Source organism: Bos mutus, chromosome 7 (assembly GCF_027580195.1).
Source record: "Bos mutus isolate GX-2022 chromosome 7, NWIPB_WYAK_1.1, whole genome shotgun sequence".
NCBI lineage: Eukaryota > Metazoa > Chordata > Mammalia > Artiodactyla > Bovidae > Bos > Bos mutus.
In genome coordinates this window covers 80243242-80385293 of record NC_091623.1, presented here as the reverse complement: position 1 = coordinate 80385293, position 142052 = coordinate 80243242, and the positions used below count along the sequence as shown (strand labels likewise).

Sequence of the window (142052 nt, the reverse complement as noted above, 5' to 3'; positions counted from 1 at the left end):
CCCTCATCAGCAGCACCGTTCCAAAGATGATGGTAAACTTTTTCTCTGGAAGGAAAGACATCACTCGGGCAGCCTGTGGAACCCAGGTATTTTTCTTTTTTACTCTTGGGGGTGCTGAATGTATCCTCTTGACTCTCATGGCCTATGACCGATATGTGGCTGTCTGTAACCCCTTGAGATACGCAGTCATTATAAACCATGGGGTCTGTCTGAAAATGGTCATAGTGTCTTGGACTGGGGGAATTTTAGCTTCCACAGCCCACACATTCTATACTATGAGCCTGCCTATCTGTGGCTCCAGAGAAATCCACCATTTCTTCTGTGAGATGCCAGCAATCATGAAGATCTCATGCAAAGACACTTCCATCTATGAAGTGGTGGTCTTCGTGATGGGCATTTGTTTCATCATCATCCCTTTTGGATTTATTATGGCTTCCTACATGCTCATCTTCCACACTGTCCTTCATATGAAATCCCCCCAAGGCAGGAGCAAAGCCTTGGCCATCTGCTTCTCCCATCTTACAGTGGTAAGCTTTTATCTAGGACCATGTGTTTATATGTACATGACACCTGGTTCTTCTCATACCCCTGATCAGGAGCAGGCTGTGTCTGTATTTTGCACTGTGCTCACACCCATGCTCAATCCATTCATCTATAGCTTGAGAAACAAAGATGTTTGGGGGGCTTTTCAGAAGGTCCTGAGGAAGCATCCAGTCTTTAAATGGACCACATACATATCAAGGTGGAAAACAGTTATCTAGAGGGTCAAAAACAAAGACTTCAAGAGCATCTCAGTGGCATTTTCAAGCATGAGGAACTTTGCTGTAACCCCATACACAAACCACATTATTGAATTCAATTAACAATATTAATTCAATAATAAATAGTTCATAAGGAGCTTTTTCTCAGTTTCTAATAGCTTGTTTTCAAAATAGATCAATCCAATTGCTATTAATCAAATCAGCTCATAAGCACAGACAAATTTCCAATCTTCTCTTCTTAAACATCAAATATTTAGACATTTTTAAGTGTCCTTAAGCCTCAGCTTTATTTGGCATTATTGGTAATTCAAGTCTTGTTAATTTCCATTGTTAGAAGTACAAAGTTCCTGTGAAAGACATATGTGACTGATGTAAAAAAAGAATTGATTTTATCAAGGACAATAAAAAGATAATTTTTTTCGGTTAAATACCTGACTCTTTGCGACCCCATAGGCTGTAGCCTCTGTCCATGAAACTCTCCAGGCAAGAATACTGGAGTGGCTAGATAGTCCCTTCTCCAGGGGATCTTCCTGACCCAGGGATTGAACCTGGGTCTCTCACATTGCAAGAAGATTCTTAACCATTTGAGCCACCAAGGAAGCCCTAAATACCCTAGAAAACGCAATATGTTGTCTCTATTCTCTCTGCCTATCTTGGATAGAAGCTTTTCTTGGACAAGCTTTGGATTCTTCATTCATTGAGTGCATTTGTAACTCAAGATAAAAAGTAGAAATAAGAGTATCAGAAGGCTACACCTACCCATCAGCTATTTAGAGGAGGTACCCTCTGCCTATGCCAAATATTTCCCAGACTCTGGAATCAGTCCATATTCACACCTGTTTTTTTTTTTTTCCCCCCGTATGGGATACTTTTAAGCTCTTATAAAGCACTGTCATTTATCCATAAAAAATGTGTAAATAAGTCAACTTTGATGCACAGAGTTAAAAAATTGGAGTATTTTTGAAGAAACTTATGTAAAGCAATTGCAAGTTTCATCAAAAAATGAAACACATTGAACTACGAATGAGGCTGAAGTAACCAATAAAAGTTAGCAACATTTCACAGTTGATTATATAAATATTAGAGAGATGTTGCATTGAACTCCCAAGAGGAGATCCATGACTGCATGTGGAAACACATGCAAACCCAGATTGCTAACTAAAATTAGAGTGGGTGATGCCTCTATTGCTTAGGACATAGACTATAGACTCTCTATTGCTTAGAACATAGACTACAAGCAGGAAAGCGGACCAGCTGCTACTGAGAACATGGGCTATAAAGAGCATTCGGGCAAGGCTCTCTCTAACATTGTGTCATGTGAGGCAATCCCACATTTCACATGACAAAAGAGGATAAAGTCAGGTTAGAATTGTGAGTCCCAGTAATAAGGCCCAAGACAAGATTTTCTAGATGCAGAAAAGATTTTATTTAGTTTTCTATGTCTATGAAAATAGTCCTTGATATCAGGCCATATGAATCATAATAAAACTTTGTGATTGAAATACATTACAAAATCTAAGCTTGTTTTCTACCTTCATGAGTCTGTTTCTGCTCTGTATATAGATTCATTTGTATTATTTTTTAGATTCCACACATAAGTGATATCATATAGTATTTTTCTTTCTCTGCCTGATATACTTCACTAAGTATAATATTCTCTAGGTCCATCCATGTTTCTGCAATTGGCAATATTTTATTATTTTTTTACAGCTCAGCAATATTTTATTGCATATGGATAACACAACTTCTTAAGCCAATCATCGGTTGATTGATTGGGCACTTTGGCTATTTTCATGTCTTGGCATTTGTAAATAGTGCTGCTATAAATATTGAAGTGCTTGTGTCTTTTCAAATTAGAATTTTCATTTTTACCAGATATATACTCAGGATCACATGATAGCTCTACTTTTAGTTTTGAATGAAAAATCCAGACTGCTTTCCATAGTGGATGCAACAATTTATAGTCCCACCAATTTAAGCTGGATTTGGAAAGGGCAGAGGAACCAGAGATCAAATTGCCAACATCCATCAGATCATAGAAAAAACAAGACAGTTCCAGAAAAACATATACTTAGGCTTTATTGACTATGCCAAAGCCTTTGACTGTGTGCATCACAACAAACTGGAAAATTCTTCAAAAGATGGAATACCAGACCACGTTACTGCCTCCTGAGAAATCTGTATGCAGGTCAAGAAGCAACAGTTAGAACCAGACATGAAACAATGGACTGGTTCCAAACTGGGAAAGGTGTAAGTCAAGGCTGTATATTGTCACTCTGATTTATTTAACTTCTATAAAGAGTACATCATGAGAAATGCTGGGCTGGATGAAGCAAAAGCTGGAATCAAGATTGCCAGGAGAAATATCCATAACCTCAGATATGCAGATGACACCACCCTTATGGCAGAAAGCAAAGAGAAAGTGAAGAGCCTCTTGATGAAAGTGAAAGAGGAGAGTGAAAAAGCTGGCTTAAAACTCAACATTCAGAAACAAAGATCATGGCATATGGTCCCATCACTTCATGGCAAATAGATGGAGAAACAATGGAAACAGTGTCAGACTTTATTTTCTTGGGCTCCCAAATCACTACAGATGGTGACTGCAGCCATGAAATTAAAAGACACTTGCTCCTTGGAAGAAAAGCTATGACAAACCTAGACAGCATATTATAAAGCAGAGACATTACTTTGCCAACAAAGGTCCATCTAGAGTAAAAGCTATGTTTTTTGCAGTAGTCATGTACGGATGTGAGAGTTGGACCATAAGGAAAGCTGAGCACTGAAGAACTGATGCTTTTGAATTGTGGTGTTGGAGAAGACTCTTGAGAGTCCCTTGGACTGCAAGATGATCAAACCAGTAGATCCCAAAGGAAATCAGTCCTGAATATTCATTGGAAGGAATGATGCTGAAGCTGAAACTCCAATACTTTGGCCACCCAATGCAAAGAAATGACTGATTGGAAAACACCCTGATGCTGGGAAAGATTGAAGGCAGGAGAAGGGGATAACAGAAGATGAGATGGTTAGATGGCATCACCCACTCGATGGACATGTATTTGAGCAAGCTCCAGGAATTGGTGATGGACAGGGAAGCCTGGCATGTTGCAGTCCATGGGATTGCACAGAGTCAGACATGACTGAGTGACTGAAATGAACTGAACTGAACTGAACTACCATCTCTCTGTGGCTTCTTCTTTGTCTTTGGATGTGGAATATCTTTTTTTGGTGGGTTCCAACATACTTCTGTTGATGGCTGTTCAACTTCTAGTTGCAGTTTTGGTGTTCTTGCAGGAGGAGATGAGCGCACATTCTTCTACTCCACCATCTTGAGCTAAAAGCCTGAAGTAGCGTATGTCTTTAGACTAAAGAGCGTTTTTTAGTTTTTCTTTTAGATAGGTCTTCTAGTTTTAAATTGTCTCAATGTTTATTGATCTGGAATGTCTTCTTTGTATATTTTGGAATTTTTATACATTTTTTAAAGGTTATACTCCATTTACAGTTCTTACAAAATATTACTGTATTCTTTGTGTCATACAATACATACTTGTAGCCTGCTGCTGCTGCTGCTAAGTCACTGCAGTCGTGTCCGACTCTGTGCGACCCCATAGACGGCCACCCACCAGGCTCCCCCGTCCCTGGGATTCTCAAGGCAAGAACACTGGAGTGGCTTGCCATTTCCTTCTCCAATGCATGAAAGTGAAAAGTGAAAGTGAAGTCGAACAGTCGTGTCCGACTCTTAGCGACCCGATGGACTGCAGCCCACCAGGCTCCTCCATCCATGGGATTTTCCAGGCAAGAGTACTGGAGTGGGGTGCCATTGCCTTCTTGTACCATTATTTGTACCACTCACTCTCACATCCTTTCATTGTCCCTCCCTACTCACCACTGAAAACTACTAATATGTTCTCTGCTCCTTTTTTCTGTTGTTTTTATATTCACTAGTTTCTAGTATACTTTCGATTTTACATATAAGTGATATCATATAATATTTGTGTTTATCTGACATTCCACTCAACATAATGCACTCCAAGTCCACCCATGTTTCTCCAAATGGCAAAACTTTATTCTTTATGGCTTAGTAGTATTCATTGCATATATCTATATGTACCACTACTTTATCCATTCATCTGTTGATGGATACAGGTTGCTTCCTTATCTTGGCAACTGTAAATAATGCTGTTATGAACATTGGGGTGTATGCATCTTCTTGAATTAGTGTTTTTTAATATATATATATATACACTCATGAATGGAATTGCAGGGTCATTGGGAATTTTATTTTTAGTTTTTTGAAAAAACTCTACACTGTTTCCCACAGTGGCTGACCAAATATTATGTTCCCAGCAACAGCACAGGAGGGTCTCATTTCCTCCACATCCTTACCAATATTTATTACTTGTGTTCTTTTTCTGATAACCATTCTAATTGGTTTGAGGTAATATCTTATGGTTTTGACTTGCATTCTTTTGATGATTAGCAATGTTAAGCTATTTATCACTAACAAAACAAAAAGGCAGCCTACTGAATAAAAGACAATGGTTGCAAATGATATGTCTGATAAGAGATTAATATCCAACATATATAAACAGATCATACAAGTCAACATCAAAAAATAAAACAACTCTAAAATAGGCAGAACTGAATAGACATTTTTCAAAGTGGAAATGCAAATCATCAATAGTCAAATGATACCTTTATTGTATTTTTTACATATACAATTGTGCTGGGTATAATATTCTTGCTTCACAGTTTTTTTCACTGAGCACTTGGCAGAAATTTTTTGACATAAAATTTAAAATATTTCTTTGTGGTACTTACATACAATGGAATATTACTCAGCCTTAATAAGGAATGCATTTGAGTCAGTTCTAGTGAGGTGGATGAACCTAGAGCCTGTTATACAGAGTGAAGTAAGTCAAAATAGAAAAACAAATACTGTATATTATTGTGTACACATGGAATCTAGAAAGATGATACTGATGAACCTATTTGCAGGGAAGCAGTAGAGATGCAGACATTGGGAACAGACTTATGGACCTAGTTGGGGAAGGAGAGTGTGGGACAAATTGAGAGAGTAGAATTGAAACATATACATTACCATATATAAAATAGGTAACCAATGGCCATTTGCTATATGAAGCAGGGAGCTCAACTTGGTGCTCTGTGACAATCAAGAGGGATGGGATAGGGTGGGATGTGGGAGGGAGGTTCAAGAGTAAGGGGACATATGCATACCTATGGCTGATTCATGTTGATAAATGGCAGAAGCCAACACAACATTGTAAAGCAATTATCTCTAATTAAAAATAAATTTAAAAATCTTAAGAAAGGAAAATTCCAAGAAAGAAAAGAGGCTAAAGAAAGTCATATGGAATGCACAATGATGTTATTACAATGGTAGCTAATGATGGTTTGAAAACAGCAGGGAGAAGTGTGTTCCAGACTGCTTCAGTTTGTGAGATATATGTTCATGAGTCCAAATAAATGGTTTGAAGAGGGTCAAAATGAAACGTGAGATGTACATCATATCAAGCCCAAACAGGTTGAGAGTTTATGATCTGTGCTAATATTCCTAGTGCTAGAGGATTATGTTTACCACTTTAAAATCAAATGGTGCTTAACAAAGAGGAACACAAATGTCACAGTCATAATTAAAGTTAAGTTTAAGGTTAGTTGGGCTTCCCTTATGGCTCAGCTGGTAAAGAATTCGCCTACAATGCTGGAGACCTGGGTTCAAATCCTGGGTTGGGAAGATCCCCTTGAGAAGGGAAAGGATACCAACTCCAGTATTCTGGCCCAGAGAATTCCATGAACTTATATAGTCCATGGGATCACAAAGAGTCAGACATGACTGAGTGACTTTCACTTTCACTTAGAGTTAGTTATAAAAACAATGTGGTTGGTAGGTGTCAAAGTAACAAAGAAAAATTGACATTTACTGAAGAATGGGTGCCCTAAAGTTGGCAGTTGAAATCACTGCCAAACTCTCCCGTGAAATGAAACAGAGAATACTGAAGAATGACAGTGACAAAATATGCTGCCACAGTAGTCTGATACTTCAAGTAAAATATCTCTGGAAGGACAGTCCATACCCCAAATTTCAGTACTGCTTGAAATGAAATTGACCTTCCTATTGTCAATAAATATATTGATAAAATATAAAAAGCATCTTTTATTTTTCGGCATGTAGTTACCAGTTTTCTGCTCATCATTTGTTGAAGATACCATCCCCCTTGGGAGTTCTTCACTCAGCATATATTAAGGTTTAATTCTGAGGACTCTACTCAGTTCCAATGAACTATGGAGTCAGTGTCTTGCTGTTTTAATTACTCTAGCATTGAATCCAGGAAGTATGATGCCTCTTGTTTCTTTCTTCTTTTTCCTGATTGGTTTGGCTATTTGTGCTGCTCTGTGGTTCCACATATATTTAGCATTTTTAACTAATTTATATTTAATTGAATGATAGTTACTTTACAATATTGTATTGGTTTCTGTCATACACCAACATTACTCAGCCATGGGTATACTTATGTGCCCTCCCTCTTGAACCTCCCTCCTACCTTTCAACCTATCCCACTCCTCACAGAGCCCTGGTTTGAGTTCCCTGACTCATACAGCAAATTCCCACTGGCTATCTATTTTACATATGGTAATGTATATCAGTTCAGTTCAATTCAGTTCAGTCGCTCAGTCGTGTCCGACTCTTTGCAACCCCATGGACTGCAGCATGCCGGTATTCCCTGTCCATCACCAACTCCCAGAGTTTACTCAAACTCATGTCCATTGAGTCAATGATGCCATCCAACCATCTCATCCTCTATCATCCCTGTCTCCTCCCTCCTTCAACTTTTCCTAGCATTAGGGTCTTTTCCAAAGAGTCAATTCTTCCAATCAGGTGGCCAGAGTATTGGAGTTTCAGCTTTAGCATCATTCCTTCCAATGAATATTCAGGATTGATTTCCTTTCAATGAATATTCAGGATTGATTTCCTTTAGGATTGACTGGTTGGATCTCCTTGCAGTCCAAGGGACTCAAGAAATATTTCCATGCTGTTCTTTCCATTCATCCCACCCTCTCCCCACCTGTGACCGCAAGTCTGTCCTCTATGTCATCATCTCCATTGCTGCCCTATGAAAATGTTCATCAGTACCATCTTTCTACAATTCATATATATGTGTTAATATATCATATTTTTCTATTTCTGACTTACTACACTCTGTATAATAGACTGTAGATTCTTCTACCTCATCAGAACTGACTCAAATGTATTTCTTTTTATGGCTTAGTAATATTCCATCGTATATATGTACCTCCCTTTCTTTATGCACTCATCTTCGACGGACATCTAGGTTCTTTCCATATCCTAGGTATTGTAAATAGTGCTGCAATGAACATTGGTGTTCAAGAGTCTTTTTAAATTATGGTTTCCATAGGGTATATGCTCAGTAGTGGGACTGTTGAGTCACGCCTAGGTGGTGCTAGTGGTGAAGAACCTGCCTGCCAATACAGGAAACATAGGAGATGTGGGTTTGATCCCTCAGTTGGGAAGATCCCCTGGAGAAGGACACAGCAACCCACTCCAGTATTTTTGCCTGGAGAATCTCATGAACAGAGGAGCCTGGCAGACTATAGTCCATTGGGTCGCACAGAGTCGGACATAACTGATGCAACTTAGCACGCACCCACACGTGGAAGTTCTACTTCTAGTTTTTAAAGAAATCTTTATACCGTTTTTCATGGTGGCTGTTATCAATTTCGGGAATTTTTACATTCCCACCAACAATGTAAGATGATTCCCTTTTCTTCACATCTTCTCCAGCATTTATTCTTTGTAGATTTTTGATGATGGTCATTCTGACCAGTGTGAAGTGCTATCTCATGGACGCAGAGTCAGACACAACTGAGAGACTGAACTGAACTGAACTAGCTCTTACAATATACCAGGCTGGTTATTGGAAACTGCTCTTTTGTTTTCCACAAGGTGGCATTATAGTCTTTCTTGCCAACCATCATGCTCTCTCTTCAGGCATCACTCCATGTTTATCAGAACTTGTTCTCCCAGACACACTTGGGAGTGCACACAAGGCGCCTGTGGCAGAGATGGGAGTTCTGGGCTTAGTGTTCATGCCCATCTGGGTTACCAGTGCACCTGCTAGGGAAATCCCTGGGGATGGTGCCCTGAGAGGCTTATGGGATGTTTTCCTGTTGAGCACAATCTTTTTAATAACCTTTAAATTCTTTTCTGTCTCTTTCCCAATATCCTCCATGCCATCAGTTGTAGAACTCCCACCTTACTACTTGAGAGGCTGGTGGAAAAAACTGAATCTTTCCAGCCGTGACTGTCACTTACTCAACACTTTTCTTTTCCTACAAGGAGTGGTCACCTCCATCGGATAAATCAGTGTTACTCAATATTTCCTTGGGGAAGGGCAGCACAGGGAAAGTTTCTTTTACTGTCCCTGCTGCAGTCAGACTGGCATTTTTCTTTTCACTCCAAGGATGAGCTTGACTTCTGCAAGTTTTCCCATGGGTGAGTGCCTGCCCAGTTCAGCATTTCCCTCATTTTTTGTCTGGTAGCAGACTAAGGAGTCTAAGCAGTTTCTCTGGCTCTGCTAGTTCTGCAGCCATATAAAATTTTACCTGTTGCTACCAGTTTGGCTCATGGAAAAAACTGCTCCCAAGTCCTTGAGAGTAAGATGCTAGGTAACAAGGTCTTGATTCCCAGGAGTCTGGAGCCCAGGATGGAGTAGAGAAGGCAGTACTCTTGTTTATATAAGACCCCTTGTTTCCACTGGGCCTCCCTGGTCATTCTGTCATGTCTTCCAGATGGTGTAAGTGAGGCAAAAGCAGGAAAAGCAGCACCCCCCTTGCTTGTGTTGTTAAGAGTCTGCTTCTAGCTGGTTTCTGCTTTGAACTCTGGGTGCAACAGGGACAGCAGCTGCTGTAGGGAAAGTGGCAGGTGTGTAAGGAAGTGCTTTCTAAATGTAAGAGCAGGAAGATAGCTAGATATGAGCAGAGAATAACGGTTCATTGATCAGGTGGTAGGAAATCATACATCTTGTGAATGACAGGGAGTCTTGGGCAGACAAAACAGTAACCTCCAGATTGACAGAAACCATATATCTTGGCTGACAAGGATCCTAGAGGCAGACAAAGAAAGGTGAAGAAATGTGGGAATCTCTGGTGTCAGAAGGTAAGTTTTCCCTCATTATGCTCTCATTACAATATAATTAGGCTTACAGATAAGAAGTTCCCATCATGCATCAATGCCTTGATACATCTAACCAAGATCAGATAAATATTATAAAGCAATCATCAATCAATTGATAGTAAATAAATATTTAAAAATGAAGACAAACTGGAAAACAAACAAACAAACAAACAAACAAGAACAAAAATCCCTCCTCCCCTTGGGAAAGTGGAACTGGGATAAAAATCAGAAAATACCCTTCCATCCTCAATGGATATTCTGCCCAAACATTTTTAACCAGTTTGCCAAAGGAACTCAGGGCAGTCACTCACATGATCCTGCCCACTCTCCCTTTCTGAGAGTGTACTGTCACTTAATAAATCCTCAGTTTGCTTTCTTGGACTCCGTGTCTTGTCTCTGAATTCTTTCTGCAATGAGACAAGAACCTACTCTCTAGTAAATTAAATAGAACAATGTTGCCTACACAAACACAAGGTTGGATTTACCACCCCTAGTTCAGAACTCATTCTTTATTGATATGAGGGAACGCTGTGGAATGTAAGTGACTACAGTAATAACTGTAAGAGCAACTGCCTAAGATGAAAGTTGTGACTGCAAGGACTATTTACTACATTATTATATTGCATATGGAAATTGCTTTAGCTAATGAAGAAAGAGACCAAGACTAAAATCCTTCTCAGAGAGCTGGGCAGATCACATGCAGATTTGATCTCACTGTACCAAAAATTACTGCCCCACAGGTTCCTTATCTTAATGGACAAGATACTGGGTCATCTGAGAGGAAACTGGGTTACCCTCACTTCCCAGCCATGTGCCAGGTCTGAAGCCTGACCTACTGGGCACAGGGACCCTGGGGACTGTGGGACAAATACAAGACTGGCAGGGGAAGGGATGAAGATCAAACTTCTTGAAGAAGATTAACTGTATTTTTAGAGTAGCTATAAGCAGTTGAGGCAGAAGAATAGCAACTTATTATAACTTGAAATGAAAAATCACTGTGCATTTGCCCTAGGCCTGCTTTCCTAAAGAAAAAAAAGGCTGTTAAAAACTTTTTAGAAACATTTTAGAAACATTTCAAACAGGCACTGAAGTAGAAAGAATATAATGACCTCTCCTTATACCCACCAACCAGGTTCAGTTCAGTTCAGTTCAGTCGCTCAGTCGTGTCCGACTCTTTGCGACCCCATGAATTGCAGCACGCCAGGCCTCCCTGGTTACATAACAGTTAATACCACGTTTCCTGTGTCTCTGTCCATTTCTTTGCAGAATACAATCCCAAATCAAATCCTAGACAACTTGTTATTCTGCTCCAACATAATTCAGGAAGGAATTTCTAAAAACCAGGGGCATTTTCTTACAGAATGTCATGACCTTGGCACATCAGACAAAATCAGAAGTAATCCTTGGTATTGGTTAATGCCTGGTGCACAATTAAATTTTCATAATGGATATAAACATATTTTGAGAACTAGTTTTTGGATTCAACATCTATATAAGGCCCACTCAGTCCCCTTTCTGTCTGTAACCGCCTCCCCACACCTGCCAGAGGTTAATTCTTACCTTATTCTTTCTTGTAGAATGACCTCTGGAGTCCACTTATGCTTTCTATTTTCTAATAATCTTTGTAGTAGAACACTGTATTTTCTTGTTATTTACTCATATGCTATTTTTAGCTTACACAGGACAACATTCTTGTCCCTAGAAATTCCGAGGTTAGAATTTAGGATATTTGCCTTACTGACTAAAACATATTGCAGAAACTAAAAGTTGAGAATTATGTTTTATTCAGTGACCTCAGTAAGGATCAATAGCCAAGATACAATCTCTCCAATAGCTCTGAGGAACAGTTCCAAAAATGTAAGGAGGGGGCCAGGATATATAAGAGATTTTGCTAGGAAAAAAAACAACAACAACATATAGTTGAACACCAAAAGATTACTGGTAATCACACAAAAAAGCCAGACATCTGAGGTTAATAAGTTTGGTGTTTTTCTATGTAAGGGCAGATCCAAGAGTCTGGGCCTATTGAAATCATTCTTTTGAGATATATCTTAATCATCTATGATGGTATCACATTTTTCTCCATACTGAATTCCCCTCAGGGGATAGCTGCAGGGGCTGATGGCTTTAAGGCCCCAACATCCTTCATTTACTGAAAAGGCAGGTGATCTTTGTCCACACACTCATGTGAGAAGAGAGAAAATAGATTCAGACCATGTCTCCTGGGTTCTGTAGCTCCAGCAGACATAGGGATACTCTGAGGTTGTGTGTTAAATGTTAAGTGTGTGCTTTTTCGGGTTGGTGGTAGTGGTGGGTGGGTAGGGGATTGTTGCTCAAAGATTTAATAAAGTCCCTTTGACCAGGGAAAGGTGACAATTAACTTAGACATGCACTCCCGCAGATCCTTTCAAATGAAACAATTCTGGCATCCCACTGCCAAAAGGAACAAAATGAGAGGACAGAAGTGGGAGAGACTAGATAAGGACAGAGAGACAAAAAATGAGCAGAGAGAGAGACTGCTGGGAAAGGCATGTTCTGTGATAGCCCCACAAGATGGGCAGAGGCAAAAACCTACTTCTAATATCAAGCCCCTTGCACCCTGTCAGTGTTTTCAGTTCAAACCCAAGTGGATTCCTCAGTGGGTAAAAACCAGTCCCAGAGCCAAGGTCTGGGCAAGATCATTCAGGATTGGTCTGGTTGGAACCACACTGTCCAGTGAAAGTCAAAGTCAAACTAATGAAGCGTCATCTGTTATCAGACAGATTACTCCTTTTAATTTTGTATCAGTGAGGTGTAAACACCTCACCTGTTTTCTTGCTGGATTGGTCTTAACAGTTTAAGGGAAAAAAGAGAGTGTAATTCAAGTTTGTTAATTTACTCACTTATGTGAGTACCGATTTGGTCAGCTGGCCAGGTAGTTTGCCAAGTAACCAAGCAAGAAATGAACCATCACACATTTTGAGCCATTACACACTTTGGCTCTGATATAGCAGTTTGACATATGAGGACTCATAGAACTTAACTTCTTCTCTTGACTATACTTGGTTCTGGAGAATTTGTTTTTATCCTTTATGTGAGGGAAAATGTCTGTAATACTGGAAACAAAAAGTGAACAGAGAACTGGGGGTGAGGATGAGAGCAGGTATTCATCCATTCAGGGGCGCATGCCCCAGCATGACCACTGACTTCTCAATCCATCTTCACTTCTTCATTCCAACTGTCATTTCTTCCTCTACCCACAACTCTGATCACTTCTGGCTTGAAAAGGACAGCAGTGAAGTGCTGGAACAGTCTAGACAGGAAGGTGAGTAGCAGGTCTGGAGAGGGAAGGTGTCCCCAGGTGCTTGCCTGCCCTGTGCTGCCATCCCAGATGCCCCCCTCTTCTTTCTTCTCTTGTTCTGCTCTCACTCTCCACCACAGGTTGCAGAGAGGTTCCCACAGGCCTGGCAGGTACATCTCAGCATCTCCCCAGTGATGGCCTCCACAAATGCTCACTTCTGTATAAGGGAGCCTCATGTCTGGAGGCTTGTCCTAGGCCACTTTTCAGTGTGCTCTGCACCTTGGGTCAGCTCTTTCCTGACCAGTAGCCATCCAAGCATTGATTTCCTGAGGGAAATTTAGACCAAGAATGTCACCTGTCATTTTGGTAAATGAAGAATGTTGTAGCTTCCAAGTTATCAGCCTCTGCAGCCAATTCAGACTGTGCACGCTTAGGGGAACTGTGGATGGGATGGAGATAAATAGGATGCTGTCCCTAGAAGTTAAGATGCATATCAGCAGTCTTTTTAATTTCTATAAACACCAATGTAGAACATATTGTAGGTTTTAGGGAAAACAGTCCATTCATAGTAATTGATGAAGTGCTCCAATAAGTGGGGTTCTCAAACTCGAGAAGTTGGTCCTTTCACAGGCTTGTCACAGTCTGTCAGTAAATGGGCACAGTTATCAAAGCCTAGATAATTTAACCACCGCTGCAAGAGTCTATGACTTTGTGTTTCTACTGGCCAATGGTAGGGCAGGTGAAGCTGTCTTGGGTGTTGGCCAGGTGATATTCTTGTATGACCACGTGGAGATCCATTTGCTTCATTCTCAAAGAACAAACTTAACAAGAGGGTTAAAGCGGCATACAAGTAGAAGAGCTGTCAAGGTGCCTAGAATAAAAGCTAGCCAGGAAACCAGGACCAGACTTTGGCCCAGGATGTTACTGTTTCTCTAGGTATGAGAAGATGCAAGAGTTTGGGTTCAGAAAAAAGGAAAAACAAAAAAATCTTTACCTGAAAACATCTATCTGAAGGCCTGTTTTGCCCATTTTTCCCAGAGCACAGAGTGAGTGCCTAATTTCTGATATGACCCTGAATTCCTTTAAGGGGGTGCTGAAGTTCAGCAGCGTAGTAGCCATTATTTAATCTTTGCAGTGGCAGTCTGCAAGTGCCAGGCTCCAGGGAGCAGGGCCCCTTCATAGCCATAGATTTGATCATGTTTTGGGGGCATTTCATGGCCATCGGGTCCCATGATGCTGGAAAGGCTCATTCCCAGGTCTAGCGAAGATTCCATCGACAGGCCACTCAGTGTGCTATTAAAGGACCAGGCCCTATGAATAGAAAACGTCTCTGGACCATTCCTGTCTTACTAGCCTCTTGGGCCAGGAAACGATTCCCTCTTGTTGCTTCTTCCCATACCTGGCGTTACATTATTATAATCATTGATCTCATATTTTATCAGTGGCTCAGTCACATACTTGGTAATGTAAGAGATAACAATTTTCTGCAACAGGTGACATAGACAATGATATAGATCGCAGTTATCAGTAAGGTCACAAGCAAGAATTTAAGTCAAGAACTTTCCTTAGGTATAGCCCAGTATACCCCAGATCATCTGACTTAGTTAAATGATTACAGCCAGGTATTAATCTCTTGGTTGTACATCACGGAACATCTGATCTTTATCCAGAGATTGACTATTGATATAAACTTTAGAAACAAAATTAGCGTGTCTTTTAATAACTGAACTAAAATTTTAACAATAACACTTAACAAGGAACCATTTCAGAAGTGAGTAACAAAACTAGAATTTAATGTTTAGTGAAACATAAACATTTTTCCTTGTGAGAGCATTAACCTTGCAGCCAGGGAAGGCTTTATCCCATCAAATAAAACTGAGGTTTGTCAGGGAGCTGGGAAAAGCCAAGCGGCCATCTTGGATTTCCCATAGCCCTGACTGATTCATAGCTACCTCTTACCCATTTTAAATTCCCCAGTTTAGGAACAGACTATTGCCATGTTTTAAGGACATCAGGATAGCAACAATCTGGCAGTGAGGGGTTAACTTTGTAGAAGCAGAATGACCTTTAGCTACATGTACCAAAATCTTCATAGATCATTGTGCAATACTGCACATTTACTTTACTAAAGTAACAGAAGATTTTAACAAACATAAATCACTTCAAGGAGGAGAAATTCACAACCTATTGCTCAAAAGCTGCATTCTAAGAAAAGTTTGTTCTCTTAACAGAGAGAGCAAACCAAATTCCAGTCTGGTACCAGCTCACTGTGAGTAACAAAATTTGTTTATCTGGTTAATCTTTGAAAGATTTCTTCATAAATCTTAAAAAAGTAATAGTGTTCTTTCAAAGGTATGAGAGTAAAACCACAGAAGGCATTTTTAAAATCTCATTATATTGCAATTGACAAAGCAACCTGGTCACTACTCTGACATGCAACACTTTACTATGATAAATGGAATTATAACTGACAACATTTTATCAGGATACATCAGGTGTTTATGAATTCCACATATTTTTAGCATATCCATAGTAACACCAACCACAGGGTTTAACCTGAGAAGATTTATCACTCCTTAAACAATACTTCCCATGTAATTTAACATGTCAAATGAACCCATGTAGTTTAATATCTCTCTTTGAGAAGTCTCAAGGATCCTCTGAAGTACCCCAAAGTGAGCTAGAGGTCAAAAGAACTTCATTAGAATTTAATTTTAGGAAGTTTTGCCAAAACATCAAAAGGTTTTATAATACTTAGTGAGATAGGATCATTTAGGTCACTATGCAACAACAGTTATTCACTTAGCCAAAGTTAACAAAAGATTTCAAAGTAAACATAGAACAGATCACTTTAGGCATAAAGAAATTTAAAACCCATTATCAAAGGCAGTTCAACATCTCAAGAAAATTTGTATTATGCACTAACCTCTTCTTGGGGTCTACTTGCCATAAAACCTGTCTCTCTCTAGTTTTGTTTTTTTAATCACTTTGCTCATTTAGAAACAGCCACCTGTAAGTCAGACCTACTTTCTTTTTTCTTAATAAAATGTAATTATATTTCTCATACTTTTTAACTAAAAACACATTCTCTTTTCCTTAAGCAATCATGAACTGTCCTTTATATTAGCATTCTATAGATTAGTGAACATAAATACCAGTGATAATTTCTAAAAACATTTGCTTTCTTAGAGAGAACATCTCAGGATGGCACCAAACATATTCATTAATTGTCCAAAATCTCTTTAGTTTCTCTGTAAGAGGAAGTTATAGCATCATGCACGCTAAGTTGCTTCAGTCATGTCTGACTCTTGAGACCTCATGGACTGTAGCCCGCCAGGCTCCTCTGTCCATGGGATTTCCCAGGCAAGAATATTGGAGTAGGTTGCCATTTCCTCCTCCAGGGGATCTTCCTGACCCTAATATTCCTGCTCCTCCTGCACTGTCAGGCAGGTTCTTTACCGCTAGTGCCACCTGGGAATCCCCAAGGGGAGGTTAGTGTTCAGTAATTAATGTTTCAAAATCTTATTTATTTGGAAATGACCTAGCTATTCAATAAACTTTCATCACTTAGTTTAGCACAACCCTAGAAATCCAAATTACCCCAATCTGGAGAGACTATTTAGACAGACATTCCTAAACTCGAATTATTCTTAATAGAGTTTATCTAAAAGCTCTTGTCTCATTTATATTTTTAAAGTTTCTTCACTCGAGTTACTTTCCTTGTTGACAAAGTTAGTTTACATTAAGCCTAGGCACAATGAAAGTATTACACAATATTGATGACTCAAGACATGTCTTAATTAGATTTGCAAACAGATATCTCTAGTTCACCTGAACCTGAAATGCATTTAGGTTAACTTCTCTTCTAATTGTTTAATTTGTAAGCACTTACTTTTGTTTAAGTCAATTGAATTAGAGCTCATTTACAAACCAACTTCAGCAATGTGACCCAAAAAAGCAAAGATGTACACTGAGACATAATACATAAATCCAGACAGAGATCTCATAGTTTTCCCCTTGAGATTTAAAATGTCTCTCTTTTTTTTCCCCCCATGACTTGAAATTCTAATTTGGACAAGGCTGAGGACAGATCCAACCAGGCCATTCTGAAGGAGATCAGCCCTGGGATTTCTTTGGAAGGAATGATGCTAAAGCTGAAACTCCAGTACTTTGGCCACCTCATGCGAAGAGTTGACTCATTGGAAAGGACTCTGATGCTGGGAGGGATTGGGGCAGGACGAAAAGGGGACGACAGAGGATGAGATGGCTGGATGGCATCACTGACTCGATGGACCTGAGTCTGGGTCAACTCCGGGACTTGGTGATGGACAGGGCGGCCTGGCATGCTGCGATTCATGGGGTCGCAAAGAGTCGGACACGACTGAGCGACTAAACTGAACTGAACTGAGGACAGACAAATTGGGCTGTGCATTTCAAGGACGTGACAAAGGTCGCTTGCTGTGCTGAGTCACTTCAGTCATCTCCAAGTCTTTGCAACCTTATGAAATGCAGCCCACCAGGCTCCTCTGTCCATGGGATTCTCCAGGCAAGAATACTGGAGTGGGCCGCCATGCTCTCCTCCAGGGGATCTTCCTGACCCAGGGATTGAACATGGGTTCAATGCATTTCCTGCATTGGCAGTCAGTTTATCTACCACTAGCACCATCTGGACAGCCCAGGCAAAGGTAACTGGAAGCTTTTTTCTAGGTAGGCTTTTTAACAAGCTCAGATCAGATCAGATCAGCTAGCTGTCTTTCATTGCATATGCAAAAAGCACTGGTTTTGCAGTTTCAAAGAAAAAAAAAACAATTTCATTTCAATCAGTTTGCTCCAGAATCTAAAGAATATCATGGCCATCCTGTGTCCAAAAGTGTCATCTTTTATAGCCAAAATATAGATCAAATGGTGTTCACATTGTCTCTGACAACAGGGGCAGAAAAGAAACTTGCTAGAGTGGGGGAAGGAGTTGGGGAAGCTAGGTTCCCCCTCTCCTCTGAGAAATAGAGGAAGCTAGAAAGCAATTAGCTGATACAGAAGGAAACAGAGGAAGAAGGGGGGCAGATAAGGCAGCAGCAAGATAGCAAGTGGACAAAGAAAGGAGAGAGAAAGGAGAGTTAGGGCTGTGGACTGGCTCAAGGGAGAGCTGATCTAAAGGAAAATGAAGATTGATCAGTTAAATATAATTTTGGCATGGTAACATGGACAACCATCCTCACAGATCACATAATTCATTTTCCAATTGTAACTTCTCTCTAGACAATTTTAAGTTAGCTTCACGTACCTTACAGGAGGCAGAAAGGAGGATCAAGCCTCTTATCCAGCACGGCACATTCTTATCCTTTCTCAGTCAGTGTGACCCACAAACATTCAATAACTTTTAAAGGTTTGGCCCACTTTAATGTATAGTTCCAATTCTCACACAATCCAGTGAATCTGTCCCATGTGTTAGCTAATGAGCAATAAGGTGAATCTTCCCATCTGGGAATAAAAAAAACTTCATCAATCTTAATCTCTATCTTATTAGAGTGGCATTTTGTTTCACAAGTCCTGCTCACAGCACCAATTAATGTTTTGCCGGAAAGTTCTCCTTTTTGTCTCAGGTTCAAACACTTTGTTAACAAGATAAGCCACACATTTTATGCAAATAAATAATACAAATAATTAGAGAATTATACAGCTTAATTTCAATATACTAACATTAAAAGAAGGCCCAAATAGAAACAGCAGAGGATACATCACCAAATTGGGTTCAACATTCAGACTTAAACAGCGCTGGGAAGTCCCGTGTCACAGCGTATTTGGAGTACCAATTGGGAAAAGGTCCCAGGCAGCGAGTCTCCTCAGTGCGTGAGACTTCCAAGGCTGTAGTTCATGACCATTGGAAAAACCATAGCTTTGACTAGATGGACCTTTGTCTCTGCTTTTTAATATGCTATCTAGGTTGGGCCCCCTCCAGGGGCTCAACAATCTCAAGATTCCTCCCCCATTTTATCTCTGCTGCTGCAAGACTTACACTCATACCAGGCAGTCACTCCCAGTCACTCCTAGTCAAGGCAGTGTCCAGCAGGTTAGAAGCAAGGTCAGAGGCCCACTCCGCTTTGTCTCTGAAGCTAAGCAAGACTATTCATTTAATTTCCCTAACGCTCTTCAAAACAGTCCTTCAGAGCTATCTGAGAGGCTGCTTCCCAAGCTGAAATCTTCAATAATGCCCTTAATAAAAGATAATTCTCAACTTTTAGATTCTACGGTTTTTTGTTTTTTGTTTTTTTAGTTGACAGAAGTAGCTAAGACCACAGAACTTGAAAATGGTTTCTTTCCACCTTGGTTAGTGTGTGTGCATGGGGTCAACCTCTGCTGATGGGTACTGAATTTGGACTAGTAGAAATGGAGTTAGGGTGAGGCAGAGACTAAAAGGCTTGTACCCTGGAGTTCCCAACACCCATGAGCTAGAAAATAGGGGGCTTGATTAGGAGAAACCTCTTCCAGACTCTGTTTTTTTAGTTTCTGATCCCTATTAAGTTGGGGTCATACACACCAGGTTAAAGGAGACTGGGGAGTCAGAGCTGTTGCTCAAATAAACCTGTGCATTTGTGAAGTGGCATATGTCCATAATTGTTTATTACAGATTTACCATAGATGGAAAGAACCCAAAACCTATCCATGGAGACTAGCTAGGTATGTGATGATGTATCCATATGAGTAGACTATTGTGTGACATGAAAGAATGAGAATGTTTTCTATGTGCTGACATAGAAAGATCTCTACACTAGATCGTTTAGTGAGAATGGATGTCTATTGTGCTATTTTTGCAGAGGAAAAAAAAATCAATGTTATTTCCTCACATATGCATAATGAAGCTATGAAAATATATCTACAAAAAATTAGGCTGACATGTAAGAAGACTCACATGAAATATAAATAACAAATAAATAAACATTTTAAAAGACATAAAAGACTTACATAAAGATTTATTCACATGTTAGAACTTCACTATTGTAGTAGTGTAGTGACCAGTATCGGAGAAGGCAATGGCACCCCACTCCAGTACTCTTGCCTAGAAAATCCCATGGGCAGAGGAGCCTGGTAGGCTGCAGTCCATGGGGTCGGGAAGAGTCAGACACAACTGAGTGACTTCACTTTCACTTTCATGCATTGGAGAAGGAAATGGCAACCCACTCCAGTGTTCTTGCCTGGAGAATCCCAGGGACGGCGGGGCCTGGTGGGCTGCCGTCTATGGGGTTGCACAGAGTCAGACACGACTGAAGTGACTTAGCAGCAGCAGCAGCAGTGACCAGTATGTAGTATGATCAGTCATTCTGTGGATTCAATTCAATCTCAGTCAAAACTTCAGAAGGATGAATGGATTGACAGATGGATGGATGGACTGATGGAAGGATGGGTGGACTGATGGAAGGATGGGTGGATGGATGGGCTTGTGTTTTTTTAATATCCCTTCCCTTTTGAACCTCCTTCCCATCTCCCTCTTCATCCCACCCCTCTAGGTTGATACAGAACCCCTGTTTGAGTTTCCTGAGACATACAGCAAATTCCCATTGACTATCTATTTAGTGTAAGTTTATCTATTTAACATAGATAAATGTTAAACAGTGTAAGTTTCCATGTTACTCTTCCCATACATCTCACCCTCTCCTTCCCTCTCCCCATGCCCATAAGTCTATTCTCTATGTCTGTTTCTCCATTGCTGCCCTGTAAATAAATTCTTCAATACTATTTTTCTAGATTCCATATATATGTGTTAGAATATGATATTTATCTTTCTCTTTCTGACTTACTTCACTCTGTATAATAAGTTCTAGGCTTACCCACCTTAATAGAACTGACTCAACTGTGTTGCTTTTTATGGCTGAGTAATATTCCATTGTGTATATGTACCACAACTTCTTTATCCATTCATCTGTCAATGGATATCTAGGTTGCTTCTATGTTCTAGCTATTGTAAATAGTGCTTCAATGAACAATGGGATACATGTGTCTCTTTCAATTTTGGTTTCCTCAGGGTATATGCCTAGGAGTGAGATTGCTGGGTCATATGGTGCTTTTATTCCTAGTTTTTTAAGGAATCTCCATACCATCTTCCATAGCGGCTTACATTCATTAATTACATTACATTAATTACATTACATAATTAATTACATTACATTCCCACCAATAGTGCAATGGATGGGTTTACCAATTTAATATTCAAAACTAGAGATAAAGTTCATATAGCATAACATTTGCCATTCTAAATGACCAACTTCCTGGCTTTAACATTCACAGTGTTGCACAATATTCATGTAGTTCCAAATATTTTTATTGGCAATGCAAGTTTGGAATATTTGCCAGAACATTTTCAGTACCTGAAAAGGAAACTCTCTACCCATTAAGCAGTTACTCTTATTTCCCCTCTTCTGATTCTTCTAGCACCTCTCAGTTTCTGACGACTGCTACAACAGAGTACAATAACCTGGTAAGCATACAGAAATGGAAATGCATCTTCTCACAGTCCTGAAGGCCAAGAGTCTTAAATCAATATGTTGGCAGAACCATGATATTTCCAAGGTTCTAGGGGAGAATTCCACTGTCTGATTTCTGAGTCTGAAGAAAAATGCACAACCTAAAAGTTTAGAGTTTTTTATTCAGAGACAAAATTGAGGACTTAAGCCTGGAATGCAGGCTCTCAAATATCTCTAAGGGACTTCTCTGAAGAGGTAAGGGAGGAGCCAGGATATATAGGACATTCTGCAAAAATGACCAGGTTGTTGGACCATCGAGAGATTACTGTTGACAAGGGTGTCCACTCTCACCACTATCATTCAACATAGTTTTGGAAGTCTTAGCTACAGCAATCAGAGAAGAAAAAGAAATGAAAGGAATCCAGATTGAAAAAGAAGTAAAACTCTCACTGTTTGCAGATGACATGATACTATACTTAGAAAATGCAAAAGAAACTAACACAAAAATTATTAGAGTTGATCAGCAAATTAAGCAAAGTCACAGGCTACAAGGTCAATACACAGAAATCACTTGCATTTCTATATACTAACAATGAAAAATCAGAAAGAGAAATTAAGGAATCAATCCCATCCACCATTGCAACAAAAAGAATAAAATATCTTGGAATAAGCCTACCTAAGGAGACAAAAGAACTGTATATGGAAAATTATAAGACACTGATGAAAGATATCAAAGATGACATAAACAGATGGAGAAGTATTCCCTGTTCCTGGATAGGAAAAATCAATATTGCGAAAATGACTATACTACCAAAATGTGATCTACAGATTCAATGTGATCCCTGTCAAATTACCAATGGCATTTTTCACAGAACTAGAACAAAAAATTTCACAATCATATGGAAACACAAAAGACCCCAAATAGCCAAAGCAGAAAGAAGAATGGAGCTGGAGGAATCAACCTTCTGACTTCAGGCTATACTACAAAGCTACAGTCATCAAGATAATATGATACTGGCACAAAAAAACTAAAATATATATATATATACATATATATATATATATATAATCCATAAAAGATAAATTCACAGAGGAAGACTGCCTCTAAGTTATTCTTTTGCACATAGTTGTCCAGTTTTCCCAGAACCACTTATTAAAGAGGCTATCTTTGCCCCATTGTATTTTCTTTCCTCCTTTGTCAAAAATAAGGTACCCAAATGTGTATGGGCTTATCTCTGGGCTCTGTAGCTTGTTCCATTGGTCTATATTTGTTTTTTTTTTAGTGTAGATTGCCATCTTGATTCTAAAATTCATGTAGATGTGCCAAGGACCAAGAATTAGCAAGGCAACTCTTGGGTTCCAAGACTCGTTCTCTGGAAACCTTTTAGGTACCAAGAACCTGATTCCTTTTGCCAGCTCCATGTAGGTGGGAAAGACATCTTAGGAGAGGAGAAGTGCAAGGAAGTCACAGCCCAGGGAAGTTGTTCAAGGTCCAGGGAGGCTGACGCTGTCTATCTTCCTGAGCAGATGGTTTCAGACCTGGAAGACAGCATAGGAACTGAGATTATGTGAAGAGCTGCAGAGGCATGACTAAGAGCAGATTTCAAAGCAGTGGAATGGGAGGAGACTTGTGAGTGCTAAGTCGCTTCAGTCATGTCCTCCTCTTTGCGACCCTATGAACTGTTGCTTGCTAGGCTCCTCTGTCCATGGTATTCTCCAGGCAAGAACACTGGAGTGGATTGCCATTTCCTTCTCCAGGGGATCTTCCTGAACCAGGGAATGAATCTGGGTCTCCTGCACTGCAGGCAGATTCTCTACTATGTGAGCTACCAGGGAAGCCCTATCAGTCTGTTATTACTCACCGCACTGTTTGTCATCTGATGTTCCTGTTTCCAGAGCAGTGAGGACCTTACTATTTGCCAGGATAATTCTGCCTGGTCTTACTCTTCCCTCTCCTTCCTTTCTTTCCTCCTTCTGTAAAGCAATCACCTGGATTACAGGGGATTGCTGGTCACTTGAGGGAGGCAGGAACAGAGAGATTTGGAGCAATCACTTGTTTACTTCCTTTCTGAGCAAATTCAGAGTCAGGGTGCCAAGACTCCACTCTGAAGAGACTGACTCTTGCTCCTCAAGATCCAGTTATCAAGAGATTTGATAGACTGTCCAGGTCCTGTGAATAGAGTACCTAGATAGTATCAGATCAAATTAATGGGCACCTCAGAAGTAAGCATGTTTTCTTTTTATTGTTTGCATGCATCTAATGTTTTGCCTTAAATAAGTTTAAAAACAAGGTAGAAGCATAAATATAAGGTAAACATTAGGTGTTTAAAAACACACACACACACACACACACACAGCTGTTTATGAATTTTCCACCCTGAGGGTAGACATGGGCAAGCACTGGGTTAGACAGTTCCTTCACTTTGCATGTTGAATTGTGTCTTAGTCCAATTTCCAAGGAAAACAGAGCCTGAGAAAAATATGTGCTGACACTTTAACATATCCCTTCAGTGAGGGCTTCATCAACTTATCTTCTTTCAGCAAATAATTAGAAACACTCCTCATGTGTACCACCACTACAAGGGTGGTCTCAAACTTGAGCATATAGTAGAGTCCTGCAGAGGAGAAGAGGTCCTAAAAACTGGTTCTGGGCCCACCATTGCCTCTCTAATTGAGGAAGTTTACAGTGGGGCCTAGAATTTGAATTCCTAACAAGACCTCAGGGCACGGTGATACTGAAGATATGGGATTATTCTCTGAGAACCACAAACCATCATCATGTCACTTCTAAATTTTACTTCAGCACATGTCACCTCCTCTGCAAAGCTCTGGGCCCTTCAGCTTTAGGCCCTAGCACCCTTAAAAGCCATATCTACAGCTCCCTCCTGCCAGCATTTTGTATAAACAGTGTTTCCTTTCTCGTCTTGATAATTTTATTTTAGAAATAAAGGTGTGAAGAGTCCATGTTGAAATATTGTCTACTGATTGTGCCTGTGGGCAGCTGCTCATCACAGCACAGACTTGATTTTGAAGAAGTTGATCTCCTCCCTCAATAGTTCCATGTGTGTAGAGATAACATTTCTGAAGATCTTGTGTTAACTCTGGGGAATTTCAGAGGAAGAAGCTATGAGTAAGAGATAAAGGGAAAATCAGAGAGAGGAAGAGCTGAGGATGTAGAATACCAGATGTGAAATCAGAGGAGTTTTTTATAGCCCAAACATGCCCTTGCCCTGGAAGGAGTCTGGGGTAAAAGAGGAGGTGATCAGCAAAAAACACATGCCCAAAAAAGTCTATACCTTTGTGGAGTACCCTAGAACCTGAACCTGAACAGCTTAGGTTCCCATAACCTAGGAAGTGCACGAAACCCAGTGTCCACTTTGGAGTTCCCCTGCAGAGCAACATGGAGCCTCAGCAGTATAGACCAGGGTAGCATACACGCTGTGAGCTGGGGCAACCCCAGCGTGGTCCATACACTGCGAACACTCCCCACACACGCCAGTGATATTTGTTTGCAGTATTCCTCCCTTCCCAGAGCACATCTGAACAAGTGAGCCTAAATAAGTGACCACCTTAGGCCCCTTGTGTCAGGGCAGAAATTAAACACTGAAGAGACTTGCAAACAGAGGAAGCCAAAATAAACAAGAAGAGGGAACTGCTCTGGAAGTGACAGATGCAACAGATTAAAACCCTGTCGTTACCATTGACTAAGCATTGGAAAGGGCCTATAGACCTTGAGAAGAAGTATAAGCTGGAATAAGGAACTATCTGAAACTGAACTGACCCCATACTGCCCTCAACAGCTCCAGAGAAATTCCTAGATATATCTTGCTATTATCATTTTTTATTTTTAAGTTCTTTATTACTCTTTTAATTTTCATTTTTATAACTTACTATTACCTTGCAAAAAAAAAAAAAAACCCTTCTATTTTTAAAACAAATTTCATATATATATATTTTGTGATTTTGTTTTGTATTTTTAATATTATATTTTTGAAAGTCTAACTTCTACTCTAGATTTTTAACCTTTGCTTTTTGGTATTTGTTATCAATTTTGTACCTTTAAGAATCTAATCTTCAGTACCCATTTTTACCTAGTGGTGTGATTACTGGCTTGATTGCTCTCTCCCTTTTGACTCTCCTTTTTCTCCCGCACATCACCTCTATCTCCTCCCTCCCCCTTCTTTTCTGTACTTAACTCTGTGAATCTCTTTGCATGTTCTGGGCTGTGGAGAACACTTAGGGAGCTGATTACTGGCTAGACTGGTCTCTCTCCTTTTGACTCCCCCTCTTCTCCTCCTGGTCACCTCTATCTCCTTCTTCCCTCTTCTCTTCTCTGTGTAACTCTGTGAACCTCTCTGAGTGTTCCAAACTGTGAAGAGAACATAGGGAATTGATTACTGGCTAGATTGCTCTCTCCCCTTTTGATTCCCCCTCTTCTCCTCCTGGTCACCTCTATCTCCATCCTCCCTCTTCCTTTCTCATGTAACTCTGTGAACCTCTCTGGGTGTCCCTCACTGTGGAGAATCTTTCACCATTAACCTAGATGTTTTATCATCAAAGCTGTATGGATGGAGAAGTCTTGAGGCTACTGTAAGAATAAGACTGAAAGCCAGAGGCAGGAGGCTTAAATCCAAAACTTGAGAACATCAGAAAACTCCTGACTCCAGGGAACATTAATTGACAAGAGCTCATCCAAAAGCCTCCATACCTACCCTGAAACCAAGCTCCACCCAAGAACCAACAAATTTCAGAGCAAGACATACCATGCTAATTCTGAAGCAACACAGGAACATAACCTTGAGCATTAAAATACAGGTGCCAAAAGTCACAACAAAACCATAGACACCTCAAAACTCACTACTGGACACTTTATTGCACTCCAGAGAGAAAAGATCCAGCTCCACCCACCAGAACATTGACACAAGCTTCCCTAACCAAGAAACCTTGACAAGCCACTCGTCCAACCCCACCCACAGGGAGGACCTCCATAATAAAGAGGAACCACAGACTTCCAGCATACAGAAAGGCCACACCAAACATAGAAATTTAAACAAAATGAAAAGAAAGAGTAATATTCAGTAGGTAAAGGAACATGATAAATGCCCACCAAACCAAACCAAAGAGGAGGATATAGGGAGTCTACCTGAAAAAAAATCTAAAATAATGATAGTAAAGATGATCCAAAATCTTGAAAACAAAATGGAGTTACAGAAAAATAGCCTGGAGACAAGGATTGAGAAGATGCAAGAAATGTTTAACAAGGATCTAGAAGAAATAAAAAAGAGTCAATCAATAATGAATAATGCAATAACTGAGATCAGAAGCACTCTGCAGGGAACCACCAGTAGAATAACTGAAGCAGAAGATAGGATAAGTGAGGTGGAAGATAGAATGGTGGAAATAAATGAAACAAAGAGAAAAAAAGAAAAAGAATTTTAAAAAATGAGGACAACCTCAGAGACCTCTGGGACAATGTTAAATGCCCCAACATTCAAATCATAGGAGTCCCAGAAAAAGAAGACAAAAAGAAAGACCATGAGAAAATACCTGAGATAATAATTGAAAACTTCCCTAAATGGGGAAGGAAATAGCCATCCAAGTCCAAGAAAACCACAGAGTCCCAAACAAGATAAACCCAAGGCAAAATACCCCAAGGCATATACTAATCAAATTATTGAAGATCAAACACAAAGAGCAAATATTAAAAGCAGCAAAGGAAAAGCAACAAATAACACACAAGGGGATCCCCATAAGGATAACAGCTGATCTTTCAATAGAAACTCTTCAAGACAGGAGGGAATGGCAAGACATACTTAAAGTGATGAAAGAGAAAAACCTACAACTCAGATTACTATACCAAGCAAGGGTCTCATTCAAATATGAAAGAGAAATCGAAAGCTTTACAGACAAGCAAACACTGAGAGAATTCAGCACCACCAAACCAGCTCTCCAACAAATGCTGAAGAATCTTCTCTAGAAAGGAAACACAGAAAAGGTTTATAAAGTTGAACCCAAAACAACAAAATAAATGGCAACAGGATCATACTTATCAATAATTACCTTAAATGTAAATGGGTTGAACGCCCCAACCAAAAGACAAAGACTGGCTGAATGGATACAAAAACAAGACCACTATATATGCTGTCTACAAGAGACCCACCTCAAAACAAGGGACACTTACAGACTGAAAGTGAAGGGCTGGAAAAAGATATTTCATGCAAATGGAGACCAAAAGAAAGCAGGAGTAGCAATACTCATATCAGGTAAAATACACTTTGAAATAAAGTCCATGAAAAGAGACAAAGAAGGACACTACATATTGATCAAAGGATCAATCCAAGAAGAAGATATAACAATTATAAATAAATATGCACCCAACATAGGAGCACCGCAATATGTAAGGCAAGTGCTAACAAGTATGAAGGAGGAAATTAACAATAACACAATAATAGTGGGAGACTTTAATACCCAACTCACACCTATGGATAGATCAACTAAACAGAAAATTAGCAAGGAAACACAAACTTTAAATGATGCAATGGACCAGTTAGACCTAATTGATATCTGTAGGACATTTCACACCAAAATAATGAATTTCACCTTTTTCTCAAGTGCACACAGAACATTCTCCAGGATAGATCATATCCTGGGCCATAAAGCTACCTTGGTAAGTTAAAAAAAATTGAAATCATCTTAAGCATCTTTTCTGATCACAATGCAGTAAGATTAGATGTCAACTACAGAGGGAAAAAAAAAAAACTATTAAAAACACAAACATATGGAGGGTAAACAACACCCTTCTGAATAACCAACAAATCACAGAAGAAATAAAAAAAAGAAATAAAAATATGCATAGAAACAAATAAAAATGAAAACACGACAACCCAAAACCTATGGGATTCAGGAAAAGCCATGCTAAGGGGAAGGTTCATAGCAATACAAGCTTACCTCAAGAAACAAGAGAAAAATCAAATACATAACCTAACTTTACACCTAAAACAACTAGAAAAAGAAGAAATGAAGAACCCCAGGGTTAGTAGAAGGAAAGAAATCATAAAAATTATGGCAGAAATAAATGAAAAAGAAACAAAGATTACAGCAAAAATCAACAAAACTAAAAGCTGGTTCTTTGAGAAGATAAATAAAATAGACAAACCATTAGCCAGACTCATCAAAAAACAAAGGAAGAAGAATCAAATCAACAAATTTAGAAATGAAAATGGAGAAGTCACAACAGACAACACAGAAATAGAAAGGATCATAAGAGACTACTATCAGCAACTATATGCCAATAAAATGGACAACTTGGAAGAAATGGAAAAATTCTTAGAAAAATATAACCTTCCAAAACTGAACCAGGAAGAAATAGAAAATCTTAACAGACCCATCACAAGCAAGCAAATCAAAACTAATCAAAAATCTTCCAGCAAACAAAATGCCAGGATCTGATGGCTTCACAGCTGAATTCTACCAAAAATTTAGAGAAGAGCTAACACCTATCCTACTCAAAATCTTCCAGAAAATTGCAGAGGAAGGTAAACTTCCAAACTCATTCTATGAGGCCACCATCACCCTAATACCAAAACTGGACAAAGATGCCACAACAAAAGAAAACTACAGGCCAATATCACTGATGAACATAGATGCAAAAATCCTTAACAAAATTCTATCAAACAGAATCCAACAACATATTAAAAACATCATATATCTTGACCAAGTGTGCTTTATCCCAGGGATGCAAGGATTCTTCAATATTCACAAATCAATTAATGTGATACACCACATTATCAAATTGAAAGCTAAAAACCATATGATTATCTCAATAGATGCAGAGAAAGCCTTTGACAAAATTCAACATCCATTTATAATTAAAAAAAAAAAAAACCCTCCAGAAAGCAGGCATAGAAAGAACATACCTCAACATAATAAAAGCCATATATGATAAACCCACGGCAAATATTTTCCTCAATGGTGAAAAATTGAAAGTATATCCTCTAAAGTCAGGAACAAGATAAGGATGCCCACTCTCACCACTACTATTCAACATAGTTTTGAAAGTTTTAGCCACAGCAATCAGAGAAGAAAAAGAAATAAAAGGAATCCAGATTGGAAAAGAAGACATAAAACTCTCACTGTGTGCTGATGACATGATCCTCTACATAGAAAACCCTTAAACGCCACCAGAAAATTACTAGAGCTAATCAATGAATATAGTAAAGTTGCAGGATATAAAATCAACACACAGAAATCCCTTGCATTCCTATATACTAACAATGAGAAAACAGAAAGAGAAATTAAAGAAACAATTCCATTCACCATTGCAACAAAAAGAATAAAATACTTAGAAATAAATATACCTAAAGAAACAAAAGACCTATATATAGAAAACTATAAAACACTGATGAAAGAAATTAAAGATGACACAAATCGATGGAGAAATATATCATGTTCATGGATCAGAAGAATCAATATAGTGAAAATGAGTATACTACCCAAAGCAATCTATAGATTCAGTGCAATTCCTATCAAGCTACCAACGGTATTTTTCACAGAACTAGAACAAATAATTTCACAATTTGTATGGAAATACAAAAAACCTTGAATAATCAAAGCAATCTTGAGAAAGAAGAGTGGAACTGGAAGAATCAACCTGCCTGACTTCAGACTATACTACAAAGCTACAGTCATCAAGAGAGTATGGTACTGGCACAAAGACAGAAATAAAGATCAATGGAACAAAATAGAGAGCCAGAGATAAATCCATGCACCTATGGGCACCTTATTTTTGACAAAGGAGGCAAGAATATACAATGGAGAAAAGACAATCTCTTTAACAAGTGGTGCTGGGAAAACTGGTCAACCACTTGTAAAAGAATGAAACTAGAACACTTTCTAACACCATACACAAAAATAAACTCAAAATGGATTAAAGATCTAAATGTAAGACCAGAAACTATAAAACTCCTAGAGGAGAACATAGGCAAAACACTCTCTGACACACATCACAGCAGGATCCTCTATGATCCACCTCCCAGAATAATGGAAATAAAAGCAAAAATAAACAAATGGGATCTAATTAAACTTAAAAACTTTTGCACAACGAAGGAAACCAATAGCAAGGTGAAAAGACAACCTTCAAAATGGGAGAAAATAATAGCAAATGAAGAAGATCATGGCATCTGGTCCCATCACTTCATGGGAAATAGATGGGGAAACAGTGGAAACAGTGTCAGACTTTATTTTTTGGGGCTCCAAAATCACTGCAGATGGTGATTCTGTCCATGGAATTAAAAGACGCTTACTCCTTGGAAGGAAAGTTATGACCAACCTAGATAGCATATTCAAAAGCAGAGACATTACTTTGCCAACAAAGGTCCGTCTAGTCAAGGCTATGGTTTTTCCAGTGGTCATGTATGGATGTGAGAGTTGGACTGTGAAGAAAGCTGAGTGCCGAAGAATTGATGCTTTTGAACTGTGGTGTTGGAGAAGACTCTTAAGAGTCCCTTGGACTGCAAGGAGATCCAACCAGTCCATTCTGAAGGAGATCAGCCCTGGGATTTCTTTGGAAGGAATGATGCTAAAGCTGAAACTCCAGTACTTTGGCCACCTCATGTGAAGAGTTGACTCATTGGAAAAGACTCTGATGCTGGGAGGGATTGGGGGCAGAAGGAGAAGGGTACAACAGAGGATGAGATGGCTGGATGGCATCACTGACTTGATGGACATGAGTCTGAGTGAACTCTGGGAGCTGGTGATGGACAGGGAGGCCTGGCGTGCTGCGATTCATGGGGTCGCAAAGAGTCGGACACGACTGAGCAACTGAACTGAACTGAATATTCCATTGTATATGTGTAACACAACTTCTTTCTCCATTCATCTGTCAATGGACATCTAGGTGGCTTCTGTGTCCTAACTATTGTAAATAGTACTGCAATGACCATTGGGGTACATGTGTCTTTTTAGATTGTGGTTTCCTCAGGGTATGTGGAGTTGTTGGGTCACATGGTAGTTTTATTCCTAGTTTTTCTTTCTTTTTTTTTTATTTTAAAAAATTATTAATTTATTTTTAATTGAAGGTAATTGCTTTACATACTGTGTTGGTTACTGTTAAACATTAACATGACTCAGCCATAGGTACACCTATGTCCCCTGCTGAATCTCTAAGTCTGATGGCCCAGATGAAGTTGCTGGGCACTTACTCGCAACTTTTCTTTTCCCACACAGGAGTGGTCACCTCCACCAGATAAATCAGTCCCATACAGTATTTTCTTAGGGAGGCAAGCAAAGGAAATATTGCTGTGACCAACTCTACTGCAACAAGACTTGCATTTTTCTTATTGTTTCCCTCCAGTGATGTAACTGGATTCTCCTTTCAGGAACGCCATACTTCTACATATTCTTCCATGGATGAATACCTGCATGGCTTAGCATTAACCTCACTTTTTGCCTAATAACAAACTGAGGAGTCTAGGTAGTTTCTCTGGCTCTGCTAGTTCTGTAGCCATATAGAGATATGTTTGTTTGTACCAGCTTTGCTCATGGGTGAGACTTATGCCAAGTCCTTGGGAATAGTTGCTGTGTCCCAGGACCCTAAGGCCCAGGAGCCTGGAGCCAAAATGCAGGAGGGGCAGCAATTCTTTGGTCCATATAAGAACCCTTTTTTCCACTGGGCCTTCCTGGGCCTCAGTAATGTCTTCCAGATGGTGGTGTAAATGAGGCCAAGGCAGAAAATGCAGCAACCTCTTGTTTGTGTTGCTAAAAGTCTGCAGACCATTAATTTCTGCTTTGAGCTATAGGTGAAACAGGGGTAGCAGCTGGTGCAAGGAATGTGGCAAAATGTAAGCAAGTGATTTCTAAGTGTTCAATTCAGTTCAGTTCAATTCAGTCACTCAGTCATGTCCGACTCTTTGTGACCCCATGGACTGCAGCATGCCAGGCCTCCCTGTCCATCACCAACTCCCAGAGTTTACTCAAACTGATATCCTTTGAGTTGGTGATACCATCCAACCATCTCATTCTCGTCTTCCCCTTCTCCTCCCGCCTTCAACCTTTCCCAGCATGAGGGTCATTTCCAACAAGTCAGTTCTTTGCATCAGGTGGCCAAAGTATTGGAGTTTCAGCTTCAGCATCAGTCCTTCCAATGAATATTCAGGACTGATTTCCTTTGGGATGGACTGGTTGGATTTCCTTGCTGTCCAAGGGACTCTCAAGAGTCTTCTCCAGCACCACAATTCAAAAGCATCAATTTTGGGGTATTCAGCCTTCTTCATGGTCCAACTCTCGCATTCATATATGATGGCTGGAAAAACCTAGCTTTGACTATGGACCTTTGTTGGCAAAGTGCTATCTCTGCTTTTTAATACGCTGTCGGACACGACTTAGCAGCAGCAGCAGCAAGCTATGACTCAGTCCTTTCAGTGCTGTAAAGCTCTATTTTTTTTTTTACTTCTCTATTCTCTGTCAATGGCTATCCTCTTTTCCCACAATTATGAAGTCCACTATTAGGAACACACCGCTACACATTCCCTGTACTTTTGTGCATAGTGATTCTTAGGAGTGGAGATGCTGTGATCCAAGGTGTATGAATGCACAACTTTTATCAAACTAAACCATATTGTTTTTTTCAAAGTGATTGTAACCTTTTCAATTTTATTATTTTTAATTGATCAAAGTGATTATTTTGATTTATATTCTCAGCAACTATGTTTCAGAGATCCTACTGATCCACATTCTCACTAATACTCTATATTATCAAACTTCTATGTTTCCAGTTGAATTGATGTAGAGTGTCATCTCATTTTGCACAGATTTACATTTTTCTAATTACTAAGAAGGCTGCTAAGCTACCTATGTGTTTATTGGCCAGACATGTTTTGTTTTGTTTTTGTTCTTCTTTCAGAGAATGATCTGTTAATGTCTTTTGCCCACTTCTACACTAGATTGTTTCTCATGCGCTTAGTGGTTTCTGAAATTTCAAATATACCTTTTTCCTATTGATCCTTAGTTGACATCATGTATACAAATATCTTCTCCAGGTTTTTGGAAATTCTTTAGTTTTTAATGTCCTTAAACCTTTCTTTTCATGAACAGAATTTTTTCTTATTAATGTAGTCAAAGGCACCTCATTTGTCAGTCTTTACTATATAGCTATCACTTGGGTGTCTGGCACCTGGGTCTCTGGTTTAAGAAAAAGGTTATCTATACCCTAAGATCAACTATATTTTCTTCTAGAATGTTCCACTTGAAACTTAGACCTTTCCACCTTCCAGAGTTGATTATCAAAAGTGATGTAAAGGTGGGGCAGTACCTTTTTCCACATGGATAACTAGTTTGTCAAACTCCATTTGTTAGTGCTTTCTTTACCCACTGAAATGCCATGCACTTCTTCCATTCCTCAGAATTTCATACATGCCTGAGTCTGACACAAGGCTCAGTACTGTGTTCTATAGGTCTGTTAGTTCATTCTTGTGCTGTTCTCAAGTACAGCATTAATATATACTTTGTTTCTTTTTACAGTGTATTAAAATATACATGAAAATATGCCATAAATGGTATGGCAAACCTTCCCATTTATTCTTTTTTCTTAAAAAATTTGGTATTTTCCCCTTAATCTTCCACATGAATTTAGGAACCCCATGACTGCCAGAGTAATCCAATCCAGGTTTGACTACGTGGCAGTCAGGTATAGGGCTCCTAATGACAAAAGAACAGAAGGAGATGAGGGAGAATGAGTACGTGTATATGTATGGTTGAGGCCCTTTGCTGTGTACCTGAAACTACCACAACATTGTTAATTGGGTATACTCCAATATAAAATTTAAAAGTAAGAAAAAAAACATAAAGACAGAAAAAAGTTAGAGAAGACCACATTCTGTCAGACCTCTCCACCATGACCCGTCCGTCTTGAGTGGCCCCACACGGCATGGCTTAGTTTCATTGAGTTAGACACAGCTGTGGTCCATGTGATCAGATTGGCTAGTTTTCTGTGATTATGAATATAAAATATAAAATTAAGAAAAAAAAAATAAAAACAGAGAAAGGTTAGAGAAATGTTTCTCCCTCACTCATTGGAAGCTTTGAAAAGTTGCTCACAGCCTTCCTCCTTCCCTGTCCCTTGCGCTCCCTTGGGTGTCTTCATTAGGTGACCTCCCAGGGGTCCTTGGAAACCTGCCTTTCCTCGCCTCTAGTACCTCTGTGCCCTCTCCTTAATCACTGAGCTTCCTAAAGTTACACTCTTGTATTTTTCTTTTCTGGGAAATATTTCTGCTGTAGAGAAAGACATAAACATGATTGCCATGGTTTCATTTTCATTTCCTAGAAATGTGGGTTATCAACTATCATCTTTTTTTCCCCACCCCCAAGGAAGGGCTCAAGCCACAGGCTCTTATATTCTCTACTGCCTCCCATCCTGGACATCATTTCCCAGGCAGGCTAGAGGTTTAGCTGTCCTTGCTCTCTACTCTGTCTGCATTTGCCTGGACAAGGACAGCTCTCTGGAGTGTTCCTGTGCTGGGCGCTGCAGGGAGCGATTCACCAGACTGCATTTTCTGCTCACTTAGTGGAAACTTTCAGATCTGAGCTTTGACCAGAAATATCTTTCCTCTTTCAACTGGTAAGTGAGCAAATTCTTTGTACTTGAAGTGATGGGATGCTGGCCTTCTGCTTGGAGGCCTGAAGGGCAGAGCTGGCTGGTGGAAAGCTGAGAGTTGGTGCAGAAGACCTGGTCATCCTCAGGTAGTTAAGAGAGTGAGTGACAAGCCAAGGGCTAGGCAACGATGATGGAAATAAGCAGAGTAACTGGATTCCAGATAGACTTGGGGAGGTCAGAGGATTGTAGATATGAGATAAGAGTGGAAGACAATTATGTGGATGACCCCATGTGCAAACAAAGGGTGGCACTGACATTACCTGGAAGGGAGAAGACTATAGAAGGAAATGGATGGGGACTTGAGTTAGGTTTGGCCTTGTTCAGTTATTAAAGATCATTCTAGACACACAAGTGGGAGATGTTGTGTAAACAGTGGGATATATGTGAGTGAGGTTAGGGAAGACTTCAGCACCTTCAGCACAGAGGTGGTGCTGGGTAACATGGGACAGGGTAAGAAAACCTAAATGGTGAATGTATGTGGAGCAGCATCAGGACTGAGCCTGTTTTAGGGGAAGCAATAATTTTCTTCTACACTTGTGAGTGCATTGGGCTGGTCTCACAACTAAAATGACATGAGACAGATTAATATGAGGAAAAAACAAATTAAATTTTCTATGTTCGGGGACTCCATAATATATAGCACACAGACATTCAGGCAACTGGTGCTTATATGCCATTTGGATTTCAGGAGAAAGGTAGGAGCCTAGGACTTCAAAGGGGAAAACAATTTTAGAAAGATGGAAAAACAAATGTTTGGTAAATGTTTGCCATGCCAGGCAGAAAGCAATGGGAGACAGAGAAGACTTCGATCAAATAGGCCTTGCTAAGTTTCCCCAAGTCTAGTCTACCTAGCACATACTCTGTAGGTATCTCTGGTGATAGTTCTCCTTCCTAGAATAGGCCGTTTATCTAAATTCTTTAAGGCAGTTAAGGTGAAGGTAAAAGCTCTTCTTGAGTCTTTGGTTTCTTAAAATTAATTATTCTAGATAACCCTAATGCCAAGGAGACACATTTGGGGCAGCATATTTTGTTCCCTTACAACATAGACACACCCAATCGTAGATCTCAGTTTGCAGTGGGGAAGTGCAAACAAAACAAGATTGGTCAGCCACAGTTTTTAAACTGCTTTAGTTTTAAAAAAATGATTTTGGGGCAGAAAAGTTTTTCTTCTACCTTTCTAGGTTCTTGTAGCTGGTCTAAGAATTAAATTGACATGAGATAAATCAACAGGAGGAAAATAAAAGCAAAAACAATTACTATACATAGGTAAGGGGGTGGCTGTAGAAGAATATGAGACTCAGAGGCAATCAGGCAATTAGAATGTATCCATTCTGAGCAAAGTTGGTGGGTTTAGGGGGCTAGTACTTCAAAGGTGAGGAAGACAATGCACATAGTAATGGGAAGAGCAAAAGTCTGGTAAACAAGTAGTTGTCTTGCCATATAGAGACAGCGGGACACAGAGCAGAATGTAAGCAAATAGGCCTTGGTCAATTTCCCAGCCTACTATGCCCAGCTCCTATTGGTTTTAGTTACCTCTGGTGATAGCTCCTTTCTTGGAGGAAGCCCCCTATCTAAATGCTTTTAGGCAGTTAAGGGGGAGGTAAAAAAGAAAGCTTCCTGAGCGTTCTGTTTCTGAAAAATAAACAATCTAAAATAATCCTAATACCAGAGAAACATTTTGGGGTGGTAATTTTGCTCCCCTACACTGGTCATTTATCTTATTTTTCTTTCACTTTGAAACAGAATGTCTTCTCATTGCTCAAAGTTCCTTCCTTTGTATCCCTTAAGAGTCACATGTTTTTTAAAACATTTAAATGCCCTGCTTCCAGGCTAAGATCCCTGATGCTAGTGTCATCCTCTCAGTCAGCTCCTATTCTTATAATGGGAGAAAGAAAGAGAGGAGAAGTTGCCTCTTTTCCTCTCCCTGAAGCAATTGCCTCAGTTGGAGGAGGGACTGAATCAGGGCAGTTGAGATTTCAACTCTATAACCATTTGGAAATTGTTTATTAGACTGTTTGGAATTTTGTCTACCTGATTGGGACCAGGAGACAGGATATTTTCTGAGCCATTCCTTGCCTCTGCAAACCAGGAGCTGTGTACTTTGCGTCTGAATTTCAGAGACCGTATGATGTCCAGATATACTTGCCTCCCCCTGAACATGTTATGCCCAAAGAAGATGAAAATATTAGAAGTCTAGCCATGTCAGTCACCACAGAACTGTTATCACTGCCACTGAAAATCTTAGCAAGCATTTGCAGAGTAATTCACAGACTCCACCCCTTTCCTACTTGAGCAACTGCTTTTATAGTTAAACCGGTTGCAGAGGGTTTTCTGAGTAAAATGAGGCTGAAAACTGCTGGTCCACACCACAGCCTGAGGGCTCTAAGCAACTCTTTTTATACCCATCCTCCATGGAGTCCTCTCCCAAGGCCAAAGGTGGGAAGCCTTACACAAATGCCACAGAAGTAGAGCCCAGAATCAAGGTCATCTCCAAAATTGACTGATCCCTATGTAATCATTGCCAAAATCCCCTCTGATCCTTACAGGCCAACTTTCTGGTCACAAATTAGGCAAAATGCCCAGCCCAGGACACACTCTCTAGCACCCTAACAAATCACCTAATGCCACCCTTCCAGCAGTATTTTTCTTTGTCTTGAGACCATAGAAATAAGCTACTAACCCATGAAAAGTGTCAGTTCTCCCTTGAGCCTGCCTGCTGTTCTAACGGTGTCCCATTGTCTCCCTTGTCTGTCAGGAGGTCAGCCGCTGTGCTCACAGCACCCACATTACCCCTCTTGTTCTTCTTTTTTTTTAGTAAAAGAGAACACCCCTGCTGCCGGACCATAGCTGAAATGCACAGCTGCAAATCCCAGACAAGAAATGGTAGTCCCGTGGTTGCTGAATTTGTGATCTAAATCAGAAGATTTAATTCTAAATAAAAGATACTTCTATGTCATTTGGAAGCAGGTGTCCAGAGTAACTTTCTTTTTTAAATTAATTTATTTATTTTTAATTGGAGGGTAATTGCCTTACAATATTATATTGATTTCTGCCATACATCAACATGGATCAGACATAGGTATACATATATCCCCACTCCCTTAAGCCACTCAATCCCACCCCTCTAGATTGTCACAGAGCACCAGGTTTGAACTCCCTGCATCATACATCTAATTTCCACTGGTTATCTTTCTCACATATGGTAAAGTATATGTTTCAGTGCTACTCCCTTGATTTGTCCCACGCTCTCCTTCCCGCATCGTGTCCACAAGTCTACTATGTCTGCATCTCCACTGCTGCCCTGCAAACAGGTTCATCAATACTCTCTTTCCAGATTCCATATATAAATATTAATACACAATGTTTGTTTTTCTTTCTCATTTACTCCACTCTGTATTGTTATACAGGCTCTAGGTTCATTCACACATTAGAACTGACTTCTAATGAGTTCCTTTTCATGGCTGATTACTTAACCATAAAATGAGTTCACTTTTAAAATGAGTTCTTTATGGCTGATTACTCAGCCATAAAAATGGCTGGAGGGGGTTTGGAGAAGAGGGAACTCTTTTGCACTGTTGATGAGAATGTAAATGGATACAACCACTATGGAGAACAGTGTGCAGATTCCTTAAAACAAAGTGGAATAAAACTACCATGCATGCGTGTTAAGTTGTTTCAGTTATGTTTGACTTTTTGCAACCCAATGGACTGTAGCCTGCCAGGCTCCTCTGTTCATGGGATTCTCCAGGCAAGAATCCTGGAGTGAATTGCCACGCCCTCCTCTAGGGGATCTTCCCAACCCAGGGACTGAACCTGCATCTCTTATGTCTCTGCATTGGCAGGCAGTCTGTTTACCATTAGCACCACCTGGGAAACCCCATAAACTACCATATGACCCCAAAATCCCACTACTGGGCCTATACTCTGAGAAAATCATAACTGAAAAAGACACATGTACCAACGTTCATTGTAACACTATCTACAATAGCTAGGATGTGGAAGCAACCTAAATGTCCACCAACAGATGAATGGATAAAGAAGTTGTGGTACATATATGCAGTGCTCGTTGTGCTTAGTAAACTCACTTCCTTCTGCAATACTCTGTGTCTGGAAATTCTTTTCCAGCCCACATTCAGACTGACACAACATTCTTCCATTTCCTCCTGTTCCCTGCTTTTCTTACCTGAATCCGCGAGCCTAGTCTGGATTAAATGGAGGCCTGGCACTCAGCCTCATGGTCCACACTCCAGCCTGCCCAGTTCTGGTTGTGAAGGGATGACATTTAAGCATCTTATGGGTTAAGTGTTTGTCGAAAGGTGGGGGAACATGAAAGGAGGTGGTAGGAGCAAAAGAAGCTGAATCTGGTCTCCTTCCTGGACCCTGTGAATTCCTTTGAACCCAGTCCCAAAACATTTCAGGCATTTAATGGCCAGATTAGCCTTGAAAGTGGAATCCAAACATAGAAAAGCTTTTCAAAATGTGACTCTAAAGTGCAGTCAGCAAGCAACCTTGGTATGTCTCTTGTGGACTCTGCCTAGATTCTACTTTGGATTCCTACTCTGTGTGGGAAGAAGGCATCTTTGCAGAGGCTCACAGACCTCTGATGGGGCCTGTTAGGAGTTCCTCCTGAAGAAGCAGAAGCAGTGTTTGTGTCCAAGGAACAGTTCGACTCTGTAGGTGCCCAGTAGTGACCCTGACAAATTGTGTCATCTCTTGTTCTTAGGAAGATTTATGTGATCTTAGTCGACCTAGGGCTACAAAGTTTGACTATTGATTGTGAGTTGTGCATTCAGGGACATCATGCCCCAGCCCACTGAGAAATGGCCACTCCATACCAGAGTCTAGCAAATGGGGCGTGAGACTTGGAGTGACCCTCAAAATAAGGACCAGCCCAGCCCTGAAGAAACCTGAACGGTATTTTTAATACTGAGGTCTTTCATTCGGTGTCGGTGTGTGTTCATCTGAATCCATAGCTAGTTGTCAAGTTCATTGTGTTTTCATCTTTGCCTTGCAGTTTTTTCTTCCTAGAATGCCAATCTCTCTTGTCCCCACCACCTCCTTTAAGAATTCCTCAGTTTTCCTTTTTCCATCATAACATTGATTGTCTCTGTATGTCAGACAGAATATTCCCAAACTAGGGAAGGAGGGAGAGATTCATGACTACAGATGAAAGAATAAATGCAGCACCAATGTGCAAAGAACTGAGATATTTTCTTTTTTAAAATCCTTTATCACCTACACACTGTACAACCATTCCAAGAAACAGAACACCTTCAATGACTATACCTACTTATATGTTCCTATTTACTCCATGCCCTGTCACCAGCCCTTGGGTAACAACTTCATAAACTATGTGTTTGACAGCTTTGTTTCATTTGTTATGTTATCACTTAATATGCCTGCCCAAACAAGAGTTTGTTATGTTTCCTTGAAAATATATTTAAGGGTATTCTACCTTTTAAATTTTTTTTATTGATTTACAATGCTGTGTTAGTTTCAGGTGTACAGCAAAGTTAATCTGTAAATACTTTTACATATATCCACTCTTTATTAGGTTTTTTCCCCATATAGACCGTTGCAGAGTATTGAGTAGCATTTCCTGTGTTATACAATAAATCCTTATTAGTTATTTAGTTAAGTAATTTTAATTTAGCTTTTTATTGACACATAGTTGATTTACAATGTTTTTCCAATCTCTGCTGTACAGAAAAATGACAGTTATATACATATAGACATTCTTTTCTATATATTCTTTCCTATTATGATTTATCATAGGATATGGAATATAGTTCCCTGTGCCATATAATAGGACCTTGTTGCTTATCCATCCTATATATCATAGTTTACATCTGCTAATCCCAAATTCCCAGTACTCCCTTCCCCTACACCCTCCCCCTGGCAGCCACAAGTCTGTTCCTTATGTTTGTGAATCTATTTCTGTTTCATAGATAGGTTCATTTGCACCATACTTTAGGTTCCACATATAAGTGATAGCTATGGTTCTGTCTTTTGTTTTCTGACTTTGCTTAGTACGATCATTTCTATTTGCATTCATGTTGCTGCAAAAGCATTATTTTGCTTTTATGGCAGAGTAATAGTCCATAGATTATATGTACAACTTCTTCTAGTCCTCTGTTGAGGGACATTTAGGTTGCTTCCAAGTCCTGGCTATTGTAAATAGTGCTGCAACGAACACTGGGGTGCATGTATCTTTTTGAATTATGGTTTTCTCCAGATATTTGCCCAGGAGTGGGGCTGCTAGATCATCAGTTCAATTCAGTCGCTCAATCATGTCCGACTCTTTGCGACCCCATGGACTGCAGCACAACAGGCTTCCCTGTCCATCACCATCTCCTGGAGCTTACTCAAACTCATGTCCATCGAGTCGGTGATGCTATTGCATCCTCTGTAGTCCTCTTCTTCTCCTGCCTTCAATCTTTTCCAGTATCAGGGTCTTTTCCAATGAGTGGGCTCTTCGCCTCTGGTGGCCAAAGTATTGGAGTTTCAGCTTCAACATCAGTCCTTCCAATGAATATTAAGGACTGATCTCCTTTAGAATGGACTGGTTGGATCTCCTTGCAGTCCAGGGGACTCTCAAGAGTCTTTTCCAACACCACAGTTCAAAAGCATCAGTTCTTCAGTGCTCAGCCTTCTTTATGGTCCAACTCTCACATCCATACATGACTACAGGAAAAATCATAGCTTTGACTAGACGGACTTTTGTTGGCAGAGTAATGTTTCTGCTCTTTAATATGCTGTCTAGGTTGGTCGTAGCTTTTTTTCCAAGGAGCAAGTGTCTTTTAATTTCATGGCTGCAGTCACCATCTACAGTGATTTTGGAGCCCAAGAAAATAAAGTCTCTCACTGTTTCCATTGTTTCCCCATCTATTTGCCATGAAGTGATGGGACTGAATGCCATGATCTTAATTTTTGAACGTTTAGTTTTACGCCAGTTTTTCCACTCTCCTCTTTCACTTTCATCCAGAGGCTCTTTAGTTCTTCTTCACTTTCTGCCATAAGGGTGGTGTCACCTGCATATGTGAGGTTATTGTTATTTCTCCCGGCATTCTTGATTCTAGTCTGTGCTTCATCTAGCCTGTTATTTTGCATGATGTACTCTGCATATAAGTTAAATAAGCAGGGTGATAACATACAGCCTTGACGTACTCCTTTCCCAAGATCATATGGTAGCTCTATTTTTAGTTTTTTAAGGAACCTCCATACCATTCTTCTTAGTGGCGGTGACAGTTTACATTCACACCAACAGTATAGGAGGGTTCCCTTTTCTCCATACACTCTCCAGCATTTATTTGTGGATTTTTTGATGATGACCATTCTGACTGGTGTGAGGTGATACCTCATTGTAGTTTTGATCTATATTTCTCTTGTTTAGTGATGCTGAGCAGATTTTCATGTTCTTTTTACCCATCTGTATGCCTTTCTTAGAGAAATGTTTCTTTAGAAAGCCTGCCAGATACTATAAAACTCTTTGAAGAAAATATAAGAAGAACACTCTTTGATATAAAAGGTATTCTACTTTTTTTTCCTATTGTTTTTACTAACTTCTGTTTATACATTTTAATCTCAACATCGTGTTACTAAAACATAGTGTTTATTAACCTATGCATGACAATGGCAGAGAAGGCAATGGCAACCCACTCCAGTACTCTTGTCTGGAAAATCCCATGGACGCAGGAGCCTGGTAGGCTGTAATCCATGGGGTCACTAAGAGTCGGGCACGGCTGAGTGGCTTCACTTTCACTTTTCAGTTTCATGCATTGGAGAAGGAAATGGCAACCCACTCCAGTGTTCTTGCCTGGAGAATCCCAGGGACGGCGGAGCCTGATGGGCTGCCGTCTATCGGGTCACAGAGTCAGACACAACTGAAGCAACTTAGCAGCAACAGCAGCATAACAGTGGATCATTCTTATCAGTGCTGTAGAACTCAATTTATTTATCCATCCTCTGTCAATCTGCAGACTGCCATTAGGAATACTTTTTACATGTCACCTGTACTTTTTTGCACACTGACTCCTCAGTACCATCTTAGGAGTGGAGATGCTGGGTCACAAAGTACATGAATGCACAATTTTATAAAATTTATCCATACTTGTTTTTCAAAGTTTCAGAGACCCTAATACTCAGTGTTGTCAAACTTTTAAAATTTTCCAATTGAATTGATATGCACTGTCATCTCAGTGTGCAGAAGGCAATGGCACCCCACTCCAGTACTCTTGCCTGGAAAATCCCATGGATGGAGGAGCCTGGTAGGCTGCAGTCCATGGGGTCGCTAAGAGTCTGACACAACTGAGCGACTTCACTTTCACTTTTCACTTTCATGCATTGGAGAAGGAAATGGCAACCCACTCCAGTGTTCTTGCCTGGAGAATCCCAGGGACTGGGGAGCCTGGTGGGCTGACATCTGTGGGGTCGCACAGAGTTGGACAGGACTGAAGTGACTTAGCAGCAGCAGTCATCTCAGTGTGCACAGATTTGCATCTGCCTCATTACTCTTGCCTGGAAAATCGCATGGATGGAGGAGCCTGGAAGGCTTCAGTCCATGGGGTCGCTAAGAGTCGGACATGACTGAGTGACTTCACTTTCACTTTTCACTTTCATGCATTGGAGAAGGAAATGGCAACCCACTCCAGTGTTCTTGCCTGGAGAATCCCAGGGACGGGGAGCCTGGTGGGCTGCCGTCTATGGGGTCGCACAGAGTTGGACACGACTGAAGCGACTTAGCAGCAGCAGCAGCATTACTAAGGAGGCTGTTAAAGTTTCTGTGTGCTTACTAATCACAGGTGTTTTTTTTTTCCTTTTCCTTTTCTGAGAAAGATCTGTTTATTCCTCTCTTCCACTTCCATACTAGATTGTCTTGCTTTTTAGTGTTTCTACATTTTTTAAATATCTTCTTTGCATTGATTTTTAGTCTAACACATTTGTGCAAATATCTTCTCCCTGTGTCTAAAGAAATTTTTACCCCCCGTAAGCATCTCTTTTCATGAAAAGAAGCTTTTCATTTTAATGTAGTCTAAGCACCTCATTTGTCAATCTTTTTTTATACAGCTATCTGGGTATCTTGTTTAAGAAATTTTTTTACTCTAAGATCAGTTATATTTTCTTCTAGAGTTTTCCATTTGAAATTTCAGTCTTTATTCTCCTTCTAGAGTGGATTATCAATAGTGATAGAAGTAGAGAATCAGTAACATTCTCCATATGGATAACCAGGATAACCAATTTTTCCAGCTCCATTACTACACAGTACCTTCTTTACTCACTGACGTGCCATATATGTCTCCTATTAAACTCAATTCCACACACGCTTGAGTCAAACATAAGGATCAATGTTGTGTTCTGAGGGTCAGTTGCTTTATCTCTATGCTGGCACTAAAGTGCAGTATAAAATATGCTTTGTTTATTTTCATGATGTATAAAATATACCATACATGGTATGGAAGTTCCTCCCATTCTTTTTTTTCAAAATGTGAGTTCTAAAATATCAACCACATCTTCCTGTTGTTGTTTAGGCATTAAGTTGTGTCTGATCCTTTGCAGCCCCATGGACTGCAGCATGACAGGCTCCTCTGTCCTCCACTATCTCCCAGAGTTTGCTCAAATTCTTCCTGAGAGAGACGTTTAGGTTAGAGGCTTCCTGATGCCTCCCATTCGGGCCTCATTACCCAGGGAGCGCAGAGATTTGCTAAGCCTTGTTCTTTACAGTGAGCACAGAAGCACACTCTGATTGCATTTCCTGGTAAAAACAGTTCTGGGAAGTGTTCCTGTGCAGCATCTGCTGTTTTCATGGAAACATTTGGATCTGCTCTGTCATAGGAAATCTGTTTTCTCTCTAGAACTGGTGAGGAAGCATGCTGTATATCTGCAGTGGCTAATTCTGGCTTTGTGCTTGAAGGACTGAGGGCAGGGGTGGCTGGTAGAGAGCTGAAATTCCATCCAGAAGTTCATGCCAACCTCTTTGGAAAACAGATAACCCTGGTGTTTAAAGATGCCTTTTCTTCTTCTCCTTTTTTTAAATTGAAAAAGTTGTAAGAAAATTTGGAATAAGAGAATGTTTACTGCTTTCACCAATGGTAAATTATGTAATGTTTGATGCACATTGAGAGTTTTCTGATTCTAGCCTTAATGCTTGCTTGCTTGCTTGCTAAGTCGCTTCAGTCGTGTCCGACTCTGTGTGACCCCATAGACGGCAGCCCACCAGGCTCCCCGGTCCCTGGGATTCTCCAGGCAAGAACACTGGAGTGGGTTGCCGTTTCCTTCTCCAATGCGTGAAAGTGAAGTTGCTCAGTCATGTCCAACTCTTAGCGACCCCATGGACTGCAGCCTACCAGGCTCCTCCATCCATGGGATTTTTCAGGCAAGAGTACTGGAGTGGAGTGCCATTGCCTTCTCCTCTAGCCTTATTACCATAGAGCTATTTAAATCTCTCTGAGTTTTGATAATTAAGAGGAATGAAAAGTAATTCTTTTCTTTGCCATTTTCTTAATCCATGCAGGCTATGACAAAATACCACAGACTGGGTTCCCTAGTTAAAAAAAAAAATCTATTTCTCTTATTTTTGGAAAATTGGAAACCAAGATCAAGGCAACTATAGATTAGGTGTCTGATGAGAGCACACTTCCTAGGTGGGTGCCTTTTCCTGTAAAGTCATGTGACAGAAGGGTTAAGCTAGATCTCTGAGGTCTCTTTTATGAGGGCACTAATCCATTTGTGATGGCTCTGCCTGCATGACCCGGGCAACTTGCAAGGGTCCATTTACTAATACAATCACTTTGAGCATTAATTTCACCTGTGAATTTATGAGAACAGGAGACATATAAAATCTGTCTGTTACAGTTCAATAGACCTCCCACCCTCTCCTTAGAAAACAGCATTCTTGTCTCACTTTGACATTCATTTCAATATTCTTGAACTACAATTGTATCTCTTCCTGAGTATTCATTCAACTAGCAGTAACATCTGCTCACTTCCTTCATAAGTCATTAGTTAATAAAATCCTTAACATGTATTTATTTTATATTTGAGAATCATGATTTTCCTTACTTTTTTAAGATTGTCCTTGCTCGATATGTAGGATGGGGGTAGAGAGCATTCAGCACACCCCTATTGGAGAGAGCCCACTGGTAATTCCTGAGACAACCTTATGTGTATAAATATTTCTTAAATCACACTTTCTTGATATAACCATCCTTGCTCATAGTAAATGATAGGAGATTCCATCGATGTAATATTAATAACTTCTTTAAATTACTTTGGTTTAAGCAGATACCCATGTTTCAAAACTGTATTGAACTGGGTAGGGAAAATTAGAGCTCTTATTTACTTCCTCTACAACTTCTTGTTACATATTTTATATTCTACCCATATTGGTCCATGAAGTGAGGTAAATAGATATTAAGCTCCAACTGGACAGCTATACCACAATGACTATGTTTTTGGTTGTTCTCCAGGACATCTGGGAAACAGATTTTATAACACATGTTTGGAATATATGTCCTGGTGGTCACCACCTGGTGGATTTGTCTCTGCTTCCTGCCTCTCCCACAAGCTAGGTCCCGTCCTGATTTGCTGCAGATTATTGGAAATGAGATCCTTCTGGAAGCCTTCTGTGCTCACTAATGTCTTCACCTAAGTGATTCTTCCTGCAGAATGGAAAGGTCCTGGTCTCTGTATTCAGGGGTCATGACAGTACAGACTGTCTATATTGGTTTCCCCTTGCTGTGTAACAGATTAATTCTATTATAGATCTGGAAGTGAGCAGACAAAATGAATCTTAAGGAGCTACAATCAAAGTGTCAGCAGGGCCTGTTCTATCTGGAGGCCCCAGGAGATAATCCATTTTCTTGTCTACTTCAGCCTCTAGAAGTTGCCTGACAATCCTTGGCTCATTGCCTTTCCTCCATCTTTCTAGATCTTCTCTCCAACCTCTGCTCTATTAGCCTATCTTCTTTTCAGCATTTGGCCCTGCCTACATCTTGCCTATGATTCCTGTGATTATATTTAGACCACTTGGATAAGCCAAGATAATCTTTTCATCTGAGCATCATTAACTTACTTACCTTCAAAAACTGCTGAATACACTAAGCCTTTATTCTTGTCCTCAAATTTTTAGATGATATTTTTACCTGCAATAATCAAACATGGACAGGTTAAGCATTAGGTTTTGTCTAGCAGTGGAATTAAAAACTAATGTCAGGTAAAAAGTGCTTTTTGCTATGTAAAGCAGCACACTCCCAAGTTATGGAGTTCACAATGTGGACATCTTAGGAACCATTATTTTGTCTTCCACACTGTCCTGACTCTTTGGACACATAAATTATCAGCATAGAAAACAGGCAGTGTCTTCTGCAACGGTGGAAACAAAAGCCATCAAGAGGTACTACTCAGCCATAAAAGAAGAATGAACAAATTCAATCTGAAGCAACATAGATGGACCTAGATATTACCACACTAAGTGAACTAAGTCAGAAAGAGATGAATGTCATATGATATCACTTACACATGGAATCTAAAATATGATACAAATGAACTTATGTAATGCTCAAACTACCACACAATTGCACTCATCTCACACGCTAGTAAAGTAATGCTCAAATTCTCCAAGCCAGGCTTCAGCAATATGTGAACTGTGAACTTCCAGATGTTCAAGCTGGTTTTAGAAAAGGCAGAGGAACCAGAGATCAAATTGCCAACACCCGCTGGATCATGGAAAAAGCAAGAGAGTTCCAGAAAAACATCTATTTCTGCTTTATTGACTATGCCAGAGCCTTTGACTGTGTGGATCACAATAAACTGTGGAAAATTCTTCAAGAGATGGGAATACCAGACCACCTGACCTGCCTCTTGAGAAATTTGTATGCAGGTCAGTAAGCAACAGTTAGAACTAGACATGGAACAACAGACTGGTTCCAAATAGGAAAAGGAGTACATCAAGGCTGTATATTGTCACCCTGTTTATTTAACTTATATGCAGAGAACATCATGAGAAACGCTGGGCTGGAAGAAACACAAGCTGGAATCAAGATTGCCGGGAGAAATATCAATAACCTCAGACATGCAGATGACACCACCCTTATGGCAGAAAGTGAAGAGGAACTAAAAAGCCTCTTGATGAAAGTGAAAGTGGAGAGTGAAAAAGTTGGCTTAAAGCTCAACATTCAGAAAACGAAGATCATGGCATCTGGTCCCATCACTTCATGGGAAATAGATGGGGAAACAGTGGAAACAGTGTCAGACTTTATTTTTGGGGGCTCCAAAATCACTGCAGATGGTGACTGCAGCCATGAAATTAAAAGACGCTTACTCCTTGGAAGGAAAGTTATGACCAACCTATATAGCATATTCAAAAGCAGAGACATTATTTGCCAACAAATGTTCGTCTAGTCAAGGCTATGGTTTTTCCAGTGGTCATGTATGTATGTGAGAGTTGGACTGTGAAGAAGGCTGAGTGCCAAAGAATTGATGCTTTTGAACTGTGGTGTTGGAGAAGACTCTTGAGAGTCCCTTGGACTGCAAGGAGATCCAACCAGTCCATTCTGAAGGAGATCAGCCCTGGGATTTCTTTGGAAGGAATGATGTTAAAGCTGAAACTCCAGTACTTTGGCCACCTCATGCAAAGAGTTGATTCATTAGAAAAGACTCTGATGCTGGGAGGGATTGGAGGCAGGAGGAGAAGGGGACGACAGAGGATGAGATGGCTGGATGGCATCACTGACTCGATGGACGTGAGTTTGAGTGAACTCCAGGAGTTGGTGATGGACAGGGAGGCCTGGCGTGCTGCAATTCATGGAGTCACAAAGAGTCAGACACGACTGAGCGACTGAACTGAACTGAACTGAACAAACTCACAGACATAGAGAACAAACTTAGGCTTACCAAAGAGACAAGAGGAGAGAGGGATAAATTAGAAGTTTACAATTAGCTGACATAAACTATTAATTGCTGTTGTTGTTCAGTCACTAAGTCGTGTTCAACTCTTTGCGACCCCATGGACTGTAGCCCCCGAGGCTCCTCTGCCCATGGGATTTTCCTGGCAAGAATACTGGAGTGGGTTGCCATTTACTCCTCTAGGAGTTCTTCCCAACTCAGGGATAGAACCCATGCCTCCTGTGTCTCCTGAATTGGCAGGCAGATTCTTCACAACTGAGCCACCTATAAATCCATATATGTGTAACTGGATCACTTTGTTGTACACCAGAAACTAACACAATGCTATAAATCAACTATACTTCAATAAAATAAGTCATCAGAGAAAATAAATTAACTGTAGAGACATGAGTCTGCATGAGGGATGGGACTGGTCGGTTAAGACCAGTGTGTTTTCTCAGCTGACTCTGTGTCTGTTCTGTTGCTTCATTCACCTTATCTCCTAATTCTCTCTTCTTTTCCACAGATTATTCAGTTAACTGGCATGGATCCACTCCTCTTAAACGTCATTAAAAAAAATGATTCTAAGCAACTAGCCTCAGAGTTTCTGTCTGGCTACAAAACATTAGTCAGTGAAGTGGGGGGGATCCTCTCTCAGGTAAGCCTTAAACGTATTCTAAAAGGCTTTGAGAAGGGGCAACCGAAAGACGTGGCTGATGAGATTCAGAGAGCACTTCAGAGCGCCGAGAATGCTCCCCAGAATGTGGCTGTGATTGGGCAATCTGGTTCTGGCAAGTCCAGTTTCATCAATGTCTTGCGAGGAATTGGTCATGAAGGGGCTGGATCTGCTTCTGTTGGAGTTGTGCCAACCACCAGAAAGAAAACTCCCTATCCACATCCAAAGTATCCCAACATGACCTTCTGGGACCTGCCTGGAACGGGGACCCCAGAATCCCTTCCAAACGCTTATCAAGAAGTAGTGGGAGATGATAACTATGACTATTTCATCATTATTTCGTCCTCACGGTTTAGCTCAAACAATGCTTTCCTGGCCCAGAAGATTCAGGAGAAGGGGAAAAAATTCTACTTTGTTAGAACCAAGGTGGATAGTGATTTATATAATGAAAATAAAAGCAAACCCAGATCTTTCAATAAGGAGACAGTCCTTCAGCAGATCCGAGACAACTGTCTGATCAATCTCAGCAAAATTGTATCTGAGCCGACTGTCTTCCTGGTGTCCAACTTAATCTCAGCAAAATTGTATCTGAGCCAACTGTCTTCCTGGTGTCCAACTTTAAGTCGAAGGAGTTTGATTTCCCAAAACTGCAGGAGACACTGCTGCAGGATCTCCCTGCTGAAAAGCACTACACCGCTCTCCTCTTGTTGCCAAATTTGTCTGAGTCTTTCATTCAGCTGAAGAGAGCTATGATCAAGGAGAAGCTCTGGCTGACAGCCTTCTGGGCAGCCATTTTGGCCTTCATTCCCTTGACACCTTTCTGCTGTGGCTTTGAATTGTCTGAACACGAGAGGGACTTGAAACAGTATCAGAGCCTTTTTGGTTTGGATGAGGAGTCGGTCAGTCAGATTGCCCAGAACCTGGGCACATCTGAGCAAGAGATCTACAGCCTCATGAAGTCCACAGATTTCAACTCACTTGTGAAGGATGACAGTATAATAGCCAATGTCAAGAAGTGTGCTGAGTTTGTTTTCTCAGTTACTGGACTCCTCCAGTCTTCTGTTTTCCAGTTTTATAAAGTCTACTTTCTACATTTGAAATTCATTGATACAGTGGCGGAAGATGCTAAGAGAGTCCTGGCTAAGATTGAGGAGATGAGGTCTGGTAGGATGAAGTAGAGACGGGTGGAGTTGCCTATGTGAATAAGTGAACCTCACATGTTGTGCTCTCTGAGTGGGTCAGGATCTTCTGCATACCACCAAGGCCAATGCTTCCCAATTTGAAAATATCTTCTGTTAGAGTAAGCCTATTGCTCCACATTGATGCTTTACTGCTCTACAAGAGAATTTGCCCATAGCCTGTTTACTGCACTCTCTAAGCTGTTTTCCTTGAATCATGATAGAAATGCACCATGTACCTTTCATTAATCTTCCAGTGTTATAAAGTAGCTTGCTTTTGCATGATTTATTCAGATAATAAAATTTTGGCAACAATGAGGATGACTGTTATCCATTGGATTTTTATGAATTATGATCCCCTGTTATCATTATCATCACTGGGACATTATCATCTCAATGTCCTCCTCATGAAAATGAGGGAAAATACACACATTTGGGACCATGGTCAAGTGAACAGTTTAGAGAACTACATAGGAGAAATAGTTGAGAGAGGATTAGAGAGTATAGAATGTCATATTTTCAGATATTTCTGAGGATTAGGGGGAAGGAAACCAACTCAGGGTTTATATTTCCAGAACTTTTTCAACACTGGGTTAACAAGACAATATGAGGGACAGAGATATGAAAGAGTAAAAATGAATTAGGAAGGAAAGCAAAGAATAAGTGAACTGGCAGAAGAGAGAAAATGAGTGCATTTTTCACTCACCAAATTTTATATCAAACTTCTGAAATACGACCTAGCACACATCAACATCACCTATCTCAGTCTTAGGGATTCTCATTCCTGATGTTATAGTAATTATAGTCACATATGTGACTTTTCTTCCTTCTTCCATCACTGGTATAGGATAGTGGATCAGGATCTGTACTGAGTAAGATATGTACATGGTAGAAGTCATCCCTCAAATCCCCATATTCTGGAGGTCCTCTCAGAGGGTGGAGGGCACTGAGATGTGGAAGAGGGCATGCGTAGCCCACCATCACTTTACTCCTCCATGCTCGCCCTCTGCTCAGGAGAGGGTGCAGTCAGTGGGGGATGAAGGAGATCAGTGTGTGCGCTGCCTCATATTTAATAGGTATGTGAAGTGTTAAAAGGGAAGGAGCTTGTGACCTTCTGTTATGGATGCATTGATTTTAAAAATTCTTTTGTTCCTCACATCCCTGTGCAGTATTTACACTCTCAGAATACAGTCTGTTTGTCAACTTGCCCCTAGATCTCATCTGTCCTTATAAAGAGCATGGATATTGAGGAAATCCTCCTTCTACGTCTACCTCAGCTTGTCAATCAGATGTGGCCAACACAGGGACTCATACAATCTTCTCCTCCTCCAGAAGTCATGACTTTCCAAGGTCCCTGGACCTTTTTACTCCATTTCAGTGGCCTTCCAACAAGGCCACTTGTTGCAAAGGACAATTTGCAAAGGACAAATCAAATGTATCTTGTGTGGGTCCCTGTGGAAACACCCTTGCTACAAAACAAGAGTTATCAAATATTTACATCTGTGCTTTTTATTTTCAAAGTTCCCTCTTCCCAGATGAGACAGCAGGGTTAATGAATCTTTCCATCTGGGAAGAAAGAACTCAGGAGGAGGAAAATAGAGAGGCAGTTCCAGTGCTTTGCTTTAATCAACATGGTCCAAGGGTGAAAGGGAAGTTTCTTATACCTAACATGGCATTCAGAAGGGACTGAATGATTTCACAGGCAGAGCGAAGTGGGGAATTGGGAGGTGGCTGAGAAGAAGAAGGAAAGTCTCAGAGTCTGGTGGGAGGGGATGGAACTTTGAGATGTCTCCAAACTGAGACCTGTGAGTCCACCTATCAATGTGTATAAGCATCAGGCTCTTATAAGGGTAGCATCTGAGGTCCCTCCAGACTCTGTCAGAGGAGGCTTTTGTAGCTCCTTCAGGAGATTATATGATAGCTGACCACATTTTAAGCATTGAGTGAACCTGTCTCATTTGGTAGCCTTCAGCCTATAGCCAGATATATCACATCAGTGTACCATACACTTCCTTGGTCCCCATATGTCTTACTCTGTGAGTACAAAACTCCTTTCATGACAGCGAGAGAGCTGGTATTAGTGAGAAAGGAAAGAGGCCTTCTTCTAATCCCTGCAGCTCAGTGTTACTGGCTGAGAAATTACAGTCCCCATCCTGTCGTCTGTCCCAAATCACTGACTGAAAGAAAGAAAGTGAGAGTGACTGAGTCATGTCGGACTCCTTGCGACCCCATGAACTGTCCATGGAATTCTCCAGGCCCTTCCCCTCCAGCCTTGCATTTGTTCCACAGCCCCAAGGGGTCCTGCACCAAGTAGTGTAGGCTCCAGGCCTGGCCTCAGCACAGGGCTGAGAAGTGAGAATGGACCAAATTCCTCTCAGATGACCCAGCATCTTGTCTGTTAATACTAGAGCGGAATCTGTGGGTCAGTGACAGTCTGATGTAGTGTGATCAGGTCTGCACGGGTCCCCCCAGCTCTCTGGGAAGGATTTTAGTTTCAGTCTCTTTCCTCATTAGCTAAAGCAATTTCCATACACTTTGTATTAGAGGAGTAAAATAGTCCTTGCAAGCAAAACTGTCATCTCAGGTAGTTGCTTTAAAGTTATTACTGCAGTCAGTCACCCACATTACACAACATCCCCTCTATCAGTAAACAATGATTTCTGAACCAGAGGATGATAAAGCCAACCTTGTGTTTGTGTAAATAGCATTGTGCCACTAATGCTATTTGTGTCTTCTCACAGAAAGAATTTAGAGACAAGAAATAGTGGCCAAGAAAGCAAAGTGAGGATTTATTAAGTGATAGACATCCCTGGTGGTTCAGATGGTAAGGCGTCTGTCTATCAATGAGGGAGACCTGGGTTCGATCCCTGGGTCGGGAAGATTCCCTGGAAAAGGAAATGGCAACCCACTCCAGTACTCTTGCCTAGAAAATCCCAGGGACGGAGGAGCCTGGTGCAGGCTACTGTCCATGGGGTCGCAAAGAGTCAGACACGACTGAGCGATTTCACTTCACTTCACTTCAGCACACTCTCAGAAGGGAGAGTGAGCAGGCTTATGTGAGTAACTGCCCTGAGTTCCTTTGGCAAACTGGTGATACGGGTATTAAAATGGTTGGATGGAATAGTCACCGAAGAGAGAGAGGTCTTGGATCGTATTTCCTGATTTTCATCCTACTTCTGTTACCAAGCCCAGGCTCTCTCTGCCTCTCACACAATAGACAGACCAATCAATTGGGAGACAAGTCGTTGGAACAGGAATAAAAGTTTTAGTTGGAAAGCTAGCACACCAAGAAGATAGAAGATTACCCAAAAACCATCTCTTGAACTTCCCTGGGGGTCCAGTGGTTAAGAATCCACCTGCCAGTGCAGGGGATGCAGGTACGATCCCTGGTTTGGGAAGATACCACCTACCAAGGGGAAACTAAGCTGGGCTGCCACAACCACTGAAGCCAGCAGAGCCCAGAGCCCAGGCTCTTCAACAAGAGAAGCCCCCACTGTGAGAAGCCTGAGCACCAAAACTACAGAGTAGTCCCTGCTCGCCACAACTAGAGAAAGCTCGTACGCAGCAGTGAAGACCCAGCACAGCCATAAATAAATAATAAACAAACACAAACAAACCATCTCTCCTCAGTACCAATTCGGGTTCCTTTTATACAGAAGGGGGAAGAGTCCCACTGCTCCCCGACCAATGGCTGAGCAGCATCACTGCCGGTTGCTCCTTGACAGTTGCGGAACCACGAAGAGTCGCTGACTGACAGTTGCTTGCTTGGGGGAGGGGCCCACTCGGCACCGACCAATGGCTGAGCAGGGCTGCCATAGCGCTCTCCTGTCGCTCTGCGGAGAAGACAATGAATGGCAACCCACGCCAGTACTCTTGCCTGGAAAATTCCATAGACGGAGGAGTCTGGTACGCTGCAGTCCCGGGGGTCGCTGAGAGTCGGACACGGCTGAGCGACTTCACTTTGACTTTTCAGTTTCATGCATTGGAGAAGGAAATGGCAACCCACTCCAGTGTTCTTGCCTGGAGAATCCCAGGGACTGGGGAGCCTGGTGGGCTGCCATCTATGGGGTCGCACAGAGTCGGACACGACTGAAGCGATTTAGCAGTAACAGCAGCAGTCCCTCTGCTATTATGGTTCCACCTTCCGGAGGTGAGGAGAGATTTTTGTTCATATTTGGTCTTGATTGGAAGTGTCACGGTGTCAGCTTATGATGGCAAATTCTTATCTGCAAAGCTACTTCTATTGTAATGAGGACATAATGAGCAGAAAGTTACAGCTAGAGAGTCCCACCTTTCTGCCTCTTTTGTCTGCCTCTAGGACCCTTGTTACCACAAGATGTGTGGTTTCTTGCCACCTGGTCCATGGCCCCGCTTTTCTCTGCTCATATCTAGCTATCTGCTGGCTTTAACACTTAGAAAGCACTTGCTTACACACCTGCCACTTTCCCTACACCAGCTGCCACCCCTGTTGCACCTACAGCAGCAAGAGACCAGCTAGAAGCAGACACTTCACAACGCAGGAAAGGAAGGTACTGCTTTCCCAACTTTTGCCTCATTTGCACCACCTGGAAAACACGACAGAGGGTCCAGGAAGGTCCAGTGGAGAAAGGGGGTCTTGGGTGAACCAGAGGAGTGCCTCCTCTACTGCATCCTGGGCTCAAGCTCCTCTGACCAGCAGCTAGTTTCCATGGCTCTCTCTAAAATTCCACTCTGTCAACACCTGTTCCTAGGTCTCCAGGACACCCCTGTCTGGAAGACTCTTTCCCAGTGATGATGAATCTGTCCCTAGAATGCCATTCCCAAATAAGCCTGGCTATTCCCTGACCCTCCTTCTCCTGCCAAGTATAACTTACCTCAGTTAGGTTTCCCAGGTCACCTCTATTTTATTGTCTCCTGAGGGTTTACAGCACTGCCCACACTAGGGGGGTGGTGGGGATGGAGAATTGAGGAGCTGAAAGCAATTCAAGATCAGTCAGTGGCTCCTGAGAAGGGGCCATCTCTAGGGGTAGGAACCTGGATTGGCCCCTGTCCTCTGCTTCCCCTTGTCCAAACCCTCCTAGTGTGGCTTTTGTTCCCCTCCCTGTCTCATTTCCTTCTGAGCCTATTTTATGTGCAGCAAGATGCAGAGGGATGTGGAGCCCTGTGTGATTACCCAGGATCCCTACTTCCCAAAGAAGCCTTAAAGCCCAGCTCTTCTACTAGTAACATGATATACCTCTTCTTGTGCAGCCCTGTGTATACCCACCTTTTCCAGTCCCAGCCAGCCCTTCACCCATGTCCACTCTCCTGCCTCACAAAGAGATTTAGTATTTCCATTGCAGAGACTATTGTCCAAGTTACACAGTTAATAAGGACCAACCCAGAGCTGGATCCCAGGGCTTCTGAGCCCATGAAGGGTGGGGTATGGTGGCAAGATCACTGGGTTTTCCCTTCAGTTTTGCAGGGACCCTGTGTGTGTTCTGGAACCTCACAGCCTTGCTTCTGACCCAGTTCATCTGCTTCCCAGCTCTGTGACCATGAGCAGAAGACTAACCTCCCTGTGTCTCTGTGTCCTCATCTCTAAAGTGGGGGTCATGAAAAGGCTTGAACAAGTGAAGTCAGGACAACTCAGGTCCATCATGACCTAGAGACAGGAACTTCTTCCCCTCCCAGGATCCCACTCTCTGCTGTTCTTGCCATGTGATATCACAGGCTCACCCCCAGAATCCCTGGGTACAGTGCCTTCATGTGCCTGGAGGACCTAATGGTCACCCAGGCTGACACTGAGCATTGGAAAGTGGAGTCACGATGGTTCCAAGACTGCCTGCATATCATGATGGGCTACTTCAGTGAGAGCCAGGGTGAGTGATTCAGGAAGCAGCACAGCATCACCCCGTAGAGACCCCAGACCTGAGGTCCAGGACTACTCATCTCACCCAGCAGGTCAGGGGGCAGCAAGACATTCCCTGCTTGGCTGACCAGTGCTGGTACCCTGGGGAGGAATAGGCTGTCAAGGTTGGAGTGGTGGAAGCAGCCTTGAAGTAGGGCAATTCACATAAAAGCACTGTGTGGAGGAGAGAATCATAAGACAGACTCAGAGAGCTTCCAATTATCCATGTTCAATGTACCAAAAAGCACAAATACAAATTGCATATCCTGAAAGGGTCTTCAGGCTTTATTTTTTACATTTTAACATTTATTTTACATATTAAATATACTTAAAACCTTTTCACACAGTAAATATTCTCATTAATAATAAAATTTTAATAGTGACAGTGTGTTTGAATATGCATCATTATTTTTCCTTTTTTAAATTAATTATTTTTGGGCTGTGCCAGGTTTTCATTGTTGTGCAGGCTTTCTCTAGTAGTGGCGAGCAGGGCTTCATTCTGGTGCTTCTTATTGCAGTGGCTTCTCTTCTGTGTAGTTCAGTCAGTAAAGCATCTGCCTGCAATGCAGGAGACCTGGGTTCAATTCCTAGGCAAGGAAGATCTCCTGGAGAAGGGAATGGCAACCCACGCCAGTATTCTTGCTTGGAGAATCCCATGGACAGAGGAGCCTGGCAGGCTACAGTTCATGGGATCCCAAGAGTTGGACACGACTTAGCCCTTTCTTTCTTTTCTCTGCTTGCAGAACACAGGCTCTAGGCGCTCATGCTCGGTAATTGTGGCACATGGGGTTAGTTGCTCTGAGGCTTGTGAAATCTTCCTGGACCAGGGATTCAACCCATGTCCCTGCATCGGCAAGTGGATTCTTAACCACTGGACCACCAGGGAAGTCCCTTCTGGTTTTATTTTTAAATTTTTATTGGAGTATAATTGATTTATAATATTGTGTTTCGGGTGTACAGCAAAGTGAATCAGTTATATGTATACATATATTCACTCTTATTTTTAAGATTATGTTCCCGTATAGGTCATTAAGAGTATTGAGTGGAGTTCCTTGTGCTATACAGCAGGTTCTTATTAGTTATCTCATTTACATAGTAGTGTGTATGTCAGTCTCAATCTCCCAATTTATCCCTTCCCCACCCATCATCCCCTAGTAACCATAAGTTTGTTTTCTACATCAGTGTCTCTATTTCTATTTTGTAAATAAGTTCATTTGTACCTGAAAGTATCCTCAGGCTTTGAGCAGAAAGCCAGTCTTGTGAGGCAGCCTCCCTGGGTTCTTACACCCCATCCTACCTCCTGCCCCAGAAAAACCATAATAAGGCTGGAGCCTTCCAGGGCCATGTTCTCCAGCTCATGGTCAGATTCTAGATCCTGGCTGATGGCAGCATCCAAGGGCTTTGCCAGTTTGTGAAGGACTACTGCATCACTTAGAGACTAACTTAGAGACCAATATCCGCCTTGTCATTCTCATTACCAAGTACAACTGGGAGGTGATATGGCCACTGAGAAGCAGAGTCTGGACTGGAGCATGAGTGTGTCTACCTTCTGAAGAGGTTCCTAAAGGACAAGAGCAAGCCTATGGACCAGACTGGTACCTGTCCCTCCAACCCCTCATCACAGCAGCTCACTGTGCCCTTGTAGAATGATGGCCAAGCTATGCTGCTCACTGCTTTTCCAGTGATTAGAGGCTGCGCATCCACAGTATCAACACCTCATTCAGCAAATGTGAAAGCACTTCCCCATGCAGGGCTTCTGGGGATACGAGGCTGAGGATATCCCAGGGTCCACCTGGGCCTTACTGTCTCCTGGGCAGAGGTTGTCCTCCTATAGGAAGGGCTGAAAATTAATTAGCTTTGAAAAAATTAACTTAAGCAAGAGCATATAGCACTTGTCTTGATTCCATTTCTGCTATGCTATGCTAAGTCACTTCAGTCGTGTCCCACTCTGTGTGATCCCTAGACGGCAGCCCACCAGGCTTCCCCGTCCCTGGGATTCTGCAGGCAAGAACACTGGAGTGGGTTGCTATTTCCTTCTCCAATGCATGAAAGTGAAAAGAGAAAGTGAAGTCGCTCAGTCGTGCCTGACTCTTAGTGACCCCATGGACTGCAGCCTACCAGGCTCCTCCGTCCATGGGATTTTCCAGGCACGAGTCATATATATCTCCATCTCTTCATTTGGAAAATGAGGGTAAATTTTTTAATGGAAAAGTTGCATTTATTTTTTGGAGCCTTTTTTGAAAACTTGAAGTCACCACAAATCAATCTCATATAACTCCATTGACATATAAGGAACAGCTACATTAATATCATCATGTTTCACAGAAAGTTCAAAGTAATAGTAATTTAGCACCAAACATGATGGAGTATCTGCTGTGCACCCCACGCTCAAATGTGTGTCATCTCAGCTAACCAACCTTCTTTCAGTTCCTTGTGGTTTTTAACACTTTCTAAGCAAAACACTTTGCTAAACTCTTCAGTTGCTGCTGCTGCGGCTAAGTCGCTTCAGTCGTGTCCGACTCTGTGCAACCCCATAGACGGCAGCCCACCAAGCTCCCCAATCCCTGAGATTCTCCAGGCAAGAACACTGGAGTGGGTTGCCATTTCCTTCTCCAATGCATGAAGTGAAAAGTGAAAGTGAAGTCGCTCAGTCATGTCCGACTCTTAGCGACCCCATAGATGGCAGCCTACCAGGCTCCTCTGCCCGTGGGATTTTCCAGGCAAGAGTACTGGAGTGGGTTGCCATTGCCTTCTCCAAAACTCTTCAGTATATTACAGTTTATCTCTGCATTTAGTGAATTTCCAGAACTTCAAAGATCTGACATATAGAAGAGTCATTTGACTGGCAGTAGAGGCCACCCAGGTGAAGCATTTCAAGCAGGGGTACAGTGGGGTCCTCACCACACAGAGAGAAGTCTCGGGCTCCAAGGGGAGGGTGATGGCAAGTGTGAAAAGCCAAGTGTTCTGGGTTCCCAGAGAAGAAGTCCTAGGCTACAAGTATTCCTTGCTCAGGGTTTGCCCCCAGAAATCAGGGGTAGGGGGAACAGGGACAAGGAATGTACTCTCACCCTGGAAAGGATAAAAGGCCTAATCAAACTTGGGTACCCCATGTGGCTCCTCGTGGTCCGAGGTGTGGATGTTAAGACCCTCTGGCGGGAAGTTCCAGCACCCTGCATCCCACCTGTAGCCATCTCTTTCCCTCCATCAAGGGTTTGCTGGGCTACCCAGGTGGAGCTAGTAGTGAAGAACCTGCCTGCCAATGCAGGAGATGTATGAGACGTGAGTTTGATCTCTGGGTTAGGAAGATCCCTTGGAGGACAGCACAACAACCCACTCCAGTATTCTTGCCTGGAGAATCCCATGGACAGAGGAGCCTGGTGGGCTACATACAGGCCATAGGATGGCAAAGAGTCGGACACGACTGAAGCGACTTAGCATGCACACACACATGGGTTTGCTACCATAAAGCAAGTTTCTTAGATAAGGTTGCCAGGACCATGGTCATTTTAGCTTCTCATGCTTACTGGCCTGGGGTCCTCATCCATTTCCACTTTTCTCTCTCCTCCCAGCCCCACACATGCCCCAGTGCTTCCTGACTGTGGACCTAGACCACCTTTAGTATCTCTTCTCTTGCCTTGTCTTACTCTAAAGGTGAGTTAAGCAGACCTCGGAAGGTGGGAAAGGTGTGAGAGAGGGCAAGACCTCCAGCTCGGAGCACTCTGAGGTTCCTTCCTGCTCTCAGGCAATGCTCCCCAACCTGTTCACCAACTTCCTTTCTTCCTTCTCTCCTCAAAGATCTCAGGCCAGAGCAGTGAAGACTTTGATCAGGGAGCCTATGGTGGATGAAGGGTAGTGAAGGATAAGGTTGTGAAGGGTGAGAATTTAAAAGCTCTTACTGCCTTTACCATGTAGCCATGGTAAAAAGAAACCACCGGAATCTGTTTTCAACCTGTGTGATCACCAATCTATAACAAGTCCCCTGTGACCACAGTTCTGAAAGTCAGCCAGTCAGCCAGAGCCCGGAAAGTAAACACTCTCAACTCTGAAAATCCCCAACCTCTGAGCACTGGCTTCTGCAAAACCCACACCAAAACCCACTTCAACTTTGCTTAAAGAGACAGTGTCTTATAAGCTGTCCATGCTTAATCTCTTAACTGAATCTCACATTCAGTTTTGTGTCTCAGCTTTTAAGTTTTCCTTTCTTCCTTTAACAAGGGGTTTACACAATCAAATGAGGTCCTCTGAAATCCAGGTTGCCTGGGTTCTCTCTGTAGAAGCCAACATATACTACAAAAGCCTGTGGAAGTCCTGGCTGTAGAAATCCTGGCCCAGACTCACTCTGCAGAAGTAATGAATGTTGTTTATGCTAACACTGCTAATTTCAGAATTGTTGATTATTGTATTAACTGACTGAGATAGAAGGTAATTGATTTTGACAACTTAACTTTGATGGTGAGCCTCCCATCCTTCTAGGAGTAGACCTAGAAGGGATTCTGCTCCAATGTCTGGGTCCTTAGCCCTGATGGTGAGCTGTTCTACAGGGATTGATCAGGGATTCTGAGAATCTCAGGTGCACCTACAGGAGAATTCAGCCTTCAGCTCTCATGAGAAGCATTTGATGGAGAATCACCCCTGGATGTCTGGACGGAGATCCAGAGGAGAAAATGGAGCTAGGGATGGGGAAGAGTTTGGCCAATGTCCCTAAAACAAAGACCTTAGGTGAATGGGCCCCTGGACCAAGACTAAGTAACCATGCAAGTAGAGGAGGTCTAGGGGAAATTCTAGAAACACTGCTGATCCCAGGGCAACCAGCAAGTACATAGCAGGGTGCTGGATGGTGCCCAGACTTCCCAGAAAGCCCTTCCCATGGGGTGCTAGATGAGGATGGCCTCTTGGGGTCTTTCTCTTCCTCTGTCACAGAGCTAGTGTCCTACCCTTACCTGGACCCAGGGACAGCTGTCAGTACACCCTTTGTAAATTCCCATTAGGCAATGGCCAATCCCTTCCAATGTCTCCTCTAAACTTCTATCATAGCGCTTAGAGTGCCCTGTGGCCCTTATGTGCTCCAAGAGTGTTTGAGAGCCTGGAGTCTGGACTCAGATTGCCTGGGTTCAAATCTTAGCTCAGCTTCTTACAAGCTGCCTGAATTAACCTCAATCTGCTTCACTTTCAGTTCAGTTCAGTTCGGTTACTCAGTCATGTCTGACTCTTTGCAACCCCATGAACTGCAGCACGCCAGGCCTCCCTGTCCATCACCAACTCCCGTTCACTCAGACTCATGTCCATCGAGTCAGTGATGCCATAGGGCCATCTCATCCTCTGTCGTCCCCTTCTCCTCCTGCCCCCAATCCCTTCCAGCATCAGAGTCTTTTCCAATGAGTCAGCTCTTCACATGAGGTGGCCAAAGTACTGGAGTTTCAGCTTTAGCATCATTCCTTCCAAAGAAATCCCAGGGCTGATCTCCTTCAGAATGGACTGGTTGGATCTCCTTGCAGTCCAAGGGACTCTTAAGAGTCTTCTCCAACATCACAGTTCAAAAGCATCAATTCTTCGGCACTCAGCCTTCTTCACAGTCCAACTCTCACATCCTTCCATGACCACAGGAAAAACCATAGCCTTGACTAGACGGACCTTTGTTGGCAAAGTAATGTCTCTGCTTTTGAATATGCTATCCAGGTTGGTCATAACTTTCCTTCCAAGGAGTAATTTAATTTTACTTTTAATTTCACGGCTGCAGTCACCATTTGCAGTGATTTTGGAGCCCAGAAAAATAAAGTCTGACACTGTTCCCACTGTTTCCCCATCTATTTGCCATGAAGTGATGGGACCAGATGCCATGATCTTCATTTTCTGAATGTTGAGCTTTAAGCCAACTTCTTCACTCTCCACTTTCACTTTCATCAAGAGGCTTTTTAGTTCCTCTTCACTTTCTGCCATAAGGGTGGTGTCATCTGCATATCTGAGGTTATTGATATTTCTCCCAGCAATCTTGATTCCAGCTTGTGTTTCTTCCAGCCCAGCGTTTCTCATGATGTTCTCTGCATATAAGTTAAATAAACAGGGTGACAATATACAGCCTTGACATACTCCCTTTCCTATTTGGAACCAATCTGTTGTTCCATGTCCAGTTCTAACTGTTGCTTCCTGACCTGCATATAGATTTCTCAAGAAGAAGGTCAGGTGGTCTGGTATTCCCATCTCTTGAAGAATTTTCCACAGTTTATTGTGATCCACACAGTCAAAGGCTTTGGCATAGTCAATAAAGCAGAAATAGATGTTTTTCTGGAACTCTCTTGCTTTTTCCATGATCCAGTGGATGTTGGCAATTTGACCTCTGGTTCCTCTGCCTTTTCTAAAACCAGCTTGAACATCTGGAAGTTTACGGTTCACGTATTGCTGAAGCCTGGCTTGGAGAATTTTGAGCATTACTTTACTAGCATGTGAGATGAGTGCAATTGTGAGGTAGTTTGAGCATTCTTTGGCATTGCCTTTCTTTGGGATTGGAATGAAAACTGACCTTTTCCAGTTCTGTGGCCACTGCTAAGTTTTCCAAATTTGCTGGCATATTGAGTGCAGCACTTTCACAGCATCATCTTTCAGGATTTGAAACAGCTCCACTGGAATTCCATCACCTCCACTAGCTTTGTTCATAGTGATGCTTTCTAAGACCCACTTGACTTCACATTCCAGGATGTCTGGCTCCAGGTGAGTGATCACACCATTGTGATTATCATGGTCATGAAGATCTTTTTTGTACAGTTCTTCTGTGTATTCTTGTCACCTCTTCTTAATATCTTCTGCTTCTGTTAGGTCCACACCATTTCTGTCCTTTATTGAGCCCATCTTTGCATGAAATGTTCCCTTGGTATCTCTAATTTTCTTGAAGAGATCTCTAGTCTTTCCCATTCTGTTGTTTTCCTCCATTTCTTTGCATTGATCGCCGAGGAAGGCTTTCTTATCTCTTCTTGCTATTCTTTGGAACTCTGCATTCAGATGCTTATATCTTTCCTTTTCTCTTTTGCTTTTCACTTCTCTTCTTTTCACAGCTATTTGTAAGGCCTCCCCAGACAGCCATTTTTTGCATTTCTTTTCCATGGGGATGGTCTTGATCCCTGTCTCCTGTACAATGTTACGAACGTCATTCCATAGTTCATCAGGCATTCTATCTATCATATATAGGCCCTTAAATCTATTTATCACTTCCACTGTATAATCATAAGGGATTTGATTTAGGTCATACCTGAATGGTCTAGTGGTTTTCCCTACTTTCTTTAAGTCTGAATTTGGTAATAAGGAGTTTATGATCTGAGCCACAGTCAGCTCCTGGTCTTGTTTTTGTTGACTGTATAGAGCTTCTCCATCTTTGGCTGCAAAGAACATAATCAATCTAATTTTGGTGTTGACCATCTGGTGATGCCCATGTGTAGAGTCTTGTGTTGTTGGAAGAGGGTGTTTGCTATGACCAGTGCATTTTCTTGGCAAAACTCTATTAGTCTTTGCCCTGCTTCATTCCGTATTCCAAGGCCAAATTTGCCTGTTACTCCAGGTGTTTCTTGACTTCCTACTTTTGCATTCCAGTCCCCTATAATGAAAAGGACATCTTTTTTGGGTGTTAGCTCTAGAAGGTCTTGTAGATCTTCATAGAACCGTTCAACTTCAGCTTCTTCAGCGTTACTGGTTGGGGCATAGACTTGGCTTACTGTGATATTGAATGGTTTGCCTTGGAAATGAACAGAGATCATTCTGTTGTTTTTGAGATTGCATCCAAGTACTGCATTACGGACTCTTTTGTTGACCACAATGGCCACTCCATTTCTTCTGAGGGATTCCTGTCCGCAGTAGTAGATATAATGGTCATCTGAGTTAAATTCACCCACTGGAGAAGGGAATGGCAAACCACTTCAGTATTCTTGCCTTGAGAACCCCATGAACAGTATGAAAAGGCAAAATGATAGGATACTGAAAGAGGAACTCCCCAGGTCAGTAGGTGCCCAATATGCTACTGGATATCAGTGGAGAAATAACTCCAGAAAGAATGAAGGGATGGAGCCAAAGCAAAAACAATACCCAGCTGTGGATGTGACTGGTGATAGAAGCAAGGTCCGATGCTGTAAAGAGCAATATTGCATAGGAACCTGGAATGTTAGGTCCATGAATCAAGGCAAATTGGAAGTGGTCAAACAAGCGATGCCAAGAGTGAATGTCGACATTCTAGAAATCAGTGAACTAAAATGGACTGGAATGGGTGAATTTAACTCAGATGACCATTATATCTACTGCTTCACTTTACCCATCTTCAAAATGGAGAAATAACGATGCTCCTGACTCAGAGGTTATTGAGTGGAATAAATGGCAGCTGTAAGTGAAGGGTTTGGACCAGGACCTGTCTGATCCATCCACCATTATTTATGTGTTGGGGTTAGCTGTTTACTAGGATAATTAATGTAAATCACCTTCTTCCAGACTGTGGACTTTCTCCTGGCAGTAACCTTACGTGGTTCCTGCCTGTGCCAAGCACCTGCTGCAGAGCAGACACTCCTGCCCAGCTGAATGGACGGTTGTATCTGACTGCTTACACCTTGAGGCCAGCATGCAGATTCCTTAGTTCTTCACTCAAGACCCTCTGTGATCAGGCCCCCAGCAACCCTCAGCTCTGTGAGCTTTCCTTCCACCTGTCCCCTCCGCCACCCGGCACCTCCCGCTGCTCCCCACACACCACTCTATTTGCATATCCCTGCCCAGAATTGCCTTTCATCCTACACCTTCATCTTCCTTGCCCCCTTTGTCAAGAACTAGGTCAATTCTCACCACCTCTAAGAGCCTGGCCCCTCTTCCTGCTCAGTATCCAAGTTTTACCAGTGGTGGGTATCAAAGCCCCATCAGAATAGCTCTCCTTGTTACAAATATTTTATAACATCATTTTCTTTCTGAAAAGAAATTCAAAGATAATTTAATCTATATACCCATAGAATTTTTGCCTTTCTATACAGTTTATGTGGTTCTCACCGCAAAAATACTAAAGTGGTTTGCCATTCCCTCCTCCAGTGGACCACGTTTTGTCAGAATTCTCCACTGTGACCCATCTGTCTTGGGTGGCCCTGCATGGGATGACTCATAGCTTCATTGAGTTACCCAAGCCCCTTCACCATAACAAGGCAATGATTCATGAAGGCAGAAGGAGAAGAGCGTGACAGAGGATGAGATGGTTTCGTGGCATCATTGACTAAACGGACATGAACTTGGGCAAACTCTGAGAGATGGTGAGAGATAGGGAGGCCTGGTGTGCCACAGTCCATGGGGTTGTAGAGTCCGACTTGGCAACTGAACAACAACCCATAGAATTATAAATTGGAGTCAATGTAGTGCTGTAATTATAACAAAAAGTGTTAAAAATTAAATTATAATATGTAAAATAATAGCATGTGTTTGAATACTTAAATGTTTCAGTTGACTATACACAAAATAAACTGATGACATAAGTAATTACATGTATGCAAAAAAAATTCTGTGAATATGATAGCTATAAATGCAGATTGATTTGAGTATGCAGTGTGGACAATCTGGAGCATCCCTGAGGGTGACACAGCACTACAGAAAGCCTCTCTTGGTAAAGTACCCCACAGCACTAAGTACAACCTCTCTTTTATCTGCAGCACGGCTGCCTTCCTGAAAGATTCAGTGTGTACTGCTGCTGCTGCTAAGTCACTTCAGTTGTGTCCGACTCTGTGTGACCCCATGGACGGCAGCCCACCAGGCTCCCCTGTCCCTGGGATTCTCCAGGCAAGAACACTGGAGTGGGTTGCCATTTCCTTCTCCAATGCATGAAAGTGAAAAGGGAAAGTGAAGTCACTCAGTCATGTCTGACTCTTAGCGACCCCATGGACTGCAGCCTACTAGGCTCTTTCGTCCATGGGATTTTCCAGGCAAGAGTACTAGAGTGGGGTGCCATTGCCTTCTCCGTCAGTGTGTACAAAGGAAGCAAAAAATGACAGTTGCTTGCTTCCTTATGAGTAGGCCCATCATGTCCTATAGCCAACAGAACCTTCAATACTAAAACCAGGACAGTTGGTTACCCCACTTTATACCTTGAAACAAACCAAAGCTAACTGGGTTGCTTTATTTGATTTAAAGAAAGGGAAGACGCTCAGTCGTGTCTGACTCTTTGTGACCCCATGGACTGTAGCCCACCAGGCTCCTCCGTCCATGGGATTTTCCAGGCAAGAGTGCTGGAGTGGGTTGCCATTTCCTTCTCCAGGGGATCTTCCCCACCCAGGAATGGAACCCGGGTCTCCTGCATTGTAGGCAGATGCCTTACCATCTGAGCCACCATTTGGCCCCCCAAATAAACCTGGATTATCTAGAAAAATAACTTTCAAAGCTATGTCAAACCTAAACAGCATATTAAAAAGCAGAGACATCACCTAGCCAGCAAAGGAGGTCTATATAGTCAAAGCTATAGTTTTTTCCAGTAGTCATGTATGGGTGTGAGAGTTGGATCATAAAAAGGGCTAAGCACTGAAGAATTGATGCTTTCGAATTGTGGTGCTGGAGAAGACTCTTGAGAGTCCCTTGGACAGCAAGAAAGTCAAACCAGTCAATCCTAAAGAAAATCAACCCTGAATATTTATTGTAAGGACTGATGCTGAAGCTGAAACTCCAATACTTCGGCCACCTGACATTAAGAGCCGACTCATTGAAAAAGACCCTCATGCTGGGAAAGGATGAAGGCAGGAGGAGAAAGGAGTGACAGAGGTGACATAGTTGGATTTCATCATCAACTCGAAGTACATGAATTTGAGCACGCTCTGGGAAATGGTGAAGGACAGGGAAGTCTGTAGAGGTGCAGTCCCATGGGGTTGCAAAGAGTCAGACACCACTGAACAAGAGCAAAAACAACAATGTCTGCAGCTATGTCACAATCTTTGTGAATATAATAGTCATATCATAAAGCAGATTCATTAATTTTGTAGGTTTTTTCCTTTACACACAAATTTGTATTTGCTTAAATTTTCTGATGCCCACCTTCCTCTATTCTTTTCACTCCATGTGTTTTTTTGACAATATTAAAACTTAACAAACATTGTATTCTAGACTCAGATCATTACAGTCTGGTTCCTTTCCTCCTGTTAGCTGGCAGGACACCATTTGTGTGGTGGTCCCCAGACAGGACTGCACATCTGACACTCCTGCTCCCTCCCTCTGATGTGAAAATTGTCCCCCTCACTCACCCCAATCAGGATCACCAGAGCCCTCCCTATGAATTTTCAAATATCAGAGAACGCTGGGCTGAAAACCATTTTTCTGAACATGAGAGTCCCTAGTGAGAATTCAGGGGTTCTGTGAACCCAGATGGGGAAAATAACCTTTATTTTCACTAACTTCTATTTGAAATTTCGCCCTTCTTCCCTGATGGATGGAGGTAAGAAAGCTCAGTGAGGTTAGCAGGAGCGGTGCCTTGGTCCCCAACAGAAACCACAAGAGTTTTAGAATGACGACAGTAGTCGGAGACACCTCTCGACTTGCCAGACGGCTGTAACGTGAGCTTCACCGCCTGGTCTACTTTGGTGAGGTAGTATACACGAAAGGCTGTGAGGCTGTATTTCACAATTAATCGATTGGTTTTCGTTCCTGTTTTTCATCCGAGGCCCAGCAGAGGGAGCCATCGAGGAGCTGGGGGCGGGTCCCAGTGGTGCGATAGTGTCCTAGCCGGAAGTCTGAACCTGAGCCAGGATGTGGTCGCACCCTCCGCGGCCCAGAGGGAGCTGAGCGCTCACCCGCCGGGGACCCGGGAGCGGACGCGGCCGGCGTTAGCACAACTGAAGGCGGCCCCCCCGGGGACCGGCGCCCTCGGGCGGTGCGTGAGGCTGGCGACCATGTGGCTTCGTAGTTCCGGGAGTGCGCAGCACCCGCGGCCGCCGCCACCACCATCACTGCTGCGGCTGCTGCTACTGCTGTCAGGACTGGTGCAGAAGGGAGCGGCAGGTAACGCGGGGCGGCGGCGGCCGCGGGGGAGCTGCTAGGGAAGGATCCTCCAAGAATACAGAGGCCATTCCGGGTTTGGAGGAGAGGAGAGCATGGTCAGTTGGAGAGCTGACTGACCCAAGATAGCCAAAGCCACAGTTTCCTGGGGATCCCTTGGCCAGTCTGGAGGATGCCGCTCGCACTCGGCTCCCAGACCTGGTCCTCCAGGAAGGCCCCGGAGAAAAGCTCCTTGGGGGCAGGAATCTGAGCGCGGCCTTGGAATCTGCACAAGCCTCTGCTTACTTGCTTGACGAGGCACCTGCCCATTGCTATAGGTCTCCCTGGCTCCCTGCCGAGGTTATCGCGTGTGGCCCGGGCAGCTCCTTGTTGAGGTAGCGGGTGAGAGGAGCAGCAAGGATTTAATTGACTTGGCGGGGAATTTCCATCCTTTTCCAGTTTCCATTCTGCACGCAGAACTGCAGGGCTGATCCTCTCCCCACCCTCCCATGCCAGATTCCCTACCACCACACCGAGCACCACCCATCCTAACTGCCCAGAGGCCTGAAGATTATTAGCACAGACCAGGAGTGTCCACCGTCACGGCAGTAATAATAGCTGATGTCCTTTATTCCAGGCTCTGTACTAAAAGCTTCAAGTACAAGTAGCCATTTCGGCTGTAGAAAATTCAAAATGTACAATTTACAGATTTAAAATAGGGCCCGGAGAGGACGCTAGGGGGCAACACTGGGATCCAGATTCGGAAATCTTTTTCCTTTCTTTTTCTCAGAGTTTTTAACCATATTTGTACTTGGGCCTTGTCTCAGAATGTTTTTTATACATAAATGAAATACATATGATTCCTAAGGATCCAAATTATATTTTTATAAGCTATTAAAATTTTTAGCTATAAGTATAAATTTGTGATATGTAATATATATGCTTCTAAGTTAACACATTAAATCACCAATTAAATAGCTACAGTTCCCAGAATTTGTAAGTATTGAGAGTAAAGCATATTTACAGGTGTCTGAAATCACTGTCATATGATTGGAAAACATCTGTGGATTCTATCATGGACCACTGCACAAGTTCTGCTAATCCTGCTGAACTTCCATTCAGCATGGAAAATGGGCCAAACTTCAGCTAGAGCTTAGTGAAAATAAAGAGGTTATTTTTTTCCTCCAAGTTGAGGCTCCTGAATGCAATAGGAGGATTCAGGGCTTCCCTGGGGGCTTAGTGGTAAAGAATTCACCTGCCAAGCAAAGGAGACACACATGTAAAGAACAGACTTTTGAACTCAGTGAGAGAAGGCAAGGATGGGGTAATTTGAGAGAATAGCATTGAAACATGTACATTACCATATGTAAAATAGATGACCAGTGCAAATTTGATGCATGAAGCAGGGCACCCAGAGCCGGTGCTCTGGGACAACCCAGAGAGATAGGGTGGGGAGGGAGGTGGGAGGCGGGTTCGATGGGGAGGGAACACATGTATACCTATGGCCGATTCATGATGATATATGGCAAAAACCAGCACAATATTGTAAAGTGATTATTCTCCAATTAAATTAATTTTTAAAAAAGAATGGTATAATAAATGTCCTTGAACATAAAAAATGTGGGGGAGGATTTCTGTATCTGGGTATTCTGTTTCATATACTAAATATACATCTGTCCTCAGAAAATGAATATGTATTTTTCCAAAGATGTATATGCATGTTCCATTTCTCCTATTTACTATATAATCTGTTATTTAAAAAAAAATGAAAGAAATGGCAACCCATTCCAGTGTTCTTTAAACAACAAACATGTTTGTCAAATGAGTAATATTGCAAAGGGAGAGGTCAGGGCTGCCTAGCTGAGCAGCTGGGCAGGGCTGAGCCAGGCAGGAGTGCATGGGTTCTCCTTCTGGCAGCATATGAGCATCTCCTGGGAGGTTTCAACGCCTGCCAGTGTCCAGCCCTCCTGTACCTCCAAACCAACTAAATCCATGTCAATGGCAGGATTGTCAAAGCTGCCGGGTGGTGTTAGGCAGCCAGATGGAGACATCCCAGTCCTGGCTGCTCTCCTGGCTTTGTGCCTGCCTGCTGGGGAAGTTTCCCGTCACTCCTGAGACAAGACCCCCATGTTTCTCTTCCCTTCCAATGTGCCTCTCATTGTCATTCCATACTATCTCTCCCAGCGCACACAAGGATGGGAAGGATGTTTATGCCTTAAGATTCATACTATCCTTTTCCATTTTCCCCTTGTAGAGAGTCCCTGGGGGTTGCCCTTGGTGGCCGATGGCCCAGCTTCCATGGCAAAGGTGGTGATGGCAGAACTGGCAAACCTGAAGTTGGAAAACAAGTCATGGCCTAGAGGTAAGACCTTGCCCGCCTGCTAAAGAAAGGATAGGATGGTGGAGGCCAGGAGCCCCCAGCCTGCAGGAGACCATGTTCACTGTCTAGGAATCTGGAGGACTGTCTTGGGGTGGGGAAACTCTGCCAGGATAGAGGATACAGAGGCCAGGGCCTCTGGACAGTGTCCCAGGAACTGAGACCTGGCCTCCAGAGAGCTGACCCAAGCATCTTTCCTCACCCCACCCCAAATTCCAGCTCTCTCCTTCCCAAGGCCACCTCTCCCTTCAGAATAGGAAAAGACTGAGACTAAGAAGGTGCTGTGTCCATGCCTGTTGTTTAGTTGCTCAGTCATGCCTGACCCTTTGCAACCCCATGGACTGTAGCCCACCAGGCTCCTCTGTCCATGGGATTTCCCTGGCAAGAGTACTCAAGTAGGTTTCCATGTCTTTCTCCAGGGAATCTTCCTGACCTAGGGGTTTAACCTGAGTCTCCCGTACTGTGGGCATTTTTTTCTTTAACCACTGAGCCACCTGGGAAGCCTGCCCCATGCCTGAACTTTTTCTTATGTTCATTATCTCATTGGATGCTCCAGCACTGTGGAGCAGGTCAGTTCATTGAGCCTACCTACAGGTGAGAAAACCAACGCCTGGAGCATTGAAATAACTTCCTCAGAGCCATGCAGCTAGGGACTGGCAGTGCTATATGGATCGTAGGGGAGGTGTTCAGTTCAGTTCAGTTCAGTCACTCAGTCGTGTCCGACTCTTTGCGACCCCATGAACTGCAGCACACCAGGCCTTCCTGTCCATCACCAACTCCCGGAGTTCACTCAAACTCATGTCCATTGAATCGTTGATGCCATCCAGCCATCTCATCCTCTGTCGTCCCCTTCTCCTCATGCCCCCAATCCCTCCCAGCATCAGAGTCTTTTCCAATGAGTCAACTCTTTGCATGAGGTGGCCAAAGTACTGGAGTTTCAGCCTTAGCATCATTCCTTCCAAAGAACACCCAGGACTGATCTTCAGAATGGACTGGTTGGATCTCCTTGCAGTCCAAGGGACTCTCAAGAGTCTTCTCCAACACCACAGTTCAAAAGCATCCGTTCTTCAGCACTCAGCTTTCTTCACAGTCCAACTCACATCCATACATGACTACTGGAAAAACCATAGCCTTGACTAGATGGACTTTTGTTGGCAAAGTAATGTCTCTGCTTTTGAATATGCTATCTAGGTCGGTCATAGCTTTCCTTCCAGTGAGTAAGCATCTTTTAATTTCATGGCTGCAATCACCATCTGCAGTGATTTTGGAGCCCAAAAAAAATAAAGTCTGACACTTTCCACTATTTCCCCATCTATTTCTCATGAAGTGATGGGACTGGCTGCCATGATCTTAGTTTTCTGAATGTTGACCTTTAAGCCAACTTTTTCACTCTCCTCTTTCACCTTCATCAAGAGGCTTTTTAGTTCTTCTTCACTTTCTGCCATAAGGGTGATGTCATCTACATATCTGATGTTATTGATATTTCTCCGGACAATCTTGATTCCAGGTTGTACTTCTTCCAGCCCAGCGTTTTTCATGATGTACTCTGCATAGAAGTTAAATAAGCAGGGTGACAATATACAGCCTTGACGTACTCCTTTTCCTATTTGGAACCAGTCTGTTGTTCCATATCCAGTTCTAACTGTTGCTTCCTGACCTGCATATAGGTTTCTCAAGAGGCAGGTCAGGTGGTCTTGTATTCCCATCTCTTTCAGAGGTGGGGCAGACACAAAAACATCTCCTGGCCTGGGTGGCAAAGGGACTGGCTCCTTCCTCCCCAACCATGGTCAGAGGAAGAAGGAGGCTAGGCTAATGGGGTACAGGACTGCTCCTTTTTGAAGACCAGCCATGTGGCCAAGAGACTAGGAAGTGGAGAGTTAGGGTGGAAGTGGGGAAAAACTAATGTTCACGCAGGCCCTGAAACAACAATGGGCATGTAGCAACTTCCTTAGGCCATGTCACTGCAGGAGCAGATACCGCTGGATGCCTGCCGTGTAGCCCCCACTTCCTCCTGCCTTGGTCTCACAGTGCCTGACACTGACCCCAGCCTGGCAGGTGGTATCACCTCCAAAGCCAGGGAGGTGGCCTTCCTCAGCTGTTTTTGCTTCACTGTGGGCTGCAGCCCAAGGCATGATGATTCCACTTGGGTCCAGTTAGCAGGTGGCAATCTAGTCCCAGCTGAGATTGTTCTCCTAGGCAAAAATGGCAATGAGCAGTATGTGAGCCCCCACAGAGAGCAAGCTGGACTCTCAAGACTATCTGGTAGGCAGAGCAGAGACTGGTAGGATTTTCAGGGAGGGAAGGGTGACAGGCCCCTCACTGGGTACATGGGAAGCAGTACCTGAAAGTCAACTGAGGCAGGCCACAGTCATGAACTTGTTCTAAAAAGCAGGTCCCTGACTCCCAGGATGGGTACCAGATGCCAGGATGTAGGCCATGGTAAGTAGTCCAGGGCAGAGCAGATTCCAGGAACCAGACCCCTCATGGCAAGGAGGGCCAGGCCAGATCTGGACAAGCCTGGGAAAGATTCAGAATTCAGCCCCTTCCTTCACCCCACATCTGCTACACTGAATCACAGCACCATTTTATTTTTCCCTGCCTTCTTGCAGCAGCCTCGGGACACCTGACATATGCTTCTGACTTGGGACCTTTGCACTGGCTCTCCCCTCTGCAGACCTGGAATGCTGTCAGATCCTTATATGGCTGGTTCCTTCCTGTCTTTTATAAAGAATTCCCTTTTGGAGGAGGCCTTTCCATTCTAGAACTGTATTTCTTGGCACATAGTGCCTTCCTGCATCTTTCTCTGCTGGAATCTCCCTCTCCCTCCCTTTTCTAAGGACACATTTAGGGCCTGCCTAGACAATCTGGGATAATCTCTCCATCTCAAGATCCTTAATTTAATCTGCAAAACTCCTGTTACCATATAAACTAATATTCAACAGTTGCAGGGATATCTCGGGGGGCATTTTTCAGCCTACCCCACTATGCTTTCTGAGCTGTGGAGAGGGAGGCAGGACTGGAGGCCCAGCTTGTACAGATTCCTCACTACCCAGGAGTCCCAGCAGCTACACAAAGACACAGGATCTTTTCTGTCCCTCACTTCCAGGGCAGGTAGAGCTGCTGCAGATCAGAACCAAGGAGTGGGTGGATCACCTTGACGTGGAGAAATCATAGCCTCTGTTCTCCCCCAAAGAACTTTGTGCCCATTCACAGCTGCCAGCACAGGAGTACCCCCACACTGCCCTTTGAGCAACTCAAAGATGTGCAAGGAAACAGCACCATGAGAGATAATTCAGTCATTTCCCAGGAGGCCCACATCAGTTCAGGCCTGACGTTAACCTTCACTCAAACACTCCTAACATTGACCACTCTTGCCTCCCATGAGGAGGTTCTCCAGGCATGAGAAGACAGCATCCCTTTTCTCAGTTTAGAAGAAGACAGCAGTCCCTGGGGAGAGAATCTGGGCTGCCCTCATTCTAGTACATGCCTTTGAGTACTACACTTGGTCTCCCCTGGGCCTTGATTCCCTTATCTGTAAAATGGGACCAATCACACTGACCTCTTAGGTTTATTGTAAGGATGAACTAAAATAGTGAATGAGGAGGAGTTAAACCAGTGCAGGCACAGCGGTCACCAAAAATAGCAACTCAGATTATCCTCATACCATTCATGTTCTTGTTTTTTGTCCAATTTAGCAACTTCCAGCTGTGTGCTGCTGCTGCTGCTAAGTCGCTTCAGTCGTGTCCAACTCTGTGCGACCCCATAGACGGCAGCCCACTAGGCTCCCCCGTCCCTGGGATTCTCCAGGCAAGAACACTGGAGTGGGTTGCCATTTCCTTCTCCAATGCATGAAAATGAAAAGGGAAAGTGAAGTCGCTCAGTCATGTCTGATTCCTAGCGACCCCATGGACTGCAGCCCACCAGGCTCCTCCATCCATGGGATTTTCCAGGCAAGAGTACTGGAGTGGGGTGCCATTGCCAGCTGTGTGCTAGGTCCTGGATAAATAGAGGGCAGATGGACTTCCCACCCTCATGAAATCCATAGTTTCACAGGAAGCACAGGACACTCTTGAGATCCCTCTGTGAGACATCAGGCTGAAATCAGGAGGACTTCCTGGAGGAAGGGATGTTTGACTGCAACCTGAGGGATGTGGAGAGTGGCTGAGAGAAAGCAGAAAGGGGGATGCCTAGGGCAGAAAAAACAGCAGGTACAGAGGACCTGGCCAGAGTTTGGTATAGCCTGAAGTAACAAGGAGGCAATAAAAAGAGAGCTGTGAGTGTAGAGATGTGTTTGACTCTTTTCACATGTGAATGTTCAACCAATGAGCACCCACTGTATGCCAGAAGCTGTTCTAGGTGCTGGGGAAACAGAACAATCCATACAGGAATCTCTGCCCTTGGAGAGCTGACACTGCAGAGGAAAGAGTCCATTAACAAGACAAACAAATGCATACTCTCTAGTCAGTGCAAATGCATACTCTCTCCAGTGCTCTGGAGAAAAATAACACAGAGACAGGCGTGTTAGGGGATAAAAACTTCTGAGCAAAAGTTTTTTAAAAGTACGAAAGTAAGCCAGGGATATCTCTGAGAAATGTGACCTGAGTTTAAGATACAGCATTTATTTGAATAGCTTGACTCAGGACTGGCTGCTAAGTAGATTTCATCTCCAGCACCAAGTTAAATCAATGAGTTTGGAGTTACGGTAGAGAGGCAGCATTTAGACTCAAAGAGATAAGAGATCAACTAGTCTTGGGCCTCCCTGGTGGCTCAGATGGTAAAGAATCTGCCTACAATGCAGGAAACCTGGGTTTGATCCCTGGGTCAAGAAGATCCCCTGGAGAAGGAAATGGCAACCCACTCCAGGTTTCTTGCCTGGAGAATCCCATGGACAGAGGAGCCCACTGGGATACAGTCCCTAGGATCACAAAGAGTCAGACATGATTCAGCAACTAACACACAGTAATGTCTGCTGTGGGAACAGAAGGGAGTGGGGAATGGAGTCAAGGTGCCACCAGCTTGGCAGTAATGGTTCAAGCTAAGAATGATGTCCAACCTTTCTCAAGCATATCTGGGCAATGAATTAAGCTTAATTAACCACATAAATTTGGAGAAGGCAATGGCAACCCACTCCAGTACTACTGCCTGGAAAATCCCATGGATGGAGGAGCCTGGTGGGCTGCAGTCCATGAGGTCGCTAAGAATTGGACACGACTGAGTGACTTCCCTTTTACTTTTCACTTTCATGCATTGGAGAAGGAAATGGCAACCCACTCCAGTGTTCTTGCCTGGAGAATCCCAGGGGCGGGGGAGCCTGGTGGGCTGACATCTATGGGGTCGCACAGAGTCAGACACGACTGAAGTGACATAGCAGCAGCAGCAGCAACCACATAAATTAAGCTCCCAAGCAACCAACTTTTTAAAAATATCCCACCCTTTTTGTGAGAAATTGGAAACCAGACAATCACACTCACTAGAGATGAATACAAAGTATGAGTAAGTAGGCCCTGCGTGAGGAGCTGAGAAACTTTCTGAGAATAAAGTCCATAAGCCTTAATGCATGACCTTTGGCCTCAATGTTCAACTGGTTCTCTCTATATTAATCTCTTTGGATGCCCTTATGTTTTTTTTTCACTGAAATTGCTAGTGCTTACTCTTGCTAATGGACTTCCCAGGTGGCGCTAGTGGTAAAGAACCCACCTGCCAATGCAGGAAACATAGGGACTCATGTTTGATCCCTGGGTTGGGAAGAGCCCCTGGAGGAGCAGCAACCTACTCCAGTTTTTTTGCCTGGAGAATCCCACGGACAGAGGAGCCTGGTGGACTACAGTCCATGGGGTTGCAAAGAGTTGGACATGACTGAAGCAACTTAGCACGCACACACACATTCTTGCTCATAATAAATTCTCTTGGATAAGTTTCTACTGCCAACCTCACCCAGCACACTGAGGCCTGGTGCAGATCCTGGTCGTCTATGTGAACCCAAGACCAGTTTGTGTTTCCACAGGGACGCACTCCCTCCGCTACCACTACCTGGACCTGTCAGAGCCGGACCCGAGCCTCCCTAAGTTTCAGGCTGTAGGCTACGTGGATGATCAGCCTTTTATCCGGTATGACAGTCGTGTGGACAAAGCTGAGCCCCAGGCTCCATGGATTATGCCCATGAATGCCAAGTACTGGGAGAAGGAGACCAAGAAGCAGAGGAAATGGGCAGAGCTTCATCAGGTGGAGACATGGAGAATGATGGGCTACCACAACCACAGCAGCGGTACGTTGGGTGGACGCCCCATTCTCCTTCCTTCACCCTCTGCACGCTCACTCTCCTGGCAGCTATGTTTGTCAGAGGGTGTGGGGCAAGCCTCTGATACTTGGCTCTTTTCAGTCTCCTTCCCCCACAGTCAAGCAGGGGCCTCAGGGCCTCAAAATCCATTGTGGCTTCAGCAGCCAGCACACAGGCCAGTGCAGCAAGCATCATAGGAGCTGGGGGCCCATGATGTCTCCCCCTCAGCCCTTGCCTACCCCTTAGCTAACCTGGGCTCTGAAACTCAGCTGATGGGGAGAGGATTTTCCTGCCTCATCCTCACTCATGCAGTACCCCCAGGCCCTCTGGCACCACCTCAGCTTCCCCCTCTCAGCAACAGTGCACTTGGGCCCACCACCAGGGCCGCTGCTTATTCTGAATGAAGTGCTTATGGAGCACAGCTTGTTCACACAACACCATCCCTCTCTGTGCCTGGATACCCAAATGCCCAGACTAAAAGCCTCAGGTCCCCAGAGGCCTCAGAATCAGTACATACAAAGGATATAAAAGATTGAGACTGAGAAGGGCTGTGCATCAGCCAAGGGCCCCCAGAATAAGCATGGCATGACACCCACAGGTGGACTTCCCTGATGGCTCAGCTGGTAAAGAATATGCCTGCAATGTGGGTGACCTGGGATTAATCCCTGGGTTGAGGAGATTCCCTGGAGAAGGGAAAGGCTACCCACTCCAGTATCTGGCCTGGAGAATTCCATGGACTCTATGGTTCATGGGGTCACAAAGAGTCGGACACAACTGAGCAACTTTCACTTTCACGTTCAAGTAGTGTGGGATATGAAATAAGGATGTGTCTAATTATGAACTGGGGTGTTTGTCCCACATGAGAGGCCTAGCAGGTTTCTCAACCCAGGCTGCTTATGAAAATTACTTGGGGGATTTTTATCTAAATGATGATGCCCTGTCCCTCTACTTTTTTGATGTCCCTGTGGGTGGTGGGCTTCTCCCTGGCTATCAGGGACTTGACCCCCAGTCCCCACTAGTGCCAGCTTTCTTACCTGTACTCACAGGCATGCACAGCACTCACCGCATGTTTGGCTGTGAGATCCAGGAAGATGGCCACTCCAACAGCTTCTGGCAGTTTGGCTATGATGGGCAAGACCACGTGTCACTGGACATGGAAACTCTGAGTTGGGTGTCAGCTAACCCCGTGGCTCTGTTGACCAAGCGTAGAATGGAGACAGAGCACTGCTATGCTGAGTACAACAAAGCCTACCTGGAAGGCCCCTGCCTCGCCTCCCTGCGCAGATACCTGGAGCTGGGAGGCCAGAGATTCACCCGGAGAGGTAAGGTTCAGCCTGTGGCAATGTAGATTGGCCCCATGCTCCCATTCTCAAGAGCCATCCCATTTGACAGACAAGTCTCTGGGGAATGAGAGGTGGGCTGCGTCCCCAGGCTGTGTCCCCCTGGCCCAGGCAAGCCCTCTGGGATCCAGAAACATGGCCAGCTAGCCAACTGTTTTTTGCTGCAGACTAAGAACAAAGCCCAGACCTCAGGTCTTCGCTCCAAATAAGATAGAGTGCAGAGTTCTGGAGTCTCCCCTGTTCCAAAGTGGTCTTGGGAATAAAGTCTCTTAATCTGGGTCTCATTTTCTTCATCTGCAGAGCAAGTGGGTTAAACTAGGTCCTCCTAAAATCCTTTGGGGATTTACCAGCCTGTAACTCTGCTCCTTGGGAAACAGATCTCAGGTTCCAGGAGAACAGCAGCCCTCACCTCTCCCTAGACCACTGGGGACTGACAGGAAAGCTTAAGCTTTTTTCCCCTTTCTGCCCTCACACCCCTCATGCTCAATGTGCTCCCCAGACTCCAGGTGCATCATAAACTTCTCCTGACCCCAGCCAACAAGGCTAGAGACACAAAGGCTGGGGTGGACACTAGGGAAAGTGGGTGCTTGGGGGTGCCTAGGGTGAAAGCCTTTCTGGCTGAGGTTGCCAGGGGTGGAGCTGATCACAACACCCAGGACACCATGGATGTCTGGCAATTGAATGGCGGGACGTGAATCAGCTGAGGTAATAGGATATTCCTCAAAGGGAGGACAGGACAGATAACATCAGGAGTAGAAGATGTGATTGTGAGAGCAGGGCATGGTGGACAGAGCTCAGGCATTGGAGCCTAGCCTCCAGATAGCGCATCCCAGCTCCAAGATTAACTGGCTGTGTGACCTCCTGCCAGTTACTCGCCTTCTCTGCACTTGAGTTTCCTCATCAGTATAATGAGGATAGTAATAATAGCCGCTGCCTCTCCAAAGCACCATATTGGTGTGCATTAGAGTACTGTGGAACTCTCATTTAGGTGTGCATTAGAGTACTGTGGAACTCTCATTTAGCACCAGGTTTGTCCTATGTCCTTCACCTGGGAGATTAGTGAGATTCTTCACAGAAGCAGAACCAACAGGCTACATGGAGAGAGAGAAAGAGTTGTGTTCTAAGGAACTGGCTCATGTGACTATGGCGGCTAAGTTTCAACATCTGCGGTTGGCAAGCTGGAGACCCAGGAGAGCCAATGTTGCAGTTCCAGTCTGAGACTAAAGGCCTGAGAACTGGGAGAACTAGTGGTATGGTTCCTTCAAATGCTAGAAAGTTTGAGACCCAAGAAGAGTCAGTGTTTCAGTTTGAGTCTGAAGGCAGGAAAAGACCAATGTTCCAGCTCAGCAGTCACGCTAGTGGAGCTCCCTGTTACTCAACCTCTTTGTTCTGTTCAGATTTTCAGTTGAGTGGATGGACCCACTCACACTGCAGAAGGCAGTCTGCTTCACTGAGTCCAATGATTCAAATGTTAATCTCAGGCAGAATACTCTTCAACATAAATTGCAGCAAGATCCTTTTTGACCTGTCTCCTAGAGTAATGACCCACCTCCTAGACAAAAATAAACACATGGGACTTCATTAAACTTAAAAGCTTTTACATGGTAGAGAAAACATAAACAAGAGGAAAAGACAACCCTCAGAATGGAAGAAAATATTTGTGAACAAAGCAACAGACAAAGGATTGATTTCCAAAATATACAAATAGAACATGCAGCTCAAATATTTAAAAAAAAAAAAAAAAATCAAAAAATGAGTAGACCTAAGTAGACATTTCTTCAAAGAAGACATACAGATGACCAACAAATACATAAAAAGATGTTCAATGTCACTCATTATTCAGTTGAGTTCAGTCGCTCAGTTGTGTCCGACTCTTTGCGACCCCATGAACCGCAGCACGCCAGGCCTCCCTGTCCATCGCCAACTCCTGGAGTCCACCCAAACCCATGTCCATTGAATGGTGATGCCATCCAACCATCTCATCCTCTTTTGTCCCCTTCTCCTCCTGCCCTCAATCTTTCCCAGCATCAGGGTCTTTTCAAATGAGTCAGCTCTTCGCATCAGGTGGCCAAAGTATTGGAGTTTCAGCTTCAACATCAGTCCTTCCAATGAACACCCAGCACTTATCTTTAGGATGGACTGGTTGGATCTCCTTGCAGTCCAAGGGACTCAAGAGTCTTCTCCAACACCAGAGTTCAAAAGCATCAATTCTTCAGCACTCAGCTTTCTTTATAGTCCAACTTTCACATCCATACATGACTATTGGAAAACCCATAGCCTTGACTAGATGGACCTTTGTTGGCAAAGTAATGTCTCTGCTTTTTAATATGCTGTCTAGGTTGGTCATAACTTTCCTTCCAAGGAGTAAGCATCTTTTAATTTCATGGCTGCAGTCACCATCTGCAGTGATTTTGGAGCCCCCCAAAATAAAGTCTCTCACTGTTTCCCTATCTATTTACCATGAAGTAATGGGACTGGCTGCCATGATCTTCGTTTTCTGAATGTTGAGCTTTAAGCCAACTTTTTCACTCTCCACTTTCACTTTCATCAAGAGGCTCTTTAGTTCTTCACTTTCTGCCATAGGGTGATGTCATCTGCATACCTGAGGTTATTGATACCCCGGCAACCTTGATTCCAGCTTGTGTTTCTTCCAGCCCAGCGTTTCTCATGATGTACTCTGCATATAAGTTAAATAAGCAGGGTGACAATATACAGCTTTGACGTACTTCTTTTCCTATTTGGAACCAATCTGTTGTTCCATGTCCAATTCTAACTGTTGCTTCCTGACCTCCATACAGATTTCTCAGGAGGCAGGTCAGGTGGTCTGGTATTCCCATCTCTTTAAGAATTTTCCACAGTTTGTTGTGATCCACACAGTCAAAGGCTTTGGTATAGTCAATAAAGCAGAAGTAGATGTTTTTTTGAAACTCTTTTCTACTGGGCCATGCTCAGTAAATCTTTAATCCAATTTTCTATTGATGGGCAGAACTGTGTTTCATGGCAAATAGATGGGGAAACAATGGAAACAGTGAGAGACTTTATTTTGGGGGGTTCCAAAATCACTGCAGATGGTGACTGCAGCCATGAAATTAAAAGACGCTTGCTCCTTGAAAGAAAAGCTATGACAAACCTAGACAGCATATGAAAAAGCAGAGATATTACTTTGCCAACAAAGGTCCATCTAGTCAAAGCTATGGTTTTTCCAATAGTCATGTATGGATGTGAAAGTTGGACTATAAAGAAAGCTGAGCGCTGAAGAACTGATGCTTTTGAACTGTTGTGTTGGAGAATACTCTTGAGAGTCCTTTGGACTGTGAGGAGATGAAACCAGTCAATCCTAAAGGAAACCAACCCCAAATATTCAAAGGAAAGACTGATGCTAAAGCTGAAACTCCAATACTTTGGTCACCTGATGGGAAGAACTGACTCATTTGAAAAGACCCTGATGCTGGGAAGGACTGAAGGAAGGAAGAGAAGGGGATGACAGAGGATGAGATGGTTGGATGGCATCATCGACTCGGTGGACATGAGTTTGAGCAAACTCCAGGAGTTGGTGATAGGACAGGGAAGCCTGGAGTGCTGCAATCCATGGGGTCACAAAGAGTTGGACACGACTGAGTGACTGAACTGAACTGATTAGATACCTACTGTATGCAGGAAGTCACAGAGGAAGTAAATAAAGTCACTGAGAAAACCCTAGGATCTCTGTAGAAAGAAGGGGGTGTATCTAGGACCCAACAGCCCCACAGAGGTAGGTCCTTGGAGGTTGGGGACAGGAAGTCAGTCCCCTTCATGGCAATTAACAGGTCAATGCTTCTTTGTAACAGCTGGAAATCAGTCATCCCTGCCTGCAACAGTGATTGGGTACCTCCCCTAGAGAGAGACCTTGTCCCCATTTCCTTGTCCTCCACCCTGGAAGATGCTGGAGGAGCCCAGAATTAAGCATAAGGGATAGACAGAGAACAGCCACTCAGCAGTCTTCCTCCCTCCTCTCCTTGCAGAACCACCCACAGTACGGGTGACAAAGCACTCAGCCCAGGACGGGGGTACCACCCTGAGGTGCTGGGCCCTGGGCTTCTATCCACAAGACATCACACTGAGCTGGTGGCTGGGTGAGAAGAAGTTGAATTCAAAGCTTGAGTATGTGGAGGCACGCCCCAGTGGAGATGGCACCTATCAGACGTGGATGGCCGTGTGGGTGCCGGCTGGAGATGAGACCCAATACACATGCCACGTGCAGCACTGCAGCCTGAATCACACGCTCACTGTGTCCTGGGGTGAGAAGCTGGGCTTGGCCGGGAGGGGCTGAGGAGCGGAAGGGGAGGGTCCTAGGGGACCAGAGACAGGCCCATGATCTGGGAGTGCTCACTTTTCTGTCTTTCTTAGAAATGCCCTCTCATCCAAGACTTACGGCCGTGGTTATCTCTCTCATCCTGATCTTGCTGGTGATTGGTGGTGGTGTGAGTTTGACCAAGTGCCTTCAAGGTAGGTGGGTAAGGAACAAAGGAGTGGGAAGCCCTCTGGCTGGTACAGCCTTTTAGGGAACAATACAATGTATCCTTCCCTGCGACAGCAAGAACAGTTTTCTCCTGGGAGCAGCAACTACTGCTGAGGTCCTGCCCCCTGTCCCCCACCTGTAGAAAAGCCCACATGTCCCCACCCTACCCCAGTTGCACACCACCAGGAGGACCTTGTGGATCCCACAGTCAGGGGAGACCTGGGACTGACTTGGGAAAAGGCCCAGCTGGGGAGAGGAAGAGGGATGGTGGGGACCCAACACTCACTGGGTCTCTTGTGTTCTTTTTCTCCACAGCCAGGAATAAGGAACCTTACGAGCAACCCCCAGGTGACTGTGGTATGGACCAGCTGGGGAGAGGAAACCCCAGATGTTCCCAACACAGCGGAGATGCCTTAGAACTCAGGATGGGGGTGGGGCATGGGGTGTATGCTTTCCCAGGCCTCAGCCCCCTGCCCCATGCCACCATCCTGCCCCTAGGCAGAGGGGGTAGGGAGCACTCCAGAAAGCCACCATCTGGGTTTGGAAGAGGGCTGGGGAGCCTGTTGGGATCACCTCCCTTCCTTTCTTCCTGCAGGTTAAGAGGACCCCCATAATTCTCAAAGCCCAGCAAGATCAGGAGCTGCTCAACTCATCTCCTGACAGAAGTCACTGTCACAGATCAAGGAAGTGTTTTGTGGGGTGTTAGGGGGCCTGAAGGCCTCCTGCCGTCTAATTATTTCTGGTTTGGGGGGTGGGAAGGGGGGGCAGTAGTAATCCCTCAGGTCCTCTTACACTTGACAGTTTTCAGAGTGATTTCATGTTAATTGTAAATACCACTTGAGCTTCTCAGGCACTCTATGAGTTTGGCAATGTTACTCTTATTCCCACTTGCCCAACATGAAAACCAAGGGTCTGGGCAGTCAGGGAAAAACCCGAAAAATATCCAAGAGTTATAGCGGCAGCATCATGTGTGAAGCTGCTAGCATCAGAAAGAAATGGCTGAATGCCTGCCTCTTTCATAGGTGTGTTCTGTATATATGTATGATCTCCTTTTGTATAGATTAGAGTGTTGGGTGTGTGAGGGTATAGGGGAGGCAGTAAGGGTAGGTGTGTGAAACTGAGGAGGTGTGTTAAGGTGAGGATGTGTGGGTGTGTATGTTTGAGGGTGAGAGGATATATGGGGTGCATGTGAGGGTGAGTGGTATGTGTGGTGTGTGGTATTCTTTTGTATTTGAGGAGAAGCTCAGAAGACAGGTACCTGGAGACCTGTTAGTTAGTCCCAGGCAACTGAAGGTTGGGAAACAATTCAGTTTCCCTATGTCCTATCCTTTTGAATGGTTGAATTTTTACAATAGGCACAGGTTACTGTTACAGTAAGGAAAGACCCCTTTTCTCTATGTCATGTGAAAATGCCTATGAAGGATATGTCTGGAGAAGGCCCAGCCTCACCTTTGCATATTCAGTGGAGCAGAAACCCCTTGTCCCCTCAATGAACAAGAATCCAATCTTAGGGCCATTTGATGTGCTAGCAGTTGGGACTCCAGAGCCGAGGCAGAGAGATAGCGCGTCCCATTGTCATAAAGGACACAAGGTCAGACCCCTTCCAGAGCACCCTCTGCCTCCCTTCAGCTGACTCCAAAGTGTGACAGAGCCTCCTGTGGGGAGTTTGAAACCTCTGTGTCTGTAGCCCTGGGAGGCTCAAAGGCCAAGGATGTGAATAATTGTAATACTAGAAAAAGACTCAACCTGCCCTGGTGGCCTGTGGGACCTAAGCAGTGAGCTTGTAATGACTGACTTGTACTGAAGACATGTCTTATATGTCTGTCTTTCTCACTGATGTTGTCATGCCCCATATATGCTGTGCAAACCACTTCCTAAGCAGAGTTCTAAGCACTTTATTACATGTTAGTTGCTTAGTCGTGTCCAGCTCTGTGAGACCCCATGGACTGTAGCTCACCAGGCTCTTCTGTCCACGGACTTCTCCAGGCAAGAATACTGGAGTGGATAGCCATTCCTTTCTCCAGGGGATCTTCCTGACCCAGGAATCGAACCTGGGTCTTCTGCATTGCAGGCAGATTCTTTACCATCTGAGCCACCAGGGAAGCCCTTTATTTTATACTTTATTGTATACTAAGCTGTTTAATCTTCCAAGCATGACTGTGAGGGGGAATTAATACTCCTGTGGTACAGATGAGGAAACTGAGGCCCAGGGTCCCACAGCTGATTCATGCCAGAGCTAGGATGTGAGGACTGCTGCAGCCTGGCCACCTCACCACTGCACCAAAGCCTCAACAATAACTGAGCTGTTCTGTAAATGGGCAAGTAAGTACAGGTCTATAATCCTTTATTTGCAATTCTGAAATCTACAAAAACCTCTGGAAGCTAGAAGTGTCTTCCCAAATTTGTCATCAAAACATGACCTGGGAGAGGGGCAGGAAGGGAAAAAAAAAATCCTAAAGGGAAGTGAGGTTCAGTGCTTCCACTGCCAGGGGCACAGTTTTGATCCCTAATCAGGGAACTAAGATCCCACATGCCCCATTATGGAGCAAAAAAGAAAGAGTCAAGTGGGGTTATTCATATTCTTCATTTACTTCCTCTAATGTGCCTTTTCACATTTTTTTCACAGTAATATTGATTTGGGGGATTATTAGATGTCACCCCAGACATCTCTGGTTGCTGCTGCTAAGTCGCTTCAGTCATGTCCGACTCTGTGCGATCCTGTAGACGGCAACCCACCAGGCTCCCCCATCCCTGGGATTCTCCAGGCAAGAATACTAGAGTGGGTTGCCATTTCCTCCTCCTATGCATGAAAGTGGAAAGTGAAAGTGAAGTCGCTCAGTCGTGTCTGACTCTTAGCGACCCCATGGACTGCAGCTCACCAGGCTCCTCCGTCCATGGGATTTTCCAGGCAGAGTACTGGAGTGGGGTGCCATCGCCTTCTCCATTATATAATATTCAGCATTCACATCTTGGTATCTTTCTAAAGCCTAAAGAATTCTAAATTCTAAACTATATCTGACTCTAAGGGTTTTGGGTAAGGGATTGTGGACCTGTATTAATAAGGTTTTGTGGTAATAAACATGTTTTATTTTTTCAGTTCTCTGGCTGTATGGTGAGATGAGTTATAACAAAGGTCAGGTCTGGTCCCCAGCAACGGGAGGCACAAGTGCCCAGGTGGACCCTCAATGCTCCCTCAGCCCTGGGTACACTTAGGGCCTCCTGAGAAGAAGTGGAAGTTTCTTCTCTGGGGAAGGAGTAGAGGCAGAACGTTTTTGGGAAGAAGCAGATAGAAGGAGGCTTCTGATTAGTCTTTCTCTCTTTGAATTGGTATAGCCTGGTCACCCTTCTGTACCCCAAGGTTATGGGGGTTCAGGTTCCTCTATAGACCCTCCAGAGCCACCTCCCAGTTTTGATCTCACCCAACCAAGTGTAGCCCTTAGACTGACAATCTGCATGGCTTCTTTGATACAAGGAGGTGGTATATTCAGGGAGTCTTAGATATAGGGTCTGGCTTCTGTAATTATGCACTGGGCAGAATAGGCTGGAAGTTCCTGTCCAGTTCTGGGCTTCCCTGTGTCTAGGACCCTGAATACTTCTGGGGCTGTGGAATTAAAGGGACAGAGAGGCCATAAACTAGAACAGTGCCATAAGAGCCCCTATAGGACAGCAGCAGGGCCCAAGCACCTGCCCCTTAAAGGTATGGTCTTTCCTTCTTCCATTGGCTTCATTGGCTAATTGGCTTAGAAACTGCCAGAGGGCAAGGGATGTGCAGTCTACATCTGCCCTGGATATCCATCCACAAACCCTGGTTTTTACACCTCACTGCCTTATCCTGCTGGTTCTACTCATTCTGTCCACCCAGCCTCTGATCTCCTCATCAGAACATAACATTTGCAAGAAAACCTGGGGCTCTGGGACCAGGGGTCTGATAGAAATGCCTGAGGCAAGGAGACAGCTGTTACACTGCCTACCCTGGCCTGAGGGGCCTTCCTCCCCTTTCCTGAGTCCCACTAACCCTTCCCTGGTGGAGTAGCCCCCACCCCAAACTTGACACCCCAGGCAGAACCTACCAGCCTTTTTGCTGCCAGTGGCACCACTGTCCTGATGTTCAAGAAGTGTGTGTTCCATAAACAGATTATGAAATCTTTGGTAACTGGATCGCTTTTATTTTGTTTTAATCATATCTCCCTTATAGACTAGTTCAGTGTTGGCCCATAGGACCATAAAATACATTTTAGGAAAACAAAACAAAATAAAAAATATATATAAATACAAAATAAAATAATACATTTTGGACCTAAAAAGATCCTGAAGCACTTCTTTGAACCCCTGATAATTTGACCCTCTCACTAACTGCCCCACCCCTATCACACTACTTCCCTCTGCTGAGGTTTTGAGGCCTCTCACGTTAGAGTCCTTCCTGTCCAGGCTGTGAGCTCTCTCTCAAACACATTTCTTTTACCTCCATCCACACCCCAGCATATATTGGTTTATGTCTGGTGCAGTTGCAAAAATTGAAATAAAGGAACATGATTCAATTACCACCCCACAAACAGTAGGAGTGAACGCAGGGATCTAATGGCACCAAGGGATGAAGAGGCTTAGAAAGCATGGCTGTCTCCCATAACCCAGGTTTTGCTCAACCCCCATTTTTGTTTTTTGGCTTTTTAAAAAATATTTATTTATTTGCCTGCATCAGTCTTGGTTGTAGCATGCAGGACCTTTGCTGTGTCATGCATTGTGGTACACCAGCTCAGTAGTTGTGGAGTGTGGACTCAGTTGCTCTGGGGTGTGTGACATCTGAGGCCCCCAACCAGGGATCAAACACAAGTCCCCTGCATTGCAAGGTGGACACTTAACCACTGGACCACCAGGGAAGTCCCTCCATCCCCATTTTTGTTTCACTGCTTAGTAGCAGCTAGTCAATGGTGTCAACCAAAGTCTGGTGCTCTGAGCCTAGCTGAACCCACCTGGACATCTGCCTCTCTTGGCTTCCTTCCCCAGCCACTGCTGCCAGGAGAGAAACTTGTGAGGGGACAGAAGGAAAATGCACAGGGAGTTTGTCTTAGCTCTGAGTGTTCCTCTCAGCTTCACCGATGGACACCATGGTCTCAGGAGTGGACAGAGGCAGGAAGGCAAGTAAGGAGGGTTCTGAGTGCCCTAGAAAGGGCATGGGAATCTGGCAGGGGTAGGATGGCAGCTTTGCAAGAGCTCCTCCCTCAAATCCTTGATCTGAGGGAACAGCCTTCCTATCCAGCAGGGCACTGACTTTGTGTCCTGAGGGCACGGCCACAGGCCTCTCTAGGGAACTGCTTCCTTCTGTCAGCCATTCTGGGCTGTGGCTCAGAACTGTGAGGTCTCTACTCACAGACACACCCCTGGCTCAACCTGTGGGTGGACTGCTAAGTCATACTTCTAAGCCTCAGGCCACCCTGATGGCCTCCCTACCCCCATTTGCGCAAATCTCACATGCTAACCGCTCACTCAGGAGTCCTGTCCCAAACCACAACTTCTTGAGGGGCTATTCCATTCAGAACAGAATTCTCTGGTTGTTCAGTATGGCCCAGTGCTGTGATTATGCGTTGAATGAAGGAATTCACTAATGAATAATATGAATCACGGGTATTCAAAGAATATCATTAGAATCCAAACTCTCCAAACAGCAAGGCTTTCTTACAATATCATCTCCAGTGCAGCTTGACTCACCCAGTTTCCATCAGTGTTCCAGCCTTGCCTCCCTTCCTCCCAAGGCCATCCAGAACTCAGAGACCTGGACGTGCCTGCCCTGGGTACCATGATAAATTATGCAGGATATCCAAGCAGCCACAGCCTGGTCAGATGGGAACTAATGACAAAGGCCAACAGGAAGGCCCAGCCCTGGCCTGGTATTTTTTTTCTCCTCTAACTTTCTGGAAATGTTCACAGATCAGTGTGGCATCAAAAGCATAATCAAGGACATAGGCTCATTCACAACTGTGTCTTTCTAGACTCTCCTTGCCCCAAACTGCCACACAGTACAAAGGGAACCACACAACCTCATCTCAAAGCAAACAGCCAGGGAGGAGGGGGTCAGCCTTTCAGCTGTCTGTGCCAAAGGCCTGTCCCTCCAGGTCCTTTTACTCCACAGTGCCAGAGTCAGGATAGGGAAGAGACCCAGGAAGCCCGAGCTCTCTGCACCGCAGCCAAGGCAGAGAAGAAGCTGGGCCTGTATTAAGGAAAAGCAAGGCTGACCCACTGGTCATACTCACTCTGTCCAGCCAGGACCTCTGGAATCTGACGGAGAAGACGGTGCTAGGGCATGGTGGACAAGCTTGAGTCTTGAACCCAGAAGGTAGAGACAAACCAGAATTGTAACATTAGAAGGCATTCTGGGGACTTCCCTGCCATTCTGGTGCTTAGGACTCTGTGCTTCCAATGCAGCAGCTTGCAACTTCCATCCTTGGTCAGGGAACTCAGATCCCATATGCCACGTGGCACAGCAAAAAAACCACCACCAACAGCAAAGTCCTGCTGTATAGCACAGGGAACTATATTCAATAACCTCTAATATACTGTATTGGAAAAGAATATATATAAGTATATATGTGTAACTGAATCACTTTGCTGTATGCCTCAAACTAACACAATATTGTAAATCAACTACTTTGAAAAAAAACAACAAGGCATTCTAGAGGTCCTCCATTCTAACCCCATATCCCAGGGTTCAGTAAACTTTTCTTGTAAAGTGTCAGACAGTAAATATTTTAGACCTTTCTGGCCACAGTCTCTGTCTAAATATTCACCTTTGTTTTCTTGTTTTATAACCCCTTTAAAATTTAAGAATTGCTCTTTGCTCTTGAGCCTTACAAAAAGAAACCAAGGGCCAGATTTGCCAACCCCTGTGTGGTCAAGCCCATGCTCTACTGCCTCTCGGATACCTCTGACAAAGTGGTTTCCAGTGTCTGTGTGACAAATGCTTGCCTCCTCACCATAAATTGGAATATAATCATCTGCCATTGTATGGGATTCTTCAGCCTAAAAAGGCTGATGTGAGTTTCCATGGATAAGTCTTCTGAAGTCAGAATCCTGAGAAAAATGCCCTGGCAGCCACCTTCATTGCTGAGCCCTAGCTCCTGAGTGCCCTCCACAGCTCTGTTTTCCCAGTGCCCTGGGACAATGACACCGAGGCCCTGTGTGTGCCAAGTGATCTGCTCCAAGTACCCACAGTCCCGAGCTGAGTTCAAGAGAAGGCTAGCAGTCCTCTGTGAATAGGAGAGTGTGCCTGGTTGCTGAGGGTGTACAGGTTGCAAGAGGGCTTAAAACCAAGCCGCCTGTATACCCTGGAAAATATCAGCTAGGTTTCACTACATGATGGAAATTAAACAAAGTCCCTCTCTCAGGTGCCGCTTAGATTTGAGGGGAGGTAATTCAGAAGAGAAGCAAAATAAAATAGGTACTGAATTAGGACTTCATTCAGCTAGGTATTCTTGAGAATGGGTGTCCACTATATGTTTAAGTCACTTTGGTTCCTTCAGGATGCTCCCTCTAGCCTCCTCTCACCATCTTCTTTCACTCATTCCTCCTTGCTCTTTCTCCAGCTCTCCTTCCCACCTGGGCTCTGCTCCCTGGGGCAAACAGGAACTTGCTTTCATAAGCAGGCCCCTCTTCTCTTGGTCTGCTCCCCAGCTCTTTGCCAACCCCCTTCCATGTGCAGGGGAGAACCTGAATTCAGGGATGGGGAAGTAGTCCAGCCTTGAAACTCAATTCCAGTTCCTGTTGTACGTATTACCCACTGCGGCATCTCAGTCATTACCTCCAGGATGGCTCTCAGATTGTATATGGGAGCTCACATGTTTGTTTTCTAACAAATAGACAACATGGATATGTGTCCCACCTTACACAGGGAAGACCTGGGTTTCTACTCCTGCCCTCTCCAGAATAAAGGCTCTCAGAACCACTAGGATAACAGAGAATTCCCTGTCAGTTTGGTGGTTAGGATTCTGCACCTCCACTTCAGTGGGAAGGAGTTTGATCCCTGCTCTGGACCCTGCTTGTTGAGGGCAAAAAAAAAAAGTAGGATGACATATGGTGGGTTATTTTTCCCCTCAGGGTTCCAATCACTTGAACATACTTGAAGTAAGAGAGAATAGGAGATAAGGGAGAGTTTCTTCTGAGACTTATCTACTACAGGAAAGTAATACAGTGGTAGGTGATAAAAACACAAAAATAACTCCAGTGGGCACTGTTCTAACCATTTTACAACTAATCCAATTTTATACCAACCCATGAAGTAGGTGCTAGGCTTCCTGGTGGTTCAAACAGTAAAGAGTTTGCTTGCAATGCAGGAGACCTGAGTTCAATCCCTGGGTTGGGAAAATCCACTGGAGAAGGGAATGGCAACCCACTCCAGGATTCTTGCCTGGAGAATTCCATGGACAGAGGAGCCTGGCAGGCTACAGCCCATGGCATCACAAAGAGTCAGACACGACTGAGGGACTAACACACACATGATGTGTGTGCTACTATCATCTTTATGTTGCATGTGGGAAAACTGCAGCATAGGGATGTTAGTAACTAACCCAAGGTCATACAGAAAATGAGTAACAGAGTTGGGGTCTGAACACAGGCTGGTGCTGATAGCTCACTGTGAAACGTGCAGCTTCAGGACCAGGAACCAGGCTTGATCACTCAAGAGCTTTTGTGTAGCAGAGTTTTATTAAAGCATAAAAAGGGACAGAGAAAGCTGACATAGACATCAGAAGGGGGACGAGAGTGCCCCCACTTGCTAGTATTATCAAGGCCTTATGTACCTTTACCAGACCCATTTTCACAACATACATCTTAAATTAACAAGATTAGAACTAACAACAGAAAGGTCTCACCAGACCCGCTCCCATAATATACATTTTAAGATGACAGGATTAGTCAAAAGGTTCTCAAGAAGAAGAAACATGTCCTTGAGCAAGATAAATTGTTATATTGACTAAGACAAAGCAATGTAGAAAAAATTGTTGGTCCTTTTCTCCTTAAGAGCCCCAGACCCCTTTCTCCTTCTCGAGGGCTCGGGACCCCTCTCTTCTCCCCCTCCTCCTCCTCAGGGACCCCGGACTTCTTATCAGCCTGCCTAGGAATTGACTCTCAGTGCCATCCTCTGCAGAGAAGGCAATGGCACCCCACTCCAGTACTCTTGCCTGGAAAATCCATGGAAGGAGGAGCCTGGTAGGCTGCAGTCCATGGGGTTGTTGAGTCGGACACGACTGAGCAACTTCACTTTCACGCATTGGAGAAGGAAATGGCAACCCACTCCAGTGTTCTTGCCTGGAGAATCCCAGGGACGGGGGGCGCAGAGTCAGACACGACTGAAGTGACTTAGCAGCAGCAGCAGCAGCCATCCTCTAGGAAGAGTCTCCTTCAGGAGTTTATGCCTAAGCAGAGACCTGAAGCTTAGTCAGGCATTATACCTACGTGAAGCAGCGAAGTGCAAGCCTTCTAGGTGAGTGAACAACATGTCCAAAGACAGAGGCAACAGCCTGGCAAGAGTGTGTCAGACCTTCATTTCAGGTAAATGGTACTGGTAGCTGAAGGATGCACTGAAATGAGTGCAAATGACCTTTCAGAAAATGTTTTGTCCATTTGGAAGCTGATAGGGTAAAATATAGGCTGGAAGAAACAGAAATAGAGAAGACCTAGATTTGAGGAGATAAAAATCAGCAGGACATGATCCTAGCAATTTGTTGGGTTTCCTTTATTTACTTTGCAGATATATAGGGAGTATTAGCTGTATATTCAGCACTATGATGGAGCTGTGTGCACAATGTTGAATAGTGCATTTATCATTCTTACTCTGTGTTCAAGCTCAGGCCCGGAGAGGAAGAGCATGGGATCCAGGGTTGGCTGAAGTTTCTGTTAGGGCAAGTGGAGTTCCTCACACCAAAGTGACCAATTAGTGAGGTCACTTTGCAATCACTCCAGTGGGTCTTGAACAGCATCTTATTGAAGCAGAACATATCAGAGTGATATGAATGCCTGAAGGAAAAGAACAATTTCCCCAAATTTTGTTTCTGTCATGTATGTGGAAGCCTGTATTGGATCAATATGTGCAATGTACTTCTTACTGAGGGCCAAGTTAAACAAACAAACCCTGTAAACCTTGGGTGACAGATGACCAAACGTCTATAATTCTGTAACTCCTTGAAGGACCCTATCATGCCTTACTCATTTTCTGTTGTTATTGTTCTTATAATGTGGACAGATGAAAGTGGGTGGATAAATGGATGGAAGGGTTATTCATGAATATGATGGATGAATGCAAAGGCAGAGGGATGGATGAAAAATGAATGGTTATTTGGGTAAGTGAAGTCGCTCAGTCGTGTCCGACTCTTTGCGACCCCATGGATTGTAGCCTACCAGGCTTCTCCGTCCATGCGATTTTCCAGGCAAGAGTACTGGAGTGGGTTGCCATTTCCTTCTCCAGGGGATCTTACCCACCCAGGGATCAAGACCAGGTCTCCCGCATTGTAGGCAGACTTTTTAACCGTCTGAGCCACCAGGGAAGTCGCATGCATGGAGAGTAGATGCTGAACGGAAGGATTATAGATGGAGATGAAAAGATTCACAGACGAAGTCAGTGTAGGGTATGCCGAGTCTAAGGTGTCTGAGGGCAGGTAGCAAGAAAGGGGTGAATTGATCTGAGAAGGAAAGTTGGAAGCACCCGGGTTTTTATGCGAGATTCTTCCACTTCACGGCCACTCAGGGGCACAGCGAACTCAATCCCGCCAGGTTCCTACAGACCACACCCTCGAGCGCGGGAGCCTCGGAGGAGTCCTCCCTACCACAAAAGACTCTGGGTAGACCCGGGTCGGAAATACAGGAGAGCACCAGAGCTTGGTCGCCGCACTTACGGCCCTTTTGGGTGCATGCGGGGACGGGCTTTCCTGAGCAGCTGCTGGACCCTCTGGGTCTGGCTGATTAGAGAAATCGTGGCTTAAATTGATTCTCTCGCCGCCTCCACCCATTCTGACCAGGCAGTTTTTTCTATCTGTGGTAGCTGAATGGGCGGCCGGTGCTCTTGCCTGGCGCGTTTCCGGGGGCACCATAGAGACGTGGTCCTCAGCCTGCCCAGTCCGCCGTCTCCCGCGTGTTAGCGTGCCTACGTCATTTTCGGTTGCCTCCGACGGAGTGAGGAGGGCCGGCTTCTGAGGGGAACGCCGCCGGGTCGCGTACACCTGGAGGCAGGCGAGAAGCGTGGAGTGGTCTGAGTTTGAACGCTGGGTCTCGAAGGGAAGTGGGGGGCCGCAGCCTGGTTCTTTTCCCACTGCCTTCAGAGGGCAGCTGTGAGTTCAGGGAGCGCCCGAGAGAAGGAAGCAAGGCTTCTCTGAGAGCCTGAGGAGGGAGAGCAGTTGGGGACAGCTTTGAATCACCAGCGTAGCTTGGAGGCATGTCCGCAGGTGCGTCCCCTGCTCCTCGGCTCTGAACTGACGACGCATCCACACCAACCGGCCGCGCGTTAAGATGGCTGGCAGTGCCACTACTCCTAATCCCTTGCAGACACTTCAGGAGGAAGCCGTGTGTGCCATCTGCCTGGATTACTTCAAGGATCCCGTGTCCATCGGCTGTGGTCATAACTTTTGCCGTGGGTGTGTGACCCAGCTGTGGGGCAAGGAAGACAATGAGCAAGACAGGGAGGAAGAGGAAGATGAATGGGAGGACGAGGACGACGAGGAGGCAGTAGGGGCCATCGGTGGATGGGGCAACTCCATTCGGGAGGTTTTATACCAGGGGAATGCTGACGAGGAGTTGTTCCAGGACCAAGAGGATGATGAACCCTGGGTCGGTGACGGTGGCATAAGGGACAGCATGGATTATGTGTGGGACCAGGAGGAAGATACGAACTACTACCTGGGAGGCTTGAGACATGACCTGAGAATTAACGTCTACCTGCAAGAGGAGGAGATTTTGGAAGAATACGATGAGGACGACGAAGAGCTGTACCCTGACACTCACCTGGCCCCGCCTCCAGCCCCTCCACGGCAGTTCACCTGCCCCCAGTGCCGAAAGAGCTTTAAGCGTCGCAGCTTTCGTCCCAACTTGCAACTGGCGAACATGGTCCAGATAATTCGCCAGATGTGTCCCACTCCTAATCGAGAGAGCCGGGTGAATGATCAGGACATCTGCTCCAAACACCAGGAAGCTCTGAAACTTTACTGTGAGGTGGACAAAGAGGCCATCTGTGTGATATGTCGAGAATCCAGGAGCCACAAACAGCATAGTGTGGTGCCATTAGACGAAGCGGTGCACGAGTACAAGGTGAGCAGCGTGGGAGAATGTGGGGATTTGAAGGAAGTGGAGGAGAAACCAGGGCAGCTGGGTACTTTGTAGCTGAGCCTCTTTTTTTGTGAGGGATGAGGCACAGGGTGAAGAGAGATGGACATATGTGGAGAAAAGAAACATTGGCGGAGGCTAACTGGCTTCCCCAGAGGAAACTGAGTAAAGACTAAAGACAGTAATCAGGAGTTGACCACTGTCCTTACTCCCTTTCAGTTTGCCCAAGTGTAAGGGGGTACAAGTGACAGACTCCTCCCCACTCCCCGACTTAATTTCCCTCTTATGTAAGTACTGAGTCTATACCTGACCAAGACTCTAGGACCCTTAATACACAGGAATGGAAAGCCATATGCTTGTAAATAACTAGACATTTAGGACATCAGCACAAGCAGTGTCAAAACTGAGGACTAATTGGTAGACCAAAAAGCCAGGGTGTGGTTCCTGCTAATAAGACCGGCTGGACATACCTGCCTAGTAAAGTCTGGAGTTACGTTGCTACCTTCAGTGGGGCCCATTTCCCCTGTAGAGAAAGGCAGAGGACATAAACATCAGAATAAACCTGCCCCGATCATTTTCCTTACCTGTTACTTTATCATAGCGGAAGAAGTTAAGGATTTAGGATCAGATGACCTGGCTCTAAAACTTACTGTCTAATCTTGGGCAAGCCTCAACCTCTTAGCTTTACTTTTCTCCTAAGCTTGTTAAAATTAAAAGAGATCTTATATGAAAGTATTTTATAAACCATAAAGCACTAAACAGATGTTTCTTTGGCTTTCCTCTAGTTTCCTCTAATTTTTATGGGTTCTGATATGGTTAAAACCTTGATTTCTAGTTCTGATCTGAGTATTAGAGAATTATCTCAGTGACAGCATGAAGACTGTCAAAAAGCCTAAATGGATATGACTCCTAGCAGTACCCAAAGGAGAGAAAGGTTGTCTTCAGGTCCCTAAAAGTCTTAGTAGCAGTTGCTCATGTCTCAGTAGTGCTTTACAGTTTATAAAGTGTATTTTCTCATATTCTACAGCAGTGGTTTTCAAACTGTGGGTTTTGACCAATTAGTGGGTCTTAAATGGGTCAATGCCCAGCATTATTTTTAAATGAAATGAGAAAATATCGAGTGCACGGGAGCATAGTAAGGGTAAGTATTGTTTTATGAAACTTTTAAATTATACGTACACAGGTGTATACTTGGGCCACAAAACATATCGCTTACTCTGGGTTGCAGTCAAAACACAAACAGAACCCTGCCCTACAGGTATTATATATTAGATATTATCATCCCTCACCCCCCCTACCCCACCCCCGCCCCGTTTCACAGTAACTGTTGGTAAGTACACAGTTAAGACACAAATCTTCATTACAAACCATTGCTAATTCCATCATATTAATATGATTTAAGGATAAACCCTAGTATCTGCTTTCCCCCCAGGGTAATAATTAAGTTTGCCTATAGAAGAAACTGTGTCCTGTACTTCTGGGGTTTAGTACCTAACGCTAAGGAGAAGAGGTAACCTTTCATTCCTCTGCTAGGATTTCCTGAAAAGAATTTTTGAACCAAAATTTTAATTGAAAGCCAATTTAGACAAGAGAAAAAGAGGTGATCTCTTTATCTTGGGAAGCCAGCTAACACTCATTTGAAACCTCGGAAGTTACTTATAAAGCACACTTGTAAGTATAAACAGCACAATCAAGTTAAATTGGAAATAATCCCTTTCAAAATATATACTATTTAAAAGAGTATAAAACTTTCTTTTTTCAAACATATACCAGAACTTAGATTGATGGTGTTACCAAACACAGGAATTACACTGAAGAGGTAATAATTGTGTAGGCCTTCTTTATATGGTTTATAGTTTTGGTTTTTATTGGTAAACATGCATCTTACAGTAGCATGATTTAGAGCCTTATGATACAAAGTTCTCACAATAATAACGTTATATGGAACTGTTTTTGTATAATGGTTTATTTAATTTGCTATACATTAGCCACCACACAGTTCTGGTTACATTAAATTCTCTCAGTTCAGTTCAGTCGCTCAGTCGTGTCCAACTCTTTGCGACCCCATGAATTGCAGCACACCAGGCCTCCCTGTCCATCACCATCTCCCAATTCACCAAAATTATAATCTCCTTTGGAGGTGATCAAGCTTTTTTAGTTTTAGGGGCTACAGTAGGAAGTTGTTACTCATAGACTCAAGGAACATGTTAGTGATTTTCAGAAATAGAAAAGAAAGCATTCTCTCCCCCTCCCTTCACACATTATATCAGCATTGCAGGGTATGAGGAAAGTTATAGTTTATGAAATCATACTTAATATTGTAATATTAAAAAGAAAAAAGATTTAATTTTTCATAATATAAGAAATAAATTGGAAAGAGCTCCTTGGCTGGTGGGAATACAAAGACAGACCAAGAAGTATTCAGAGTAAAGCCTATCTATAATCAGTGAGGTATATAACAAACTGTATACGCAGAGATGTTTGTTGTGGATATGGTACCATTCATACTGCTATTCCTTAAAGTTTAATTTTGTATAAGAGGCTTTTTTAGCTCTGAAACACTTATTTACATCTTCCATTTTGTTCACCCCATGAGTTAAGAGTTCGTCTTGACTCTTCAAGCTAGAATCAGAGGATTATGAAAGTAAGATCGTTTAGATTGACCAAGGGTACTGTTAAATGGTGTCAGGTTTTAGCCAGCAGATTGGTGTATAAAAAGAAAATGAACAAAGATGTCACTTGTTGAGGCTCAGGCATAACTGGATGCCTGTATTGCCCTGCCACCCAGCTGCCGCGGGTAAAATCATTCATCGCTCTACAAGACGGACCAGAGGCTTCCATCATCAGTACTCCTGTTTTTCTGTTTTTTTTCCTTAAGGTAGCTAAAGGTGGCAGCCAAAACATTTTTTGAGGCTTTTATCAAGTATGTATTCATGAATGATGCAGAAGATAGGGTCAGCTTCTTCGGCTGAGTTATCTGAAAGTGTTGAGCAGTGATACATGCCAAACACTGTTAAAAGTTATGCCACTAAAACAGTGAAGTATTCTGCAAAGCACAGTTCTCTGCAGTTTTAAGATTGGACAGTATTGGAATATTAATAAGAATCTTCAAAGGCCATGAATGCCTACCTAATACTAAATAACTCTTTTAATTGCAAAGGAGAAAAAAATGGAGAAACTAGTGAAACCTTGCATTCCAAGTGCTGCCATAACTTTGAGAGGAAATTGAGGAATTCCAGAATTTCTTCATCAACTTCTGCATCTGAATTCATTGACTGAGCCTAGCAAACATCAGGTTTAAAAAAAAAAAACAAAAAACAAACATCAGCTCATCCTTCTTTGCTGTTAGTTGAGATTAATCTACTGATGAAGAAAATTGTACTTTGCTTTGTTCAGAGTAAGGCTTTAAAAACTCTGGATGTGCTATTTTCACTAAGCCTAGCACTAAAGACAGTATTTTTGAAGTTGTATGAAATGAAATTGGTTGGAAGAAAAAAATTAGAGAAGTATATGTTTTAGATATGGGTCTTTGTCAAAAATTGAAGAAAACTGGTGAGATGTACCATAGCAGTCATCACCAAGCATTGACTTCATCAGCCTGCCCATAATCTACTGGAAATCTTAAACCTTGCTGTCAGCATAACTGTTGTGAAAAGTAGTCCATCTGATCCCAGTTTGCCTTGGTTTTCAAAAATCTGAATGCTGTTCAGAGTATTTTCTGTCATGCACTGAGTTTCCTTGATCAGAAAACTTGGTTCACCTGAATTTATGGACAGAACAACTAACTTGGGACACCAATGATAAAGAATCTGTACTTTAAAACTTTAAGTAGAATTTAACACATTGAAGCTTAAAATACATTGACCCTGAAATGTCAAGGAACAGACACCAACATCACTGCTTGTTATAAAATGAGCACTTTAAGCACTTGCCAAAAATCTCTACAAATAGCGCACTCATGTGAAAAATGTCAATTTTCTTGGCTAATCTTTCGAGAACCAGATTCGTGAATGTTACTTCCAGGGGAAAAAAAGGGAAAATCTAAAACTATTTTGGGTGATGTTTTGTTGACCTCTTAAAACCTACCTGTGGTAGCTTTGGGAAGAATGTCTCATGTTTCACACTTAATGTTCAGTTCTCATTGGAAGAACTTCAGGAGTTTGTGGAACTCAAAGTTGGATTGTTTTGACTAGAAATTTTCACATTTTAATCCTTCATTATTCCATTTTTCTCCTTGTATCTTAAAAGCTTTTTTTTTTTTAAATTGGTATAACTAACTGTGGGAGAAAACACTGCAAGAGTGTTGTCAAAGCAGCTTGTGTTTTGTTGCATTTTCTACACCATCCAGGAAAGAAAAGGCTTAACAGTGACATGGTTACTATATCATTTGAATAAATTTTTGCCTTCCAAAATTTACCATTGCTTTGATTAATTTTAGTCATGAAACTTAAGTTTGTAATTTTAAATAACATTGAAGGAAGGAGAATGTGAGGTGTTAAGATATGTGGGGGGGAAAGGGATTATAAAACATGTGTGGGTTACAAAAACATTGAGAAAAATTGATACATATCCAAATCCATCAGATGCTCATCTGTTTATTGAATGTCTTCCCTACTAGGTTCAGCTGTTGACTGCTGTATCACAAGTCAGACTGTTTAAACTTGCTCCTCTCTACTGTGGCTGTACCCTGGACCTCTTCTTCACACAGACTTGCTACACACCTGAAATCCTGAACTCCAGTTGTACCATGACCTCTCATTCCAGTACAGTTAAACACACTCCAGTTATACATGCCCTTCATCTTATGGAGGCCAGTGTTCCACTGACTCCTAATTTTTTCCTTTCCCAATTTATCAGACACTTGCTAGCCTTACTTACTATCCTTCTGACCCTGTACCTCATGATTAGTCTTGGCATGAAGAACTGATCCATGTTGTGTTCTAGACCAGGGTTTTCTCAACTTCAGCACTCTTGTCATTTTGAGTGAGATAATTCTTTGCTTTGGGGGGTGGGGGATAGTCTATGCGTTTGAGGATGCTTAGCAGCATCTATAGGAGAAGGCAATGGCACCCCACTCCACTACTCCTGCCTGGAAAATCCCATGGACGGAGGAGCCTGGTAGGCTGCAGTCCATGGGGTCGCAAAGAGTTGGACATGACTGAGCGACTTCACTTTCACTTTTCACTTTCATGCATTGGAGAAGGAAATGGCAACCCACTCTAGTGTTCTTGTCTGGAGAATCCCAGGGACGGGGGAGCCTGTTGGGCTGCCGTCTATGGGGTCACACAGACTCGGACACGACTGAAGCAACTTAGCAGCAGCAGCATCTATGGATCCCACCTACAAGATGTATGTAGCACTCCTCCACCAGTTGTGACAACCACAAATGTCTCAGACATTGCCAGATGTCTTGGAGGGAGTGGTGCAAAAGTATCCCTCCTTAAGAATCACTGCTTTAGTCTCAGAAAAGTTAGTCCTGTCTGCAGACCTGCCATTACTAGTCTCACTTAGGCCGTATAGTCAGTACCTGGCAGGGGGGTTTAAAAGTGTTCAGGGAAGAATAGCCTCACCCAGCTGGAATTTTATTAAATGCAGTCATAGCATCAGTGGATTAACTAAGACCCCTACTTCTCCCAGTTCTTGGCATACAGGTAACAGGGTCAACAGGCCTTTTTTTAAACTGAGTTGCCTATATCACTGCCATCAAGGACTAAGATAAAGCAGTATATGAAATAAGATCTAGAAACAATGAATAATAAAAGGCATTCACTTCATCTGTTCCTTAGTTTCAGCAGAGCCATATGGCAGTATTTAAGTATTCAGAACTATGACCAGAGCCTCTGTTCCTGTCAGAGTGGGAGTAGCCCTGGACTGATCCATCAGCCCTTAAAGCACTTCTTTAAAACCTAAGGCTCCTCTGCCATTGCCCATCAACCTCTGGTCCCTGTGCCATGCCTCCTGAAGCCTTTATAGGACCTAAAGATTCTATGCTGCTTCCCACCCCTTATCCCTGACCCCCTTTGGAAGCTATCCTATAACAGTGAAATTATCACAGATAGTTATTGACCAACAAATTTGGGTTACAAAGAGGAGACAGGGACAGTAGCCCTCTATACCAGCTCTAAGGACTTTATGCAATGATGGAAGTGTTCTAAATCTGTGCTATGCAATATGATAGAGGAAACACTGACTACATAGGACTTCTGAGCTCTTGCAACATGATTAGTACAACTCATTTATTTTAGTCACATATGGCTGGTGGTGGTTTAGTTGCTAAGTCGTGTCTGACTCTTGTGGCCCCATGGACTGTAGCCTGCCAGGCTCCTCTGTCCATGGGATTCTCCAGGTAAGAATACTGAAGTGGGTTGCCATTTCCTTCTCCAGGGGATCTTCCTGACCTAGGAACTGAACCCAGGTCTCCTGCAGTGCAGACAGATTCTTTACTGAATGAGCTATAAGGGAATCAAATCATGTTGGACTATATAGTTCTATACAAAAACAGGTTGAATTTTGATCCTTCCTAGGACTCTCAAGCGGAGAAGGCAATGGCACCCCACTCCAGTACTCTTGCCTGGAAAATCCCATGGACGGAGGAGCCTGGAAGGCTGCAGTCACTGAGGATCGGACATCACTGAGTGACTTCACTTTCATCTTTTAACTTTCATGCATTGGAGAAGGAAATGGCAACCCACTCCAGTGTTCTTGCCTGGAGAATCCCAGGGACGGGGGAGCCTGGTGGGCTGCTGTCTATGGGGTCGCACAGAGTCGGACATGACTGAAGCGACTTAGCAGCAGCAGCAGTAGCAGGACTCTCAAGAGTAGTAAAGTCCAAAGGGAAGATGAAAAGACAATTTTCTTTTCTCAATCAGGAGAGAGGCTGTAAGGTTATATTTTTAGGTATAAAAGGAGAAAAGGCGATTTGTTTGTTTAAACCTGACCAAAATGGTCTTGAGCCAGTTACACCTGTGATCCATATAGATCACATGTGGGAGATGTGACAGAGGAGAATTCTAATGGAAAGTAGCTAAAAACTATTACCCACTTTCCCAAAAGAGCTGGGGCTAGAACCTCAAAACAGGACAAGTTTAAGTATAAATAAGCTTTTATTTGGTTTAACTTTTTAATGATAGTGTCTGCCCACAAATCAGAGCCCTCAGAGAATCTTGGACTTGGGGCAGCAGCTCACCTGTGCATGTGGGAAGTATAGGTGGAGATGCCACAAGGCTCCTGTTATCAGGAGACCTGCTACTCTTCTCCCCAACTCTCCTGCTTCCAAAGAAGGGGAAAAATGGATACCTTAGGGATTTGAATTAGAAATAGCCTTAAAGAACAAGGAGGCTTATTCCTCCTAGCTGCATTCAGGCTGAGACCTTCCTTGCCTTTTCCCCCATCCTAAAAGATTCAGATCCAGAGTTGGTCAGGGCCTTCTGGTCAACAGTTCCACTTGGCATCAAGCAGGGCCCTGCAAAGTTAAAGGAGGATCCAGGTGGTCTGCAAGAGGATCCCTGGAGGTCACACCCCTTTTTTGACTACCATTTCCTAGGTGTGTAAAATCCCTTCTCTCCCTCTATAGCAAAGGATGGAATTTCTCAGCACGCTCTGGCTATTTAACCCAAGTGTGAGCAGGGAAAGGTTACATGGGCTGAGGGCTGTCTGCTTCGTAGCCCTCATATCTTGTAGTAAGCTAGTTAGCCTCAAGTTTCCATTCCAGCACAATCTCCTGACCCTGGTTCATATGAAATTCTCTTCCTGGTAAAAAGCTGAGAACAAGCACCCTGGGTCACATTTTGTTTCTCCCTTCCATTGAGTGCTGTTTTAAATCCTTTAACAAAGCAAAGAAGTTTGCCTTTTGCTGGCATTTCTTACGTTTTGCCTGGAATATAGCCACTTGCCCAGATCATGCCCACTTTCATAGCCTGTGACTCTGCACATCTGGTAAAGCAGGGGTCCCAAACAGGGCCACATAGTAGGAGTTGAGTGATGAGAGAAACCAAAACCACCTCCCCACCCTGCCCCCGTCTGTAACAAAACTGTCTTCCATGAAATGTTCCCTGGTGCCAAAAAGGTTGGGGACCACTGTGCTAAAGCACCCAGAGCCTGGGGAATGCCAGTCCATCTCTCAGGAAAGACCCACAGGATATCTTAGCAGCTTTCTGGGAGACTGTTAGACTTCAGATTTCTGCCTTAGATGGACAGGGGACCTTTCAAGAGATTAAAAAATGGCATGTGATTTCAAGATCTATTCCCAACATTGATTTAATGCCACATCCCTGCTTCTGACTAGGAAGAATGGAACAAAACCTGTAATTATAGTCTCACATTTCCCTGTCTTCAGCCTTTTTTAACTTAATTCTTTAGGCCTCAATCATTACATAGCTTCTGTATACAGAACCTGACTCTAGACCCTGGAATGGAGGAAGCAGGGTAGAGATGGACTGGAAGAGATGTTCAACCCCTCACTCATAAGACCTTTGGTAAATCTTCTATTCCTTCCTTTATAAGAGTCTCATGATCCTCCAGGAGGCCCTCTTCAGCTTCTGAATTCTTACTTTTTTCTAGTCTTACTCCTCCAACCTAGCCTCCACTTTGACAACAAATGCCTTTCAGTAAGATCAAGGGTAGGCAGGACAGGGATGAGATAATCTTTAAGAGACTGTCCTGAGCTTCAGGACAAAATCACTAGGGTGAACTGCCCACCTTGGATTTCATTCTGCCTTCTCTCTTGAAATAATCATGCTCAAACTTGTGCATGCAAACAATGCACAAGTTTGCACATTTCCTCCCAAGCTGATCCCTCTGCCTAGAATGTCCTGCCTTTAACTACTTGTTCGTAAGTACTCAGCCTGTGAGGCTGACCACCAAAGTTAGAATCTTCCACATGTGAAACCCTCTACCTGGTGCTGGGAATGCAAAATGTGAGCAGAAACAGCCTAATCCCTATCCTTACAGCACTCACAGGAGAGGCTGGCAGAATTTAAGAGACCCAACACACACTGCACCACTAGTAGGACAGCATTAAATAAAGGAGCCTGACATACACCTGAGGGTCACAGAGGGCCTCCCAGATGTGGCAACTTGAGCTGAGACTTGAAGGAAGCTTAGATTTAACTAAGGTTGGGGTTGGGGGGGGGAGGGGGTTGGTAATAAGACATGGTGGGCCTTCCAGACAGAACAATGCATATCCTGTATGGGAGAGAATTGATGGATGAGTTGGAGGAGCAAGGGAGGGCCAATGTAGTCATAACAATGGAGTATGGGGTATGCCAGAGCCAACCACACTAAGTCTGTGGAAGGACAGTAAAACAAAAGGAAGCCATCTGCCCAGGGCTGGCAGTCAGGAGGCCCTCTGGTCCCGGCCATACACCTTTTCCTTAAGGTCCTCACCTCAGCATTCAAGGGAAGACCTCTCCTACCTCTTGAATGCTGGCAGGAGGGGATGGAGAAGCCTCTGCTCCTGGAGATCATGAGCATCCAATAAGAAGTCTGAAGGACCCTTTCCAGCTATGTGGGTCCTAGGGGCTTCCTTCAGGAAATGAATGGTGAGACAGACTTACTTAGAAGAGCATCTCCAATTTCTTCTGTGGGATTCTTACCTTGTGTGGACTAGAGGTGGTGCCCATGGGGACAAGGGAAAGATGGGGCTGCCCAGGGGTTAAGACAATAAGTAGGTGAGACAGCAGTAAGCTCAGAGCCAGGACTGGTTCTACCTACAGGGTGTGGGCTGCCTCGAAAAGTGGGAGGATACCTTGGAGGAGAGCTGAGTCTTCCCTAAAGGGCAGATGAGAGCCTCCAGCAGCCTTCCACCTCCCTGAGGTTGAAGAAGAAATGCCCTGAATGAGAAGGAAGAGGTCTGGCCGGGGTAGTAAATAGACTTTGTTGAGAAAGGTGCAGCTGATTCTCAAACTGTCCAGCAGCTGAGGGACACCACCCTGCTGGAAGGGGGCAGGATCTCTCTGCTAACCAAAACAACCTACAGCCTCCTCAACAGGAGTGAGGAGTCCAAGCAGATCCCTAACCAGGGCAAAGTGAGGGCTTCCATGCCAGGGGTCCCCAACATCTGGGATCTAAGCCTGATGATCTGAGGCAGAGTTGATGTAATAATAATAGAAATAAAGTACACAATAAATGCAATGTGTTTGAATTATCCTAAAACTACTCACCCCCATGTCCATGGGAAAACTGTCTTCCACAAAACTGGTCCCTGGTGTCAAAAAGGTTGGGAACCACTGTAGCAGGGAGCCACAGAGTGCCCTTGAGGGAAGCAGGCGTGAATGTGGCTGGGCTGCAAAGGTCACTCCACCCCGATCTCTACCCAGAGCCAATGCCAAAGAGGTGCCCAGTGTCCCCAGGGTCAAGGCAAGGCCTCCTTCAGCTAAAGACTGTCCTTCAGTGGCACTGTGGCCTGCCAGCCTCACCTTCAAGAGAGGAGAGACCAGGTGGTGGCTGTAAAAGAGCTCTGAAGTGGAAAGCCTGAATCCTGCAGGGTCTCTGGTCTATGGGGAAGTCCACTATTTCTCTCTCTCCTCTACTGGCATTGCCAGCTTAGTCCTGGTGAGCACCAAGGCAAAACCCGAATTCCCTCCTTGACCCCATAGGAGGGGCTCCCGCCAGAATCATCTCAAGATTAGAGACAAGTGTGGGGAGAAGCCTGTGGGTTCGGAAAGTCACCTTCAACTGTCTCAGAGCAGAGGCAGGACAGGGAGGACCTGGGAGGGGCTGGGCAGGGGCAGGCTGGGAACCTGGGAGAGCAAGGATCGTCTGGGAGGCTTCTGGAAAAGAGTCTGGTGTTACAGAAAGGTCCCATCTTTGAGCCAGTATGAGGGACCTGGGCTCCTTTTAAACCTGGTTTCCTGGCACCCTGCCTCAAGGATGCAGATTCCACAGGGGTACCCTGGACAAAATTCAAAAAACAGCTGAATGAGGTTTTTCGAGGGGGAAAAAAAATATAATAATGTGATTGAGTGAGGGTGTCTTTGGAGAGTAGAGGTAGGAGGTGGAGGAGCAAGTGTTTTTGAGGACAGAGGAAATTTTGCATAACACATCTCACGTTCCACAGAGATAACCACAGAATCACTCACCTCTCCATTGTGCTGAGTACCCAAGGAGGCTTAATCATGGCCTAAATTGTGGGCAGCAAGCTGGATACTAAGATGGGTAAAGGCAAGGATCTCTCACCATCACAGGAGAAACAAAATGCATGGGTAGGGACTTCCCTGGTGGTCCAGTGGCTAAAACTCTGGGTTCCCAATACAGGGGGGCCACGGTTGGATCCCTGGCCAGGGAACTAGATCCCACATGCCACAACTAAGACAGGGTGCAGCTAAATAAATAAATAAAAAGCATGGGTAGGGGTAGAGTTCAGTGTTGGAAAAACTACAGGACAGCCAGTTGGGGGCGCCCTTAGGCTGTGCAGGAACACAGCGAAGGCTGTTCCTGATGAGCCCAACTTGGCTGTGGAGGAAGGCAGAGGTGTGCAAGGCACCAGGAGAGTAGCTGCTTTCAAGGGATGGATTCTGGCCTTCTTCACACATCTGAGCAGCCATAGCCCGTAGAAGCTTTGCCACTGTCCCACACTGTTCCTTCCCAAAGGCAGGCCTTCTAGTAGTCTGCAAGGTCCTTCCCCCAGCCTGCAAGGCCCTCTGTCAACTGCCACCCCCGCCCCCACCTCCATCGCATTGGTTTGGTCCCCAAGGCCTTCAACGCTCCAGCTCTGAACTTTTGCACTGATTCTTTCCTCGGATTGGAACATCCACCCATAAATCCCTAAAGCTCTCACCTATATCTTTCTTTGTTAAAAATCTCCCCCTTGAGCTCTCTTTTCCCCATCTCATTGGATGTAAACTCAAAAAACAAAGAAACAGGTCCCTTTTATCCTGTTCACAGCTATGTTCCCAAGACGTAAAACCGTGTCTGGTAGCCAAGAGGTGCTCACTAAGTTCTGTGCATTTGCTTTGCCAGGGATCTTTCTGGGTGTTTTACCTATCTAATATACTCTCCACACCATGTGAGGTAGGTACTATTATTCCCAATTTCATTTCATGAGAAAATAATACATGTGACAAACAGAAAAGAAATACTTGGGCACGCCTGGACACCCAGACCCAAGGACCTTTCTATGAGGTGGTTTTGCGCGAGCCAACCTTCCTCTTGGGGCCTTTCAGTTTCTGCGAGAGCTCTCCACGCTTCTGCTTAGGCGGGAGTGGGGTTTACTGTCCAGCAGCCCACAGACTAACTTATCTTTCATTCCCGGTTTTCCTCTCTGTAACCCATTCCTGCTTTAGTCCTGGGTGGACTGTCTTTCCTCACCCAACACCATCAGTGAATAAACCTCTTGAGGGAAGAGTCGCCGCCCGCGCATGGAATCTGTTAGGGTTTAATAGTTCACCTGAACGCAGTTTACTTTGAAAATTTAATATAGTATTATTCACATTGCCCACCGTTACTCACAATTGTGCCCATGAAATTAAGCTCCCTCTGCGATGCCCTCCGAAACACCAAGCGGAAAGGGAGGGGTTCAGGCTGTGCCACGTAGGGCCAGTGAAGCCACTAGGCTCTCCTTACTAAGCTCTGGGGCGTGTACTTCCTCTCTGACGCTTTTGAGACATCATGCCCCAACCATAAGGAGCCTTTTTAAATACTCAGGCATGTTGGTTTAATAAGGGAATTTGTACGGTGCTACCAAATTACGTTGTACGACGGTCTGGACAAAAAGTCTTTTATTTCTCCCTTTGAACTACATGGGGCTGCCATCTTGAGCAGAAGTGAATTATGGGAGGGCGCCATTTTGTTCGGGAGGGCGGGTATTTCCGGTTCCGGCGTGGGCGGCTCGCTCTTTTCCTCTGCAGGGCCGCGGTGGAAGCGGGTGCGCGGGTCGCCTCTCTGAGTTATCCAGTTCCATCCTTGTCGCTGCGGCGACACCCGCATTCTCCGTCGCCATGACTGAACAGATGACCCTTCGTGGCACCCTCAAGGGCCACAACGGCTGGGTGACCCAGATCGCTACCACTCCCCAGTTCCCGGACATGATATTGTCCGCCTCTCGAGGTACGGGCTGAGGTGCTGGATTAAGGGGCAGGGGTCGTTGGCGCGCGTCACGTGGTTGGGCCTGTGGGCCGCGAGGTGGGCTGTGAATTGACCTGTGCCTAGGCCTCATTGCGGATAAACCCATGAGGCGTCCCCGACTTTGCGAGCTCCGAAACAGCTGGCTGCCGGGAGGGTTGCAAGGCTGCGGCCTTTTTAATCTCTACCTCTCAAACCCGTGTATGTAACTGTGAGCCCAGGAGCCTTCGGGTCGGGTGGCGCGGTGATGATCCCAACATGCCATCTGAGTGCCTATGCTGAAACCCAGAGGCTGTTTCTGAGCTGCTGCCCGGACCCTCTGCTCATTAAAAAGTGAACTTCAAGGCGGACCTCGTATCTAGTCTCTCGGCTACTTCAGGGCAGCCCTTTCTCCAGCCCCCCCCCCCCGCTTTTTTTTTCTTCTCATTCTCTCTGTGCCTGACTGCATTTGGAGACTTCTTGTCGATTGCTTTTTGCATTCACGCTATTTAAAAATAGTTCATCTGAGGCTACCATCATGTATGGCACTTACTAGGAAAGTTTGTTCAGTGGAACACATTGCAGTGAAAGCATCCAATCCTTAGCGTCTAAAGTGAATTTTCTATTGCAGGTATTTCTTGCATCCCCTAGCAGTAGTCTCAGGAGGCCCACAGCTACTCTTCCATATCCAGCCTGCTGTGCACATGCATTGTGGAAGTGAAGTCGCTAAGTCGTGTCCGACTCTTTGCAGCCCCATGGACTGTAGCCTACCAGGCTTCTCCGTCCATGGGATTTTCCCAGGCAAGGGTACTGGAGTGGGTTGCCATTTCCTTCTCCAGGAGATCTTCCTGACCCAGGGATTGAACCCAGGTCTCCCGCATTGCAGGCAGATGCTTTACTATCTGAGCCACTTAGGGAAGCCCAGTAAATAGATGTGGAATCGTTTTGGATTTCCGAAAGGGGCATCCATAACCTGGTAAGGTTTCACACACCTGAGTTAAATTCTGAGGGTGCAACTTAGCTCTGCTTGACTCTTCACTAGAGTTACTTGGACTTGGCTAAAAACTACTTTCTCAGCCTTTAGGTAGTTTCCCTACCCCTAAATGCCCTTGATTTATGATCCAGAAGGTCAGATGGTGAGCCGTGGGGTTTTTTCACTGGGTCTTCTTTTTCGTTTTACCTCCCCTTAGATAAGACCATCATTATGTGGAAGCTGACCAGAGATGAGACCAACTATGGTATCCCACAGCGTGCTCTTCGGGGTCACTCCCACTTTGTTAGTGATGTGGTCATTTCCTCAGATGGCCAATTTGCCCTCTCAGGCTCCTGGGATGGAACCCTTCGCCTTTGGGATCTCACAACGCAAGTAGCTGCTCTGGGGCACTGGGGGGAAGCTGGGTAGAAAGCAGGTAGATACCATCAGGTTTCCCAGGGTAGTGATTTGGTACTTGAGTGGGAACTGTAAGGCAGAGTACCTGGAGAAGATATTTGTGGTTGTTCCGCCTCCCTCCCCGTTGCTTTTAATTAGAGACGCAGAATTGTTGAAGAATGGTCTGTTATAGCAGTTTTATCAGATGTTGTATTTGGGAGTGGGCAACATGTTTGAACATGCTGTATATTGGGAGCTCGGTCTTGGGTGGTCAGGCATAATGGAGGATCCTGGTGATGACAGATGACATTGTCAGCCAATCCCCACATGGGAGTGAGGACATGTCCTGCAATTCTGAAGGGATTCTCTGGCATATTCTCAGCCAAGGGCTTGCCGTTTATCAAAGTCATATCCAGGGTTGTGTGGGTAACGCAGCTCCATTGGGTGAGGAACTGGGCTAGGGAAGCAGTCTGACTGTGGAAGAATGTTTGCAGAGTCTGTCTAGAGAGTAACCAAGTCCTCCCTCTCAGGGGCACCACCACTCGCCGATTTGTAGGCCATACCAAAGATGTGCTGAGTGTGGCCTTCTCTTCTGACAACCGGCAAATTGTCTCTGGCTCCCGAGACAAAACCATCAAACTATGGAATACTCTGGGTGTATGCAAGTATACTGTCCAGGTAAAGTAAAGGCACATGCAGGGAGCATATGTTGAACATTTCCCCCTATCCTTCTTAACTGATGCTTTTATATGGTGATTTCAAGCCTCATCTGGAACCTAAAGGGATTCTATCTTATCTTAAAGGTTTGGGTTCTGAAGTGTGAATATAGGTTGTCAACATACTGAATATATAGCCCACATAACTGAGGGGGAAGTGTGGGGTCTGGAGTTTCATGAGACAAGACAATTTCTCCTTATTTCCTTTCCATCCTCTGCAGGATGAAAGCCATTCAGAGTGGGTGTCTTGTGTCCGCTTCTCGCCCAACAGCAGCAATCCCATTATTGTTTCCTGTGGCTGGGACAAGCTGGTCAAGGTGAGCTTGGAGCCAGGGTGTGAGGCCTTTACCAACCAGAATGTGTTCCCACTGCCTCCCAGTTGGTCATAATCAACTTCGAATGCTTAACTGACCAACTTGTCCCTTAACTGACCATTTTCCTCCTGATACTTTCTCAGTACAGGCCTTTAATTTTTGATATTTGGTCTAAAGTAGCTAATTGGGAGCCCAGAGTCCCTGGTAAGGTGGCAACACGGAAAGCATTTTTTTCCCTAAGTGGCCAAGATAAATAATTCTTGAACTTTTTTGTCAATGACAGAATGGAAATTGGCTGTCCTATCCAGGGATGCCTTTTAAGCATGATGCCATGCCTTTTCTTGACCTGAACCCTTTTGACCTTGATAGATCCAGAGCCCAGGTTCTTCACCTTTGACCCAATTTTAGGTATGGAACTTGGCAAATTGTAAGCTGAAGACCAATCACATCGGCCACACAGGCTACCTGAACACTGTGACCGTCTCTCCAGATGGATCCCTCTGTGCTTCTGGAGGCAAGGTGATTCATAGACACAGGAGTCCCCTAATCAATGGGAACAATTGGATACTTAAGATAATGGGATAGCAGTCCAGGGGAGAAACATTTTGAAAATGAGTTAAGGCATTAAGAGATTGTCTTATGTGAGGCTGGTTTCTTAAAGCTGTTGATGAGATTAGAACCTGTGCTTTTGGAGTTTACAGTGATGCATTTTGAAGTCAGGTTCTTGTAGGGTTGGTGAAGTGTCATCTCTTACATAAAAAGATAACTGGTGATACTTGTGAAATTAATTTTATAAAGACAGGATACTGCAGTAAACAGTTAAGAATAAAGGTCCCATCAGAAGGCAAGATGGGTGGGATTAATATGTGGAAGAAGTCATATTTCTCTGATTGGTTTTCTCCTGTCACCCAGGATGGGCAGGCTATGTTGTGGGACCTCAATGAAGGCAAGCACCTTTACACACTAGATGGTGGGGACATCATCAACGCCCTGTGCTTCAGTCCTAACCGCTACTGGCTCTGTGCTGCCACGGGTCCTAGCATCAAGATCTGGGTGAGTGTGGGCTGCAATTGAGGCTAGATATCTGGCTGTGCAAGCCTTGGCAATGTTGTAAATTTTCAGTGTGTCTTCTGACTCGCTGCTGGGATTTGAACTTCCTAAACAACTCCAGAACCATCATGCTATCAATGGATACCCAAGAAGGATGAATTATAACTTCTTGGGATTGGGGGGAAAAAAAGGAAGACCAATTGTAGTGATGTACTCAACGTCAGTGCAGTTGACACTTGGGTCTGGGTAATCCATTGTTGGAGGGGAGGCAGTCTTGTGCATTATTTAGGATGTTTAATAGCATCCCAGGCTCTACTCCCCACAAGATGCCTGTAGCAAACTAGTGAAAAATAAAAATGCCTCTAGGCATTGCCAAGGGTCTCCAAAGAGGCAGAAAGTAATTCTCTGCTGAGAATTACTGAATTACAATTAAAGGGGCGTTTGAGAGGGGACGTGTCTATCCTGGTTTTTCCCCTTCCCCAGGACTTGGAGGGCAAGATCATTGTAGATGAACTGAAGCAAGAAGTTATCAGTACCAGCAGTAAGGCAGAGCCTCCCCAGTGTACCTCTCTGGCCTGGTCTGCTGATGGCCAGGTAAGTGGATCTATCCTCTGGTGATTCAGCTTTTAACCTTTCTGCGCTTCAGCCAGTTACAAAATTAGTGACATAGGTGATTGCCTTTGGCGGGACTTGGATAACTGTGCCAGTGAACACAGATCAGCCTTCATGTGTTAATGTCAGTAGGAAAATTGTGGAGGGACAGTGATTACCTGTCTTCAGTTAAAACCTTGATTAACTTTATCAGTTTACAACTGATCAAGTGAATCCTTACGACCAGCTGTTGCTTCCTCTAGGAATACACAATCACCTGTGAATAGTAGAAGAGTGGACATCTTAAAACAAGGGTCATCTTTGTTGCACTAACAGGACTGTAGAATTGCATGGCTCTAACTTAATGTTGTCATTTCTCCCTTGCAGACACTGTTTGCTGGCTACACGGACAACCTGGTGCGAGTGTGGCAGGTAACCATCGGCACCCGCTAGGAACAAACACGGCAGAGCTTTAAAAATTAAAAAAAAATGGTTTTCTGACTTTCTATAGTGAGTGTCTTTCTCTGAAAACTTCTTGGGACTCATCACGTTAGCTTAGTCTGCATCAAACCGGGGCTTTGATTAAAAAGGTTTTGTTCTGGTCCTTTAAGGCAAGGACTCCTTTGTACTCATCTTACATAGATATTTAAAATTAGGTGTAGATGATATGGAGATGGTGGCTTTTCCTCAGGTGGCAGCTAAATGACAGATGTGTGGCACATAGAGGTCTCCTGTATATATACCGTCCAACTCATAATGGCAACGAGACTTCTTTGACTTCCAACTAGATACAATACATTAAAAGATTGGAGATGTAGTGTGCCTGAGTCTTGGGCATGAGGGCCACAGTATGGAGATTATTAGGAAAACCAAAGTCTTAAGCAGTGGTAGAAAAGAAGTGGCAGATGATCTTGAAGTAGACCTGAGGAGCCTGCCAATAACAAGCTAGGCAGAGGACCCAGATGGAGGGTGGTAGGATTTATACCTTGCTCTGTTGAAACAAAGAAGATCTAATTAAGCACTCCTCCATTCTGTGGCATCTCCTTTGTGTGTGTATGCACACTCAAGTCATGTCCAACTCTGGTTTCCAACCCCTATGGACTATAGCCCCCCAGGCTCCTCTGTCGCTGGGTTGTCATTTTCTTCTCCAGGGGATCTTCCCCACCCAGGGACTGAACCCACATCTCTTGCTTCTTTTGCATTGGCAGGCAGATTGTTTACCACTAGCAACACCTTACTCTTCTAAAGGAATGGACTCCACAAAAGCAGCAAATAGTTTTTATTTTCACAACACAACCCATCTTCCTTTCTCCCAGGAGCATAAAATTGACCTCAGCCATCAAAGCAGAGGACAAAAGCTGATCAGTGACAGAAGGCAAAGGGTTACTAGAAAAATAGATTCTGCCCAAGGCTCTCCTAGGGATTCAAATCCGTCCCAAGGCTCCCCTCCAGGGCTCACCAAATGGAGGGAAATAAGCACATGAAAAGAGGCTGGAAACTGACAAGGGGATTTTACAGAAAATGAAAGGAGCCTGGTGGTGAAAAGACCTGAGGGATTGGGGTGGGGGAGGAGCCTTGCTCCTAGATTAGTGCTGAAAAAGGAAGGGGGAAGAAATAATTGGATGATGTATGTAGTTTCCATCATGTCGACCATTCCAGATCTCACTGAAGCTAAATTCTGGCCAGTCTATGGAGGTAGAAATTGGGGATGGAAGGAAAATTAGAATCCTTCCTACTTCCCCCAGAGAGTAGACTGTTGATTATCCAGCTCTACCCTTTTCCCAGCCTGCCTCCCCCAAAAAAGCTTCCAAATCCCTTAGCTAAAATTTGCATCAGAAAATGGAATGAGGGCTGTCATGAGTCTTGCCCAAATCCTCCAGCCTCAGAACTGACATGAAAGTTGAACAGGAAATGGGGAAAGGGAAGTTTAGTAATGAGATTACAACCTCCCTTTATCCCCTACTCAAAAACTCAGATCCCTGGGCAGACAGGAAGGGAACACCAGGCAGCTGTTGTCATCAGGGACCCATGCAGACCTGTTGAACAGACCCAGTAGGTGAGAGAAAGCTGAGCTGGAGGCTAGGAGAGTTTATTAGACTCCTAGAAATAGAAGCAGGGGCCTGGGGTCAGAGGAGGAGCATGAAGCAACGCAGGAACGGGAGCATTTTAGCCCCCAAACTTATGGGCCACCTTCCACCACCACCCGCCCCCCTAGTGCTAACCAGAGGGGCCCATGCGGGTGGCAGGCTGATCAAGGGCAGAGCTTGATGCGGGTGCCCTTGGAGAGCACCCGGAAGAAAGGGAAGACACGCTCGCCCAAGAAGGCAGCCGAAAAGGTGTGCACATGAGCCAGAGTCTCTGCATTGTAGAAGCCCAGGCGCCCAGCCTCATAGTCCAGGTACACGCCAAACCGCCGTGGTTTCTCACTTGGGCTCAGCAGTGTCTGCTCCGTTGAGCTTTGTGCCTGGTAGCGTTTGCCATTGGTGCCCACACACCACACTTCCCGCTGGAGCAGGGGCTGCTGGGGCAGGTGGAGGCGGCGGCGGCGGTGGTGATGGCGAGAGGAGCTGGCATCCCCACTGCCCACAGAGGACCCCCCAGAGCCCACCTTCTCCTTATGATGGGTTGATTCACGGGCAGCACCCACCGCCCAACCCCGACGCCCACCCACCTCTACCTCCCAGTAGTGCCGGCCAGAGCGGAAGCCCTGGGCCCCCAGCACGCAGCAGTCGGCCGAGAAGCGCTTGGAATGGTCAGCAACCTCCTGCCGCCTCTCTGCCAGGCGGACCGCCCGGCGGTCGGGAGACAGCATCAGAGCCGGGTGAGCCGTGTCAGGGTCCAGCGTCAGGTCCACTTGGGAGGAGGGAGGACAAATACGCCAGGGCTGGAATGACTGTTGGTGGCTAACTCCAAAGTTTGGCCTTTCCTGCTTTCCCCTTCACCTCTCGCCCTCCCCACCATCCAACTGACTTCAGCTCCCTGCCCCGACAGAGTCTGGGCTCAAGTTCCTAGGGACTCCACTTCTTTTCCCCACTCTGTTTTCAGGACACCAGACAGGTTTTCCCTCTGGTCCTGGCTTTTACTCCCCATCACCCACCTGGGCTAGAACAAAAGCTGCTCTCGGCTTGAAGCCCCAATTGGCCTGCCTTTATCCTGCTCCAATTTCAGCACCCATTCCCCCAGGGCCCAACTTCCCCTCAGAACCCAATCTCAGGTCTGTGAAGGGAAAGGCAAAGGAAGGTCGAACAGGTGACCTCCCTACCTCGGGCAGCCTGACAGAACATCCGGCTCATTTTCCTCACGATGGCGTCTGTCAGGAAGTCATGGCTATGGGGTTGACACGGGTCAGGGGACCAGACCTCTGGGGGCTGCAGCTGTACCTCTTCACACCTGGAGAAGGGGACCGGGCAGGGGGTGGGACCATGATATTCCCAGAGGAAAGAGCAGAAGCTGAGGGGAAGGAGAGGGTCCAGGAGGCAGAAACTCAGGTCCTGGGGAAGGAAGGAGAGGAGCGGGATATCCGAGAGATGCAGGGATGGGGAACCAGATGCCATTGGGTCACAAAGGATAAAGGGTGAGAACACACCTATTGAAAGTCTCCTTGATGTCCTGGGAATAACAAAAAGAGGGAGAGGGAGAAAGAAACAGAGAGTCAGCTGCACAGGGATGGTTCCCTTCTCCCCATCTGATTCCAGCCAGAGAAAGAACTTGAACTTGGACAGTGAGAAAGCACATACAAGGCCTTCAATAAGCATGCATCCATTTCAATCACCCATATGACTCATTATGCCTAATTTAACCCATCCTGCTGTGAGCCCAACAGAATTTACAGCCCCAGTAAAAGAATTTTCACAATATGACTTGGTCCTATTTTTCAAGATGTTAATGTCAAAAATTCTTTTCCAAACTCTTAAAATCCTTTTACAAACTGAATCTTCATTCTTTTCATTAGGTACAATTATCACACACCACATTCAGTATCAATCAATCTGTCTCCAGCCTCAAAAATTCGGGTTAAATCACTGTGGGTTCCTCCCAATGAGAAGAGAGGTAGCTCTGGACAGGTGTTTGGTAAGCACCACCTTTTACAGCAGACACAGGGCTGGGGCGGCGGGGGAGGCGGGGGTGGACAAGGAAGGGGCCATTGCTTACCTGGAGTAGCCGCAGGCCCCCTTGCTGGCTTCGCTCCTGGGCCTCAGCCAGCAGGCGGCTCAGCTGAGCAGCCTGCTCTGAGAGGCGGCTGGCCGCTGCTCCTGCACGCCCCAGCTGAGCTTCGTGCATCTCTCGGAGGCGCCGCTCTAGCCCTGCCTGCTCTTCGGCCAGAAACCGTGTCAGCCGCCCAAATTCTGAGGCCACAGCTGCCAGCTCTGACTTCATCTGGCTCTGGGATGATGCAAAGGGGATGGTGGATACCACCTCAACACACAGAAACAAACCTCCAATTTGGTAACTGCTGCCCCTCAATCCAAGGCAAAGGAGCCCTACATTCTGAATGGAAAAGAGCCCCTGACCCCTTCCCCATCTTCTGGCTTTAGCAGGCTTTAGCATGCTCCTGGCACAATGGTCCCAAACCCACCAACCACTGCCTGCAATGCTTATCTCCACCTTGGCTACTTGACTCTTTCTTCAAGTCTAAGCTTAAATATTCCTGAGAAATGTCTTATCTCTCTTCCAGATCTAAATCAGGGTTACTTATATAAATATCTCCTCGTGGCATATGCCTCAATTTGAAAGGTTATATTTACACTGGAGTATCTTTTAAAATCCTCTTTCCCCACTGCTCTGTAAGCTCTGTTACCACAGGGTCCTCAGACCCTGGAACAGTGCCGACTACCGAGTAGGTGCTTGGTGAGAAGTTTTTGAAATAAAAAATTCAGGAATCAAGATACAAAATCAGGGTCCTGGCTATTCCACTAATGACCATGGGAAAGTCACCCAATCCTTCTGGGTTAGATGTCAGTAAATTTTCCATAAAGGGTCAGATAAGATTTTACACTTTATGGGCCATGAGGCAAAATAAAAAATATTATGTAGATAACAATAATATATAAAGAGAGAAGACCTCTACCCATTGCCACCCCATTTGCCTCGGCCGGGCAACCCTGGATGATCAGCACACTTTTCACCCAGATATAAGCTGGTGATATGAGATATTCTTAAGGGTATGTAAAAAGAGTTAAAAGACCAGAGTGTGGAGGGAAGTCCTGGCTGGTCAAGTGTGTGAAGAAAATAGTTTCACTCTCTATCCCAGTGAAACTCAGTTCCTGACACCGCTGCACCCCAGGAGCCCAAAAATCTCAATTTGGGCAGCAGGCTAGAAACAAGAAACTCCCTGACTCCCAGACTCAAGATTCCTACTAGGTGCCCAGCAACAAAGTCCCTAATGTATAGGTGGCAATGAATGAGCATGGGTCCTGGAAAGTGGCAAGGCTCAGCCATCCTGCCAGGATGGCAGGCACTAGAGAGATGGGTAAAGATGTCAGATAGGAGGGATGCCCTGGCTTGGTGTCCAAAGCTCATTGCCAGGTCATTCCAGTGCCTGCCAGCTTTACAAAAAGAGGCAGGAGTAAAGGGCTGGAATTAGGGGGAAAATATTTAAAAATACTCCATGGGGAGGGGTAAGCAATAATGAAAAAAGGCTGAAAAACACCAGACTAGAAGATAATAGGTCTCTGCAATGCTGACATTCCTCCACTCATGTTCCTCTCACTTATGCCTTGCCCACCACCTGACATCTGTCTTGGAGCCTGGAGCTTCTCTGACAGCTGATATGTGAATTTTGCATTGCCCTCTTCTGTCCTCTGTGCTATCTGGAGTGATAGTATGGGGCAGCAGGTCTAGGGTTAAGTGTCTGGGATGGTAAACATGCTCTGCAACCTTGAGCCAGGGACCAGCCCTCTCCAAGCTAAACCTATTTCATTCCATTTTGGAACCTAGGAATAAACATGCCTCTTGATTTGCTAAGGCTTCCCTGGTGGCTCAGATGGTAAAGAATCTGCCTGCAATGCAGGAGACCTGGTTTAAACCCCTGGGTCATGAAGATCCCCTGGAGAAGGGAATGGCAACCTACTGCAGTAGTCTTGCCTGGAGAATTCCATGGACAGAGGAGTCTGTTGGGCTACACTTCATGGGATCACAGAATCGGACATAACTGAGCAACTAACTCTTTCTTTGAGCTGCTAAGACACCTCTCCTCACAGACACCCAAGGTGTCTACTTCTCTCCCAGGGCTTGGCTGTCCTTCTTCAGAGGATCCAGTCACCACCTGTGAGAGCCCATCTTTCCTGCTCTGGTTTAACCACAGAACCAGTCAGCCCTGTCAAGGACATTCACTCACCTTCAACTCTGTCACCCGCCTCTCCTCCTTGGCCTTCATCTTCTGCACAGCCTCCAGGTGCTTCCTCAGTGGTTCCACATGCCCCTGCAGTTTGGCCTAAAGAAATGGAGAAAGGAAAGTTAGAGGTCTTGGATAGGAGAAGCACCTGCCCTCAAAGGCCATATCCCCCATTCTCCCTGCAGTGGGTTGGGCTCAAAGCCTGATACCCATTACAGGTATTAAATGAGCATCAAATTCCCTTCCTCCCCTTTCTTCTCTTCAGATGATGACAAAGGCTTTCAACCCTCCTCCTGAACTCATGTACAAAGTCTGCAAGTTAAGATTCTGGGACTTCCTTGGCAGTCCAGCAGTTAAGACTCTGCGCTTCCACTGCACAGGGCACAGGTTCAGTCCCCGGTCAGGGAAATAAGATCCTGCATGCCACTCGGCCTGGTCAAAATAATAAATAAAGTTAGGATCCTGATGACTACACAGCACCACACTCAAGAGCTGGGAGTGAACATGGCTTGAGCCCCTCAATGCACAAAGTCTTTCCATATGAATGCTCTTACATATGGTCCCTTCCTCCTCATGAGCAATCTTCCTCATAATTTTCAACTCTAAATACTTTTCTGATGATTTTATGCCTATGCTAAAAATCTTTCAACAGTTCTCCATGACTTGCAATATATGAGGCTCTCATTGCACCTTCATTTCTAGCCTCCCCTCCTATACCTCCTAAACACAGAATCTTTAGTTTTAGTCATAAAACTTCTAGTCTTTTCCTGAGCGTAATTCCATACTTTTATCCATGCTACTCCCTCTGTCTGGGACTGCCTTCTACACTTAGCCCAAGGCATTCTTCCTTTAAAACCCAGCTACCTGTCCATGCCCCTGATGCTTCCCACCCCCAACTTCCTCTGTGATCCCAAGGAACATGAATACACCTTTACAATACTTCCCTGCACTGTAATCACTTACATGTGTTCTGTCCCTAGGACACACAGGCTCATGGGAGCACGGACCCCACTTATTTTAATTTCTATGCTTCTCTCCCACTCAATTACTTGCTAAATGGAAAACAAATACACTCTCCTCCTACAGTTTTAACTTGTGCAACGAAAATGCACTTGAGCTCTGTGTTCTAATCGTTTGTAACAGAATCTTGTGCTTTAAAGACCAGAATGGATAAGCCTGGTTTTTGTGCCCTTTCCTTTTTTGTGCCTTCTACTACTTCTGCCTTTCAGCCTCCTTTTCCTTGGGGGGTGATACAGCCTAGAAGAGCTCAAGCCTAGACTCTGATCTGAACCTGAATGCAGGCAGGTGACCATGCTTCAAGTTACCTCATCTTAAAAAGGAATAACAGAATCTACCTTGTGGACACGATGCTTAGCACAATGTCTGGCACAGAGCAAAAGATCAGTACTAAATGTTATCTACAATTCCCTACCCAGGCCTAAGCTTCCAATGACAATCTGATAATGACCCTTGATCTAAAGAGGTTCCTGACCCAGAGCACAAAAGGTAGTCATTGCAAGGTTAAAGAGTTGAAAAAAAAAATCGTAATAAAATTACAATCCATAACATAAAAATAGCATAAACAACACAAAAATTTGCCTTTTGCTATTATTTTCTACTTTTTTCCAGTAGGGTCAATAATTTCAACTCTATTAATTCAACATTTATGCTTATATTTCTCATTTAATATTCTTCCTAAATTATGGACAAAAAATTCATACACGAATCCAAATAGAGTACCATTTAAGAGAAATTTTCAAGAACCTTTAACTTTTTGAAGCTTTATATCACTTGTGCATTATTACCTATTCAATAAAGAAATATTTCTACAAAACAACACTGTGCTAAGCTAGTGCTAGTTAGTGTATGTATCTGAAAAGAAACTACCTGCCTGTAAAATACCCTGTAATTTAGAAGAGACTCAAATTAGTCAATAAAACTTATGTATTTATATTTACTGATCAGTTAATGTCAGACTTGGTGTTTAGTGGCCTTTTCAAATTGCAGAGCTCTACTGGGCTGGCATTCAACAGCTACGGCTAACACAAATTAAAATCCAGTTTCAGAAGCTCTTCAGAAGAGTTCTGCAAGGAGAGGGTGGAGAAGGGATGGAATGCCCCATGGATATGCCACCCTGGGATCCAGTTAACAAAGTGACTACACACTGATGGGTACAGGTAACTAGAAGCCAAGAGGATACAAAAGGGAAGGACAAAAGGAGCTCACAATGTCCCCTAATGTAGGGCCCAAAAGGCAGGTGGTAGTACCAGTGCAGTGATTTCCATAGTAGCCTGGGCTTCCTAAAGATAACCCTCCCTGTCAGTGGTTCAGAATCAATGATGGTAGGGCCCACTCTACTTCTGAAAACCTCCACTAATAACTGGAACAATCAGCCAGGTTTGACAATCACTCTGTGGGAGGAACAGTTACTTGTCATAAGGTGTGTAGGTTTGTCTTAACTGTACATACCACTTCCAGCTGAGAAGCTCTAGACATCTTACTCTAAAACTGGGGTAATGATAATAAAACCCAAATGAAGTTACTGTACAAATCAGGAGAAGATTATGAAAACACAAGCCATGAAACAGAAAAGCTCTGTGCAGACTACACAGAAGAAGCTACCCTCTCCTCCTGGTTCCACTTCTACAAACCATCTGGCCCTTCGGTAAATGTTATTTCTACCAGCTATCTCACACACAAATCTCCTTTACCTGTGTCCAAAAAGATACTAACTAAATTAGAATTAAACTTCGAGAAGAAAAGTCACATGTCAGAAAAATCAAACAACAGACACCTAATAGTGGTGATGTTATAAACAGTATAGGCCAGGAAAGGCGGGGTGGGGTGGGGGGTGTAGTTACTAGTAACTGTGTGGCCCTGTGTGTATATTACTTACATCTCTCTGGTTCTGTTTCCCTTCCGTTTCCCAATCTGTAAAACGGGAATACAAACCGCAGCAAACACACGGGGTTGTTTTCGATTTTAAATGAGACAGTCCATGAAAAAGTGCTTAGTACAGTGCAGGGGTACATAGTAAGTGTAGAGTAAATATTAACTTTTAATCCTGCAGAAATTAAAGTTCAAAGACATTCAGAGACTAAGGGCCAGATCTTCTGACTTAAAAGCCTATCCCTCTTTTCTAAATACCCAGGAAAGGTAAGAAGTCCTGGCCAGTACACCAGAATGATTCAGATCCAACAAAATTCCTCAAGGGGAAAACAAAGCCATATCTTGGAGTGGGTGGGGAACCCATTAGAACAAGAGCAGAGCATATGAGTCTAATACTAGTAGTTAGTCAATATACACTTCTGTTCCTCAGAGCACTTTATTATTTGAGGCCCAAGCTCTTTCCTAGAGAAGCAAATGGCAACCCACTCCAGTATTCTTGCCTGGAAAATTCCATGGACACAGGAGCCTGGCAGGCTACAGTCTATGGGGTCGCAAAGAGACGGCCAGGACTTTGTGACTGAGCAAGTTCTTTCCATTTCTAGAGGTTTTAATCAAGGATAGAGTTGTAAGAGTCATTCACAGTTAAATAAGACTGGTGGTAAAGCCCTAAGGGCTTGTCACTTGCATTTCTATAACTTAGGGACAGTGGAAGTGCAAAACAGCAGTGGCTTTTCCCCAAAAGACAAAGTCCAGTGATATGACATCACCAGATTTCGTTTGAGGAAGCCAGTCTTCCCTGGTCTTCTTCACTGTGTCTACTTTGTGTCCAGGATCCTTCTCATTCTAATCATCCTGGTGCCAGTAAGTGCTTAGGTAAGGACAATCAGCTCAACAGTACACGAGGCTCTCTGAACGGGAAAGACACCATCTCCTTTCCCCAGTTCCTCTTACTTCTTCTCCACCCCAACTAAACTCCCATCTTCTACTCTCACCTTGTACTCCTGCACCACCTCCTCCAATGGCACCACGCTGTGCTGTTTGTGGTTCCTGGATTCTCGACATACCACACAGATGGCCTCTTCATCCACCTCGCAGAAGAGCTTCAGGGCTTCTTGGTGTTTGGGACAAATGCCCTGCTCGTTCCCACGGCTCCCCCGACCAGCGGTTGGGTGCATCTGCCGAATCACCTGGACCATGTTGGCCAGCTGCAGGTTGGGCCGGAAGCTCCGCCTCGGAAAGCTCTTGCGGCACTGAGGGCAGGTGAAGCACCTCCGAGGAGTTGGAGGCGGGGGCAGTGGGGTGACGGGATCTAGCTCCTCTTCCTCGTCCTCCTCCAGCACTTCCTCCTCGTCCTCCTCCTCCTCTCCCCTCAGGTCCTCCTCCATGTCCCCCAAGTAGTAGTCCAGGTCTTCCTCCTCCTCCTCCTCCTCCCACACGTAGTCCATGTTGTCCCAGTTGGATCCGCCCATGCCACTGGTCCAGAACACACCCTCTTCTTCCTCCTCGACCTCCTCCTCCATGTCGCCCTCATAGTCTTCATCGCGCATGGGGGTGTCCCAACCCCCACCGGCCCCCACAGCCTCCACTTCTTCCTCCTCTGCATCCTCCTCCTCTTCCTCCCGGTCTAACTCTTCTCTATCCTCTTCATCCTCCCCTCCCCACAACTGGGTTACACACACTCGGCAGAAGTTGTGCCCGCAGCCGATGGACACGGGGTCCGTGAAGTAATCGAGGCAGATAGCGCACACCGCCTCCTCCTGAAGGGTCTGCACAGGGTTGGGTGCCATGGCAACGGCAGCCATCTTAAGTGTCCAGTCAGCCAGTATAGACGGGTGGTGGGTGGTAGGGGGCGGGGGGGGGTCTTCCCTCTCAGACTCCCTGACGACCCAGCCCCACCCCCAGCCCTGCCCCTCCACACCTCGCCTCAAGCGCAGCCAAAGAAATGTCCTCCCGACAACACACCCCTGCACACAGAGTTCCCTACTCCCAAACCACAACTGAGTCCCTGAAAGGGGAGGGGACAGAGTTGAGCTATACCGGCAAGTCCCTCAGGTGGCCCTGAGTGCAAATCTGCCCCAACGCTCCCTTGGCCTCCTCATAAACCCCCGCCCCTCCTCACTTCCTGGCTCCGCCCCCTCACTTCCGGCTTCCCCTAACACTTCCGGTGCTGCTAACCATCCAAGATCGCGAGCTCCTTCCTAGGTCACGCTACGCCCCTTTCTCCCCCCGCTTCCCCGCCCCGGGTCCCCAGATGACAGGAAACGGTGAGGCGACGCTCTAGCAGGCACTCAGGAACAGGGAGGGAGGCCTAGAAGGACGGAGGCGTACGACTCTGTAATGCGAGGGAGTGGGGAACGCAGACGAAACTGAAAGCCCGGCCTCCCCCATCGCCCGCCACTGGGGATAAATTTCGGGGGACCTTGGAAGGGCTTGGCACCCGTCTACTCTCGTTGCTATGACCGTATCGGCCCGGCGCCATCCTACCGACCGGACACGGAGAACTGCAGCAGGAACTCCCCAAGGCCGATGCCGGAAATGGGAAGGGCGGGTGTCGGTGAGAACCCTGAAGTACTTCCGGCCCGTCTAGGCGAAGGACTTTGTTGTTTGAAGACTCCGAGAGTCGGTCCGAGACTGACTAGGGGGCGGGGTCTGTAGAAGTACGGTGGAGGTGGGACCGGAGACCCTTCCCATACTCCCCGCTGTAGTTGGCATTTCCAAACACTGTAGAAACTACCATCGGTCACTGTCGCTTCGTTTGGATGAACTTTCTTAACTGCCATCAGTAAAGGAACCGTAGCAAATCATGACATGCACATTCACACAGTGGAACACTTCAGATGTAGAAAAGGGAATCCTCCCCAAAATGTACAAATGAAATGAAAAAAACAAGGTGCTAAACAATGTGTAGAGTATAATTGTAAAGAAGGGAGGGGGATAGGATGTTAAATGTATGTAATAGCTTTATAGTCCTGTACTAATTCATAAAGGTAGTTCTCAGAGGGTTTAGTTAAATTACTGTCGTGCAAAACTATTATAATATTGCCTAGCACATAGTAAGTGAGATACAAGGTTTAGCTATCCATCATTATCATCGTTGTCTATCTCTGGATGAATACTAGTTTATCTAGGACACTTTTCTGTAAATGTTGTTCTGTATCTTTTGAACTTGAACCAAGTCAATTTATTGCCTTAAAGAAAAAAATAATAATTTTGTTTCCCACCCCCAAAGTGCTATTGAGTCTTTCAACTCTTTCTGAGCTGTGCACCACGCGTGCTGCACGCCCAGAATACTTCGAGGTCTGTCTTCGTGGAGTCCCAGTGTAAGAGCAGGGGCTCAAACTGGGTTTGCGGCATTGGGTTTTACTTGAGAGAATCCTAGCTAGGATGTAGAACGGTATCAGTAAAGATGCTACTGTGGTACCTGGAGCATCTCAGCCAAATGGATTATTTGTGCGATAGAAATAATACTTGATGTTTTTAAAAAACATGATCTTGCTTAATTAAAAAAAATTTTTTTAAACAGCAGGGAAACTTACGGGACTCCCTAGTGAGTGTCGGGCGCTGCGCGATGCCAGAACTGGGCACGCAGAATTGACCCTGATCGCGAGGCGCTTCACGCCTCTTGTGGAAACTCCACAAAAGGACATGTGCTTTATAAAATGGTGGTCGGAACGCGCCAAAACTACGAATCTTCGTGCATAAACTATGTACTAGGCCGTGCCAGGAGCTGCAAGCGCTACTGTGGCAGATAAATGGGACCACCAGACCTGAACGTGATTCAGACGGCCCCTAAACGGAGCCCCATGTCCCTTTGGACTCTTGTATCATCTTGACCAGTAGGGGCCATGTGTAGATTCAGGGACTAATCAGCGAGAGAGTTGTTGTGGGCGTTTCCGTAGTGTAGTGGTTATCACGTTCGCCTCACACGCGAAAGGTCCCCGGTTCGAAACCGGGCGGAAACATGTTTTACTTTTCAATTCTAGTCATTACCTCTCTCGCGTCCTGGATTGAAGACCGTCACATCAAAAACGTGTGTGTGTGACTATGTTTACCTGTATTTCTGTTTCTCGGAGACAGGCAGTGAAGCGGCACTGTAGCAGGCAATACTCTACCTAAGTGCTCCAGTGGAAATTCGGTTCTGGCACCTTAGCTAATCTCCTTGCTCTTCCCCTCGGAAGCCTGCATGGCCAGCTGTCCCACGTTGAGAGGGTGTAGATTTCAGATGCCTTCGCCAGGCGCACAGTAGGAGCTCCATAGTACTTTTGTAGTTGTTTAGTAGTGAGCTGCCGGAGAAGGCAATGGTCCCCCACTCCAGTACTCTTGCCTGGAAAATCCCATGGATGGAGGAGCCTGGTAGCCTGCAGTCCATGGGGTCGCTAAGAGTCAGACACGACTGAGCGACTTCACTTTCACTTTTCACTTTCACGCATTGGAGAAGGAAATGGCAACCCACTCCAGTGTTCTTGCCTGGAGAAGCCTAGGGACAGGGGAGCCTAGTGGACTGCCGTCTACAAGGTCGCACAGAGTCGGACACGACTGAAGCGACTTAGCAGCAGTAGTGAGCTGCATCCTTGCTTGTGGATTTTGGTCTCCTGGGATAGAAGGGGTCTGTCTACTTGTAGCCCGGCTAGCTCAGTCGGTAGAGCATGAGACTCTTAATCTCAGGGTCGTGGGTTCGAGCCCCACGTTGGGCGATGATTGATTTTGGAAAATGAGACAATAAAAGAGATCTCAGTGTAAGGGCAGCAGTCCGAGACCCTTCTGGGATCCATCTTCCCGCTGATGATGCCCAGAAGCTGGGCTACAGAACAGATGGAGTGCACCAAGCTCTAAGGGGACAGTGAAGGTTGAGTACCGGGCGACAGGGCACCCTGATTAGCGACCACTTTACGAGGTGATTTTGAGGTTAGTATTCCGGGCTCTTAAAGCCACGGCCCTATTTCGAAGTCTGAAGCCCTCACATTCAATATATTCTCTTTAAGCTTGATACTGAGTCGATCTTTTGTGAAATGTTGCCCTACACATCCTAGTCTCCACATTCCCCCCACACGTAAAGGAATGTTAAAATAACCCCCCCTTTTTAAATCTTAAAATCATGATACATTTTATTTATAGAGTTCTAAGACTGATGACCTATCAAACACATTATTCTGGGAAAAGGCATTTGGTCAGCGTTGGAGGATATGCTTATGACAGGTCTTTACAGTTCTTTAAAAAATTATTTTTTGTTTTCTTTATTAATTTATTTTAATTAGAGGCTAATTACTTTACAATATTGTAGTTTTTGCCATACATTGACATGAATCAGTCACCGGATCCCCCCTCCCACATCCCTCCCCATCCCGTCCGTCTGGGTGGTCCCAGTGCAATGTCTTTTAGTGCCCTGTTTCATGCATCAAACTTGGACTGGTCATCTATTTCACATATGGTGATATACATGTTTCAGTGGTAGTCTCTCAAGTCATCCCACCCTTGGCTTCTCCGAGGGAGTCCAAAAGTCTGTTCTTTATATCTGTGTCTCTTTTGCTGTCTTGCACATAAGGTCATTGTTACCATCTTTCTAAATTCCATACATATGCATTAATATACTGTATTGGTGCTTTTCTTTCTGACTTATCTCAATCTGTATAATAGGCTCCAGTTTCATCCACCTCATTAGAACTGACTCAAATCCATTCTTTTTAATAGTTGAGTAATATTCCATTGTGTATATGTACCACAACTTCCTTATTTGTCTGCCAACGGACATCTAGGTTGCATCCATGTCCTAGCTGTTGTAAACAGTGCTTTGATGAACATTGGGGTACACATGTCTCTTTCAATCTCTTTCAATGGTTTCCTCATTGTGTATGCCCAGCAGTGGGATTGCTGGGTCATATGGCAGTTCTGTTTCCTGTTTTTTAAGGCATCTCCACACTGTTCTCCATAGTGGCTGTACTAGTTTATATTCCCACCAACAATGTAAGAGTGTTCCCTTTTCTTCACATCCTCTCCAGCTAAAATGCCCTTTTTTAAAAAGACCCTAACATGAACATCTTCAGCAGGTCTTGTCACCAGCTTCTTCCTTAACTTCACATGAATTCATTCTTTTCCATTTATTGTTCCTCGGTCCAGTAAATTCATCTCATTTTCTATTTTCCATCTGTAGAAGTCTCCCCACATACATTCCAGACCACAACAGAAGTCGGCTGATTATATAAAGCTGGTTTATTAAACTCGCTAAGTGAAGGATAGTTATCACCTTCAGTCTCAGAAGTGTATGGAAAGGAAGAGTTAGGGAGAGTTTAGCATGACACCCTCTGAAGACAGTGCAAGACAGGAATTGGGCAGAGCTGGTAAAACAGGTAGAGTTCCTAGTACAGTCATAACTCACAGATCCCTGGGGAGTTACTGTTATTACCATCTTTTCTTGGAATAGACGGGTCTAAACAAGCCAGTGTTGAAATAGTTTGGACTTTGGCATTTCGTGTTGCAAAAGGCTTGCAAATTCATCTGCAAAGTTGCTTTAGGGTTTTTGTGTTTTTGTTTTTGTTTTTGTTTTTACCGCCTTTACTGGGACTGGAAAACATTATTAAAAGATTCTGACTTTTTCATTAAGAGAATGTCCAAATGTACACATTTCTCTTCCCTGTCTCCCAACAAGCCAAGGCCACACCCTCCCCAGCTTTTTGCTACAATTTCTGCTTTTCTCTCCTCTCCACCCATTCCACAGAAGCCCCTCAGGTCAGGTCTTGTTTGGAATCCCTCTGCTGCTGCTGCTGCTGCTGCTGCTGCTGCTGCTGCTGCTAAGTCGTTTCAGTTGTGTCGGACTCTGTGCGACCCCATAGACAGCAGCCCACCAGGCTCCCCTGTCGCTGGGATTCTCAAGGCAAGAACACTGGAGTGGGTTGCCATTTCCTTGTCCAATGCATGAAAGTGAAAAGTGAAAGTGAAGTCGTTCAGTTGTGTCCGACTCTTAGCAACTCCACGGGTTGTAGCCCACCAGGCTCCTCCATCCATGGGATTTTCCGGGCAAGAGTACTGGAGTGGGGTGCCATTGTCTTCTCCGATCCCTCTGCTAGTAAGTAACCTATGAGGCTCTTGGCATTCAGCAGTTCAGAAATCAGGCTAATGCATGGTAGGATCTTTGCTCTTTAAAGGCCGAAGAGGCAGAAAGACTCTGATGTACATTTTGGAGCCTTTCAGGAATGAAGAGCTGAAGGTGTGAGGGAAGTGAGACTTCCTCAGGGAGAGGGGCTGGAAGGACACAACCACAGTCCAGACAGGAAGGGGCTTGCGCCAGGGTCAAGGCAGCAGCCAGACGGAGAAGCGGCAAAGGAGCTGGATGTATGGTTTGTACTCAGGGTAGGAAAGGGGTCTCCTGGATTTCTGTTTTATATGGGTTAATAATCAAGATCAGATACTAAAGATTGGGGCTGTTAGGGAAGGGAGGAGAGAGGTTTAGTCAGTTCAGTCTTGGACAGGTTGGGAGATGTCTAAAAGGACATGTCCAAGGCAGGAAGTTCTGAAGCTTGGGGAGAGCAGTCACAGCTGGAGTCACAGATGCAGGGAAGGAGAGTGGGTCAAGTGTGAGCTGAGATTTGACCCTCAGGGACATGGCCTCAAGTACGTGGAAGAGTCCGATTAGATGGAAACCCAGCAGCAAAACTCCCACTGAAGCCAAGGGAGTGGAGATGTGCAAAAAAAGGAAGGACAAATGGGTAGAGTCAAATTATGGTTTAGGAAGGGAAAATTGTAACGCGTGCATGAATTCAGCCACTTGCAGTCTCCTTGCTAACCTTGAACTAGACTCTGACAAGAGAGTCTCCTGCCCAGTGCTCTGGGGGAGAGGGGCTTCCCTGTCACAGAATCTCTACTCACACATTAAGAATCCCCACTCAGTACAACCTAGCCTCTTTTCCAATTCCTGGTTACCTTGGTCTTTGGCAACCAGCGCTGGTGGCAGAAAAACACTTTGCAGTACTTTAAACCATCCATACTGCTCTTAAATTTGCATATGTGTAAACTACATATAATATACATTAAATTTCATCCCAATTCTGGGCATCGAATGCTAGGATTGATGAATTTTATTTTTATAAGGTACTTAAGAGATTTCACTACATTTTCAAAATTTAATAAAAATTTCAGCTTTATTTAAGTAACATCGACTTAAAACTTGATATGTTTCAATCTCCCCTTTATTCTTAATAATTTTATATTATTTCTAAGAAATAGTTATTCTGAAAGCATATGTAAAATTAATTTCCTTGTTGCTTGTTCGTATTTAACATATATTTTGATGAAAATATATTCAAATCTCATGTACTTTGTATTTGAATCCTTTAGAGTGTAACTATCAATAGAGCACAAATTATGTGAAAATTTAAACCCGGCAGCAGTCCCCCTCAGTTCAGTTCAGTTGTTCAGTCGTGTCCGACTCTTTGCGACCCCAGGAACCGCAGCATGCCAGGCCTCCCTGTCCATCACCAACTCCCGGAGTTTACCCAAACTCATGTCCATTGAGTCGGTGATGCCATCCAGCCATCTCATTCTCCGTCGTCCCTTTCTCCTCCTGCCCGCAATCTTACCCAGCATCAGCAGTCTCCCTAGAAGACAGATAATGAAAAGGGTTATCCACGTTTTACCTTCCCTTCGGCGAGGCTCGCTGCTTTCATTCACGCCTTTTTAAAAATTGCTGAACTTGACTGATTTCATAACCTACCAACCTGTCGTGCTCCACAAGTTTGACAAACACTGCTACCTGGGGCCACCAGGGGACCGATGTCCTAGAGTAGAATTGTTCCAAGGGCTCCAGGAGGGCCCGGGCAATGACAATGACTATAGTCTATAAGGGATTTGAAAGGGGTGACCGTCAGGTGTTTCCGTAGTGTAGTGGTTATCACGTTCGCCTAACACGCGAAAGGTCCCCGGTTCGAAACCGGGCGGAAACAACAAGGATGTTTCTATTTTCCCCAGCTACAACCACTTTCTTCTAGTCAATTTGTCAAGTTCTATCATCTGTCCCTGGAATGTGTGTGCGTAAAAGTATGCTTAGCTTTTACAGTTTTATACTATCGCTCTCTTTTCCAATCTATTACCAGTTCACTTCAAGCGAGTATATTACGGATCTCTAGGTCTGTAGCGCAAGAGAAGGTGGTCTGTCATTAGAGCCATCCTTCACAGAACTTAAAATCCTAGAAGATCAGAAGGCAGGAATGCCACTCAAAGACAAATGAAATAGTAGAAAGTACAAAAAGTGCGTTGGAATCATATAGTGGAAGTCAGACTGGGAAAGAGAGTTCACAGGAAAGAGCAGTAATAACCTCACCATCTATCACAATCACGTTAACTGGTCCTGTTGTCGGTGTCTCCCTCTCCTGCAGGTGAGGCCACTGAGCCACAGACACGTCACACGAGGTGACTAAATGTGGGGTAGAGGAAGTAGCAGACGGAGCTAAAGGACGGAGAATGCGGAATGAAACGGCACCGAGAGAAATTCAAGTTAGCATAGCCGGGAAAGTACCTGGTTCTGCCAGAGATGTGCTGGTGACTCGTTCCCGCTTAGCGCTGACGAATATTAGCGCGACAACCTTCACCTTACGGGACACCACCGTGAGCGAGTCTGAGTTCTTCTATCCTGACTGGTTTCACTCCCGGCCTGCACCTACGCATCCGTCTTCAGCGGCAGAATAGAACAGTAAAAAGAACATCAGCCTCTCCACAGGTGTCTCGGTCAGCCGCCTTCTTCATCCGTCCTCACTTGCTGCGTATCTGCTGCGTGCCTATGCGACTCGAAGGGTGGTTTAGGAAACGGGCTCCAGAGGTCAAGGGCAAAACGTCAGCGAAGGCTTCAGAGAAGCAGACCAGCGGTACTTGGAGTCCCCAGGCCAGAGTTCCCGGCCTGAAAGATGTCTGCAGACAGGCACACGGTGTGGACTTCTGAAGAAGTATAGCCTGCTTCTATGCATGGAAAATGGGGTTTACACTTTCATACACCTGACTGTACAACAATTTACACGAGCGAAAAGCAACTACTTCTTTCCCTAGGACTTCTGTCAAGCTTGAAAGTCAAATAGATAAAATATCTAAGTGGTAAATCAAATTCTTTTTAAATAAAGTTTCACAGGGTGTTTTTGTTTTTGTTTTTTGCATTGGGGCGGGGCTGGGGCCGGGGTGTTGGTTGTGCGGAGGTGGGGGCGGGGTGGAAGGTTGGGATGCCGTGCTGGGCAGCTTGAGAGATTTTAGTTGCCAGGCCAGGAATCAAATCCCAGGCCCTGGCAGTGAAAGCACTTTCACATCTTAAATGCAGATAATGCATAATCAAAACTAGCTACGTGATGGCAAAGCTTGTTAGGTTACCTGCATTCACATAACTTTCACAGACACAAAATCAATATCATGCCCATATCTTTATCAGTGCTTTTTAAAAAATACTCACTCATATGCGTTAGCTTGGTTTACAGATGTAAACCCGACCAAAACGGCTAGGGCCCAGCTGTACAACTTAGAGCCCTAGAAGAGTGAAGAATTTTGGACCCCACTTGGAAGAATTTTCCCAGAGTTTCCCCTGCTCACTCAATTTCTTTTTTTTCCCCCCCTCATATTTTACTGACTGATTTGAGATAAATCAGAACAGTCCCTGCATCCCAGGCTCTGGACTGTCAGAGTGTCTTTTGCTGTATCCCCTCCAAGCCCACCCAAGACTCCGGGAGGCCAGGATCATCACTCAGTCCTGTCACTCTTCACCAGGTGGATTTTGGTCCCTGCCTCAGCTAACCTTAGAGTCTCCTCTGACTTCCTTGGGGAGACAGTAAACAAATCCACTGCAACACAGTTAACACCAAAGAGGCAGCTGGGCTGGGCAATAAGCTCCACAGGAAGTTGTCTCATGTGGGTCATATTTCTTTTGGGTTACATTTAATGCTAACTTGTCAATATGGCTTGAGAGCTTTATTAGTTTCATCTTGTTTCAATTAATGCTAAAGTTATCCTCTTTTTGATGCTTAAATTGTTGCTGCTTGTCAGTGGAAGCCCCTTTAAAATTGGCCCCTTTATCCTTTCAGCACTGCCCTGACAATTTGAAAGCACACTGTTTCCTGGTAGAAACTCACACTTCAGGCCTATCTTTAATTTTTCCTAGATAAAGAATAATTTTGGACCTCACTTGGAAGAATTCTTGAAAGAATCAAGTTCAGAAAGGTTTTTTTTTTTTTTTTTAGTAAACAATAAAAGAGTCAAATATGGGTACCAGGACACAATGCATGGGACCAAAGGTTGGCTCCCCCACTTCTGAGGTTCCCTAGGGAAATCCTTTAAAGGATGTAAACGTACACTAAGAGCTCTATTTAATTGTAGCTTTGCTGGATCTTTACCTTTTTTTTTTTCCCCCAAATAAACCTCAATCAAATATACTCAACATCAATACTCTACAAAATTATTTACCTAAATCTCTCACTCAAAAGTAATTGTGTTACTTTTTGCTTTTATTTTTTAAACTTTTATTAAGAAATTTAAAGTAGACAGAATGGTATTAAGAAGTCCCAAGTACTCATCACTCAGCTTCAACACTTTTCTCTCTTTCACCATTTCTGTTTTATCTCTACATTCACCAGTTCCCACCCCACTGGCTCATTTCTTTATATTCCTCATAGATCTCATGATATATCCTTCTATAGTCACTCTATTGATCATCTCCCTTTCCCTCTGGTTATTCTGTTACTGTATAAAACTTCAGTGTTAGGAAATAATATTAATAGCTACAAACCTTGTGAATTGAATCCTTACCATGGACTAAAAACTGTTCTAGATGCTGGGCACACATTGATTCTTTCCACTCTTGCAACAAACCTATGGTGTGCCACCATTAAAGGGAAACTTCATTCATTCATTCATTCATTTACACTGCAGTGAAAAAGACAGGCCAGTGAAAAAGACTTGACCTCCTGATGTTTACCTTCTAACAGGCAATTAAAACAACAAACAAATAAGCAGATAGAAAAGGAATCTTAGAGAGTGATACAGACTGTGAGAAAATTAGTGAGGGTTATCTGACAGAGTGGTAGGCAGAGGACAGTATTAGAGAGATAGTCCAGGAAAGATACATCACAAGAGGTGACAATGAGCTGAGAAAGATAAGAAAGAGCCACCTTAGAAATATCGTGGAGAAATGGACTTTGGGAGAAGGGGCAGAAGGTTCAAAGGCCCTGAAGTAGGCATAAATTTGGTGGATTTAAGGATGGGGGAAAAAACCAAGACCTCCTTAACCAACCTTGGAGGTTAAGGAGCCACAGCTATACCCTCAAGGCCCCGCATTCTGATGACTGCATCCACACCATCTGCTGGTTTTGTTTGCAGATGGGTAGAAAAATGAGTGGAGGACACAGGATTTTATGTGTTTGAGGACTCCCAAGCAAATGAACACAGTAGGAATTTTAACAGTGCGGAGTTTTTAAGATGAACACACAGGTTCATTCAGAAATTTTCAAATAAACAATAAACATCAGCTCTAGGTCCTAGCTGTGTGACCTCACCAGCGCCTCCCTCACCTCGTCGTGAATTAAGGGTTCAGATAAAGTCTGTAATTATCATTTAAAATGTTTTAGAGAATATCATCAGTGGCTTAGATGTTCAGAATGATGCCTTTCGGTGGCTTTAATTCACATAAGAACCAATGAAAGGGATTGTTCCAGTTGTTTCAACATTTTCTAGCTTTATAAGAAAAACAACAATATTTTTTAATTGAATTTAAAACCTTGAGAAAAACTAGACTTTAACATTTGTAACTATAATACAATGAATATTAATCACAAAAGAAGTATATATTCCTTTCCTTTTTCAAAAGCCTTCCACTGCCCTTAGACACTGAACATCTCAAATGACAGCAGAAAGGGTTTCCCAAAATAGGCAGTGATTTTAATCCAATTGGTCCTGACACAGACTAGAGGAGCAGGTCATTCTGGGTCATCTTTTTTGGCCATTATTCCTTTTGCAGGGAGTCCTCCAGAGTTAGCTTGCTCTAGTTGACATTTTGTCTTCTTCCTTACCCAAAATTCATATTCCCCATGATGTGACTGAGATATGCCTTTTTCTAGGGGGACTTGCACCCTTAAACCAATGTGATATAAATAGCATTGAAATAATGGGGTGAGCATTTGATGATGTTTGAACCATCTTTGCTGATGCTACAGAGACCATAGAAGAATGATTTTCTCAAGTTAAGGAAAGGGAAACCAGTAACTGTTAAAGATACAGGAGTATTTTTATTTTTGATACTAGAATATTTTTAGACTGGTCAGAATATCCGTCTACTTGTTTATGCTCAGTTGTGTCCGACTCTTTGCAATCCCATGAACTGTATAGCCCACCAGGCTCCTCTGTTTATGGAATTTCCCAGGCAAGAATACTGGAGTGAGTTGCCCTTTCCTCCTCTAGGGGATTTTCCTGACCCAAGGATCAAAACTGCATCTCCTGTGTCTCCTGCATTGCAGGCAGGTTCTTTACCCGCTAGCCATGAATATAGTAAACCTGAAGATAATTTTCTGTTTCAAATGAGATTTTTAAATAAAAAAGTAGATGGTTGATCAGTGAAAGTGAAGTCGCTCAATCGTGTCTGACTCTTTGCGAGCCCATGGACTGTAGCCTACCAGGCTCCTCGCTCCATGGGATTCTCCAGGCAAGAGTACTGGAGTGGGTTGCCATTTCCTTCTCCAGGAGCATCTTCCTGACCCAGGGATCAAACCCTCGTCTCCCGCATTCCAGGCAGACGCTTTAACCTCTCAGCCAGCAGGGAAGCCCCTTTACATATAAATTATATATAATTGTTATTCGAGATCACTTCACAATCTACATGCATGATCTAATAATTTATATATGCCCTACATGACATCGAGACCTTATAGAAAATCACATACAAATTTAATTTCCTATATCTGACTGGAGTCTTCCTGCCCAAGGGAGAAAATTTGCCAAGTAAAAATAAGTTAACAGGCCTTCCAATGATGTCATGGCTTTGCAAGTGAAGAAAACACGATGGCTCCCACAAAAACATGTCTGAAAAGAGAAAACAGTGTTATCCTATACAGTTGGATTAGAAATCATAAGTTAGAGTGACAATGTGATCTTCAAAATCTTTTGTCCAAGTATGCTCCTATGAGAGGCAAAAGGAAGGTCCCTTTCTCTGTAGGTAGTATCCTGTAGGCCCTGCAATGGTTATTATCTTATAAGACAGACAATGACGGACCCTGGCAATATTAAGGGGATAGGGACAGCCACATGTTAGGTTTGTTTTTCAAGCAGCTTGATGCCACCAAGGCAGTGGAGAAATAATCAGTCTCATTCATGACTGGTGGGAAGTAATAATACCCTGTAGGGGCCCTAGCCTGGTAATTTGTCTATTTCTGTAAAATTACAGCTTCATATATAATGAATCTTACTTGACCCAGGAATCTTACTTCTGGTAATTTTCCTTGCAGATGTAAGTTCAAAAGTGCAAAATGACTACACTACATGCTTATTAATGTAGCATCACTTGAAATAGCATGAGATTGGAAACTATAAATATCCATCAGTAGGTGATCTGCTGAATGAACTAGGATTCATCTACAGTGGGATATTAGACAGCTGCAAAAAAGACTGAGTAAAATTTCTATGTCTTGAGATGGAAAGAAAATCAAAATATAACAGAGTTGTAATTATATCTTTATGTAAGATAGAGGAAAATAAAAATATCTTTGCATTAAAAAAATTCTGGAAGAATATGTACATGGATACAAACTTGTTACCTAAAAAAGGAGAATAGAAGTTGGATACTTTTCACTGAATATTTTTATAGATGTTTCACTTTTTGAACAGTACAGTATATTACCTACTCAAAAGATGTTTTAAAAACTCATTTCGTGATGCAGCCTCTGTGGAAAATGGTATGACGATTTAAAAAAAATAAACATAGAAATACCTTATGATCAGCAAATCCACTTCTAGATATATGTGCAGAAGTGAAAGCAGGAACTTGAACAGAACAGATATAAGTAAACCCATATTCACAGCAGCATTATTCACAGTTGCTGAAAGATGAAAGGAATCTAAGTGGACTGATGCTGAAGCTGAAACTGCGGTACTTTGGCCACCTGATTCAAAGGACTGAAAAGACCCCGATTCATTTGAAAAGACCCCAATGCTGGGAAAGGTTGAAGGCAGGAGGAGACCGGGACAACAGAGGATGAAATGGTTGAATGGCATCACCGACTTGATGGAAATAAGTTTGAGCAAGCTTGGAGAGTTGGTGATGGACAGGGAAGCCTGGCATGCTGCAGTCCATGGGGTCACAAAGAGTCAGACAGGACTGAGCGACTGAACTGAGCTGAAGTGTCTACTGAGAGATAAATGGATAAACAAAATATGATATATACATACAATGGAATATTGAAAAGTGAAAGTGTTAGTCGCTCAGTCGTGTCTGACTCTTTGGGACCCCAGCGATCAAACCCAGGTCTCCCACAAAGCAGGCAGATTCTTTATCGTCTGAGCCACAAGGGAACCCTCTGTTGTTTAGCCTTGAAAGGAAGAAATTTGGAGCATGCTACAACATGGAAGAATCTTGAAGACATCACACTAAGTGAAATAACCCAATCACAAAGGAAAAATAATTTTGATTCATCTTATATGAGGTTCCTAGAGTGGCACAGCAGTGAAGAATTCACCAGGCAATGCAGGAGAAGTGGATTGGATCCCCGGGTCTGGAAGATCCCAGAGAAGGAAATGGTAACCCACTCCAGTATTCTTGCCTGGGAAATCCCAAGGACGGAGGATCCCTGGTGGGCTACAGCCCATGGGATCTCAAAGAGTCGGACACGATTTAGTGACTAGACAACAACAACAAAGAATAGCCAAATGCATAGAGACAGAGAGTAGAATGGTGGTTGCCAGGGACTGGGAGAAAGATAGATAGGGAGCTAATGTTCATTGGGTAGAATTGCAGTTGGGCAATATGGAAAAGTTCTGAGGATGGATGGTGATGAGGGTTGCCTAGCAAGTAAGTGTGTTTAGAGGCACAGAATTGTGCACTTTAAAATAGTGAAAACGAACAAGATCCTACTGTATAGCACAGGAAACTATATTCACTATCTTCTAATAAACCATAGTGGAAAAGAATATGACAAAGTATATACGTATACATACATATGTCTATATGTATATAGACATATATACATATACATACAGGCAAAGAGTCGGACACGACTGAGCGACTGAACTGAACTGAACTGATATATATATCTGCTGTATAGCAGAAACTAACACATTGTGTATCAGCTATAATTATTTTTTAATAGTGAAAATAGTATATTTTATTACATACATTTTGAACAATTTAAAAAAATATTTATTTTTGGCTGCATTGGGTCTTCCTTGCTGGGCGGATGCTTTCTCTAATTGCGGTGCACAAGCTTCTCATTGCAGTGGTATATCTTGTGGAGCTCAGGCTGTAGAGTACCTAGGCTTCAGAAGTTGCGGCTATGCCTCCAGAGCCCAGGCTGAACAGTTGTTACCCATGGGCTTAGTTGCCCAAGGCAATGCGGCTTCCTCCCAGACCAGGGATCCAACTAACGTCCCCTGCACTGTATGGCGGATTCTTTAAATAATTTCTAAAATGTTGCTTTGCTAGTAGGTAAAGGATACAGTAATCAACGAACAAGAGCATAACAGCAAGAAGCCCACATCAACTTATACACATGGATCAAGAACAGAAGTATTTTTCCCTATCAACCTTCCGGTAGTTAAGAGCAAAATACACCTGCCGCCCAACGTGGGGCTCGAACCCACGACCCTGAGATTAAGAGTCTCATGCTCTACCGACTGAGCTAGCCGGGCACGTGAACTTCTTTTTCATTAACTTTTACTTGAAGGAAGGGTTCCGGTTGTATCTAGCTTGAAGTTTAAAGTTGAATTTAATTGGGACAAAATTGGGCCACTAAAGACAAGATTATTGGCAACCTGAGAAATTCAAACTCTACCAATCATGCTTGACTGACCGTCCTTCCCACTTCCGTCCCTTTTCTGCTCGCCCTTTTCTGCCATCACCCTAGCCCTTTTCCATCCCTGAGAAACACAGGCTCTGAGGAGGGATAATGTTTGCATCCTGATGCAATAGCAGAGCTTAATCCGTGAATTTTCAGTCTGAAGTTTAAATGCACCGTCGCGGGGTTGAGCCTAGAGTGGGTGAAGGCCGCCCCCGTGCCCACAACCTGCGCAAACTCCACGATTTAGGGTGTTTCCTTGGGTTCTGCATTTCTAAACTCTGGGGTCGAGAGAAAGCAAAACAGAAACTGCTGCTTGTTCTGGAGATGCCGGGGATCGAACCCGGGGCCTCATACATGCAAAGCATGCGCTCTACCACTGAGCTACATCCCCAGCCCGCCGCAAACCTTCCTCTAATTTCTGTTAGGTGGTTATTGGCAAAAAGCATGGTCGAACGAAAGGCATCTGCTGGTTTTGACAATCGAAAGGCTGCAAAGGCCAGCGGCCAGCGCTGGGAACTATTCCAGGGTCCTCTACTGACTCTAAGCGAGTGGACTTCGACCGAGATGACGACCAAGGGTAGCACAGGACCAGGATAAACACTTGGAGGCAGCGGTGAAAAAAGAAGGGAAAGTCATCCGGCACGAGGCCCCAAAATGAATTGTGAGCCGAAAGAAGCAAAGTAAGATTAGCTGCAGGATGCTACGTTTGTTAAACAAAGAGAAGAGTTGTTCAGTCGCTCAGTTGTGTCCGACTCTGCCACCACATGGACTGTAGCATGCCCGGCTTCCCCGTCCACTGTCTCCCAGAGCTTGCTCAAAATCACGTCCATTGAGTCGGTAATGCCATCCAACCATCTCATCCTCTGTTGTTCCCTTCTCCTCCTGCCTTCAATCTTTCCCAGCATCAGGGTCTTTTCCAATGAGTCAGTTCTTCGCATCGGGTCAAAGTATTGGAGCTTCAGTATCAACCCTTCCAATGAATATTTAGAGTTGATTTCCTTTAGGATTACTGATTTGATCTCCTTGCTGTTCAAGGAACTCTCAAGAAGTCTTCTCCAGCACCACAGTTGGAAAGCATCAATTCTTTGGCGTTCAGCTTCTTTACTGTGCAGCTCTCACATCCATGCATGACTACTGGAAAAACCATAGCTTGACTCTGCAGACCTTTGTCCACAAAGTGACGTCTGCTTTTTAAGGAGCTGTCTAGGTTTGTCATAGCTTTTCTTCCATGAAGTAAGCGTTTTTTAATTTCATGGCTGCAGTCACCATCTGCAGTGCTTTTGGAGCCCAAGAAAATAAGTCTCTCACTGCTTTCATTGTTTCCCCACATATTTGCCATGAAGTGATGGGATTGGATGCCATAATCTTAGTTTTTTGAATGTTGAGTTTTAAGCCAGTTTTTCCACTCTGCTCTTTCACCTCCATCAAGAGGCTTTTTAGTTCCTCTTCACTTTCCGCCATTAGGGTTGTGTCATCTGCATATCTGAGGTTATCGATATTTCTCCCAGCAATCTTGATTCCAGCTTGGGATTCATCCGGCCTGGCATTTCACTTGATGTACTCTGCACAGATGTTAAATAAGCAGGGTGACAATACACAGCCCTGATGTACTCCTTTCCCAATTTGGAACCAGTCCATTGTTTCATGTCTGATTCTAACTGTTGTATCTTGACATGCATACCAGTTTCTCAGGAGGCAGGTAAGGTGGTCTGGTATTTCCATTTCTTTAAGAATTTCCCACAGTTTGTTGTGTCCACATAGTCAAAGGCTTTAGCTTAGTCAATGAAGCAGAAGTTGATGTTTTTCTGGAATATTCTTGCTTTTTCTATAATCCAACAGATGTTAGCAATTTCATCTCTGATTCCTCTGCCTTTTCTAGATCCAGCTTGTACATCTGGAAGTTCTTGTTTCAAGTATTGTTGAGAAGAGGGAGTGTAGTAAAGTGTGCAATATTTGTACAAAGTAATTCAGAATTGCAAAGTTGACGCTCAGGATTGGAAGGGGGCTGGGGCATAGGCGATGGGCAAAGGTTTTCACTGTTAAATGCTCTGTACATCTGAATTTTGAGCCATATTTAAATTAATTGAATCCAAGAAAAGTTAATCAAGCTCTGTTGTGTACCTAGAACTGCTGTAGAAAACTGGGAGTTCGGCCATAAGCAAAACTGACATAGTTCATTACATCTTTCAGCTCTGGTTTCAGAGGAGGTTGAGTGCTAAAGAGAAAATAGAGCCAGCCTTGAGAGAGAGAATGGAGTAAAGCATGATTCTGAGAAGGTGATGTTTGAAGAAAAGGGTTGAAAGGAGATGGAATGTGAGCCATGAAAGTGTCTGTGAAAAGAGAGGTCCAAGTAAAGGTGAGAGCCAGTTTAAAGGCCCTGAGGTAGGAGCCTTGTGACATGTTATTGCAGGAATAATAAGGGGGTCCATGCAGCAGGGGAGAGTGACAGGAGGTGAGGGGATGCATCCCCTATCACTTTGTATGCAGGGGATGGAGAGAAAGAATGGATAGTACCTTTAGACGGTGTGAAGACTTCAACTTTTACTCTGAGACAGGTGGGAGCCACGGGAGAATTTGAGGAAAGGAGGGCCCCTATCTGACTTAACATTTTAACAGGATTGTTCTCACAGCTGGATGGAGAAGATAGGGCAGGAGAGGGACAGAAGGGGAAAGAAATGTTGTGATCATCAAATTATAGGTGATGATGCTGTGGAAGAACTGAAGAGATGCTGAGGATTAGGGGTGGGTCCTGTACATTTCCCGTCTCTTGGGGAGTCTCAGAAGACTCACCGGTTTGGGCCTGAGCACCTGGATGGATGGAGTTGCTGTTAAATGGAGTGTAGTGGGGAAGGCTATGGGAAGAGCAGGTGGAGGGGCAGACAGAAGTGCATTGTGGAAGTGTCGAGTGTGCAACTCTCCCTTAGAACGCCTCATGTGGAGATGCTGCCCAGTGAGTTGGCTGTGGGAGCCAGGTATTCTAGGAAGAGTTGGGCTGGAGATTTGTCCGTAGAGCAGAGAGAAAGTCTTTCAAGCAAGAAAGTGGA

General features: G+C 44.2%; 5 protein-coding genes, 1 long non-coding RNA gene and 7 other non-coding genes across 19 annotated transcripts; 9 read left to right on the top strand and 4 right to left on the bottom strand.

The window, feature by feature from the left end:
- The first annotated feature begins 35038 nt into the window (after positions 1–35038).
- LOC102286351 (interferon-gamma-inducible GTPase 10) lies at positions 35039–51409 on the top strand. 2 transcript variants are annotated; one of them, XM_005891100.3, is made up of 3 exons: positions 35052–35320; positions 49764–50462; positions 50507–51409. In XM_005891100.3, the coding sequence occupies exons 2-3, from the start codon at positions 49782–49784 to the stop codon at positions 51089–51091; spliced, it is 1266 nt and encodes a 421-aa protein (XP_005891162.1). In that variant the 5' UTR covers positions 35052–35320; positions 49764–49781; the 3' UTR covers positions 51092–51409. The 2 variants fall into 2 exon arrangements, 1 of the variants encoding a protein (XP_005891162.1); XR_011464817.1 differs by lacking the exons at positions 49764–50462; positions 50507–51409 and adding an exon at positions 38172–38313 and having other exon boundaries at positions 35039–35320.
- A 17039-nt stretch (positions 51410–68448) lies between these two features.
- On the top strand, positions 68449–86509 carry LOC102288356 (H-2 class I histocompatibility antigen, Q10 alpha chain). The gene is made up of 9 exons (XM_014476786.2): positions 68449–68492; positions 68605–68942; positions 71173–71280; positions 77300–77560; positions 78619–78894; positions 82914–83189; positions 83299–83397; positions 83726–83767; positions 84006–86509. The coding sequence occupies exons 1-9, from the start codon at positions 68449–68451 to the stop codon at positions 84008–84010; spliced, it is 1449 nt and encodes a 482-aa protein (XP_014332272.2). The 3' UTR covers positions 84011–86509.
- Positions 86510–94900: 8391 nt separating this feature from the next.
- TRIM52 (tripartite motif containing 52) lies at positions 94901–104284 on the top strand. Of its 4 annotated transcripts, none has more exons than XM_070374198.1 (2): positions 94901–95695; positions 102235–104284. In XM_070374198.1, the coding sequence occupies exons 1-2, from the start codon at positions 94901–94903 to the stop codon at positions 102343–102345; spliced, it is 906 nt and encodes a 301-aa protein (XP_070230299.1). In that variant the 3' UTR covers positions 102346–104284. The 4 variants fall into 4 exon arrangements, with proteins under 4 accessions (XP_070230299.1, XP_070230297.1, XP_070230300.1 ...); XM_070374196.1 differs by lacking the exon at positions 102235–104284 and adding an exon at positions 100329–102004; XM_070374199.1 differs by lacking the exon at positions 102235–104284 and adding an exon at positions 98871–100309.
- Positions 94902–108533, bottom strand: LOC138988539 (uncharacterized). Its single transcript, XR_011464818.1, has 4 exons — positions 108158–108533; positions 96181–96233; positions 95393–95525; positions 94902–95038 (listed from the first exon to the last, which is right to left on the bottom strand). It is a non-coding gene; the product is annotated as an uncharacterized lncRNA (long non-coding RNA).
- A 4-nt stretch (positions 108534–108537) lies between these two features.
- RACK1 (receptor for activated C kinase 1) lies at positions 108538–113294 on the top strand. Its single transcript, XM_005891097.3, has 8 exons — positions 108538–108754; positions 109939–110110; positions 110648–110795; positions 111055–111150; positions 111556–111666; positions 112060–112200; positions 112681–112791; positions 113176–113294. Exons 1-8 carry the CDS (start codon positions 108646–108648, stop codon positions 113239–113241), a joined length of 954 nt encoding a protein of 317 aa, XP_005891159.1. The 5' UTR covers positions 108538–108645; the 3' UTR covers positions 113242–113294.
- On the top strand, positions 109008–109075 carry LOC138988690 (small nucleolar RNA SNORD95). Its single transcript, XR_011464956.1, has one exon. It is a non-coding gene; the product is annotated as a small nucleolar RNA SNORD95 (small nucleolar RNA).
- On the top strand, positions 110404–110482 carry LOC138988681 (small nucleolar RNA SNORD96 family). Its single transcript, XR_011464948.1, has one exon. It is a non-coding gene; the product is annotated as a small nucleolar RNA SNORD96 family (small nucleolar RNA).
- A 756-nt stretch (positions 113295–114050) lies between the features above and the next one.
- On the bottom strand, positions 114051–124946 carry TRIM41 (tripartite motif containing 41). Of its 3 annotated transcripts, XM_070374192.1 has the most exons (7): positions 123004–124944; positions 119126–119221; positions 116941–117204; positions 116375–116397; positions 116051–116178; positions 115460–115641; positions 114051–114824 (listed from the first exon to the last, which is right to left on the bottom strand). In XM_070374192.1, exons 1-7 carry the CDS (start codon positions 123811–123813, stop codon positions 114807–114809), a joined length of 1521 nt encoding a protein of 506 aa, XP_070230293.1. In that variant the 5' UTR covers positions 123814–124944; the 3' UTR covers positions 114051–114806. The 3 variants fall into 3 exon arrangements, 2 of the variants coding, with proteins under 2 accessions (XP_070230293.1, XP_005891161.1); XM_005891099.3 differs by having other exon boundaries at positions 114051–115641; positions 116941–117171; positions 123004–124942; XR_011464816.1 differs by lacking the exons at positions 114051–114824; positions 116375–116397 and having other exon boundaries at positions 115620–115641; positions 123004–124946.
- Positions 124947–125900: 954 nt separating this feature from the next.
- Positions 125901–125973, top strand: TRNAV-CAC (transfer RNA valine (anticodon CAC)). Its single transcript has one exon. It is a non-coding gene; the product is annotated as a tRNA-Val (tRNA).
- A 659-nt stretch (positions 125974–126632) lies between these two features.
- On the top strand, positions 126633–126705 carry TRNAK-CUU (transfer RNA lysine (anticodon CUU)). Its single transcript has one exon. It is a non-coding gene; the product is annotated as a tRNA-Lys (tRNA).
- A 4166-nt stretch (positions 126706–130871) lies between these two features.
- On the top strand, positions 130872–130944 carry TRNAV-AAC (transfer RNA valine (anticodon AAC)). Its single transcript has one exon. It is a non-coding gene; the product is annotated as a tRNA-Val (tRNA).
- A 7842-nt stretch (positions 130945–138786) lies between these two features.
- TRNAK-CUU (transfer RNA lysine (anticodon CUU)) lies at positions 138787–138859 on the bottom strand. The gene has a single exon. It is a non-coding gene; the product is annotated as a tRNA-Lys (tRNA).
- Positions 138860–139327: 468 nt separating this feature from the next.
- Positions 139328–139399, bottom strand: TRNAA-UGC (transfer RNA alanine (anticodon UGC)). The gene has a single exon. It is a non-coding gene; the product is annotated as a tRNA-Ala (tRNA).
- Positions 139400–142052: the final 2653 nt, after the last annotated feature.

What these genes read in the sequence shown, in the direction of transcription:
- TRIM41 (XM_005891099.3), bottom strand. Translation starts at nt 123,813, where the DNA reads ATGGCTGCCGTTGCCATGGCACCCAACCCTGTGCAGACCCTTCAGGAG. An exon ending in GGCGGGTGACAGAGTTGAAG is followed by an intron (nt 117,172 to 119,125) that starts GTGAGTGAATGT and finishes GCATCATCCCAG; the next exon opens with AGCCAGATGAAGTCAGAGCT. An exon ending in ATCAAGGAGACTTTCAATAG is followed by an intron (nt 116,179 to 116,374) that starts GTGTGTTCTCAC and finishes CCCCTTCTCCAG; the next exon opens with GTGTGAAGAGGTACAGCTGC.
- LOC102288356 (XM_014476786.2), top strand. Translation starts at nt 68,449, where the DNA reads ATGACGACAGTAGTCGGAGACACCTCTCGACTTGCCAGACGGCT. An exon ending in CCAGAGATTCACCCGGAGAG is followed by an intron (nt 78,895 to 82,913) that starts GTAAGGTTCAGC and finishes CTCTCCTTGCAG; the next exon opens with AACCACCCACAGTACGGGTG. An exon ending in TTTGACCAAGTGCCTTCAAG is followed by an intron (nt 83,398 to 83,725) that starts GTAGGTGGGTAA and finishes TTTTCTCCACAG; the next exon opens with CCAGGAATAAGGAACCTTAC.
- RACK1 (XM_005891097.3), top strand. Translation starts at nt 108,646, where the DNA reads ATGACTGAACAGATGACCCTTCGTGGCACCCTCAAGGGCCACAACGGC. An exon ending in GATATTGTCCGCCTCTCGAG is followed by an intron (nt 108,755 to 109,938) that starts GTACGGGCTGAG and finishes ACCTCCCCTTAG; the next exon opens with ATAAGACCATCATTATGTGG. An exon ending in TATGCAAGTATACTGTCCAG is followed by an intron (nt 110,796 to 111,054) that starts GTAAAGTAAAGG and finishes CATCCTCTGCAG; the next exon opens with GATGAAAGCCATTCAGAGTG.
- LOC102286351 (XM_005891100.3), top strand. Translation starts at nt 49,782, where the DNA reads ATGGATCCACTCCTCTTAAACGTCATTAAAAAAAATGATTCTAAGCAA. An exon ending in AAATTGTATCTGAGCCGACT is followed by an intron (nt 50,463 to 50,506) that starts GTCTTCCTGGTG and finishes ATTGTATCTGAG; the next exon opens with CCAACTGTCTTCCTGGTGTC.
- TRIM52 (XM_070374196.1), top strand. Translation starts at nt 94,901, where the DNA reads ATGGCTGGCAGTGCCACTACTCCTAATCCCTTGCAGACACTTCAGGAG. An exon ending in AAGCGGTGCACGAGTACAAG is followed by an intron (nt 95,696 to 100,328) that starts GTGAGCAGCGTG and finishes CTTCCCTACTAG; the next exon opens with GTTCAGCTGTTGACTGCTGT.